The sequence below is a fragment of the Nothoprocta perdicaria genome, unplaced genomic scaffold (genome assembly GCF_003342845.1).
Source record: "Nothoprocta perdicaria isolate Ctin4 unplaced genomic scaffold, notPer1 scaffold_27, whole genome shotgun sequence".
Classification (NCBI taxonomy): Eukaryota; Metazoa; Chordata; class Aves; order Tinamiformes; family Tinamidae; genus Nothoprocta; species Nothoprocta perdicaria.
The window spans coordinates 483,880-616,379 of NW_020455499.1; the positions used below are offsets into that span (position 1 = coordinate 483,880).

General features: G+C 37.4%; 1 long non-coding RNA gene across 1 annotated transcript; it reads left to right on the plus strand.

Moving 5' to 3' along the window:
• Positions 1-43,897: 43,897 nt before the first annotated feature.
• On the plus strand, positions 43,898-87,770 carry LOC112948605. The gene is made up of 3 exons (XR_003249655.1): positions 43,898-43,938; positions 83,465-83,627; positions 87,637-87,770. It is a non-coding gene; the product is annotated as an uncharacterized LOC112948605 (long non-coding RNA).
• Positions 87,771-132,500: the final 44,730 nt, after the last annotated feature.

The following is a 132,500-nucleotide window of genomic DNA, read 5'->3' on the forward strand; positions in this document are numbered from 1 at the left end:
TCTTTCTCTCTTTCTCTCTTTCTCTCTTTCTTTCTCTCTTTCTTTCTCTCTTTCTCTCTTTCTCTCTCTCTTTCTCTCTTTCTTTCTTCATTTGATTACATCCTATTGTATCTGATACTTACCAGAATTAAGCTCCCCTTGCTGTAATGAAACCTCAGTAAGCCTGGAGTGCTTTGGCAAAAGTAATCTCAAGCTTGTTTGTCAGGAGCGTTTTGCCAAGCCCACACAGCTCTAATTACATCTTTTCATTGGCCTGTTTTAAACTGTCCCCTCTTTCCAAAGTCTTTTGTGTGCTATGCAGAAATACATTGTTATAATGAATACAGTATGTTTAGAATAAGTTTCTTTGGATTTGGTAGCCAAGCAATTGTACGTTTTTATTAGAGGTACTGTAGGCTTCCAATGGAGATAATATTTATACAGTGGTCCAGAATTGTTTGCATTTAGAAGAATAAATAAAAAAGAATAATATCCAAACAAGATAATTAAAATGTCAGTTACAAAGTACCTTTAATTTGCTTTGGCTTTTAATTTGCATATTTCTTCTTTTACTCTGAAGACAAAGAGAAATACACTCCATACTAGATCTTATGCAAATACATCATGTAATAGCTAAGTACCTCCCTTTTGGGCTATATTTACAGTAAGATTGCAAAAGTGCTCTGCATTTGCATCTTTGGCCAGCATTTTTAAGTGCACAAACTGTTTTGTCTGGTTTTCCTAGATGCTAACTTCATTTCTTTGTTCAGAATATACTAAAAAAGAGTTTTAAAAAGCATTCTAGTGGGTAGTATATATGTGTGTTTATATATATATTATATATAAACATACATACACACACACACATCCCTATATATATATATATAATCTATAACCTATATGAAACTGTATGAAGTTGTATGTAGAAACTGAGATGGCCATTGACGAACGTCCAGTGCTGTCTCAGGGGAAAAAAACCCATCCATTTTGGGAACACTTCTGTTGAGAACAACAGAACTCCTTGAAACCCAGTAGAAAAGTAGAAAGAAAACTTCGAAAGTGGAGAGTAGAGAGAGCCAAACTCAATTTCAGATGGCAGCAAATTACCTCTTGAATGCTCAGCTGTGCAGTTAGAGAATTTAGTGTCCATAAATAGTGTAACTCAACTGGAGAAGATTCACATTAAGGAGTATGCTGTCCATTGCTCCTCTCTTCCAGCTTAAATTTGCAGATTTCTGTAGGTATCTCCATTTCCCCCAAATTGCCTTATAGTTACGTATAAGATATTTGAGTATGACACACGCACACAGATAGTTAGGTGTATGTATGTGCATATGTATGTGTATATGCGTGTATGTTTATAAATTATCAAGAGTGAGAGGGAGATGGAGAGAAAAAAAACGAAAAAATCCTAAATATTTAAATATTCCATTGGAATTTTTCCTAAAGCAGTGGACATTGAAGTACCACAGCATTATATGAAATGAAGGCAGCACAGAGATTATTGTGAGGAACATGATGACAGAAGTCCATTAGTTACAGTCCAAACTTCATGAACCTGTTGCCAGTTGCACACCTGGAGTTTTGCATTTGTTGGATAAATTCAGCAGGGTGTAAGTTTGCAATATTTGGGAGCACATTTGTGTTTTGAGCCAGCAAATCCATCTTTCCTCATGGATATGTCTGCTTTTTAAATAGGCTGGAGACTTCTTGTCTCTATTTTTGGAGAAGCTCTCTAGTATGCACTGCTGTACCTACTCCAGGAATTAGCTCTTCTTATTACCTACTGTTCTCCATTTTGGGTTTAGATCTGTGATTTGCCAAATCTGAGATGAAAGGGTGGCTATGCAAATATGAAATCTTACCCTTCTCGAGGTGTTACGAGTCATTAATGCACAGATTTCAAGTGAACAAGCAGACCACGCTCTCCGTAAGCAGAGATGCTCTCTCGCATCAGCCGTGTCTCCGTAAGAGACAAGCGGCAAAAGCAAGTTAAGCCTTTTATTTTTATAATAGTTATTTCTCTTCTGCCTCAATTTTTCTGGCATGCTTTGTTAAGTAGATCTTTATTCCCCGAAACTGAAATGTACTCCTCTTTCTTTTTCCTTGAAAATTAAAAGCTTCTACCTTAAAGAAGTGAATGATACATTATCTGCTGCCTCTAAATTGAACCCATTTGGAGCTATTTGCATCCTGTAGAAACCTACAGCTGAGTGCTGTGCTCAGAGGTGTAATGACTGGTTGTCACAACACGCTGGAGGTGGCCCCATAACAAAATGATCCCCTGTCAATCCCCTTGCAGGAAACACATTGGCAACCTGTAATTCGGCCGCAGTATTAACATCCTGCCTGGGTTTTGTTAAATGGCACTTTCTAGGAAGTAGATCTGCTGAACTTGTGCTTAATAATGTTTTAAGGGGAATATTTGATGGAAGTTTTAGAAAGCATCGCATGGGGTTAACAGTGATTTGTCATTTGTTTCTAATTAAAGGACTTAATCTCTTATCACTAGAACAGCCTATTTTTTTTATACTAAAGGCACAGATGTGAATGGAAACATATTAATGAGATGTCATACTACACAGTCATTTAGTGTTTTGTTTAACTTAAACATAGCAGAAAATGTGCATCTAAGTAGACACATGTAATGACATTGAGATAGAATTATAATTTCCCACATTTGCATAACCTTTAGCGGCATCCACTTTAGATCCACCTTGCAGTGGTTATTTTATATTCAAAATTGATGTTTGTTATAGGAATGAAAAAGGGTCTAAAACCACATAATGACTTGTTTTCCTGTCAAAAGCCCTGTTGTTTTCCTTAAACCACTTACATAGGTCTGCTTGACTTTGTTGTTTTTTCTTAATGGGGAGAAACAAAAATTTGTCCAGTCTGGAGTCTGCCAGTCGTGTCTATTGGTAAAACAAAGTGATAAAAAATATACATTAATCTCAAGTATAGATACCCTATCTGGTGTTTTTTTAAAGAAAGGAAATATTTAAAAATGAAATTAAGTGATGTAGACTTGAGGCCAACAGGGATGTTTTTGACCATATGCTCTGACCATTTTTGTGACACAAGCCTCAACTATACCTGTGTCAAGCCTGATGATATGTGGATGATCTAGAGAGGGGCGTCACCTTCGTGCAGCCACTTTCTTAAGGTTGCAAAGCAAGAAGGGTGAGTACAAGGCTGGATGAGCCAATGAAGATATCCAAATCTGCTAATGGGAGATTTTTGTATTTTATTATGGAGAAAGTAAACATGAGAAAGGAATGGTTCCTGTTCAAGCAGGAAGCACACAGAAGCCAAATGAGCATCCAGGAGATGTTCTGTGTGCCAGCTCCAGGCTCTCTTAAGCAGGTATTGCAAAGTGGTGCAGGGTTGGTACTTCTTTGTGGTATTTGGAATGACTCAGGAATATAAGAATGCTCATTGCCCCATCTGTCTTGGTAGAGCAGCAAAAATCATTTAATTGAAAGTCCAGACTTCATCTCAGCTACTTTAGCCATTATCCTAATAAATTGCCTTCTTTGCTTTGTGCCAGCCTTTCCTTACCACCAGAAGTCACCTGAAGAAACAAAACAAAAGGGGAAATCTGCTTCAATTTTCCCTTAATTCAGATATATTCCTCTGGGATTCACAGGCCAGATTGTCCCTGGGCTACAGGCAACATGAGATGGAGAGAGCAAAGTATGGAGGTGGGAACTGTGGGGACAAAGTATGCAGGAGACCTGTGTCCACTTTCAACTGACATCCAACGATGTGAGCATTCTCTGTTGCAGATTCTCAAGCACTTCTTGGTCCTGTGGGAGAACAAATTTTACAGTTACAACATAAACAATCATCTTCCAGGTTTTGAGTAGGGATAAAGTCACATAAAAATAATTCAAAACTCTTTTTCCCAGGTGCTTTTGTTTCCTGTTGGTAACTAACATGACAGGCTGCTGTATTCTTCACTACCCAGTGCCAGGATCACTGCTTCCAAGTCATTTTCAATCCTTTTCTCTTCCCTACATATTAATTTTCCAGCTCAGTCTTGTCACAGCTCCTCTCTAAAATCTCCCCTTTCTCCACTACACCCATCTTGGCCATTAGCTCCCGATTTACTGTAATCTTTAATTACTGTAATCTTTTCCCACTAAGCTTTTCTCTCTCTCAATACATTTGATTTTTGCATCCTGATATCACTTCTGGGCCAAAGTGGGTTTGCTCAGAGTTGGAACGGCACGGAGAGCTTCATAAAGCAGTCTGCAAACAAACGTCCTTGCGAGGACAACGGCTGTAAATACAGATATTCCTCATTGTAGTAAGAGTATTTTTTAAGTGTTTACTTATTTATTGGCTTATCTGGCCAGTTCATTGACAGCTGGAGTTATTCAGGAATGCTTCTTGGGAAGTGACTTCAAAAAGAAATGGGAAATAGGGATAGCAGTGGTCATGGGAAGTGCCGTAGCTGGAAAAAGAGTGAGCTGTGAGGGCAAAATAGAAGGTTTTGTTGAAGCAAAACAGGCCTTGAAAGTTGGGAAATGTTTTTATTGTCATCCTCAATTTCGTTGTCAATGTTTCTGAGAGGAAAGCCCTCTGGACAGAAGAAGTCCAGACAGAGCAACAGTTTCCTAGCAAAATCCTTAGGGTTGGCAGTGGAATTCAGCAGCAGCAAAAGGATTAACTGGCTAAACTTTAGGGAAAATAACTTTCCAGGCACAAGGCTAAGGCACCATGGGGATTTATCTCTCACAGTCGTGGGGTCTTTAAGGGTGGATGGGCAAGTGAGAATTCAGCTGGTTTGCACTGGGACTAGAGCACCTCTTGAGTTGCATACAGTCCTGCTTTGTGTAATTAAATGTTTCAGAGGCTGGTGATTAGGTATTGAGAGAATTTGTGGTTTGGTATTCATGCCACTACCTTAAAAGTTATCCAGAAAAAAATAAGTTTATTTAAAAACAATGACAGTAGAGTCTCGCTAACTATGAAATTCAATAGTCAGAAATCATGAAAATCATAAAAATTAAAATTTACTGTGAAGAAGACCTTGAGATGTTAGAATCAGCTTGATGTATTTTTCACCAGAGAGTTCTTTTAATGTCACTTCTAGCAAATAATCCACTTTTTAAGCATTTTTTTTCTTCCTGAACATACATATACATATGCTTGTATACGCTAGTACTGAGTAAAGTAAATGATTAAATAAGCCTACATTTTAAACAAAAGTGCCTGTACTTTTTCCCTCCAAACTAGTTTATGGAGATTAGAAAGTAAGCATACTATTGTGGCAGTCAGTTTATCAAAATGTGGGATTTGAAAATAAGGATTATTTATGTCAATATTTTATTACAGTGACTTTATATATATGATCCATTGCACCTCAATAGGAAGGATTTCTCAGTCAAAGAAATAATTCTTTTTTTTTTTTTAATGGGATAAAAGGTTTCCTTTGTGTTAACAGTTAAGTTATGCCTCAGAATTCCAAATTTAACACTTTCCTCCCTTTTATTTTAAATTTACCTTAAAAAAAAAAAAAAAGAAGTCTAAAGCCAGTTCTATACAGCAACACTTAAGAACAACTGTACTGCAGAACTAGATTATTTCAAGGTGTATTTGTTTTCTCAGGTGGCTCCAGCTTTCGGCTGTTGCTGATAATTAAGAGCAGGTTGTTACTGCAGTACTCTGCAGATATATTCCCTGGCATTATGAAATGGTCTTTTTAGGATGTTTAGAGAAAATGTCGGAAATATGTTATTTGTATTTAGCAAAGTTCTCTTCTCTCATGAAATGTTTAATGTAAACCCTGTGATTCAGCTGAGAATATTCCTATTTTTTTCCATTGGCTATTCAGCTATGAGGTGCCTCTTTAAAGAGCAATAAGAACCTAACTGGAAAGGGGAAGGTCTGACTTTCCTATCTTAATCACTGGCGTGGTTAAACATTGAGTGAAACTCAATGGCTACTCTGTAGACTCTATAAAATACGTTTTGTGGTCAATACTGCCATCACTCACCACCTTTTTTTGACAAGAGCAAAGGTTGAAAAGCGCATGAAAGCTAGGACCTGTTTCTATAAACCTGTGCCAACCTCTCCATCCAGCCCGTGTCACCCTTGGTCTGGGCTCTGCATCTCATCAAGGCACTACCACTCTTTTTAGGAGTAGAGATAAAGTCATCAGCCCAAAGTTCACTTCGGTTTTCTCTTTCCTCTTTCTGCCCTCTCTAAAAGTTTGAAAAAGGCTCATAACTGGCAAAAAGGCAGTTGTATACAGGAAATGTAACTTGGCAGTGGAAGCTATTTTGAAGTACACTACATGGTTTCTGAATAAATATTTCTTTAATGCATGTAATTACCGGATCAGCAGAATAAATGTGGTCATGTCCTTGTAATTAATACATTGTCAAAAGTTCATTTAAGTATAATAATTTTACTGGGAAAATGCTGTCTATGTAGTTCTTGTGATAATTTGTTAAATTAAGTGCAATAAATATAAAATTATTGGTAGGTCTATATTTATTTTTAAGTTCTTATTAATTTCAACATGCCATGTAATACTTTTACGTGGAATTTTTTAATAAAAAGAAAAGATGTTAAAATATAAGTGCTGTAATAACATTTTTCTACTTTTAGCTATGAAAGAATTTTCAAGCAACACCACTTAGCACTGCAGCTGCAGTTGGCAAATATTTAGTTAAGAATTGTGTAATCAGATTGGCAAAGACGTGAAGCCCAAATGTGGAATGCACAGAGAAGCGTGCCTGTTTATCCACTGCAGAAAACTAAATGTTTAGCCTGGGATTTTTGTGTCTTATTTCTCAGTTCTACCCATAGTTGACTATAAGGCTGGATGAAACGTTACAGCTGTAAGGAGGCTCTTACATTTTGTCATTTTAGAGATGCAGAACCTATTCAAAATACTTCTTGATGAAAGAAGTGCTCTGATACTTCACCAGTCTCAAAGCTCTGACTTCTTTGGGTAGTTCCTTTCATTACAGCTGTGGAAGCAGAAGCTATAGTGCTCTCATCTGGTCATGAATGCAGGCTTTGGATACTACCAAGTTGCTTAGCAGCATTAATTTGACTCTCTCTTGGGTTGATTTCACCTGTGGGAAGCCTGGGTCCTGTAAAATTAGTTAGTATAGCAGCCCCTCCCAAATACGAGGGGTGGATGAGCGTCAAGTCAGGAATCACTAGGAAGAATTTGACCTCTAGAAGTCTATGGGATGTAATGGGTTGCACCTGAGGCTGCTGTGAGACCTGGCTGATTCCAGACTCTGTCATCCTTGAAGGGTGTTTAAGACTCTTCCAAGGACCCCAAGTAGACCCTGAGGCCACAAGTACTGGAGAAAAGCAGACGTTATATCCATCTTCAAAAGCAAAAGGCCAAAAGGATGTTCTTAGGAACTACATGCATATACCCTCACTTTGGGTTTTCCTCGGGAAAAACTTGAAATGAGTCTTCTTGAGGCATATTCCTAGGAGTATGAAAGAGAAGGGGGAGAAGGGGAGAGTCAGCACAGTGGGACAACAGACATAAATGGAAATGAGAGAGATTCAAGCTGAACAGAATCTTTTTCCCCTTGAGGTCACACAAGCCGGGGACCGGCTTGCCCAGAAATGTCATCTCTGTTCTTGGAAATTTCCCAGTTCCATGGGGACAAAAGCCCAGGGCAGCCAGATCTGACACTGTGCCGAGGTGGCTGGTCGGAGCAGGGACCTGCTGCCCACCCCAGAAATGCTGTGACCCTGTGTGATGTTGAGAAATGTTCAGAAAATGCAGATCTGTAAGTCTAAGCTAACGGTGTCAGCTTTGACTTGCATGCTAAGAGTGAATTACAATACGTGAAAAGGATTTAAAATCATCTCTAATGTTCATTGAATGGAACATATAACCCTCCACATAGTGTAACACGAACACTTACACTTGCTCCAGTGAAATATAAATGTTGACCTGAAAAGAGGTCACGAGATGCATATGACATCTTGCAATTAAGCTAAAAGATGCATTGACAAACATCATTCAAATAATAAGATAGAGATGGTTACAAGAAATCATAAAAACATTTTGATACTGCAGGGAAATTGGCTCTAATATTATATATCAGCATTGAGACATTGTATGCAGTAAGATTAAAGCAAGGCTGCTCGTAAACAGAGTAACATTAGTTATATACATTTAGTTTGATGATACAAGTGTGTAACATCACACTTGTGGAAAACATAAGAAAATTCATGTATTGTAAATGTCATCCTTTTTTTCCAGAAGGAATTTTCCATTATTATTTTATGATGATAAAGTAAGGTGTAGTGATGTATTCTTAAAATAATTTTATATTTATTTTTATGTATTTCAATAATATCGAGTCAATAAAGATATCAGGAAATCTATGAAGCGTAATGAATTTTATTTACATTTTTATTATAGCACTAACTTCACATCAGTTCCCTTCAAGTGTATATTTGAAAAAAAAATGTGCAAATCATCTCTTTTTAGCAAAACTACCCAAAACATCTAAATCACTTTCATAATGAAATTTTTATTGCAGCGTGTGAAAATATTTACATCAGCAAGAAAAAAGTGAAAAGAGGCCACGTTCTACGAGAACAGGGAAAATAGTGTAATGTAAGTGAAATACTACTTGGTGAGGACTGACCTCCCCCATCGACTTGATAGACCTTTCTGGAAACTGGTCGTATCAGTCTAAGGAGATGAATGTATCTTAGCACAGAGGTCCAGAGAAAAGATTCAGAATTTGTTCTGCAGCACAAATTCAGCAGCAGCTCTTTCTTTTAAAAGATGTTCTCTAGGAGTGCTGTGCTAATATTTACCAGGGTTAACCATGGTTTAGGAATTGCATTATGAGGCCATAGCAAAATGTGCTTTTAGCAGTGTTTTTACCTAAATTTCTAACAAAATGAGTGCATCATTGAGAGAAACGTTGAGATGTTTGCCTGAGATGTTCAGGGCTCAGTGGTCCAGAGCAATCAATGCTGTGACTGTGCATTGCAAAAAGAGAGAGAGAGGAAAAAAAAAAGATGTTTCTGGCAGGAGATGATTAGGTCTCCCTCACCTCCATTTGGAAGCATTAGTGGCACAACTGGTGGCACTTGTTTCGTGCAGCCATCTGGTAAACTTGGGAATACAATGCCCCAAATTGTACTTTCAATATATGTTTAAACTGCCATCTCAATAAACGTTTAGCACTTTTGAAACACGCAGGGAAGACTCTTGGACTCTTGCTCGCTTCTCTGGTGAGTCAGAATTACATAGTATCTGCATCCCTACATTTGCAAAAGCTGGATAGTCCAGAGCCAAAACTAAAGGCAGGCCAAGAGCAGCAGAAACTCATGGAAATCTCTGTTTTCTGTTTTCCAGGTCTTTTTTTTTTTTTTTTTTTTTTTTTTTTTTTTTTTTTTTTGCATTTTACTACCACAACTTAGGGCCAGGCATATGCATACCATTCCAACTTCTTATAAATTTTAAAAGAAGTACTCAGTCTTAGATCTAAACCACTCATTTCCACATAGAATCATGAAGTCCTTAAGGTTGGCAGAAACCTTTAGAGATCATCTAGTCCAACTCCCCTGCACACGCAGGGTCACCTAGAGCACGTGACACAGGCTGCATTCGAGGTGGGTATTGAAGATCTCCAGAGAAGGAGACTCCACAGCCTCTCTGGGCAGCCTGTTCCAGGGCTCTGTCACCCTCACTGTGAAGAAATTTTTTCTTAAGTTCCTGTGGAACTTTTAGTGCTTCAATTTGTGGCCATTTCCTCTAGTCCTGACCACCACTGAAAAGGGGTCAGCCCCATTCTCCTCACTGCCTCCCTTGAGGTATCTATAGACACTGACCAGGTCCCACCTCAGCCTCCTCTTCTCCAGGCTGAACAGACCCAGCTCTCTCAGCCTTTGCTCATATGGCAGATGTTCCAGGCCCCTGATCATCCTCGTAGCCCTGCGCTGGACTCTCTCCAGCAGCTCCACATCACTCTTGTACTGGGGAGCCCAGAACTGGACGCAGTACTCCAGATGTGGCCTCACCAGGGCTGTGTATAGGGGGATGATCACCTCCCTCGACCTGCTGGAGACGCTCTTCTTAATGCACCCCAGGATCCCGTTGGCCTTCTTGGCCACCAGGGCACATGGTCAGCTTGTCGTCCCTTATGACTTCCAGTTCCCTCTCTACAGAGCTGCTTACAAGTTACAGCTCACATGTTGCATCAGAGCACATGTACTGCTTCCTTACGGGTCATGCTATTGATCTACTCTAGCTGTGACTGCTCCATCAAGTGTGCTCATGCTTTGTTATACAGCAGAATGAACCCAGGGCTCTTCCAGTTGTCCATGGCACCTCAAAGTGGAGCCACGGAGTGATGGTTACATCAGGATTCTCAGATTGCTTCCAAATCCAGACCACATTGCAGACCTGTCTATGTCTCACTGTGCACTAAGCTCCTACAGGAGCAAATGGGCCATGTACACAAGCTCTGTGGGCAACTTTCTTCTGGTTCTCTGGTGAGCAGTCATGGATTTCACATGCAGTCTACCTACTACCACCATACCCTACACTGCTTAGGCAAGATAGTTGCCCCATTCTTTCCCAGATAGTACGTTATGTGTGTGTATATATATATATATATTTTTTTTTTTTTCTCAGTTCTGTGAAGAGTCATCCCTTTTGGGACAGTAGCTCATTGTTAAACTATATCAGATACTGGAGCAAAAGCATTGCTATATGTCATCAACACAATGAAAATAAATTAAAACTCATATGTTGTATTTCACACGCTGACTTTTATCTTGACCTCCTAAGGTGAGAGACAGATGTTTTCCAGTGGCAATTCTTTTGTTATTTGTTTGTTTTTGTAAAATGCACGTCTTAAACCCACCTATATAAAACTGGAATATGGGCTGCATTTTAAGTGAAACTCGGGAAAAATACTTAGTAAAATATGCAGACATTGAGAGATGAAGGAAAAAACCTGCAGCAAACACCAGGATATGTGAGTGAGTAAGCATAATAGATCAGAATAAGGCCCTAAATCAATTTTATTTTCACAGTTTTAGCATCATAAAAAGTGGGTGGCAGTAAACCAATTATTATGCAACTTAATGAACTAATTAGGAAAATCAGAGCAATAATGGTATTGGTACTGACTGATCTGCATATAAAAAGTAGAATTAGATTCTTAGCACTGATTTTTCAATACAAAGGATTGTATAATAACTTTTTAAGTCTCTTGAATTTGGGAAGGGAAAAAAGGACCATCACACCTGGGAATGCTATGGATACATAGATGACCTGCTGATTCATCTATTAAACTCCTTCTGTAAGTATGCTCATGTATACTTATTTAGAAAAACAAAAAAACTGAGGACCAAAATATCTAAAGCTTCATTTGCATTTATATGTTCCTAAATAGTGTTAAAATACTGGTATTCATGGACAATAGGTACTGAAAAGCTTTTAAAGCTGAGACTGAAGTGGCTGATCCTCTAGGTGGGAGATATGTAACATGGCAAACCCTGGGACTGATGCTCAGCCCTATACACGATCTTCAGATTTGGAGGAGTGGGGTTTGCCCCAAGCTCAATGCACAAGCACACAAGGAGCTCATCACAAAAGCACAGCTTCTCTTCCTTAACATTAGTATCGTAGAATAACCTACCCTAAGATATGTTTTAAATTGTTTTAAGGAACTCATGTAAGGTTGTACATGCTGACAGAAATTATAAATGTATTGCTGTCAGGCCAGCATTTCTCTGTTATGCCTCTGAGATTATGTATGACTGCTTTAAGACGTTCAATAGTTTGTTGATTTTCTTTCTTTGCAGCATTTCTGCCTTTACATATGTTGATAATATGATGTGTGATTATGGGTCTAAACCTTTCTCTTTAACATCAATGATAAGGCCCCTTTTGACTTCAGCGCTGAAACTGAAATAAGCCCTCATAAATTTCTCCATCATTTCCATGCTATTGTGGAAGGTACTGTAGTTTTTCATTGGTTCATAATATATATTTCTCTATAACACAGTTATAAATCAATGCTGCCTAGTAGTTATCACCTGATTCTGTGTCTGCTTTATCTATGTTTGGGCAGCATAACAGCTATAATATGTCTATGTGCCACATGTTGATTCTTTAATGCTCCTTATGGTATTTGAATATGGGATTCTTGCTTGCAAAATAATATTACTCTCACAGGTTGGATTATATATGTGACAGGGAAGATTTCATCTTGAAATAAAAGCTTTATGATCTCAAATAGGGTGCTTTGCTGTGTGTACCCAAAGACTTGCCTATATTAGTTTCTGAAGACTTGTACTGTTTTGGATAATGTCCACATTTTTGATGAACATAGCTCTTTGGTCCACAAGTGCGTGATAACAAAGTAAAGGTCAAAGTTATTTCTAAAATAGCTTTACACTACATGGAAAAACACAAGACTGAAGGAGAAAAATTTCTGCTTTCCATGATAAAAAAAAATATCAATGTGAGCAGTTTTGTTTATTTTCTTGGTCAAAAAGTCACTGTCAGAGTATATTTAAAGCAAATGGGGAGATGGGAGGGGCAAATGGCCTTAAAACAAATGTATTGCATACACCACTTTTTTAAAAAAGAAAAGGAACCCAAGCCAGCATGTTAAAAATGAGCATTTCCAATACAATTTGTCACCCATGCATAAATCTTGCTGACATTTTCAGTCACTTTAATAGCCTTCCCATTTTATAAATCAGTATGAACTTGCACAGTTGCAAAAAGTGTGTATTTTGAACATCTCATTTGCATACTTTACCAAAAGCCAATGAGGCAGTGGAAGCAACACTGGTGATCATAATAAGTGTTTGGGAAAAGGCAGAAAGATCACTAATGGTTTGCCTTTAGGGATTTCTGTACTCCATAGGGGACGAAAATGAGAAATATTTTTCAAACAGCAGGGGTAAAGGTTTTAAAACTAGAAACACATGGAGTGATAAAAATGTTAGTGCCACAGGGCGCATAGCAGGAAAAATTTACAATGTAAAAACTGTAATTTCAGCATTAGGAAGTAATAATCGTGTTTCATCATTGTTATTAAAGCATGACCCTTAAAGTCACATAAATTAGATATAAGTTTCTGGAGAAGTGTATTAATCTTCAGTGGAAAATATTAGGAAAGTTTATTATCATATGAAGATCAGAAGAAACATTTTTTTATAAAAATGAATTTAAACTCGGTTGGATTTTTTTTTTTTTTGAAGAAATCTCTAGCATTTTGAAACAACAGATAGACTTGTGTTTACTTAAGGCAAAATGCAGTGACCAGCTTTGCTCTGAAAAGCAATAATAGTTTATGTGAGAAGAAACAAACAACCAACAATTAGAGAATGAGCTAAGGAATGACAGGAAATACTATTTATAGGCATAAATGGCTTGTGTTTTGGTCAGCATAGTCTTTCTATTGTGTTGAAGCCAAATGCATCCAAATGATTAATGAAGAATGTTAGACATGGTGGAAGTTAAAAAAAAAAAAACGTAAAATTGTACCTTAAGGTACTACAAGAATTTCCATTGGGAAACTTGAAACAGAACCAGCTATATCTAAGGCATGTAATTAGTGGCTGAAAGATTTTGTCCTATCTGTAAAACGCAGTTTCATGAGGGCCTCTGTGATTCTTGTTCAAGCGTTGCTTAAGGCCGTAAGAAAAAACAGAGATATCACAGTTCAATGGAACAGCTTTGCATCATTAGTGCTTTATTGCTATGAAATAGAGGAGAAAGTGGCTCTTGAGGGCATGGATTAGAGGAAGGAGGGGATCCCATCTCGAAGGAGAGCTCTACCATGGAAGGTAAGTTGATGCATAGGACTATGGCTAGATGATGGGTTCCCAAGTTAGATTCATACCTCTGTGGCCATGCTAGCCAGCAGGGCAGTGTGAAGCTAGTGGATCTACAGAGAGAAACCTGCTGCTGCACACCATGCCTGTTTTTGGTGCCATCAAACCAGCCCTAGCTTGTTCTCACAGGCTGGGAGTCTACTCACAGGCAATCTCACAACCTAGCAGTTTGAGTGCATAGGAGCTAATGGAGGGACTTGGGTCTGCATGCATCAGAACTACTCTGTAATGTCAACGTGGTGAGTAGGAAACATCAGGTTGGCTTCAAAACAATATTTCTGATTAAAGAAATTCTCTGATGCAGATATATCCAAAACCAATGAGACTCTATTGCCTTCCTGGCTCCAAAACCTCAGAGAACCTTCCACATGGCAGCACTGGGCTGTGGATTCACATTCTGTTGGAGCAGAACAGCCAGTGGGAGCTGACAAGGTGGTCATAAGACCCCGACCTATCCATTTCTCTGATTCTCTGATTTTATCTTGAAATTTCCATTTTCCATTTTAATTTGAAAGACTAACTGCCAGTTCTTTAAGCTGCACTAGTGTGCAGAACGAAGTTTGAGTGACAAACTGGGAGCAATTTAACTCCACTGGAGGCAAAGGGTAGGCTAGAGCGGTGTGATTACTGAAGGCCTTTGGCTTCCTGTGAGACGGTCTAGTTTGGAAGTGCTCGGCTCGGCAGTGCTGGCTGCATCTCGTGCCAGAGCACAGGGGATGTGATCTCTGGAGATTGGATTAGCCAGTTCCCCATGGCTCAGCCATAAATAGCAGCATATTGGGGTGAGCACCTTAAGGGTGAGCACCCTTGTGCTGAGCATCCTCATTTTTAGGACAAGATCCTGGAATCCTTGCATACTCAGTTTTATCCTATGACTCTTCCTTTTCTTTCTCAATATTTACTCATCTGCTGGTGGGAGAGTCCAGAGTCCATCTGGAAGAGCAGACCAACCCAACCCAACTTAATCTCCATCTTAATTTTGAGGATAGTCTGCAGAGAAACAGTGAACTGCTTCCTAAGTATCCAGACATGGGAATGGTCTGCAGATGAAGAGTATCATTACTACCTTGCCCTCTAGCTGTGCTCTTGTATGAAAATAGTTATAGATGGTTTTTTTTCTATTCCTTCTCCCAATCCCTGCAGCAGTGTATGGAGCTTGTGTGTAGCCAAAGATGAGGCATCACACTTCTTTGTGCCTAAGGAAGGCACAAACCCTACACAAATGTGTCTTTTCTTATTGCAAGATGTCTTATTGCAAGATGTTTGCATCAAACTTGATTTGAAAATTTCTGCTGCTAACCTTGGTGACAGCAATGGCCTGTTATTTTCCAAGGCAGAAAATTTCGATTATTTCAGGGGGGAAAGTCTCAATTTTCTGTCAAATTGAGACTGTAAAGTTCTTCTCCTGAGTCAGTAGGTGCTAAGCACCAGCCACTTTCGCAGCTCCAGTGTAAAGAAACTTCATCATTTTCTTATTAAAATGGGAAAGATACAGAAAGGGACTTAGTGTATTTAAAATGGAGCAGCAAAAGAAAGATAATGGGATAGGAAAACTAGTGAATAACTGAGAAGTGGGAAATTGGTTGACTTCATAACTTTATAGCATAATTTCATGAAAATTCTGCTGTTTTCAGATATTTCTTTACCGTGAAGAAAAGTAATAACTTCCATAGGGTGAAATGAATGACTGGCTAGTCAACAGTCTTAGCCATTCTGCTTTATGCTGGTGTAAATTGATTTAGAGAAGAATTTGGCAAGTGGATGATGCTGGGCAGACTGTACTGCTTTAGAGACTAAAGCTTTCAGTTTCCAAATGCAGAATCCTTATTTAGCTGAGTCCACGACAGCATCCAATGGAAGTCTGCTTCCATAATCATGATCCACAGAATGGAATTATGAAAGAAAATATTATACAGCTATATACATTTTCAGCATTCTAAAAAGAACTTTGAAGAGTAAAAGAGTTTGAAGATGAGCTTGTGTAAAACATACCTGCAGCTACCAGCTGAAATAGAGAAAATGACACAAGAATGGCCAAAAGCATGGCAAGCAGATGTCTCTCTCTACCAACTGACTTCTGCTCTACAGTGTTCACATACATGTGGAAATTTCCATTGTAGAAGGGATTAAGACCAAAAGCTAATCTAGGTGGCCAAATTTTAAATGAGAAAATGCTGCATGCAAGTGTTGTAATCATTGTGCACCTCAATCTTGAAGTGTACTTCAAAATCTACTGCTAGAACAGGTGATTGTGTTTAACTTTGGAAATCAAGCTTGTTTTTGCATTTTCTAAATATAAGCTTTAGCAATCTGACTTTGAAAGATGTGTACACATAAAACAGGAGTTTCTAATCAGTGCGAAATTTTTATAAGGAAAGTTCAGTGTAGTTGTGTAAACTTGAGGAGTTTGGCTCTGAGAAATTTCAGTCTAACCTTGTGAGTGTAACTTGTTTGAAAACTGATTACATTTACTCAGAGGAAAATTTGCTAAAAGTAGTCCATTTTTCTCTACTAACTCAGTTGATTTATAGCATACAGAGACTGTAATCTGCCTTAACCCACTCCTAACACTCCTCAGCTGCCATTATCACCAGTGCTTCAGCAGATGGAGCCAGAAATGTCATTTTTCTTGAGAGATTTTTGAGTCCTTTCTTGGAAGTCTGTTTTGCCCATATCGTAGATATCATGGTTTCAATACCATTGGGCATCTTGCACTCTTGCAACGCAGCAAGCAGATTGTCTCCAACATAGTTATTACTCTTTTCACCAAGATCAACATTTATTTTCTTCAAAGTAGTTATATTGCTTTCCATATATATAAGGTCAAGGTAGTTTAGAACTTGGCTGTCTATGTTGTGCAGAAGAGGCAGTATGGAACATATCCACACTAAAGACAGGTTTCTTCAGGAATGATTTAAGGAGAACGTTTGTATTCATATGTGTAGATATAGAGTTTGCTGACATCAGAAAAACTATTTATTGAGTTTGATATCTCCCTAATTTGTCGCGTGGTGAAGCTAGATGAATTCAGTTGGGTCCGCAAGTTGGTGTACGAAGACTTTGTATCTGCATTTGTCTTTTCAAATGCGATGTGATGTGTATTCTTGAGCAGTGAATAAATATAAAGTAATACTTAAATGCCCCTTGGGGAGATCTGACTAATCATTATTTAGTACAAAGTATTCAGGCCTTTCAGAAAAGCAAGCCTGTAAATACACTGAGTCCCTCAACTTGCAGTCAGATCCTACAGCCTGAGAAGTTAGAGGATAAATAGATGTTGGACTGTAAAGGCCTGTTTAAGATCACATGCGCAATAGAGAAAATACTGAAGACAAATAGAGGACCTTTACGTGTCCAGTGTATTGGCTAGGAGGTACACAAGCTTTGCCAAAAAAGAAAATATAAAGTATCTTTAAGGCTAAATCTCATTTGTCTCACTTGAACTCTTTCAGGAAAGAATTTGATATGGTACCATCTGGAAAATGGCTAGAAGAAGAACTGGAAGAATTATAGCTATAGACCGACAAAAGCAATGGTATTTTGTGGAGTTTAAAAGCTGGAGAAACATGTTGGAAGGAAAGTACAGTGGAGCTATTAATTCTTGAAACTTACTTTGGTTAATATTTTCATTAAAGACCTTTGTTAAAAAAGGAAAAAAAAAAAAAAAGACTAGAATTTTCTTCTAATCCAATGTTTTGGAGCACTCCCAATGGAAAATTGGTTTGAGATATACAGGAAAGGCTAAATCATGCTGAACACTGAAGTAGTTTAAGTGGGATGAAATTTAGCGTTATCAAAATGTAGCCATTAGCAAAAGAAATTTTCTGTCAACTGGAAGCACTCAAGACAGAACAACAGAGGGAAAAAGGACCTGAGTGAGTAACGGTGCTACAAAATGCCTGAGATCTACCAATACCAAGCTATTATGGAAAAAGCAACTGCAATCTTAGACCCTATCAAGAGAGGTATTTCAAGTAGAAAGAGACAAATAATATAATTCTACAAGGTTTTGCCATCTTTTCTATTTTATCTAAAAGTGATCTGTTTAATTTTCTTGTAATTTCTTTCCTCTGTCCTCTTGTTTGGTTGGTTCACAGTTTCACTAATTGCATCCATTCTCATTAAAGTGCACAAAATAGACCTTTTCAAATGCCTTAAAAATAAAAATATGGGCTCATCCACTACCACACACTCAAGAAGAAGTTAGGAGAAGTCAGGACATTTACTCTAAGTGAGATCATGACTGACTTTCTGGGTTCCTCTGGTATGGTCACGCATATTGTTGCATGTCAGAGATGCATCCTGATTTTCATCAGCCACTGAAAAACCTCTGCCTCTCTCTTCCATTTGGGTCATGCAGCTGAACTGAGGGTTTGGGAGTGATGTGGGAGATGTGGGTGCATTCTTCAGAGAAGGTCTCTGCAGGTGAGGCTTTCTGATGAGACAGAATATACATACAGAGGAGATGCTAACTGTCTCCTTGTCAGGAGAAGATGGCAGTGTTTATTTCCTTTGATTTCTCCATCTGCACCATTCATAATCTTTTGTGTCATATATTCTCAAGATTATATATATATAAAAAAACAGTAGTTTACCTTAATTTGACTCAATTTTATTTTACTTTAAATTAACTGAACAACAGCAACATTCTTGAAGTTGTCCATCTACTGCTAGACCAGCAAGGCACCTCAAGAGTGCTGTAACTTCCAAAGAATGCAAAAGATCACAGAAAATGTCACACTTCAGGCTGCAGAACAGAGGAGAGCAGGTAGTGCACATGAAAAGAGAAGCAGAAGTGTCTTTCAGTGACTGGTGGTAGCCACGAGGTCTCTGACATATAACGAGGTCCTCAGCTCCATGTTTGACCCTGACTTTACAGCTTTGTCATAGGTCATTCTAATGTATTTGCAGAAAGAAGCATCAAATTTGGCTTTTTAAAAAATAGTGCTGTGTCCTTATAAAAAGAGAAGATCAAAAGCACTGAGTGAGATGAGGTCTTAAGTGAAGACCCACTCATTTAGATTTATTTTCTCACTTTTTCTTATAAAAGTTATGGATTTCTTCATATACGCTCTTAAAATAAACCATAGTAATCCTGTTTTTCCAAAGTCAGTCAATCAGGCAGTAGTGGGCAGGCAGCTTCCATGGGAAGCCCTACAATAATAACATTTATCCTATAAATAACAAACTGGTTCATGTGCTTGATGGAAGGAAATAAATTTTGAGGGTTATTTCAGCATCAAATGATTGAGAGGTTTATTGTATAAATCAGAAGTGAAACATGTTATTAAAAGTTATGAAAAATACGGTAACAGTGTCTTAATAACTGTAAAATGCCAGTCAAAACATGGTATTTTGCCATGCTGCTAAATTCAGCAGCCTTTCCCCACAAAATATATTTTCCCTGCACGTTTTTAAGTAAATATTTTCTTGGGAAATTATGAAGTGTATATTACTTAGGAAAATCTAGTCTTGAATAAAATGCATTTGGACATACTATTAGCATGTCACAAGGGGGATAGGAATAGTCCCTGCAGGCCTTAAAATAAACAAATCTGCGGGTTTTACCAACTTGCCAGTTTTCAGAGTTTTGATATTGCAGCAGAGAAATAGCGCTTAACGTTATTTTGACTTAATACAGCATCTGCATCTATTAATTTAAAGGTATGTGCTTCAGACAGGCCACAGCATAAATCCATGTGGGACCAACTGCTCCATGGCCTAGAGAGCGTAAAGTAGCTTCCAGGAGGGAATTCTGTATCAGGGGATGGATAAATATGGTTGCAGCGTTCCCCAAACTGCTGTGAGTGTGCAAAATTCTTCCAGCTGAGACCAAAACGAAGCGTTGAGAACTAGCAACCAAAATATGAGAGGCTTGAATTGAGTTCTCTTCTGGTTTGGGACCTGTTAGGACAGAGGAATGCCACCTCCCAGGCGGAATTGATGCTTTGAGTCATTCACCTTGGTGAATTGATGCTGGTTCTATAGTAAACTGAAGGTATAAATTTTTACTACTATCCCCAGAAATTATTTGTAATCTTTCCCTGATATATATAGATTTTTGCTCAATGATATTTTAGCGTATAAAGGTATTTTTATGCCTAGAATCTCATAGCTGTAAAAACAAGGTAAACTGATTTTTCTGTAGGGTACAAGCTGTAGATCTCAGCCACGTCTAACTCAAGCATGTATCATCTGCTGAACTAGAGGATAACCTCTTAGAAAACTACTGTGATTTGATTTAAAGACCTTGAGTGAAGGAGATCCACATGAATTGCTCCCGTAATTAATTATTAGAGAGCTTTGTCTTGTTTCTAGACAGAATGCAAGTGTGTTATTTTGCATCTTCCAAGCTTTTGGAGCTACTTAGGCCATTTTCTCTAAAAGTGGATTAAATTTTTAAATTTCTCTTTTTCCTTAAAAAAAAAAAGCCACCATTTAGCCTTTCTTGGTGATAATTTAAAAAGATTTAGTTTTGTAAGTGTCTCCTGAAGAAGACCTATTTTCAAAGGACTTCAGATGTCCATTTTGGACTCTTTGCCATGTTCTTGACACCAAAGTAGCAGTCAGAGAGAGGAGAAGACCCTGTGCACATTCCCACCTGTGTCTTCCAATGAGAGAACAGCCCTATGAAGCAAACAGCTTATTCCAGACAAGATAACGGGGCACAAGAACCCCTTGAGAGCCTACAGGTTGTTAACCTGCATTGCACTTGCATTGCAGTTGCAGTGCGTTGAAGGCTGCAACCTTCAGACCACCGCTCTGCTCCGTGCAACGACCCAAGCCGCTGCTGCAAGTGCCAAAATCCAGCCTGGCTGCTGAGGGAAAACTCTGCTGGATGCTCCAGTGCACACGGCTGGAGTGGAGTCGACGTGAGAGCATTTGCAGTGGGCGTTCTGCAAGCAGGTGACCCTGCTGCAGGGCGTTCGCTCCACGGAGCCGTGGGATGCAGCTGCGAGCGCTGGCACATCCAGCTGCCGAGGCTGGCACGAGACCACAGCAATGGGCAGGGGGGTCACGCTAACAAGATTGCATCAATTTGCATATATTCCAGCGTCTTTACATGAGGGCAAATCTGCAGAGTAGGTCCAGGGGAAGCCCTTTGGCCCCTACCAAAAAAATTGCAGGACAAAGCAACGCAAATACATTATAGGAAGTTGTATATGCCACTTTGTTGGTGGTGATGAGCAATGGGGAGGATTCCTTTTGCAACGGGAAAATTGCACCTCACGCTCTGATATGAACCGAGCTGGCTGGTATTGAAGGGCCATGTAGATTTTTAAATATCTCAGATATGTTGCTTATGAATATGTTAATGCACTTTGAGCAAATTCAGGCAGGATCTTGAATTATACTGGAGTCCTACTTTGCAGTTGCAGAAAGCTCAAGTAAAAATTAAAGCAAAAACATGAACAGAAATGGACAAGGAAATGTCTCAGCCCTTTTCCCGAATGCAGAAAAAAAGAAAAATCATGCGACTTCCTTGCTGATAAGTTTGTAAACTTTTGTATTCTGCATTTCCTTAGGCGACCACAATTGTCCTTCACAGACATTGTTTCAGCAAAATCATGCTGTTTGGATAGGCACAGCAGAATATTTCAGCAGTCTCGAGAATTGCAAGCTCAGTCTTGCATTTGGTGAAGTACGTAATATAAAGTGATGCCTTTAGAGAAAGTACCCTGTAATAGAGGAAGACAAATCACTGATTTGGAATTGATATGTTCCTTGTACTCGATTTGTCCATTTATATGCAAGACATTTATTTGATCCCAAATTCAGGAATTTAACCAAACAGGCAGATAATTACATGGCCATCAAGTGAAGAAATGGAAAAAAAAATCCCTGTTGCAGAAAACAAGTGTGTAGATGAGGGAACAAGCGAGCAATCCTTGAAGAGGAAAAAGCAATATACTAAATAAAGCACTATTTCACGCGTGTAACTCACGTAACATTAAGGCTATGATTATACAGTAGAACATAAGGAAATTGAAACTAAAGAGTAAAATCTCAACTTTAATACTGACCCTCAACCCTCTATTTTTTATAATGGATTTACCTTTATTTTCCGTGTCTGCAATGCATATGCCAATGCAAATCACAGTGTACTATTAACAGAAACAATATTAAGACGTAGCAAATTCGAGTGCTTAGCCATTATTTGATTTTTAAGTCTAACTGAGCTGAAGAACAGACAACATAGAGCTCTTCCCCCGCCACACACACACTTAGCAGGCTGTATTTTTTTCTTAGGGTGATATTATCTTACTGACAGGTTTTGAGCACTAGATCAATAGCTGGAAAATTTACAGAATTCCTTAGATATTTTTAAAAAGAAAAAAATTGAGAAAAAATCCTTAAAGGAATCTGAAGGTCAAGTATCTTTAATTTTTTGAATACTATTAAATTAGCTTATTTTGATACCTCCAGTCAAAAATTCAGGAAACATTTGCAAGTGTGTTAATTAATTAGGAATCTCTGTTAGAGCCAAAGTTCATGGCATTTGGAGTCCAAACTTGTTTAGGTGATGGTGCTTTCTACTTCATTTACTTATTATGGTTTTTCTAATAAGAAATTTATTATAAAGAGTTAATCTTTATAGAGTATTTGAAATCAATTAAATAGTGCCTGTATGCTTTTACTATATTTAATTTCTTTTCTATTTTTTTTATTGAAATAATTGTTTTCAAGATTTCTACAGTTTTTTAGAAAATTTCTGGCAAAGCTGGTCTGTTCTTATCTAATACTTCATGGTCATGTTTTATTTCTTACAAAGAAGAACAACAACACAATAAGTCTTATAGTTAAAGCTATAAAATAAATTTAAAGAACAGAAAATTTACCGAAAGAGAGGACTTCTCTTTCTCCACATAAATTTCAAGCACAATACACATGCAGCATGAATCTTATCATTAAATGTAAATACGTGGAATATTCCACCAGGTGCATTTCAGTAAGTAACATTTTTTTTTCTTCTTCTAAATACTGAGGATGCATTAAGATAATTGCGATAGTCTAATTAGACTTTCTCCTAAAAATGACTTGTCTGCCAGTGGTTTAATAGATGAAGGATTTTAAAAGGGGTTATGGAGAACCAGTTACAGTAATCAGAGAAGAAAAAGTGCTGAAGGTATCATGAAGGCTCATAATTAAACTGAAGCTTACAGCTCAATTAAATTTGAGCATCATTATGCATAAAACATCAGTGGGCATCAAGAGTCCAATAAAAAGAGATGCTATCAATGTTAACAGCCAAAAGGTAAGACATAATACGGATTGGACCAAGTCTTCCAGACAAAGTCAAGGAAAATTGTGAATAAATTTGAAAATGAAGTACAATCTGAGGCACGTCTAACAAACTGATTAACATAGGCTTGACATTGGAGATACAGAGATTTCAAGACGTAACACAGAGCTTAGTTTTATGCAAAGCACATCATATTAGTCCTGGAGAGGGGAAATGCAGGAGTGATTTATCTGATGCAACACGACAGGCGGCACCTTTGCAGAACACATCGCTTGTGTCTCCTAATCTTGTGCAGGATTGGTCATATTTAGACATGAAGGCACTGACCCTCACTGGGATTCCCCACTCACTTCTACAGCTATACCGCTTAGTACAGTTTCCCCTTTCAGGATCCCTGTAATTATATAACTTCTTTGCAGAAGGAGTATATGGCTGATGACAAAAACCTGCATCTAAACCCAAGTTTTTCCCTTGCACGTGCTTCCACATCTCCCCTTGCCTTTCAAAGGACCTCTCCGCAGAGCCCAGTGAGTATTACTTAAATAAAGAATTTCCTGAGCTGAAGGGGTGCTGGCTTGCCGAAATCTGCATTCCTCATCAGGTCATCTATTTGATCATGTCTTAATTAGCCACCATTCTATTTATAGTGACATGACGATGCTCCAGCGCTAATTAAGAGGGATCTATGAATCTTGATCTGCAAGTTACCCTGGTGTCAAGGCATCTCCAGTGAATATCCACGCATGTGACCTGTGGCAAATGCCAACAAAATTATTTTAACTCACAGCTGAAGCAGGATAAACCGAGTTAAATTTGTGCTGGTTAGTGCACATGAGGGAAATTGTGACTTTTTGGTGTTACTTAGTTTCTACTGTGAAATCAATAGTTAAGTGCACATTTCACATTAGTCAAAACAGCACGTTCACTCCTTCACAGGACCTTAGCATTACTGTTTTAGTACCAGCGTTTTTGTTATTATAGTTATTATTAGAGCACTATAAATTAGACACTGTTAGTTAAAATTAAAATTGTATAATTATAATTTATATTAAATATTATAGTATGAGATATGTGTCCCTTTCCTTAAAGGCGTAACAAGGGGTGAATGAATTTAGCACTTCCTGAGGGCTCAGGAGAAGTAAAGATCTAATTTCTCCATCTTTATGGGTTATCTTCTTTCAGAATCTGCCCCAGAGTTTGGTTCAACTGATATATTACTCTGCTTTCCATGAGGTCAAGCAAAACTTCTGGTTCTTTCTCGATACATTTCTGTGGCTGCTAGATACAAAAGCAGAATAATTTAGTTCCATGAATTCTGAGTTTCCTCCAAACAATGGGGAAACTATTAAAAATCAGGTCCAGACATTGCACAAGAAAACCCTACCGAGCTCTCCAAAGACAGACATTTCTTCCTAGGGCTATTACAAATATTGTTAAAGGGCAGGTAGGATCTCCTTGTTTCAGGACATAACCACTAAACTATAGACTTTGAAGTGTTTGCTTGCGTTCACTTGCCTTTTGAAATAAGGTGCTCAGAGCATCTCCCCAAGGAAATATACTTCTCTTAAAACTATTGCTTTGTGTAAGTCATTTTTTTCTGACTTAGCAGCTTCTGTTGGGCAGTTTTTTGAGCCATTGTAGAGAAGGGTCAAAGTCAGGCTCAAAAGAATATACTGGTGTTAAAAACTGCAGATGGGATGAATTTGGCCCATGCTGTGCGCAAAACTCCTCGCCTTTTGATACAAAACCACGTGCATTACAATACAATTAAGAGTGTCCACGCAGAGAAGACTTCTGAGTTTGACATATTTCGTATTAGCTCTTTCTTTTTCTGCTAAAAGTACACAGGATATTAAACATAAGAAAGAATGTAACAAAATGTTAAGGGTCTCGCTAAACCAACAAAACCAAACAAATGCACAAATCCCCTAATCTGTCCCTTTCCAGCCTGCGCGGCTTAGACTGGGATACCTAATGCTTGGACTATTGCAATACGCTGACCTAAGTGAGTGAGCTAAGAATGAAGAGCCTGATATTTTATCTTCAACCTTTCTTATTTTTTTCCCAGAAGATGATGTTACTAACATGGAAAAATTGTATTATACCCAAATTATACAAAAACGAATTCCCTCCCCCCAAGCCACTAGGTATTGTTTTACAGCTGGGAGGCAGAAAACATATTGGTTGAAAACACTGCAATATTTAAAAACCACATGGAGTTGTAAAAAATGGAATGAGCCCTCTAAATCTTCTATAAAATGGTTAATCAGTTGATCCTTAACAACTGCTACGTACAGTACAGAGAGCTGATAATTCACACGCGCAGGTTCAAGCAGTGCTCCCCAAGGATGGCGAGAACAGATTGGAAAAGTGAAAGGGAAGGGGGGGAGGCAGAAAGAAGGGGGAAAAAAAAGGAAAAAAAAAAGGTCAAATTCATCATTTGCTGTTTTTTTTTTTTTTTTTTTTTTTTTTTTTTTGCCTTTCCCCCAATTATCATTCCCTGCCTCAAAATGCTGAAGAAATCCTTTCCCTCGCTCATGCCTGGCAGAAATGGGAAATATTACTTTGTGATATTTTTTGGGAGTGCTAATTATTAAACTTCTGTGCTACTTTTGCTGGCTCTTCTAAGACATCCTGCTCCGTTTCATGGAATTTAAAATTCAGGGCTTGCCAGCATTAAATGAAGGGGTTTTTTTTTTTTCCTTTTTTTTTTTTTTTTTTCTTTTTAATGACAGCCTAACAATAGTCACCCAACTCACCAGTGCATTCCAAAAATTTCATGCTGTCATCATAAAAATCCGACTGCCGCAGAATCTGTCTGGCACTAGACATAGCCCCCATGACCCTAAACTCACATACGATCCCTGGTGATCGGAAGAGGAAAACTGCAGTAAAAATAGAGAAATATGTAAACTGCTTAAGTGACAGAAAAATACTCTCCGGAGAGCGTCATTCATTTTTTTGCTGTCTCTCACAACTGTCAGAGGTACCAGCTCTCTGAACTTGTCTTTTGTTTTTGTTTAACAGGAAACATAGGAGAATTTACTAGTCACTTGGAAAGTCAAATTAGCGAGGAAGTCAGGTCGTTCCCCCGTTTTCGACACTTGCAGCAGTACATTTACACTATTTAAACGGTAAGCAAAACATAACCCTTTCCACCACTGCAAATGCTGTTAGTGATGTATTTCCCTCATCAGACTTCTCTTTCCCAGGGTTCATTTAACAAGAAATTATGTTGCGGTGGAAAGCAGCAACTAAGGTTTTACATGAGCACAGACAAGTCTTAATAGAATCACACGTGTGCACTAAAATAAATTAAAAAAAAAAGGACTTTGGATGTGCTTCTGCTTTTGTGTGTAGATATAAAATGGCTCAGGTTTAATTCTAACTGTTTTCTTGCACTGTATATATTAAGCAGCAAGGAATTCACAGGACTGTCTGGAAGTTCAAAAGCTTCCTGGAGAAATTATCCTAAAGAAATAAAGAATTCAATACAGATCAAGCTTTGCTGTATTGTGTGGCATTTGATGTTTTTACCTCTAGCTTTTGAGATCGGTCTCAGCGTAGAGCCTTTCTTTTCCTTCTTTTTGCCTCTCTCGATGATAGAGATAAGGCTGTAAATATGAATCTTAAATGTGCTGACCCTAAAACCCATGAAGAATAATCACAGCGCAGTTTTCCTTTGAATAAATTACAGGCATTTTAAAGATACTTGGGGGCTTATTCATCATGTTTTTTAATATCAGCAGAGAGCAATAGTGGCCTTTCCATGTTTTTGGAGTTGTTTTACTGTCCCGCGGTGACACGATGTGTATCACAGGGCTGGTGCCTGTACCTGTCATTCCTTGGGGATTTTGCTCTGGTTTCTCCTGGGAATGGGGCTCTAAGTGATGGGATCAACAAGAGGAACCCCAGCAGCTCAAATTTCCCGACCTCAAGAGCCACTGGTTTTGGCTGCTGGTTCTTCAGAGCCCTAAATCCTAGCCCAAGGATGAAAAAATGGGCAAAATATCACCTGTATCCCGCCCTCTGCTTTATTTCTGCCAGGTTTCTATCCAAAAGTAGCTCCTTTCCACATAACTGGATAACTCAGCAGAGCAGAGTTTTGGAGGGAGAGAAAGGGGCCTTTTGAGAGACATGTATAAAAATGCCATTATGGCTTTCACAAATATTGTGAGTGTTGAGGAGAATTTTAGCACCAGATGAAACTTTGAGTGAGTTCAGGCATTTCTGACGAGAACGTGCACATCCTCCTGCTTAACAGAACAGTTTCCAGCCTACGTGTACATCGTGGTTGCATTTCATACTCTGCAAGTATTAACAAATTCAGCTTCACAATATCCTGAGAGGAGGTATCAGGAAAGCATCAAATAAATATTTTAATCTCTTTTCTTGCAGTCGAACTTTCACTTCCCGTACACGCATCCCTTACGTTCGCTGAACTTATATTTATCAGCTTAAGTTTTCTTACACCAAAACAAAACAGTAATTTATCTAGTTTATTTCTTTCAAAATGGTGTTCTTAAAGTACATCTTGCAGATAGATTATCTGTCCCTCACAGCAAAGCCTCACAATGGGAGTCTAATAATTGCTCTTTTTCTAATTTCACTAAATGAGTTATAATTATTTTATGTCTGTTTTATGGTTACTGAATAGTATTAACCTAAGCTCTAATTATAATACAGCTTTCAAAGAAATGTATGGACACTAAATTGATGGACTGCCAGCTTATGTGGGAACATCACATAAAGCAGATATACAGCTAATAGTTTAAGGCAGAGCATGTTAAAATTCAGGGGCACAACTTGTTCATGAATGCATAACAGGGTGTAAATTCCTTGACTATCGTTTTTAGTAGATCAAAGAGAGATGCACATGTTAATACACGTCAAAAGGGAAGTATAGTTGAAGTTCAACATCACTTATGCTGACTCCACTGGAAGACTTGCTCCAAATCCAGAGGTGAGGCTGTTAGCGTGATGCTAAGTGCCTATTCCAGGATATTTGCAATAAATAAAATCCCCAAATCTCCCAAAACAAAAACAACACCAAAGCAAAATGCCCAAGAGAAAAGTCTGACCTTAAAGGTGATCCCTGTCCCGTGCAGCCCCTGAGGACATGTAGGACACACATTGATCTCCCGGTTAGACTTTAAAAGTGAGTTGCAGGCTTGTAGTTAAAAAGTGCTGTTTGAATTAGCTTCAGACTAAACAAATTAGATGTGTAAAACACACCTGGCTCTTATCTAGCTAACAGCTAAACCTTGGACTAGGAGACCTAAATAAAACCTAGGAGCCATTTCCTGGCCACTATGTGAAATTTTCAGTTGAGTTTATTTTTTAAGACTCAGTGTCTGTTTCTTAATTACTTAAAGGTCCGCGGATTCATCCTGCCACATGAAATTGAATATAAATTGTTTACCGGATTTAAGGGGGTGAGGAGATTATGCACTTTCTTATTTTTAATATTTCTCCCTCCTATCTGCCGTGGCTGGACAGGAATTTCAAGCAACAGTTCTTGGGAAACATATGGAGCGAGCAGTGCAAGGTAGGCTGAGAGCAGCAGATGCCGGGATGTCTGGCTGCTGTTTATGCCAGGGAGCCTTGCATCCTTTATGTTTTGAAATTATCCTATTGTAACCACTTTCAGTTTAGTTTAGCTTGGCAATACATCCTTGTTTCCAAAGGTGTCTACACTTATTGGACTACAGAAAATATTTACTTTGCTAAAGGGCAGCTTAACCTTTGTTTAAATTCGAGGTGAGCGAAAGGTCCTGGTAATTATTGGCCGTATTATTTGTGTCACATCGGAGTTGCCGTGAAGGCTGAGCATGCATTGCCCTTTATTAGGAAGCTGCTTAAGGAAGCCCAACATAAGCACGTGTTGTGCATCCAGCACATGTGTTATGGATGTGGAGGGGAAGGTCTCGCCTCTGGAGCTCAAGGCTTGCTCGGAGGCTGGTGCTTTGGTGCTAGAGGAGACAGCCCTTAACTTTCCAATAGAGGCTCAGAAGGTGGAAGGAATTCGGAGCCTGGCTGTGAAATAGAGCAACACGTTGTGTGTGATGCCATGGGAAAAGGCATGGAGACACCGATGGACATTCAGCTGAGTAAAAGGCTATGGCCTTTTACTGAAATTACTGGGTCTGCTTAACATAAGTGGGTCGTGGAGGGCTGAATTCATCTCCTCCCCAGCCAGAGGTGGATGCAATTCCCAGACCCCCTCCAGTTTTGCTGGTATCTGTTTGTCTGGTCTGTTGATGATCTGTTCTTTGGGGGAGCAAATGCTTCCTATTTCTAAGATGTAACACTGCATAAATACTGCTTCCGACTTCAGGTAGTATCAGGGCTGAATGAATGCTAGGGGTCAAAGGAAGCGTGGAGAAGGTCAAGGATAAATTTGTGTTCTTATATGTCTGAGGGATGCTGCGGGAGCCCCGTGCCCTGTGATATCAGTGCAACAACAAGCCCTGCCCAGTCAGATGTCATCAGTGATCGTGTCTCTGGTTCTGGGTCTAAGACGCTGCTAATTCCCTTGCACGGGACCTTATACAAAGCTGCAGAGCAAACGTATCTAACTGCTCTTAGATGGACATGTCTGGTTTGAGGCTGGAAGAAGCTTCACCTGGCAGGGCTTGCACAAAGAGCAAGGGCATCTTTTTGCAAGGAGCAAATCTAGTTTGCACCAGGTGCTTCCCTCTCTGCAGAGACGTGGCCATCTCAGTCCCTCTCCCTGTAAACTCTATGGTTTTGGACAGCTATGAGGGAAGAAGGGGAGATCCAGCTGAAGCGGGCAAGAAAATGGGGTTGTGCCTTTCCCAATGGAAGTGGTTTAGGCAGCCTGGCAGCTGGACATGTGCCAAGGCTTGTGACCTCCAGCTCCTGCCCCCTCCCAGCAGGAGCCGAGATGCTCCCATAAGAGAGAAAGATGCCCTGAAGGGCAGAGTGTACGTAGAGACCAAGCTCTAATTTAACTTGGAGAACTTAACTTAAATTTGTTACTTGGAAAATATCCCAAAAGCAGCTTGTTGTGATAAACTGCATGTAAATAACCAGAACCTCCCAAGCTAGCCCTGTGATAAAGAGTGATAGTGAGGAAGGGTTAGTGCTTCCTCCCATCACTCAGGCAGCTTTGTATCTGTATGGCAAAGCAGCAAATATATATGGATCTCAAAGTGCTTGATACATGGGATATTCAGAGGGTTTATTTTTTTTATATGTATTTATGATCCCCAACTAAAGGAGCAGGGACCTTTTGATAGATTAATATAATGTGCTTGAGATACAACAACACAAGATAAAACGACGCTGACAGGGAATCCACTTGTTAGCACTCTGAGCTACCGTGCGAGTGGAAGAAGTGATAGGCCTGAAGTCAGGACATCTTTCCCAAAAGTCTGCTTGAAGTGCACTAATCATGTGGAGTCAGAGATACCTTTTCAGTAAGCAGTATGTTTTATCTCTTGCACAACAAGTTCCTCTTAGCAAAATCTGCGTAAAGCCATAGAAGAGCAGGGGAGATGGTAGGAGATGAGCAGGATCTGCAGCGCTGCATGGCTGGGACTTGGTGGCTCCTTTCTGAGATGTCCACCCTCAAGAATGGGGGTGTCAACTGAGAAGTTTCCTTGCAAAAAAACCCTGTGGATCTGTTAACCCTTGGGACGGGCTTGGTGGTGCACAGGGCTTCGAGGAATAAGGGCTCTCGCTAGGAAATCATAATTTACTGAGGTCATTGGGTTAATGGGCTGGCCTATGTGCCACAATTGGTAGGCATAAAATATATTTGGTCCTGTGACATACCTAAAAGGTTTTCAATAGAGGGAGGCTTGCAATAAAATGTGTGATGAGTCGTTATATTATTTTCCTCCCAGAGCATTTTCTTTTCTTTGGAAGGTAGAGGAGATGAATTTGATGTTTGAAATTGAGAAAGCTGGGTAGCTGTTATGTTGCAGATGTGCATTTTATAGTTTAATATTTTTTTTGTGTGAAGAAGCAGTTGGGAATCTAAGCAGACATGATGTAGAGCAATTTAAAATTAATAGAGCACTTCAAAAATTTTAGGAACACTTTAAGATAGAAGGGATCTTTGTTTTGGGCAAGCTCAGTGTAAAAAATATGTAAAATTACAAAAGAGCTCCGTATATGCAATACTATATCAGCATAAAAATGAAGTCTAATATAAGAAACTAGGACAAAGCATAGTATTTAGAAATGCAGCAAAACAAAAAGTCAAACAATTGCTCTCATTCTATTTATTTTGTCATTATAAGCCACATTACTCCCATTATTGTGTAATAGAAATCCCATATGAGGAAGAATTGAGGATCTCTGAAAAGAATTTGCAGGAGAGCAAAAGATACAAGAGCAAAGGACCATTGAACCTCGCCTCACTTCTGCACATTGTCATTTTTCAGTCCCTGTTATTTAGCACCTAACATTGTGAAAACCTGATCCACAATTATGGTGCAGTGATAAAATGCGAAATATGTTATATTATGTGAAGCTATATGGATAAAACCTCCTGCAGTTTGGAAGCACTCCTCCACCAAATAAAAAACAGCACAAGGTTTTTTTATATATATCGGAAAGACAGCTGCCTCCCATGTAAGTTCCCATAAGTGTTTCAGTAGGTAACCAAGAATTCTTGTCTCTCTCAAGAGGTTAAGCATAATTGTATGAAGTGCCTCTCAGATGCCTGGTTCGTTTCCACTTTTCTATCGCTTTACACAGTTTGCTATTTTGGCATCTATCTACATTAGGTTACAGATTACAGACTTTCTGAAAACATAATAATATTTAAAGGTGCTTTCTCCCTCAACTCCTATTGTCTCTGCATTTATTAAAGGTTTTTAATGTCTACCTGTGCAGGTGCACTCACATCTACCTCACTGAAAAAAAACCCTGTCTATTTTAGTAGGGGTACAACCAGTGCAACTCTATACAATAATGGAAATCTGATAAAAAAAATAATAGGGAATATGTATTTGCTTGCTTATTTAAATTAAACCACCTATTTCTGCAGGACTTTTTTAAAATTCTGTATGAAGTTTTACAGATTATTTTCCCAAGATGTTTTGTTTAAACGTGCATTAAACATACACAGTTTCTCATATCCTTCACTCCTCTTATTTGTATTACAAAAGGCAAAGATTTTAAAGCGAGCACTGGAGAGGTTTACAGCTAGACCAAAGAAACAGAGCACTGGTCCCTTACCTCCTCTGAGCTTTGAGAAGGGTCTTATTTATCAAACTTTATATATATATATATAAGTATATATATATATATAAGCATTCTCTATCATATGCCTGGAATTGCCTAACTTTTTCCATCTTCTACCTAGTCCCCTGGGATGGCAAAACCTCAGGAGCAGCTCAAGCTTCAGCTGTGCATCATCTAGTGCTCCATCAGTGCCAGCTCTGGACCAGGGAGAGCTGGGGATCTTTCCAGGTACAGAAAATAAATAATTGTTGCATGTGATCCTTGCTTCCCGCCATCTAATTCCTTACCTAGAGGCATTTAAGGGGAGCTGTTTCTAATATTAAATGCAAGGGGGAAAATCCTTCGAGCTTCTTCGGCTCCTTCGATAACGTTGCACTCAGGCCCTGGGCCTGGCCCAAGGTAAACTGAAATAAAGATTAGCTGACAATAGCAAAGGCTAATTTACAGAAACCACAGGAGGAGTTCCTGAGCACGGCCCAGATAACAAAAATATTATCAACGTTGTTTACAGTGAAGCAAGTCAGTTTATTAGTTGGAGTGCTTCATTATGTATAAGAGATGCCAATGATAGTCTCCTAGTCAAAATAAACAGGCATAAAGTGTTCCACATATACAGTTTGTAGAGAACAGTTACTTTGCTATTTATTTAATAATTGACCATAAATGGAGTCAAAGTGCAAAGGGAAAAAAAAACCTAAAAAAAGCAGCACACTAAGGGCTTTTTGAAAGATTGATAAATAATGTGGAATCTCAATTAGGCTTTAGAAGGAATGCAGATATTAAAAATTTGGTCAAGAATCTAATTAGCTGGAGGTAATTAAACAGTCTCACACGGGGTCATTAATCTTTTCCACAGACCTTTGATGTTTTGCACACTGTCTTCTAGTCATTAATAAAATTCATAACACTCCTCTTTGTGGTGTTTTATCATCGTGTTTTTCTCTGTAAGAGCATAGAGCAAGTGTCATTGTATCACAAGGGCCGTACTTTAGCTAATTTCTTTTTTTCTGCTTGTTAGACTTAACTCTTTCTTGAACAAAGCCACAGCCATTTAAACTACAAGTTTTAAACCCGCTTTTGAATCCTCAGTATATTATCCCAGTTAGCTTTCGAAACACACAAACTGAGAAAGAATCCTGAGTATTTCTGTGGAATCTGATAATATAAGGAAGCTTTTTCTTATTTTTTTTTTTTTTTTCAAATCTGGATTCATCTGCCCTGTGCTTTATTCTATAACCTCGTTCACACATTAGCCATTCCTGCTTCAGAAAAGTAGAGGATTTTATTCCACTTTGTTTCTCTACCTTCAGTTCCATGGACGGCAAGTCCCTTAGAAACATAACCTGTGGTCTGCAGTTAATTTTAGTGGAAAAACTAGAGAGCTCTTGAGGACAGCTCTATGATAGAAGTAAAGAATAATTATGAAAAAGAACTAAGTCAAATGGAAATTTGTCAAACGTGACTGATTTTATGTACGGTCTGTAAAAAGGAAGCAGTACAGTACTTCAATAATGCATAATCCTGACATATTTCAAAGACAAACTGTATTCAAGAATTTAAAAGGCAGGAAAGCTACAAAGGACGCCTTTAGAAGATATAAAGATATGATTTCTCTTACAAATATTAACATACATACATATAGAACGCGTGGTATATTTAGGTATGTTTGCATTACAAGAACTACGTTATGAGCTGTTATATAGAGTTGCATGAATATGTATAAATATAAAGATAGAGAATTGGTTTTTCATGGCATGTTTGTGCCTGTACAAGGACAGTTCGGGTTTGGGGCAAACGCATTCCTGGGATGGAGCAGTGCAGGTGGAAGGAGACAGTCCTGCTGGGATTGCTGCGAGGTGCGCGAGGAGAATCCGCGCTCCCTTCCCAGCACGGGAAGAAACGTGAAATACTCTTTAAACACCCTGATAAATGACAACAATTGCACATGTCGACAGGGATCATTTCGGTATTTTATGACTTCCTGATTGGCACAACTGAAATACGGCAGATTTGTGCCTAAAATGCAGGGCGCTCTTCTCTCCTGTTTTAGCAAGAAAAGGCACTCGGTCGCGTTTCGGCGCTAAAGGGAGGGAACGAGCCGGGGCTGCGGATCTCTGCGAGGATCCAGCTACCCGGAGCACTCACGCTGGGAGCAGGGAGGGCTGGGCTGCCGCTCTGGCATGTTCTGCTCTCTGCATATTGGCTTAATAGGGCGCTGTCATTCCGTGAAGTTGCTGCTTTCTGGCAGCATCGTTTATTAAGTTCATAACCAAAATGCAGCATAACGCTGCAGAGCACAGAAAGGGAAAAAAAGGAAAAAAAAAAAAAATAGACTGGATAGTTGCAGGGCTTTGAGTAAAAAATATACAGTTTCTTTCCTGAATTCTAAATATAAAATTGTATGTGTCATTTTCTGTGAGGAAGGAAGTCATAGCCATTCATTTATTTCTGTATTATTGAGTGAAATGTTTTCCTCTAAAAATATCAGGCCAACTTTGCTGACTGATCTAGTTAAAAATGACTGAGACAGGCAGTGAGGAGTGTTCTCTTTTGTCTCTCATTATAATTTAAAACAAAGTCCTCCTGGGCTCTCTTCTCCCAAAAATTAAGGAGGGCTATTTTTTTTAATATATTTTTCATCTAAAGTGAACATTTTTGTCTTACCTATTTAAGGGTATTATTATTATTAAAGCTATATAAAATTATACTTCAAAGGTGAAAGAAAGGAATGAAAACTGAGCTGCTGCAAAGAGCAGGTCCTGCTAAAATTGCATTTCTCTGGATGTTCCTGGGTTTTCAGTGCCTAATTAACTTTTCAGTAAGGACATCATCTTTAGTGAATTGACCTCGCTTTCATTTACAATAGGAACCACCCAATAACCTCAGGAATTGCAAAGGGAAAACAAAAGACCCATCCCGATGTTCCTGTTGCTTCCAAAGTAAACAGAGAATAAATAAAAAAGACACAAACAAACAAAATGAAGCAGATTTTTAAGGCTTTTGGATTTCTGCTTGTTAACATCAGAAGTAAACGAAAGCAGCTTTAATCTCTTTAAAAAAGGAGCTACCTTCAGCTGCAAATTTTAAGCAAATTGCAGATGCCGCTGCCTAGGTCGCCCTTCCGATGGGCAGCAAGGTGATTAGGTGATTTCGACTGCTTAATAACCTCGAGTTTGAGATGAGGAATGCTCGTTTTGGCTACAGTTTGATAATTGTCTGAGCGGGAAGAACAGAACTAGCCCTCCCTGGTGGCTTGAAAACAGAGTTGAGGCTTGAAGAGCCGTGTCGAGCTCTTATTTAATCTGAGCCATCCTGCGAGGATGTGCAAAAGGTAAGAGGTTTGATTTAGCGATGTCTATATTTCAAGAGACAAGATGTTGATGATAAAGGAAAAGGAAAGCCAAGGATGAATGGCTGGTTTCTGGAGACATCTTTTGGCTTGATATCTAACACTGTGCGTGTCTGTGTGCATCTCCCTCAGTTTTCCCACTAGGAAAATAGAATGCTGATTAGAGCTTGATTACAGTCAGTGTTTAAAGTGTTGGGGAAGGCACCGGCACACTCTTGCAATAAGAATTAATGTAAGAGCTGGACACAACTCTCTGAATTCCTCATGCTCCCTACGGTCTGGACCGATCGGACGGGCATAGGAACCAGTCTTGATGGACTGGGTGCCTCTCCGCTTTGCTGACAGCAAAATGTCAGCAAATAAGTGGAGAATAAGAAACGCCCTTATGCTTAATTGGGTATAAAAATATTGCTTCCAACAGCCAGGAAGCAGTACGTGTAGAAGGCTGAGGCTTCACCACGTAGATCACCCCCATATGGCATCGCTTTGCCCATCCGTTTGCCAAATGTACAAAAATGCTGAGGCTAAGCTGCATTTTTTTTGGATTTAAAATATGTTCTAGGCTACTACTCTTCAACTTTAAATGAGTTTCGGGGTGAAAAATGAAACCTAAACAGAACCGCTGTTGACTTCACATTTGTCAGCGTGACATATATCATTTTGGAAAGCAATCCACAATGCTGAGAGCATTTCTGCTAAATACATGTAGTGTGCACATGTAGCGTGCTGGACATCATTTATCCATTGTGAGATCGGTTGGAAAGAAATAGTCGCAAAGATGTACATTTAGGTGTGTGTTCTTTGAAGAAACATGACAACTTGTGCAAGTTTTTATAGTTTTAAGCTGTTGGAAATAACATGCTGTGGCCAAAAAGAAAAATGAATTTCACGATGCATCACATATTAAGAATCTGGGTGTCATATTGAGCTTTAAAGTTCAATAAAGCTTTGAGCCCTGGCCCACAACAAAATGAGTATTCTACAGCAGAACCCATTCTGAGCAGCTCCTCAAAACCAGGAATTAAAACTCTTCCGCGGAAAGATTCCCTACGACGTCTATAAATATCTACTGGGATGTCCATTCGCGGGATCAAATATTTCCTTCTTCCACGGATTTCCACACGCTCGGAAGCAGCTCCACTCTGAAGAAACTGTGTAAATCTTGGGAGGCTCCGTGGCACCTCCCGGCTTCCCGCCACGGTCGTCCCCCAGGCAGGCGCGGGAAAGGAAATGCACATTGCTGGAGCCGTTATATCATTTCCTGCTCTGTTTCCTGTCAACAATTTCTGCCAGAAAATGGCTAATAACGGGCTCCTTGCACAGGGCCATGGGATAAGCCAGAGCCGAGTTAGGGTTTAATGCTAAATTGCCTTTGTAAATGTAGTTATAAAAACTGGACTAAAGAGGGCAGGAGATACTCTATTTAAAAAATAAATCCAGGCAAATGGATGGTAAAACTCTACGGGGAAACAATAATATATATTTCAGTATATAATAAAGTGATTTATTTTCAATAAAATCTGTAAAACTGCTTTAGTTACTTTGACACCTTGATTAACTGGAGTTTCAAAGATATTTGTATGTGTGAACCTTCTTCATACCAACGGTTCCGAATACTTTATTGCATCTGGTATTGAATATGTATGTTTTGAAGGCATTTGCTATAGTGTAGTTTTACTGGATGTCAGGGACAAAATAGATTAATATTAGACCTCAGCCAGAAAGCATTTTTTTTGACAGGAGATGAAATGTAGCACTCCTCACTGCTTATAGACTCCCTGACTTATTTCTTGGGATGCTTTATACAGGGGTATGCTCTAAAGGATGTATTTATTGCCTCTGAAATCTCTGATTACCATTATAAAATCCACCCTGACCAATTTTGCAGCCGTTGAGGAAATTTCAAATCTGGAAATACAAGGATATGTCGGAAGAAAAGAAGACAAAAGAAAAAAGAAAAGAAGAAAGAAAAGGAAAAAAAAAGAGAAAAAGAAAGGAAGATCAAGATAAAAAATAGAAAAGCTGGAATGTGTTCAACAGGCCCTGATATCCCAAAATCCCAAGAATTATGTAAAATACAAGAATAATATTAAAGTCTTTTTTTTTTTTTTTTTTTGGTATCTGCCAAAGAGCAATTATGAAGCCTAAATAGTGGCTGAAATCCTCACTGGAAAGGCACCTTTCCTGCAGCCCAGGTTTGCCCCACCAGGACAGAATCACAGAATCACCCTCTGGACCCTCTGGACTTTGCCAGGATGCAAATAACATCCTACTAATAATACTAGATACTAAATACTAGATAAGGGATACTAAATGCTAATTCTCCTGAAGTCTTGCTTTTGGAAACAGCAGCAGCAGGTTAGAGAAAGAGCCTCCCAACACCTCCCGCAAGGCCGAGCTATAAATCAGGTCTCCTTATCCCAATTTTTAAATAAATAGAAAAGAATCTCTGTCTCTTCTTAGCTAAGACATCTTTCCAGGAATTTTCAAATGACTGATAGGAAGTAGTCGCATATTATCATGAATTTGAGTCGTGCTAGCAAATATAGCTCTATTTTGACCTATTTTTTCCTCATGTGTATATACACTGGCTACAGCTTATTGAAAAGAATTGTATGAGCTGGATTAATTTTTTGTGCAAAGACTACTTAATTTCTACATATGCTTTAATTTTATCTTTTATTCCTATTAACCAAATGCAGACAAAACATGCAAATACGAAGCTTCTGTAAAGCCTGTTTTTATTTAAAAAAAAGCTTTTTATTTTTCCCCTCAAAAAGGAAAAGGAGATTTATTTTAAAACAACACAGAAGCCAAACACCTTCAAAAATGTTGAAAATTTACTGTCTTGTGTATATTGACATCCTCTGTGTTTGGTTTATTGTGTTTGGCTTTTATTATAACCAAACTTAGCTGTTGCTAGTCGAATGCTCCCTGTGTGTCCATCTCCACCAGTATTAAGGAAGCATAAACAAGACCTTGCTGAATTCCTGCAGCAACGTCAGTGACCACCACTATTTACATGACAGTAGTGGTTCTACACAAACTTTCAATAAATACCACTTTTCTACCCGGAAAATCAAAACGCAGAATCATAGGTGAGGCTTCAACACCCACATTCAGTCCTAACCTGCTTTCTGATGCTTTTCCAGGGCGTTTAAGTACTTGTGTACAGTAAGTGGAGTAGGAAAACACTATGTTCTTTAAACACAAAGGCATGGGAGACTTGTGTTGGGAGGAAAGGCCAAGAGTAAACACAGGTCTGCACTTGAGTCCCTTGGGAGCGCGCTCAAGTTCTCCATTCAACGTGCTTGTGAACCTCCTGGTGCCGATCTTGTTTTGAATTCTGCCTGCTCTACAAAACTTGGGTGAAAATAGTGCTATGCAGAGCTGAAAGACACCCAAATCATACAGACAGCTACACAGAAATAGAGCGTTAATAGCTTTCTGGACTTTTTTTTTCCCAAGGTTGATGATAATTTACTCTTCAGAATTAAGGCTTTTTTTTTTTAAGATGTCAGAATACTAAAATGAAAAGTATGCAAAATTATTCCGGTTTGAGATGTAAATTATGCTGCCAGAAGATGGGTGATATGTGTAACAGAAGAATTAGGTCTCTGAGACCAAAGCAGATTCTGGTAAATCATAAAATATGTAGCAAGTCTGTGGCCAATCCTGGATTTGCTAAGATGAATATAAATGTGGTGAGCATCTGATGGTAAGATAACTTCTGCCCTTGTGAAGTTGTGAACTGTTGCATGAGTTGGGGTCAAAAGCACCATCGCTTCTGAAGGCACTTTACTATTTTGACACTACTTTCTACCAACGCATTGGAGTGGAGATGGTGGAGACCTTCCTGCTACCCCTTGCCATATGTACTGAGTGCTTTGGTCTCAGCACATGGTGTTGGGACCAAGTGAGCTCCAGCTGGTGGGTCCCAACGCTTGGACACTGGTGGGGCTTGTCCTAGGAGCTGAGGGGAGCAGCCCAGCACCAGTGCATGGTTTCAATTTTCCTCCTCAGCTAAAATGAACCCAGCTTTATTCTTTTAATTTGCCAGGAGCTGGGAAAAATGAATTATATTTGCAAGCCAGTCTGGCTTTTTCATCTAGCCCAGCTGGCATTTTTGGCATTTCCAAAAAGCCACCACACCTCCTTGTCTGAGGCCAACGTTTGACCTGGTATGGGATGCTCCATCTGCTCTAGGATTGCGAGTATGCTATCCCAGCTGCAACATGCTCAAAACCTTAGTGACTTTTCCAGGTTCTTCAGCTGCAAGCTGAACCAAGAAGTCCCCGTTCACATCTGAGCTGGCACCGCCTGATTGATGTGCAAAAAGCATTTGCTCTTGGGAAGGAGTCACCAGGAAGTTTTTGCAACTTTTATAGCACGAAATAGTAAAAGTCAGCCTTATTTTAACAGTCTTTGAATAAATTCTTTTTGTCTATGTTTATATATGTGACATACATATATATACACAGATATGTATATATCTAACTCTGAACTTTGCTTCATTTGCTTTTCTCCGGGGCTCCAGACAGTGTGCTAGCAGTCCTCAGCCTTCTCTCAAATTTATGTTGAATTCACCTCTCACATATTTGTAAACTAAAAAATAAAGTTGCTGTAGAACTTGTTTGACAAACTCCTTTTGTTAGGACTAGTATCACGGCTTATAATGTTTATTTCCCAGAAATAAAGACATGACATTGTTTATGCCCATAGGCTGAAGCCAAGTCTCCTTCTTTGTTTTGGCATATAGAAGCCCAGGTTTGTTATCCTCAAGCTGCATAAATTATGCGTCTGTAGTTTTGACCATATGGTTATAAAAGCCATGGTGTCCATACCTTCCTTTTATGGCCATTTTATCTCAGACGAGCGGATAGCATAACTCTCAGAAAGCTCATAGCTTTTAAGTGTCTGTTCTCACAGAAGCCAGAGCCAAGAGTGGTGGCTCATGTGGTAGGATGGGGCAACCAACTGGCATCTGGACCGGTTTCAACACTCCTTTGCTTAGAATCTTAGAGTCATTATGGTTAGAAAAGACCTCCAAGATCATCAAGCCCAACTGGCGTTGTCTTCCCTGATTTTAGTTATTAAGTCTTTTGGAAGTGGCCTCTGAAGAAGCCACACATTGGAACTGTGTGGTGTGCTGCAGTGGAAGTACATCTGCTTTGATGGTTTTCAGATGGATTTCAAGTTTCACAGGTCTAGTATTCTCAGTTGTCTTCTGTTGTACTCGATGGATACATGATATTGCATGGCTTTATTTAGCTGGTAGAATTGAGTCGCTTTGTGGAGGATCAGACCTGTGATTCACCACTGAAATGAGCTTCCTTCCCTTTCACAAGGTCTTATTTGGCTTGGGAAATGGATCTAGTTTCAGGTCAGGAATGGGAATCCTGGTTAGCAAGGCTCTTAGGCTAGCCAAAGACTCTTTTCTTGCCATATCTTTCTTAGTCTTCATGTTAATCAGGACCAGCCAGGTAAGTAGTGTAGGGAGGAATGATGAGACACTAAGGGCAGAAAGAGCACCTGTACAGGTAACAGGACCTGGTGTGGAAGGAGGGATAGGCAGTAAAGGAATGACTAGAGTAGAAAGCAAGTGGAAGGTGTAAAAGGTTGTGGCAGGAGATAGAAAAATGTGAAGAATTGTTGGTGTAGGAGCACATGCAATGTGCAAATGAGGAGACATCAGGTCACTGTGGTGAAGGCAAGATTGCCAGCAGGGTACCATATGACTGGGGTTTGTTAATTGGATATCAGACATGTGCAACTGTGTGGTCTGTACTTGTGTCAGTCCTTTCCCAACAGCTTTTAAAACTGCTCATCACTTTTAACTAGTGAGTGCAACAGTTCTCATGGTATTCGTTTCCTATAAGCTTAATGAAAGTAGGTAGCCATGGAAGAGTCATATTAGTGAGGAAAGAGCTGCATCATCAGGTCAGCTATGAAAAAGTGAAAAGTCCACCCTGGAGAAAGAGGGAGGAAACCATGTTTAATACATCTTTCTGTTCAAGGAACTCCTTGGGTTCCACTAATCTCATTTATTAAACCAAAAAATTACTCTGGAATCATTATGGCTGCAAACACTTCCAACCTAGAGGATGACATGATTAAAGCTGCCTGGGCATCCTCTGCCTCCTTATAAATATATCTATATATCTAGCAATGGTACCTTGACTCATAAATATATCTAGAAATTGTATTAATGAAAGATGCTGGGCACAAGCTGCACGTGTTTCTTTTTGGCAGCAGAATTCAGCTGTCGTAAATGGAAGAAGTTCTATTTTAGATCATAAGCCAGGAGAGGGTCAAGTTAAGAATATTTTTCTCCAGACAAACAGTTTTATAATATCTCACTTCAAGGCTTCTTTGCTTCTTTGGAAGCAACCATCAGAGGCCAGTTTCATGGAGAGGACAATATTCAGACTGGTGCCATTATACCTTTGGCATTTAGCAATATGTTTTCCTAAAACTTCTTCATTATATATATATATGTATATATATAAAAGCTAAATAAATTTTAAGCTAAAACAGACAAATATCTAGACGGCCTACAACATAATAGGGTAAAGATCAAATTCTACCCTTGGTTAAATTCGGCCATCTCATTAACATTAATAGGGCTGCCTGTGTAACTGATAGCAAAATTTGGCTAGTAAACCTTGAAGGATTTCAGTTTAAAAAGATTTTTTTTTGTTGTTTTTAATGTACAGCCAGGAAAAAAACAGCTGAAACTGATAAAATGCAATTTATATAACCATAATGACAGTGCCTAGGAGTAAGATGTTGGGTGGGGGAAGAGGGGGGTGTCTCCTTCAAGTGGGTAAAGATTGTTCCCAGACTAAAGCCTTCGTTGCAAGCCAATTTTTAGCTGTGGGAGAAATGTCTGAACTGGGGAGTTAAACCTTGCAGACTCCTTCTTGATCCTGGCAATACTGGTTCCAAGCCATATGGAGCAAACCCCACTGTAAAAGCTCAGACTGGGTCAGCGTGGCATCTCTGCAAAACGTGCAAGTGGGATCACCTTTCCATTGCAATTGAACTTTCCTCTTAAACGTAGCTTGGGGATATGGGGTTCTTCTTTGCAGAGGACACAGCTCCTGCATAGCTGCAGAAATAACAACATCTTTGTTCTAACACCACCGTTCTAGATACAGTTCTCTATTCCAAAAATATACTTTTATTGCCGAGGGAGGGCTTCGCATAACCTGTGAAGTTTTGTCATTTTCCAACTTTGCACACTTACAAAAACTACTTTCCTTTCCTGCTCTTTAAGCAGTGTCTGCTCGTTGGCTGTGTCTTAAGGAAAATATTATAGCCCTAAGCTATAAAAGACATCCAATATTTCCCTCGCTCTGTAATTTGCAAGCAGCTCAGCACTGCCAGGCCTTCCCAAGTTAAGGTGCAGTGCCCAGCAGCAGCGGCTGCCTCTTCCACACTTGCGTGCAGAAATTGCTCTTTGGTTCAAATTTTGTCGAAACGCATTATGAGGTATTAGCACTATGCGACCAGCTCCTTGCAAGAGTCAGAAAATCTCAATTAAAACAGAGAAAATGGCATGTTTTCTTTCTATGAGTAATAGAAACCAGGTACTTTAGCCAAGCAAGATAACTCAGGAGCTAATGAATAAATAATACTGGTGGATGAATAATTTAGGCGTAACGTCAGATGCCTTGAACAATCTTTATCCTTGAAACAATAAAATGTGACCACGTTCAGGATGAGTGGGTGCTGCACAGAGATGCTATGGGATTAAAGCTCTCCTTTTGGGGAAGGGGACTGTAATGCTGCAGATGTTGAGCAATGTAACATGCAGCACCTGGCAGTGACTGAGAGCACGAAGTCCCTACCCTGAATTTTGGAAAGGGCTCTTGGTTTCTCCCAGGGTTTTGCTGCAGCAGCTCAGTGTGGAGTAAATTCAGCTAGGTGAGGTCTGAGCCATGCAGGGAGTTGTTGAGCACTTGTTAAACTACAGCTGATAGATGGGAAGGAGAAATTTTTTCCATGCTTTTTTTTCCCCTTACAAGAAGGCTGGAGTTGTTTCATAAGGCAAGGGAGTCTTTAACTACCCTTTGCTTTATTTAATGTAGCTCATTAGTATAATTCCTTCAGGTGTTTTCAGTAATTGAAAATCCAGGCGCAGGCAGCTCTCCTGCAAGGTTCCCTTCTCTGGAGCTGCTGGGTCCTGCCTGGATTCAGAGCTGCCCACCGCATCTTGCAGACAATTCCTCTCTGCTGCAGGAATTGCAAAGCAGATGTTTTGGTTTCCTTGGTAAGTGCTTTGCTAAGGGGTGGCTTGGAATGAAAGTGGCCAATTTGTGCGTCACTAAATCCAGAGGAAAATGGGAGCAGGACTGTGAAACATATAGTACAGATTGCTCTCATTAAGATATTATATTTACTATTCTATGAGAATATTATTTTATTTGAAAGGTTTTTTTCATATAAATGGAGCATTTTGTTTTTTGAAAAATCCTATGAGACAAACATTTCTCACTTGATCTTTACATAGTGATCTTCACTTTATCTTCCCATAGAGGATTTTTTAAAATTATTTGAATAATTCCAGATAGAATTCTCCCTTTACATTTGAAAGAGATCTGAAAAGGTTTTACTCTAGTAAGATTCAAGATACTTTCTCCTGTAAAAAGCAGTTATTTCTACAAGTAATATGAGAAAGAAAAGATCTGTTTTAACTTGATAGAATCTGAAATGGTTTTATCTTTATCATGTTAAGTATTTTGGCAACTATTTCCATTGGGTTTTGAGTCAGTTGTTCTTAAGTACAGTGGAAGAATTAAAAAAGAGAAATGTGTTTTGGTGAGGACAAAGGGCAAGATGTGTTCGCCAACTGGATCCAGGTGAGGACAATTTTCTAAGATGATTACACCAAAGAAAGTCAAAATAACACTTAGCTATGCGTATGCTAAAGTGTAATTTTTAAGTTCAGGAAAGTCTCAGTTCAGTTTCAACCTTCCAAAGGTAGTTAAAATCTTATTATTAGTTTAATTTTGGTATTAATTGCATTGTAGAAATGCCTTCTGAGATCTCTTGAGCTGAGATAGTTTTCATGCCCTGCAAGCTGTAGAAGTTACTGATTCACCAAAAAGTTCACCATCAACACAGCATATAAGCACGGTAGAAAAGGATGTTTTAGGAGAAACCACAGTAGGGAATAGTTAGGGAACAAAAAAAGTTCCTTTTTCTACTTTAATCTCTGCATTTATTCCCTCCTGTCTTTCCATCTCGCAATAGAGAACAGATCTGGATTATGTGTCTGGGCCACCACAATTAATTTAAACCAGAGAAATGTCACTGTTCATTTATATATACAAACACTAAAAGACAAACCGAAACCCAGTCGAATTCAACCACAGTATTATCTTTCTCTTTTCTTCTTATATTGCCATGACAATTAGAAATGCTGGCTCAGAAAGGATGGGAAGAGTAAGGCTTTTGCTTTTCAAAAGTAGGTCTAATGTGCATATGGAATTACAAAGCCAAGGCAGGGGTGGGGAAAAGGTATTTTTTTTTCACAGAACTGTAGAGATTCTCTTGAGACTGCTGGATTTATAACAGGCAATATTTAGTGGTACTCATAGATCCTGTAGGATCTATAGGAGAATATAACTTTTAGTTTATTTTGATGCTGTTCATTACTTTTGTTAAAACTGTAATGTCACCTCGGCATTGTGGAAATTGGTGTTTTAGAGACAGCATAAATTCCTGGAGAAGTTTTTGGGATTGTGCTGGTGGTTCGGGTCAAGTTGTGTCCAGATCTGTCTGTTGGCTAAAGGTAGAATTTCTCACAGACGGAGTGTTATGCGGAATTTTGTGGCTATAGAGGAGCATCATAAGCCATGATGTAACATTATCTAGGACCAAAAACGCCAAGCCCTGTGTTTTCTGACTTTTTCTTTTCTTTCCCCTTTCCTTGATTAAATGTATATATGCATATACATATCGGATCCGGTAGCTTCATCTCATCTGTTTTCCTGGTTTTGCTACAGACCATTGGGAATACAAGCAATAATTTAGGGTGGGATCCATTTCATGTCACTTCCACCATCTGAAAAAGCACTTATTTAAGTGAAAAAAACCTAAGTGAAATACTTAAATGTTCACCACGTTTTTAGTCTTAATTGGTCTGGGGTCAGACACTAGCAGTCAGATCTGGTTGTACCTGGTTGACTGGAATAGAGAGTCCAATCTGTAGCTTGTTTTTCTTATGAAAGTCCTTATAGTTTGTGATCCTTTCAACATACCAACATGTATTTTAATCACTCAGCTTTCTCTAAAGCTCTCTGGTTTCTCATGGCTGTTCTGGAGTAGTTGGGCTGAATATAAAATGTTTCAATAGTTACTACCACAATGTTGATCTACCATCTCCACTGTTCTTTACCCATCTGGGGACTTCTTCAGTCCCAACACTGCCTGTCCTGGAGAATTTAAACCTGTTTTCCCATCTTTCCTCTGCTAGTGAAATGTCCTAATTGTTATTTGCCTTTCTCTAGTCTCATCACTTCCAGATTTGATGAAATTGTAATTATATTTTCATCCTATTTTTAGCTGTTGAGATTTTAGAGCCAAGACCTCACTCTTGCAGGACTCAGATAAAATTCTTTAATTAGGATACTTCATTTAAAACTGTATTTTGAGGCATAGCGAATTTTAAATCCATTTTGTGTGTGCCGTGTTGATTGTTCATTACAGTTTCTTAATCAAAATATCATGTGTAAGGAAGTCAGGTGCTTTACTGAGCTGTATTACATAAACATCCTATTACCTTTATCACCCAAACTCATAATCTCATTAAAAAGATCAAGTTTCTGTGATACAATTAGTTTTCCAAAAACCTATTAACCGTATTACGCCTACTTTATTAAATTGTGTCCTGCATTAGCCATCATTCTGTTGTCCCAGATATAGGTCAGGCTAACAGACGTGTTCAGCTCATTCCTTTTAGAGTTCTTCATGTTAACATGCCAACTTTCTGCTGTTTTCTCAATACCCCAGTTATAAAACTTGTTCAACGTTGTCCATGTGTAAAGTTTCATGAACAGACTTTTGAAACTACATAGATTCAAGTTACCTGAAGCTGTTTTCTAAACAGTTATTTAAGATGTTTTCAATTTTTATGTTACTTAGAATAGCTTGTCTTTACAGTATTGATACCACATTTTTTTTCCTATAAATAGAAATGGTATTGAGCCCTTCTTACCCTACTGCATTGTAATGTTTAACTTCATTTAAAAAAGTTAAAATCTGCTTTTTTTTGTTTCCCTTACAAATTATTTGGATTTTTGTTTTTAATTTATATTAATTGCTGTCAACTTCTACTTTATATACATATATGTATATACCTGAGATCCTTAATTAGATGCCTTTCTAAATGTATTACATACTTTTTCTGAATCTTTCCAGCAATGAAGTTTGGAAAAATATATGAAAAATATCCATAATTTGTAATTGGATGTAGGTGGATGAAAACACAGAAGCTTTAGAAATCTGTGTGTGCCTCAGGGCTCTGTTCAATCACCGAAGATCCAAGGGATCCTTGACATAGATGTTTGTACTATCTTAGATAAGAGTTGTTGCTTGAGATCTAACCAAGTGATTCACTACCAACTTCGTCAAGGCTTTTGAATGAAGTGAGCTTGAGAGGCTAAGGCCAAAAGGAAATGGGAAATCTTTAACTTAACATAAAGCTCATGTAGAACTTAATATAAAGGTCATGAAAAAAAAATGCCAAGATGGGTGCATACAGAAAATAGTGACAAAAGGTTTGTTGTGAAGACGCATCAGTTCTTGACTGCTTTGGTTTGCTGGTGTTTCCTGGAGGTGCAGTGGTCTCCTTGGTGTAGTACCTGCCCTCCAGTGATGTTGGGAGGTACCTTTGTCCCACAGGTACTTGTGGGAAGTGTTCATTCTGGGACCATTTTATTTCTGGGCACAGATGCTGTATTGTTTATTAAGAAAGATTGGTATCTGCTACTGTAAAGTCTCTGCCTATAGTGCTTTGTACGTGTTTATCCAATGAAGGAATCTTTCTATAGCAGCAGCTGAATTACATAGGGGACTAATGTTAAGAAAAAATTTGTACTTCATTATAAGCTATGCACGGAATGACAACTTTCCATGGAATGTAGAGGGGGTGGAAAAAAATCATAATAGGAGCATATCTTGTGTGAAGAGAAATGTGTAAAGTATCTTAAAGACTATTTCCTAGATTTATGCAGCCCCAGTGTGTTGGAATTCAGAGCAAGGTGAGGGATATGCTTTTTGGGGACAGGTGGATTCTTCTGCAGGTGAGCTTGGATACTATTATTAGCAGACAAAGAATTATAAATAGAGAAGGGTCTTTAGGATGAAAATGGAGGACAAGTCACCCATGCTCTGATAAAGGCATTCTGCTGTACTTTGGATTCAGCTGAAATTCTTTTTCCTCTTGCCCGCTTCAAGGATTTATCAGCAGTTTGAACTGTGGGGGTTGCTGCTGTTACTTAGACAATACCATGCTTAGCTACTGGTGTCATCACGTGCCTGCAATATGGATGTGGAGTTGATTGGAAGCATGCTTGAGCTCTTAACCTCTATTTTTCATGGATGAAGTGTCTATGGCACAAGTATTGGCTTAATTTATATGTTCTTTGCACTTACTTGCAAACCTGGTTTCCTCTTCTGCTGTACAGCCGCAGTGGCTTGGAACTTGCTCCAGAACATACTGGATCTGATTTTAATTTGAATGGTTTTGTTTCCACTACAGAGGCTTTCAAGAAAGCTAAACTCTCTTGGAAAGGAGGACATAGGACAAGAAGGCTATTAAGGATGCATAGGGCTATGGGCTGTTGTATGATTAAGATGAATTTTTTGATTTTTTTTTTTTGTTTTGTTTTGGTTGGTTTTGATTCTGTCTTCACTACAGAGGGCAGGGAGCTTGCTCTGCTTCTCTTGGCACTGGCCAGACTTCTGGGTGCTCTTTGCAATGTGATTGCAGAGGTCTAACCTCCTCCTCCTGCCCCAATGCCCCATTTCAGGCAGACTTGCCATTGCTGACAGACACTTTCTCCGTAAATTATGGGGCAGTCACCATGGCTGGACGTAACCTGCAAGGATTTGGTTGTGACATACCCAAAATAGCCCAAGAGTCCTCTGCTACTTCCTCCTCCTGCCCAACTCAAACTCTATGATGTTTTAAATATTAAAACAACACGCAGAGGTAAATCTTCTTAACAACACATGGAGAATTTAACAGCCAACTTCCCCGGGTAATAATGGAAAGTTTTGTTGCTAATTCCCTACACATACTGTGCGGAAAATGAATCCCATAAAATACAAATAACTTCTCCCTCAGTACCTGTAAGGTCTTCCTAATATTTAAAATTTATTTACCTTTGATTTAAATGAATTTTAAAATTGCAGCTCAAGCTCTGGGTGCTTGTGTAGCTTGTGCATATGTACTCTGTACATGTCTATTATGTTCCACTTATGTGGAAGAGGTGGTTGTGTAATAAAATGCAAAGCTAGGTAATAAGCTTATTTTGTCCTGCCAATCTGACACCCTCACCTGCAATCGGGTCACTGTTTTGCTCAGGATTGTTATGGAGATTTTAATAGGAGCTGAAAATAATCCCAAAACGTGCAGGTGGAAGGAAAAACCAAACAAAAACTTGCTCTAAAAATGATAACATTTTTGGTGCCATTTTGGAGAGATGTAAATGTAAAAAAAAAAAAAAAAAAAAAAAAGTGTACGAAGTACATTTGCTATTTTCTTTCCTTTCGTACTATGGAGACTTTATCTAGCAGTGTTACCCACCATGTTGTATTTTACCATTATTTTTAGCAAGCTTAGGCTGTATAGATATACTGTGCATTTCCTATAATTAATCTTATGCCCAATACTAGCCAAATTAAGCCCTTCAAATTTGAATACTTTGACCATGACTGCACTGTAGCCTAAAAAGAAAATGCAGAAAAATGACTTTTTTCTACCTTTCCTGAGCCAGTGCAGGTGATGTGAACGGATGTACTCCCCAAGTGCACTGTAGTCAGTCAAGCAGTAGTTCCTACAGAACTAAAAAAGATCAGTAGACCAGCACGAGTATCAAAGGCCAGCATCTCTTTCCTCTCTTGAGGCCTTATATAGACACCATAGTTCAGGTATCAGATATAGCAGGTGAATATGTGCCTGATACAGAAATGCAATTCATTTGGGGGCTGTAAGTAATGGCACTGTTTTCTTTTAAGAAGGGAAATTTGCACCTAAGCTTAGGCATGGATTTAACACTCCAAGATGTATGCATCCAATGGATAACACATCTCTCTTCTTTGGGTGGAGATGGTCATGAAGCCCATGCAAACCTGCTGCTTTCTCAGCAACTTGATACATAATTTTGGCCTTCCAAAATACAGATCTGTACCCAGACATTTCTGTAATTCAAGGTACGTAGGCAGAATTTTTTTAGTGCAGACATTAAAAAAGCCCAGATCTGTCACACATCTAAAGCAGTATTACACTATTCCTGCACAAAGAAAACAGACCAGCAGGGCTCTGAGAACCAAGGTTGCTGTACGGTGTAAGACAAAATGGCTCGTGGCATTACAGACTAAGTTTTAATCTTGCCCAGGGCAGGTAGGCTTGTACTGTTTTATTTGACCCTACTTTTATGTTGCGTTCAATGCTCTAGTATAGAACCGGCCCAATATAATTCAATTCCCTACTACTTTACCCTTCAGTTAGAACAAACCTACAGTGAGCACACAAAGGCCACTGTGATGGTATCTTCTTTGATCTTCAGCTTGCTCAATCTACTTCCTACTGTGCTGGCTCACAATTTCATTTTAATAGTTAAGTAGTTTGGACATCATTAAAAGAACTGTGTCTGGAGGCAGTGATATGGCACTGATCAGTTTGTCAAGTAATTCCATTAAAAAAAAAAAGTTCACACTTCTGTCCTGATACGATGTAGAGAAAATGTCTCATTAAAAACAACTTTTGTAAAATACTTTCACCCGTTTCAACTTAAAAAAAAAGTGAATAATTTCTAGAGACTAGCTCTTTCCAGTCTGATACATCATTTTCTTTTAATCTCTGCTAGTTTCTACCTTTTTCTAGCAATTATTAATTTTGTTGCTGTGCTTAATTTTCATAAGTGCATTCAAATTTATTTATGGAAGCTCTACAAATGAAGGGCCAGGTTATGACTCAGGGTAAATGCCTGTTCCACGTGAAAGAAAGGTCTAACGCAATCATGCACGTTTAACCATCCTGGGAAAGCTTAAATCCTACTCACAACAAACTAGGTAGAATGCAATATGTTCTGTAACATCTCACTTGATGATTGTGTCCATTAAAGGAGTCCGGATACATACCCATTAAGACAGAGCACCTCTAACTCCCTGCCCATCCTTGTAGGTACCTAAGTTTCTTCCTTTTGTTTTTCCTGGGTAGAATGACTTAAATACTCACTCGGATCCCTAGTTCAAAAGTCTAATCAATACTTTCAACCTAGGAGTTTGCCTTTTTAAATTATTATTTTATTTATCTAATTTGTCTGTCTGACTTTCTAAGGAGTTTTCTTGTCTTGATTGTTGTCTAAAAGGCAATGGGGCAACAATAGGCTACCAGGCTGCTGTTTTCCTCCAAGCCTAGGATCTAGGGAAATCAACTGGTGGGGTAGAGGACCTGATTTCAGATCTGTGTTTAGCAGATGATTTGAGGCACTGAATTCCTCACTGAGGATGAGGAAGAGATGGACTACAGCTTGCTGGTTGATGTCCTTGAGAAGATCTACGAGACTTAGTAAGCCAGCTCTGTTCTTGTCCTTTCGATTTGCTAGTATCACATATGTTGTCAATGCGCTGCGTAGGAAAGCTGAATAAGTAATTTTGACTAGTTAACCATTGAACGGGGGATAGCTGCAAAACTGGTTCCAAAGTTGTTTTGTGAATTCAGATTATTGTCTCCAGGGGACAGTCAGGAGGAGCTGCTGGAGTGTAGCAGCGGGAATAGATAAAATGCTGGCTGACACGAGGAGGTGTAGCAGGTTTTTGTCTCATAGCAGCAGAAGCAGCAAATCATGATCTCTGTGGAGTAAGGAGGAAAACGGGGGGGGACCCAAGCTAGCCCCAAACCACTTTGCCTTTAGATGTGTCACTCTGCTTTAAGTCACTGTGTTTGCAATGGGACTTTAACTTGTCTTTTACATTAGACCATGGCTATACAGGCAAGAGTGTTTCCTTTTGCTGGTGCTGTAGAAGATATGTATATACACATTTGCTTTTCAGGATGGCATTTCTAGCTGGGCTCAATTTATCCTGCCTTATACAGACTCTCTGCACCTTTGTGCTAAATAGTCTGATTTTGCAATTCAGTGTTTCACCCTGTATATACCTATAACCATGCAGTAAAAGACCTATACTTTCAAAACCTTTGTTTCCAACACGTTACAGGGCAAAGTGCTACTAGGGCAACTTGATCTTGGAAACAACTGAAACACCTTTTTTTTTTCTTTATTATCTTTTTTTTTTTCCCCTGTAAAAATTGCACTGTTGGTCAACAGTGCAATTTTCCACTCCAGTTCCAATCTACAAATATGCTACCGTTTCTTGAAGGTGATTTGAGATTTCAGGTTATTTTATTTATGCTCAGAAATGTTTCTGCATGCAAATCCAGTGGATAGAAGTGCATGAATACTGAGGTTCAATTAAGATGGCATTAAAAACATTGCCGGTTTAATCTCTCTGTCCACATTCTCTGATGTAGCTGTTTTGTTTGTTAGATGGAAAATAATAGATTTGAGAATTGGAGTTTAAACAAAGTAGAAACGATTTATGTCCAGCAAAGGCCAAAAGGAAATGCAAATAGATGTGAAAAGATGAAACAATCCCATCCAAAGTGCTTGTCTGCCGTGTTGTTATTGCCTTTTTTATACTTTTAAAAAACAAACGTCGGGCTCCAATTGCTAGTAATAGATACTTCATAATTTCTGAGCCATTTGTTTAACCAGGTATGATTCACCTGTAAGGATCACATGTGAAATAATGTTCAAGGTATAAATGAATGTGGATCTTCAGTTTCCCATTCCGAGGAAAAAATAGCGAGCCAACCCCACAGAGAATACCTCCAGCCCTGGTATCTCTTAAAATAACAGATGAATAAAGAAATTTGAAAGCAAAACGGAGAGATAAAGAAGCATCAGCCGCTCAAACCCCCTAGGTATTATACCTTCCAGTGTGCACCATCTGACTGACACACTTCTCCATATGCTGAGGAGGAGAAAGAACTATTCCCAGCTAACCCACAATTATGCCTTCATTATTTCCTTTTAATCTCCTCAGGGTTCCCATAGGGCCTCATATTTGGTTAGATGAATGTCCCTGCAACAGACCAACTTAGAAAGCTCTGCAAGTCTAGAAGAAAACTTTCATGTTATGTTTAGTGTAAATTTTTGTCCTAAGCTATTTTTATCTTCTCTTTACACTCCTTTTTGTTCAATCATTAAATAAATTATTTTCAGGGCTGCTTTCATTTTCTTTCATGCAGTTGAAAGACTTGCTACTATGGAAAAGGAATAATGGGAATTTTAGTAATGGTTTCTTTTTGCCATTCTGTTTTTGGAGGTATTTCTCTTTAGAGGAGTTTTTAAATTTTATTTTTTTACAGATGAATTGATAGTTGGATGTAAAGTAGGATTAGGACCCCTTATGTAATTCCATAACAAATGTCTCTAGATTTCACTGTAAGAAACAGTAGAACTTACCAGTGATGTTGAATGCGTTTTATATATTTCATACCCTGTTCCATGCAAATCTAACTGAGATAAAACGATATAAACAGAGATTAGTATTTTTGCCTACCTATTCTCTGTGTAGAGTTATTTTGCTTGGGGGCCCAAAGTATATGCAGTATAGTATTAATATGATGAAATTGCTACAATTATGTCGTACTCTTATATTGCCTTTGATGTGATATTTTGCAAAATGTTTTGTGTAGAATTATTTTTGCTATGGTTGCATTGTAAATGTCATTTTGTGGCGAGGTACTCAGAGAAGTATATAATGACTTATAATAAAGTTTATGGAAGAATTATAAATAAGAGATTAAGATGTTATATATTGTAATGTTTTTTTCCCCCATTATTTTCTGTACCACCTGTCCTAGCTGCCTATATTTGACTATTATTTTTCTTTTCTACTTTTAAAGAGTTTTTTTAGTGTATTTAGTGCTAAAAGCTGATGATGGAAAACAGGGCTGTATCTTGTGCCACCACACAGCCTCTATCACTGCCTCTGCTTTTACAGGTTCATGGTGAGGTTTTCAAATACTAGACTGACTGTTAAAACCCTTGAACCTCCTATTGACTTCACTGAACGTATCTTTTAGTCCATATACCTGTGAGATTTTCTTTTTCTTCCATCACCCTCTGTATCTATTTGTATCTTGGCTTCTGTCAATCTTCTAGCCTAGCTGGGATTACGTGTTTTCTACCACGGGTGCTAAGAAAGTAGATTAATAACTCACCTCAAGAACAGAAATTAAAGTAACGCTTCTGTCTGTACAGGCCCAGGCTAAATTTGAATGAAATGATTGCCTGAATTTTAAATCTCTAGGAGTTCTTGCCAAGGCCAAGAAAGAGATCTTCTTACTCCTTCTCTGCTCTCTCCTTTTAATTTTTTTTTTTTTTTTTAAAAAAAAAAAGTGGGACTTTGATCCCCAAAGGACAGTTTACATGAATAAATACAAAAGCCAAAATACACCAAACTACCTGAAATATTAACTAGAATAAATGTAAGTGACCAAGCAAAGAGGAGCACAGCTACAGAACATCGAAAAGACCACATTTTTGCATTTCCAGAAGTATAAAGAAAGAAGAAATAAAAAACGAGTTTGTGGTTATTCTGCTAAGTGGAAGCAGGCAAGTACTGCTGCTCTGAAGCAGGGTCAGACATAAGCTTTTGCTGTGGCTTGTGGATGAAGGCTGCAGAAATGCACTTAATGGACTGAGAAAGAGGGTGTTGAAAATAGATCCATGAATGATAATTTGAAAAATAAGTTGCCAGTCCCAATAACATTCTTAAACCCACATCTTAGAAAGCATTTATGCTATTTTTGGAACATAATGAAGTCCACCAAGAAGTGTAATCAGCTTTGATCGCAATAAAATAAAAATCAGGTTTGCAATTATGGTTTTCTTAAATTTTAAAGGGCAGGAGAACTCTCTGTGAAACCAAGTTTATAATGGCTTTTGTAATGGAAGGAGTCAGTAGCTATTGGTAATCTTTGTATTTCATTAAGAACAATTGTCTTAGAGAAGGTGTTTCACTGGATCATCCTTTAGTAAAATTTTCATTTTAATCTTTCCTTAAACTGAGTTAAAGCTGTAATTTTAAGTGTTCAAAAGACATTGTGTTCCATTAGATACACGCTGAAAGAATTAAATACGAGTCAATAAAATCAGGATGTGTTTATTAGACCATAAAACTATTTTCAGACTCTTGCAGATACCGTATGCTGCTAATGAAGAGCTAATTGGGCTTGGTGGGATACAAAAACTCACCTTTGCCTATTGCCCTACCTCAGGACCTTCAGTTTTTAAGCACTGTCATGAGGCAGGTTTTGTCTCTGATTTACATAAATACACAGATATTTTTATATATATATATATATTTATATTTTTTTCCATTCATGATGCATACAGCCAGGAGGGTACTGCTATGGAGCAAGAGGACTCTGAAGCACTCCATACCTGTCTGTGCTGATGATGTGCTGATGTTGCTGGTCTGGCCCAACCACGAGTAGAGTTCATTTTGAACGAGCATGAAAAGAGCATGGAATTAGTCAGGCTAAAGCTTTACTAGGCATGGCTGGGCTGGCAGGAAGGCAGACTGTTGTGTTTTGCTTGTAAACTCTTATTAGAATGCTGTTTAAAATGTGTGTCAAGGATACCCAAGGGACTCAGCTTGCTGTGCTCTCCAGTTGTCTTTTGAAGATGGGAGTTCCATCGTAGTGCTGGCGATAATGTTGGACATGACCAGCACCAGTGGATTCTGGAGTAATGCTGGCCTTTTGAAAACAAACACGGATATAAAATATTCCCATTTATTTATTCATTAAGTGTATAGGTATTTTCTACATTCCCCCTGACCCCTGCCTTTTTTTGTGCTGTTCTTAATTCAGTGATAACTTCCCTTGCAAGTTCATTCTTACCCCTAGGCTGAGGCTCTTAAGAACATACTGTGAACTGGTGCTTAATTAACCACCTGCCTCCCCGGTAAAAACCTACTCCAATACGATCCTGAAGGGCCTTGATGTAAGAAAACCCAGTTTTGTTATTGGAGTTGCTCAATTTCTGTTGCTTCAGCATGTCTTGTGTCATGGTTGTCAGGTTGGGTGGGACATCACCCCAGTAGTCTTTTTTGGGAGTCCATTTTGTTAAGATATGTATATGGGAGATGAAGGTTAAGGATTTGAAGGATTTAACTGAGAGATGTGCCATGTCAGTAAAATCAAATCACCTAATTTTCCGAATCTTTTTCTTTCCCTTTTCTTTTATTTGTGAAGAAGCAAAATTAGTTGAAGATTTAAAAGTCAAAGGATCAACCAGTAAGCCATGATCTGCAGACTTTAAACCCAGACTCTCAGCTGCTGCTGTAGCTTAAGCAATCTTCAGTTTGTTTAAAGCTGGAGTGCTTCAAATTGAACAGCTACAGTGAGATTAAGTTTTCAGACCTGGCGATGGAACTGATTTAATGAAAAAACTATTTAAAGTTGTGCTGTAATGGTGATGTTTTGTCCTGAGTGCCAAGTTATCTGTCTAGGTATTAGGTGGAATACATACATAATCATACGTGGTCAAATTTTGGGCAGGGATATCCTTCAGTAGAAGGAAATGAACGTATAGGAATAATGTTCCGGGATAATTATGCTAGTTTTTCACCCTAAATACCTTGGAACCTGCAAAGGCATTTCATAGACAAAGGGGACACTAGTAAAATTCACTGCAATAGATTTCTCCATTCGTAATGACAGGAACATCTCTCTCAATATTACTTAGCTAATGAAGGAATAGATCTGCTGTGAAGTTCCTAGGAGGCTCATTTTCTTGAGTACAGTAGTAAAAGTTAGCTGATGAATGACCTAAACTGCTTAATGTTTCTCCTTATAACTTCTGAGCAGCAAGGCGTATCTAGGAGAGTACTGAAGGAGTTATCCTCAGGAGGCCCCAGTGTCCTTGTAGGTTGTCAGAGTCAATGAGCCAGGTTTATTTCAAATGGCTCCTTAAATGAACATTTATTTTGTGCCAGTAACACGTTTTTGATTAACAGCTCCTTTTGACTAATTTGCTTCCCAAAACAGCCCAATAAAGGACTCGTTTAAAACATAATTAAAAGCATGTTATTGCTAGTAGTTAATACTGATTAAAACAGGCATTAAGACAATTATCGTTGAAGGAAAGTAAGCACCCCGTAGTTAGTATAGAATCCTTTCTTACAGTTTTTATGCATTGCATACAGGAATGGGCTGCCTGCCAGAGTTGCAGAAGTTCTAATTCTGCACATAATTGTATAAAAATTTGGTTCTAATTAATTTTCTAATGGACAAACAAGCTACAAATATTTGCTGTAGATATTTGGATATTTTCTTCCTGATTTGCACACATGTTTTCTACAAGTTAAAGTTAACACTAGCAGCTGGTTGGTTATCATATTAATAAGAAAGAGGAAATATCCCTGTTATTGTGCCTTGTATTAATATTTGGACGAACGTGATTTCTGAACTGTCTACAGGTTTGAAAATACAGTTTTGCATCTGTTTTTGTGCCTCTGCAGCTTTATAGCACAAGGGAACTGCCGATTAAAAAATTAGGAACAAAATACTGATAGATATGCAAAAAGGGAAGCCAATTTGAACATTTTAAGATCTTAGAAAATGTGTAGAAATACTGTATTGTTTGCCTAAAATATAGCTGGAATTTATCAGAAAATATGTAGAAATAATATGAAAAAGTAAAAGGAAAGGAATATTTTCCTAACTGAAATATTGAAGAGATTTAATTACTTAAGAAGTTTAGGATCCTCATCATGATCACGTAGCTTCTATGCAATTACTGGGGGAAAGTAAGCACAAGAATGTTCATGTCAATGTTTTCAGTCCTTACATGGAAATTCAGCTTGTCCTTAACATATGTGTTTCTATGTCGAACATCTTGATTCCTTATCCTCTCATCTGTGCGCTACATGACACCAACTCATGGCAAGGGAGAAGTGTGGCCTTTCTAATCCATTCTATGTCAACAAACTTAGGAAAAGATGAAGGCTCTTTTTTATTATTTTTATTTTATTTCTTAGAATATTATTTCATCTGCAAGATAAAACTTCAAGGAATGTTAACTATGAACCCTCTCATGACAATCACCTCAACTTTTTGTTCCTTACTCAGACATATCATATTACCCAACGTGTACCTCCACCATAGCATAGCTTTGCACTAAATAAAATATATGTATCTATCTATATATATATAAAATTTCCAAATTATTTCTGCAACAAGAATGGATGTATGCTTTTCCCTTCCCTTTTTCCCCACAAATCCCATATGGAGAGGTTAGTGTGAGCTGTTCAGGAATGGTTTGGGATGAGGGAGCCTCTGAGCTACCCTGCTGGGACAACAGCTACCTGAGTTTAGAGATATTGACTCCAACACACCTTCCATGGCAAAATCTCGTACTTTGTCTGGGAATTAGTTCAGTGATCCAAGTGGGAAAGTGGAACTTCACCCGTTGAGCAGGGAAAACGAGAACTCTGCCAATGCACGGAGCTAAATTTGCTTTCCTCCATCTTCCTCCCTTCTCCTGCCCCATTGCTCTTCTGAAAATATCAGATGTGTCTGTAATCCTCTCTGGGGACTTGCATCTTTCTCAGCTTATCTGTTTTAATTAAACTGTTAGTTGATTTTTTGATTACTTTTATTATTATTATTTTTTATAGTTGAGTGTGAGGAGGGGCAGTAGGGAAAGAAATAATCTAAAGTGATCCAGTTGCTGTTTTAATGTTTTTTTTTTTAAATAATTACCAAGCAAAGAGCAATAAAAATAAATAATATGATTTTTAAAATCAATAATGTAACCAAAGTAAAGACATCCCTGCAGGCTAGATAAAAAAAAAAAATATATATATATATAAAATAATACCACCATCAAAGATGTTATACCAGTTTTATTGTTTTTCTTCCAGTTTTTCAGGATATTAAGATGTTTGCAAGAAAATCTGAGGATTGTGGATCCAAAAAGGAGAAAAATTTCAAGATAAGGGTTTGAAACTGTAATGAACGGGCGCTGGAAGTTTGACTTGTTCCTGCTTTGACTTTCTGCATCCGCAGAAGCAGAGCAAAGCAGCAAGTGTGTTTCAGAGAGCGAGTGGGAAACTCTGGGTTGTTAAATCCCCGTGAATCCTCATGTAACAGGAAAAGGAGAGGTGACGAAAGGGAGAGGGGCAGGAGCAGTCAAAGCAATCCCTGCTGATGGATCCGTGCAGTAGCCTGATGGATCTGCACGATGGGAAACGTAACGTTTCCCAAATGCAGGGAATAACATTCTTGGCAGTGTTGTGGGATGGTGACAGCCTGGGAAGTTTTAACTGCTTAAGCAAAGCCTAGTTGAGATATAGAAGAATGTGCAAATTTTAGGCCTAGCCTTGTTAAAGCATCATTTGAGCATCTTCTGGTTACTGGAAAAGAAACCGGGAAATAACTGGGCAAAATTTGCTGCAATTGAGTGAGCGAGTGGGAGAAAATAAAGCCTGCAAGCAAGGATCCATGTGTAAAGGCATGGGCAGAAAGACACACATAAACCTTTTTACTTTGCTGCTTTCCATATTTAGTGTGAGCTTTTTCTATTTAAAAGTTAAATTTCTAATTTTATTCATACGAAGCTTGGTCTTTTTTTGCGTTTAAAAGCCTTTTGGTCTTTAGGGATTTCACCGTAGGTGATGGTTTCAGCAGATCCACTTCAAAGCTTCGGCGGATTCAGTGTCCTATCATAGCATATACTAATTAGTGAAACTGTGGGCCAAATTCCTGTGGGATATAACCCATCAGATACAATAGCATTATGCTGGAATTAGTCCATTAAACCAAAACTGTAAATCTGCACAAATTGAAGACTGTGCAATATTTCTATCAATTCCAGGAAATATGGAATTGGAACTTAATGAAGAGATGGAAAATCTGGGATTGCAAGTGAAAATACATATATCTGTTTTATGAATTAAAAAAAAATAAAATTAATGAATTAAAAAAATAAAGCTTAAGCAACCCATAGTATATCGGAATAACAATGTGAAACTGTTCTATTAATGGTAAACCATATCGCATTTCCTCAACATAAGAGGAAGGAGATATATAAAGAAGGGATTTTTCCTTCACATCTGGAAGGAAAATGGAGCAATAGGTAAGAGGGAAAGACAGACACAAGGTGGATAATATGGTGGAAGATACTTGTCATTTACAGTTTTATTTATGTCAAAAACATTGTTGATGTCAAACATACTTAGCATTTGCCAGTCTAATATAATTTGCTTGTCTATCTTCAGGTTTCACAGTTGGAAATGGTAAATATAAAAGTGTGTATCTTCATACGTTTCTTCCAAACCCATTTGAGGATCCATTGTGTATCAAAACATCTGAGATGATGTCTTTACTGTGGGAAGTCTTCTCCGTTTTGTGAAGACTACTGAGGCTATGGCTTTGCTGATGTGTTTTAGGAAGAGAGTGTATTTGGAAGGAAAAGTGGATGTTGAGCTTTTGTTGTGATAGCTCTAAGACTCTCTATTTTGGCTTAGACTTCTAAGACTCCATTTGAAGAAGGCAAAGAGGAGAGAAAACAGCAGAAAAGATTCAGGTGTCAAACAAAAATCTCTTCCAAGAATAAGATTTATTTCACTCTGTAACCCTGTGCCAGAAGTTTGTGTTTTGGGGAAATGAAAATTTCTTTCTTGGTGGTATTAGTTAAGGAAAACCAGCTGAACACATTCAAACAATGGACAGAGTATGTTGCTGCTAATTTTGAATTTTCTGGCTTTTGTCACTGTATGTCACAACCATAATTATTATTTAAACATAGAGGTGAACTGCAATGCAGAAATGAAACTTTTTAGCTGAGAAATGCTGCATAAAACAAAACATTCTTGCACAAATGTTTGCGCGAGTTACTTGTGCAAATCTTCAGCATGACTCGTGTTTTAATTTATCCTTCTTAAAATTTTGGATTTGCAATGTAAATTACCATGGTGTCATGAAAAGCTCCCAGCCAGATATTTATGTATTGCAGAGAAAAAAGAAATAACTTGTATACAAGGAAACCCTATAATTCCATAAATATCATGATTTACTGATGATCTTTAGGATTTTTGATGCATCCAAGGTGTGGAAAGATTGCTCTCTCTGGAGGAACTCTGATAATGTGGCCTTAATGTAAGAGTATGTTGGAGACATCAGACTTTCCTGCCTGTCTCTATCTCAGTGACAGATCTGTCCTTCCAGTTAGCCTGTAACCCAATGTCTGCTTTTCTTGTGCTTGTCTGATCTGCACAACATTCACATTTCAACAACATTGCAGTTGCAATTGCTAGAGCAGCTGAAGCTGTATGAGAACTTAAAAGCAAACCAGACATTGGAAAGGTTGACGAAAAAAAAAAAAAAAAAAAAAAAAGAAAAAGAATAAAAAGTCTTGGATTTTTTTTTTAATGTACAAATATACTAAGATTTTCTGAATACTGCTTTTAATGAGAATTAGTAAGGAAAGACCAGTGGAAAGCTTCAAGTGGGGAATCAGATTGCCTCTCAAACAATCTCTCATGTCTACACTGTTAATCTAAGAATATGGAGAGGCTTTTAAAACTAGACTTACTCAACGCTGATTTTTTGTTATATTGTGACAAAAGCCTTCTCCTGCAGCAGCTTCTGTGCCATGACTAAAAGGGATCAGAAGTGAAAGCAAAACCTTTTCTAAACATATCAAAGTGCCTGGCTTGACTTTGATCCTCCCCTTGGAAAGAGAAGGTTAGTTTTGCTTGCAAACAGTGGCGAGAAATGGATTTCAGTGAGGATTGGACATAGGAACTGTTTTGGTACTTGTCAGAAAAAATACAGGGAGTACCTTTCTTAACTGGAGGAAGAGCCCTTGTGCATTTTTTTCTAAAAGCTATTCCTTTTTTTAATAAATAAAATCCAATCCTGGATAATAATAATATAATCTCCTAGATTAATATGCTGTATGATATTAGGTTGCTGCTGTTCATACACTCTATGGCTCTGTTGTTTTTGAATTTTTTTCCTTTTTTATTTTTTTTTCTCCTCTGGTACAAACGAAATGGGCTTTGGCAACGGAGGATTTTATAACACAAAACTGTACTAAAGGCAGATTTCTCCAAAGTGCTTGCGCAGCACAGAAAGTTTAAGTTTTGGCACTGAGACAGGTTTGTGTGGTACAGAGGAATTCTTATATTTGAATGTTTCTATCTAACAAGCCTTTATATGTCAAACTTTAAGTGGAATTGACTGTTTATCCCAGTTGATTTTGACTAGTGACGCCTTCCAGGTTGGAGGGCGCTCCCTTCACTCTGTTTCCCATCAGCACTCCTTGACTACCGGCATGTGGTGCCAATTTGTTCCTTCTGTACAGAGAAGAAAAGAAGTTTGGATTTAATTTTAAGCCTTGACACAGGGTTAAATTTGCTAAAAAGGGGAGCTGTGCCATTGTAAATCTTGGAGGAGACACCAAGGTTGCAAAAATTGTCAGCCCAATCTGTTTTAAGCACCATTTCAGTTGCACTATTAAAGGAACAATATTCCTTTTCACAGCTTGTTCAGCTGTGTCAAAGAACACCAGCTAGAGTGTAGTCAGCTATTTATTGTACCTTTTCCTGCTTTCTAGTCAAGTCTTTATCATAAAAGGAAACTTCTGTGCTGAAAAGGATTTATAAATACATTAAATAGGGAAAACAGATAGTGATTCATTTTCAGGTGGTTACTCTTCAAAGCATAGTAGTTTTTATGTAGTTTTACCAAAAACTATCACCAAGATGATTAAAAAAAAAAAAAAAAAAGTCTTCTTGTTAAAATATTCCCAGACTTTAAGTGAATGCACATTTGTTTGCTGATGTCTAGTCACTCCATGGACAGATTCTGATCTGTATGGATGTAAGCAAGAGGAGATTGAGTCCCTAGTACTCCATCCCATTGCAGCATATTTATTTATTAGCTATTTGCTTATTTAAACATGTGTATATATATTTTATTTGGTTAAAACTCAAACTTAAATCTATACCTGTTATTTATTTATTTATAAGAAATGGATGTTTGACCCAGTAGTTTATTTTTGGTCATCTGCCGTGCTAGTCCTTGTTATCTCTTGGGTTGACTGCTACAGACCTAATAAACTTCATAACTCCTTTTGAGCTGTTTCAACTCATGTTGTCAGCCTGGGCAGTGTGAATGTGTGCTATTTGAAACGCTGCAAAATAGCTACTTCTTGTTAACTTTTGGCCATGACTGAGTTAATTTAGTTTCTCTTTTTCCACATACCATTGTGAATATTTTTTTATATCCTAAGTAGTTGTTTTAAAGATAATGTAAAATAGTTGTTTGAGTCTAAAATATAATGTATTTTGTTATGTTACTAACATGCTGAATGTTGTTTTTTTCTTTTCCTTTAACTATCACAGATACGGTTGACTGGGTGGGTAGATGAATACACCCTAGACTCTTTTTCAGTATTAATCAAGTTGAACTTGAACTGTACTGTAGTATTAAGGAGGAAAGAAAAGAGGAAAAACTAGAGATGTGCCATAAACTGATCCATTTATCAAAAAGCTCTGCTTTTCTTTGGGCTTGTAGGCCTGGAACGAAATGGGATCTGCTTCTAAATTTCCAATGACTTTACTAAACAAAACAATAGCTGCAACTGCTTTGCCAAAGCAGAAGAGAATGTGCGTCCAGTTTCTTTGTCTAAGAAATGGGGTCAAATTGCCAAAAGAGAAAGAATGTGGATCCAGTTTCTTTTTTGTCTGAGAAGTGGGGTGAAATCAGGGGAGTGGGCAAAGTGTCCCATTCTGTGCTCCAGAGCACCCAGCGTGGCAGCAAGCAGCTCCATTCTGCAAAAATCAAGTCGGTGCTTGTGCCCCTAAACAGGGGTATTTTGGTTCTTCCCAGAGACTTAAATTTGTGCTCCATGTTCTACAGGATATGTCTATTCAGGATTGCAGGATGTGTGGACAGGAGAGCTTTACTATTTTGCAGAAACATTTAGCCAAATGATCTGTATGGAGCTTATTACTTTTTAGGTCTGCCCTTGTGAGATCTTTTTCTCTTGGTATTTAGAAAAGAATAGCTGCTCTTCCTGAAGGTGAGGGAAGAGTATGGTTAAATGGGCTTCTATAGCTTAATTATTTGTACTTCTCTGTAGCTTTTCAGCTGAAACTTCCATTTAACCCTTTTGCTACTTGTAATCAGAAATTCTGTTTCTCAAGTTCCTCAGTGATACTTGTGTCTGTAGGAAGCTGACAATTCTTTGGCAGATAAATGTGCATTGTTTAAATTATACATTAAAAATGACAACTAAAAAAAAAGCCACTTGGATTTAATCTGAGTTTATTAAATTCTGCTATATTCTGTTAATGGTAGATACAGTATAAAAATGATTATTCTGTAATTCATTGTCCCCCTTTAACTTACTATATGTGTCATGCTTTTGTTACAACTATTTTGTGTGTAACGATGGGAATACACTTTAAAGTGTGAAGTTTGTTAGCAAATGCCTGGTCAACTCTCTGTTTGACCAAGAAAGTAGTGCCACATTTAGGTGAACTCCATGCTTGTGAAAAACTTAGCACTAGTTTTTGGGAAATGCCAAGCGCAGGGATTTATGGAGCTACCTAAATGTGCGGAACGTCAATGGAAGTGTCAAGCTCCCACAGTCCTCGCTCATAGCCGGAGATGGCATTGGAGAAGCCAAACTCCTTCTGGAATGAGAGCTCTCCAAGCTCCCATCCCGATTTCCATTTAGGGCAAGGCTACAGCTCTGTTTAGGACTGCAAGGTCTTGTGATGAACCACAAAATTGTTTACCTGCAATAAACACAAATAGATAGTGAAATCTTCTCTCATGTGACTATTGGGAATGTTTTAGGCGTTCTCGGCTGGTCTCCCCAGACAAATGGCGTTTGTAAGCACACAGTGTTTGTGCAATTAATCAAGCACATTCTAAAGTCAGGGTAATTTGGAAAGATGACCATTTATAGAAGATTTGTTGTTCTCTGACCGCAGTTACAATTATCTGGGAGAACAGATAGGTCAGATTTATTTAATTTGCTTTTTTTGGTAAAAGCAGTATATTTCGTTAAAATTGGCTAGCAAAAAGATTTGTTTCCATGTGGGTGTGTATTTCAGCACTGCAGAAAAATGGTTATTTCATAAGCTTGAGCATCAATCTTTGCATTTACACAAATTTTAAGTTATATTCCTAAGAGTTTATAACGGGAGCCAAGAGTTATTTTCTGGTTATTAATCTTTCTCCCCTATCCAAAAACATCCCAAAACTTTGTTTAGTTGTACAGTCTCTTCAGACTGTTGATTGTACTGTACTGGGGCTTAGAATGTTTCAGTTTATGTAACCAGTCTCTGTGTTTAAATTTCAATGACAGATCTTTTCATTTTGTTTACAGCCAAATAACAATGCAAACATGTCATGATACAGCCGTAGACATGGTGTGCGGTCATTGAAAAGGGCATTCACCAAATTGATTTCTTGGTCTTATCCTCTTAAAACTTATTAAAAGCATTTCATTGTTATGTGCAGCTATTAGTGAGCAAAAATAAGCTTTCCTTATTTACATAAGGATGATAGCTAGTCACTATGTCTTCTCAGTTATTAGTTGTTTGGTTAATCAGAAAGCTGTGTTATTACAGCATTTTTGCAGATTGCAGTTAAGCAGAAAAGCCACACACGGCACAATGGTGAAATATTTTACTGCAAATCCAAATACTTAACTAAAATCATATCTTTAATGTGTTTACAGCATTGCAGTATTTAAATTGTTTGCAAGGATTTGATTATAAACTTTTACGTAGATATATTCATGTAGTAGTATTTTGTAATACAAACGTCAATGTGAGGCAGCTTTCCGGGCATAATTAATGTTAAATGACAATTTGCAAGTGAATTCATCTACTCTCTTCTGAATTTTCCATCTGGTCCTTATCATGCAAAGATGTCCAGTCAGCAGTGTTTGAGTGGCTTTCAAAACTCATCTCCAGCCTCTTTATGCACAGAAGACTCTTGCAATTTCTCCTTGATGCTCTTTCTGAACTTCCTAGCAAGGTCTTTCTGCTCGTCTAGGAAAGTATAACAGACTTTTAGCCCTAAAGAAAGGTTTCTGAGATAGGTTGTTTTTGCAGACTGATTTAGGGTCTATCCTTGGCCATTCGAAAAACCACATGCTATAATCCACTTCATAAATTTATTCGGCCTCTGATTTAATAGTTGAGTGGTTTCTTCCCACTGCTTTACCTGGACTCTGAAGCCTGAGTAGGAAGAATATTCCTCCCAGGTCCAAAAGCTGTTTTCAAGTTTCCAGCCTTAACCCCCTGACAGCAAGTTTAAACCCATTTTCAGCTGTGTCACCATCATCTCCCTCTTAAAAAGGCTCTTTGGCCTTATACCTTATCTTTTGGCCTCGCCTTATCTTTTACCTTATACCTTCCCTCCAGCTCAAGAATACATCATATTTGTGAAGTTGTTTTTTTAATGGTAGGTTGGCTTAGTTCTACCAGATATGACAATCACTGTCTTACAAAAACATTTATCCATTACTATCCTTTTTGTTTTCAAGATTGTAAAGAGTGTAGGGCTTGTGCACATATGTGTGTGTGTGTGTGTGTGTGTATATGCAATTATGTATGTGTGTGTCTCTTTCTCCAGTTAGAAATTTTGTCTGTGTGAAATTCAGTAGCTTAAATTTGCTCAGGACTTCTGGATATGTGACAGCCTGGGAAAAAAAGCAGTAGGAAGGGGTGGTCTGCTGGACATCTGGGAATCCTGGAACTGCCCTCTGCATGGAACAAGTGTCGTGAGTCTAGTGTTCCCAGGAAGTGTGAAACTTGGTACTTGAGTGGTGGCTGCTCAGGCAGGGCATGCGTGGTGAATTGGACACTTCCTGGAAGCATTAAATTCACTGTATACATACGACATCCTGCATGCACATGTAGAGCTGTTTGCAAAACTCCAGGTCAAGATTGTGGCAGCTATTGCCTACTCCACTCTATTATGCCTACCCTGGGGGAGAAAAAAATTCCATTTTTCTAAATGTATTCCCACTTGTGGCTTTCAGATATTGACAGGGTAACATGAGTAACTGAAGAAAAGAAGAGACTGTTCTAACTGTGTCTGATTAATTAACTGTGTCTGATTAAGTCACCTGTATGCCTACATAACTTGTTTTCTTCTGTGAAAGTTTTGCCTGTTCTTCCTTGGATTTTAATTTATCCAGTCCAGGTTTGCACTGTAAAGATGTATTTATAGGCCAAAGTGTTAGCCATTATACACAACTAATATAACACAATAAGAACAACACGATAGTCCTGTAGAGACAGCATGAAGAGCAAAAATTCAATGAAATTAAATAAGTTAAATACATCTCAAGCAAATATCATCAAATACTTTCAACTACTGGACACTAGGTTGTTTTTACTGGGCATCAACATTACATAAAAGACTATATAAAGCTAAAATAGGTCAAGAAGACTTTTAGGAGAAGCAGAAGTGTATGACAGCCAGGAAACAAACCTCTCGGATCCAGAAATAAAATTATTCCTTGGAAAGAAAACATAAACACACTCCATGTACATGAATATATGCATGTAAATGTTAATGGCTAAGAGATTCATTCTTCTCATGTATCAAAAGCAGCAGTAAATACTGAAGATCTCAGATATATTAACTAGTCAACCCTGTAATCCTCAGATGCTATTTAAGGTTATTGCTGAAATGAGAAAGTGTCACAGAGCTATCTAGCAAAAAGAAATCCCATTCACACGCCTCAGAAAGGAAAGTTTTGAAAGAAACTTCCTAAAGCCTTGGTAAGAAAATAGAAACTGAATCATGCCATGTGGTAAAATGATTTTAGAAAGCGCACTAAGAAGTTCCATATCAATGCTTTCAGTAAAAACATTTTAATATGTTCAATATTTTCAAATTTCAGCTTTCTCTTCTCTCTACTTTTTTTATCAGTAGAGTTGCTCAAAAACTTGTAGAGTTAGAGCTTTTAGTGTAAAATCCCTGGATTTCTTGCATTTTATTTTCCTACTTCTCAAGACGTTTAGTGAGAATTTTGTAGTTATAGCCTAAAAAGTGAATATTATAAAAGTACTTGCAGGAAAGTTCAGAACTTGGAGTGTGCAACTCTTACAGCTCCAAAATAGCATGTGCGAATATGTTCACATATTTTGTTCTGCCACAAAATGATAAACTAACCAAATCTTTAATTTCTTATCTCTGTTTTGCGGACTCATCAGTCGAAGATGCGTTACAGATAGTGACAGTGGGAAAAAAACGAGTTCAAACTTCCACGCTCCTGCATATTTGCTTATTGAACAAAATGTTTAAGAAACTCCCTCTCTGCTTAATATTTCTTCAATTCTAATTAATTATTTGTTAAACTTCAAATCTCTGTGTAAATCAGAGTCCAGGTGTAAATCGGTTAAACAAGGGAGGTGCCTTGGGAGTCAGTTTCATCTGATTCCTCAGGAAAACCTTAAAAATTGGCCACTGGGATTCAGTTGCCTGGGGCAGGCTGATGATAGGAATTCTCCCATTCAAATTTGGGATTTTTCTTGCTCCTGATCAACACTCAGTGCAGTAACTTACAGTTAAGGGTTTGTTAAATCACTGTACGTGTGTCTAGCTTATATAGAGATCAAAATAGATCATTCCAGGATTTTTCTTACCTTGAAATAATTCAATTTTCTAATCTGTTCCTCAAGTACAGTCTCTATGTCCAGACTCATAATATGTGCACACATATACACATGCACATGTACTCAGTTATATATATATATATCTATATAAAACTCTCACTTGTGTTTTTTTGATTTATTTTAATTTTCATAATTAATTTTGTCTGGCTTTTTCTTTGTTGGGGAGGAAGAGAGAGGTACGCTGAGATTTTTTGAAGCCATTTGAGCTGTTGAAAAACTATTAAGGGATGTATTAAAGGAAGTGAAATTTCTAGTAAAAGTATGTGTTTGCATTTTGTTAAATGCAAAAAAAAACCAGACAACAGCAGATTTTTTGACATGGTCATGAAAAATTACTTTCTAGCTTCCATCTAGTATATATTCTGTGCTCTGTGATTTTAATAAGTAATTAATGAAATGGGATCAACCAAAAAATATCTGAGGAAAACTGCATTCTAACCTTAGTAACCTTTCATCTGCTGTAATAGATGGGAATTTTCCGTTCTACTCCAATATCCTCTCAATTGTATCCTGCAAACCCTGTTAGTGTCACTGAAGATTATACGGGTGTTTCTGGGGAGAAATTTGGCCTATATTTTACATATGTGAAATTGTTACAAATTGTAGTGCATGCCTAAAAAGATTGCTGCAGAACAGATAATATCCAACCAGCTAATGCAAAGCTGCTATTAGGCATTTACTTAAGGTATAAGTAAATGGAGAATGAAAGTGAGAATGGAAAAGCAGGACTAGTTTTGCCAGATGAAAAACTTGGGCTTTATCATGTGTGTGTGGGGAAATAAATAAAACTGTGTGCTCTCTTGCAAGTATCTGTCTTCTGGGTAAAATTCCCAGGCTTTGGAAGTTGTTCCTGGCTGTTTTCTGGTATGAGGAAAGATAATGGCAGAGCGAATTGGTGTCTAGAGAAGGAAAATATTTACATTTCACATATGGAGTTTCCATTAAAGGTGATGCTTAGCAGTCTCTGTTTCAACAGGCTCAGAAAGGATAATGCCAAGGTAACTCATATCCTTGATCCTCACCTGCTGTCATAATGTGGTCATGGTGTGTATTGGTAAGTCATCAGTATAAATTCATATTACAGATGTAATAACTTAGAGAAGAAATAGGAACCCTTGATATACACTTAGACATTGCATTACTTTTAATGGGAGAAGGGTTTTTGCTCTCCTCACTCTTCCCCATCCTTCCCTTCTCACGAGCACACATTACAAAATTAAAGCCTTTTTTCATGCTATTGGCATTCCTATATGAATACAGCGACTTAAGCCACCGGCAGACCAGGAGATGTGGACACTGCATTGTGATTTTTACTAACCATAGAGCAAGAGGGCAGTGAGAATTATTGATTCCCGAGCCGTGGGGCTGGAGTTCTACCCGTAGCAGAGGGCTGGCGCCTCGGATGCGGCGCGCGATGCGGCTGCCGCGCTCTGCAGATCGAGCCCGTCTGCTGCCCCGGGCTCTCCGCCGCCTCTGACCCGGGGCATGGGAACCTCGGCGCGGCCCCGAACCCGGGGCTCGTTAGCGGGGTGCAATTAGATTATTGAAGAATGCACTTGACAAACGACGCGTATTATTTATAATTTGTGTTAGCGGTAGGAATCGCTTTAGACTGGAGCTCCATGAGCTAATCCTCGTGTCATTTGTTGCTCAGTGGAGCTAATGAGGAAGAGCAACATATAAGGAAACAGAAATAGTTGCAAGCGCAACAATTTTTTTTTTTTTGTATTGCATCAAGACAGTATTTTACTACTTTATATCTTCAACTTACTTCCCTGAAGTTTTTCCCCTTGCAATTTTTGGGTGTACCATTGTAACAGTATAAATTCTGTAAACTATCTGATTTTTTTTCTTGCATATGGAGTTTTATTAGAAGTTCGAGTGGATTTTAGTAGAATTGAAATCCACAATGCTTGTGACATTAAATGAAGCTTAAACTACATCTTTTTGCAATAGAACGTGTCTCTGAAATATACTCTTTCCAATAGATTATTTAGGAAATAAAGACTAATTTATTTTTAAATGTTCTGAGCAAACTGAAGATATAGTTCTTTATATATCATCATGTACTGAATGATGTAATTTTCATTGCAACAGTATTTTAAGTATAGATATTTCCAAGCAAGATAAGACTTTCTTTAAGTCTTTGCCAGAAGTACATTACTGTAACTATATGCTGCCATACCTGCTAAGATACTGGAAATACCTAATTGTCCCCAAACTAATACTGAATTATATTTAACTATGTCGTTAAATTAAATGTTGGTAGATACAACAGGCTTGGCCTGCAGTTTGCAGCATTAATTATTTTTTACATTAAAAAGAGTCTCTTGTTGTTACAATAATTGATGCCAAACATATTTGAATGGGTAGTGATAAAATGGGGCATTGCCAGGGTGCCTAAGCAGCATGACTTTTCTTACAAGGAGTTCAGGATATTTTTTCCTCTTTTGCTCCTGTTGAATAAATAAGAAAAAAGTGCTTCTTGAATGAAGAACATCAGAATCGTCCGCTTGTGTGAGATCTTGTTCTACAAGACTCAAAAATTGGTAGAAATCTACTAAATTGATATTAAAGAAGGAAGGTTCTTGGTCAAATAGACTGTCCTGGCACTCAAAGGCATGTGGTTTCCTCTCGTATTGGTGGCCTTTCTGGTGTCTCCTTCACGCAGCATTAAAAGTCTGGATATATAGTATTCTATCTGCTTAAGGGATGATTATACTAAAATAGATATTGCATGAGATAATAAATGAAGGGAAGCTGGTAAGTCTGGTAAACTTTAGGCATTCTGTAGGTGTCCCGTACTGTTTTCCTGTTCTAAATGGACCTGCTATACTATTTTTCCTTACAAATTTAAGCTATCCTGCCCATCTCTGTCATTAGTTCCACAGAAGGAAATTTCATGTGCACCAAAAGGACTAAAAATAACATGTTTGTAGCACCTAAATTGTGTTACCCCTCTGGGTTTTGAACTCAGTTTCGTTGTGAAGCTGCCCTGTCTGCTACTGCTGAAGCTCCACCAAAGGATTTTGCCAGTTCCCTCTGGCAAAATAACATCTCTGGAATTATAAAATATATTAGGTCTATTTTTCCTTCCCTCCAATAGGCAAAGTTTAACAAGACCAAAGCCTGCTGGACAAATAAAAAGAACTGAAGAACTGAAAGAACTTGCAGGAAAAAAAAAAAAAAAAAAGCAGTTTGAGGCTTCTTTAATTATCTATGGATGCCAAAAGGCACAACAAGGAGGAGATTCATATCAACAGCGTGACAGATATTTTTCTATTCTGTAGTGATCCTGTCAGTAAAAGAAATGTAATATAGACTCTCTTATCACACTCTACCATCTCATTTAAGTGTGCAGGTGACTGAGTAATTCACCCCAGGAAAATTCATCTTCTCAGACTCTGTAATTTTCTGACATAGAAAAAACATATTGTACTGGGAAAAGGGATGAGGAGGAGCGGAACTTGTGCAGTGGAGTATTTTTCAAGTGTACGTTATTTCTAAACACTGCAGCAAAATTACAAGTGCAGCAGTATTTTGCTGTTGCATGTTTGACTACTGGGAGGTTTGCAAGCTGATTTTTTGCTCATTTTGTTGCATGAGGCAGGTTATGATTCATTATTTAAAGGCTATATAGAGAAGACTTATCTCCTTGAATAGTCTAGTTTATTGTCTGCACTTTGGGGATTTTCACTTACCTGGAAAGCCTGGGGTGACACCACTTTCCTGACTAAAATTCTCTAATTTTCTGTATCAGTTGCATTTGTACATGAACACATGAAACCTTCTCAGAGGTGGTTATGCTATAACTTTTTTCCTTCTGTAAATAATCTGACCGTAAGCGCTTGCAAAGTGTGCATTGCAGTGAATAATATTCAGAGGTGTGGTGGTAGGAAGGAGAAAGCATGTACTCTACTGCAAATTTATATAGGCAGAAGAGTTTGGGAACAGAAATTTGGTTTTTAAATATGAAAGAGGAAGAGGAGTGTGGTGGTGCTCCTCTTTTACTGAGATAGAAAGACTAAGTGATATGGGCAGAGTTTCACAGGAAACTGATATATAACAGTCTGATCATTAATAGTAAGATATTTTTCTCAATCCCTGGATAATTTGCATCATCTCAGAATTTAGCTCTGGTTATTTTGTCAGCTGCAGTGAATGCATGTGCTCTTATTTTGACAAAGTGTCAAGTGTCTGCTTGAAAATACCTGGGTACGTTTTAAAGATGAGCAAACTGATGCTGAAATAGGAAAAACTACTCAGCATCTCTGAAGAAGCTTCAGCTGAGCCACATCTACCTGTCTATGTGTGCTCATGCTGCAGTTGCAGATTTTTAAAATGTGTTTTTTTCTTTTTTTCCTCCTTTTTTCTTCCTTTTTTTCCTTTTTCTTTTTTCTTTCTCTCTCCTTCTTTCTCTTGATTTGAGTCACTTTTAAAGCCTCAAAAGGGCTTTTCTCGCTGGCTGTTTTTGCAGCGATTCACGATGCAGAAATGAGGCAGGAAGGGGAAATTGTGCAGTCCACGGTAGTGTTTTTGGGGAGCGCGCAGGGGGATTGGGTGCAGAGGTTGAATTCTTTGTTGTGCTGAGAGTCTCCTGGGACACAAAGCAGTTGCAGTGTGACCCCCATGTCATCCCCAGCCCTGCACCCCCGAGCCTCCCAATTCCTTAAGGATTTTCTCCTGACTTGGATATCAGCTCCTAAGAATACAGGAATTATGCTGGAAATGCACTCTTCCTTCAAACTTTTCTCTCCAGCCCTGTTTAATAAATGATGTGTTCATGATCTTTTAACATCAGTAACAATTTGTTAGTCATATTACACTGTAGAAGAGAGAGACTGGGAAGCTATTTGAACCATTTTAAAACTTAAATTAGCCACCATAAAGTGCAGAATAAAATTATAAAGACTTTCTTGTAATACAAAATTCATAGAGACAAAACTCTAATTTCCTGATGGATATATGATATTAATGTAACGGATACCTCAGTGTAGTTAAATTGCATTAAATGGTTATTAATGCTTGAATAAACTTCAAGGAAGTGAGTACTGGTTGAAATGGGATAATATTTTGTTCTGCTAAATTATACGTTAATTGGTATTTCCTCTCTTGTAAAAGGACCTAAAGGGCTTAATAAAATATGTGGTGGAAACATTATTTTTTCTTCCTTGAGATGTTAAGTCTCGAGTTTAACTGGAAGCGTTTCAGATCATTCCCAGAATATTCATCAGCATTCATGATGACTCGGCTTACAGGACTCCCCAAAGTAAATAGCTAGGGCTCTCGGTTACCCAGCAGAATACAGAACAATATACAAGGGAGGGAAAGGAGAGCTCCAAGGAAATAGTTCAATATTTAGTCTTCATGCCTAGATTTATGCTTACTTCTCTGGGATGCAGGTAACTACATCCTATATAATACAGTGCATAATCAGACCTATTTGCCCTTTGGGCAGTGACTGTTATTCCTGGCCTAGTATAGGAAAGGAACTAATAAAGAATCTCAGTTCTCCTGTCCTGATAATTCAGAGAAACATCAGCAAATCGGAGGGAGGTCTGACTTGAACCCAGCCTTATGGATTTCTTAAAACTTTTGTGTTCATCAGATGATACTTTCTGGGAAACATAGACTCCCACTGCCCCAAAATACCTAATAGATAAGATTTTCTGCTCATGTAACTTGAAGCAAATTACAGAGAAAGAAGGAGGTTAGCCAAAGTTTGGAGCTCTTGGATTTCTCTTAGAAGATATGATGAGGAATCAGATACTTTTGATGCGATACAAATGCTTTCATAAATAAAAGGAATGGACTAGTTCCCATTTCCTGATTGCCAAAGGAGTTAAATGGAAGTCTGTCTTTTTCACAGCCCAGCACTTTTACCTGGCCAAGTGCTTTTGTAGGTTTTATCTGGGGCCAAACTATGCATTTTTATTACTATCTGGCCTCTTCTTAACAACTTCCCTGCTCTTTCTGCTGCTTTTTTCCCCAAGATGCAAAACGCTCTATGAGTTTTGGGCACTGACTTGTGCCTGGATTTGCAGGGGAGGCGATTGCAATTTTGACGACTTTTTCACTTAAAAGTCATCTTACAGCAGTCAGTATTTAGGGCAGCATTTGTAAATAACTTGCAAGGAGGTGTATCCAGCCTATAAAAATATGCATGGAATAGTGGAAATGATGGGGGTGAAGCATAAGAGCTAGCAAAAGAAAAATATTTTCTAAAACGCAGGTTTGGTCCTTGGAGTCTTTACCTGGGCATCTGCTACAAAGGTAGAATCAGAGTCAGCTGCAAGTGATTGTGTGCAGCAGTTTCCACTAACACAAGAGAAAGAAGAGAAAATCCTTCCACAGCAGGGATTTGTATGGAAAAGTCTGTGCCCTCTTGCATCTGGGAGGTCAGACTAGATAATCCGGAGACTCCCAAAGGGTATTAAAATCCGGGAGATGTTAATGCAAAACCCACTGTGCGTCTTTGCAGTATTATGAGCTTGTGTGAGGTTATACCCGTGCTTGCTCAGTGTATTGCTGAGCATATTTAGAAACAAACTGCTCTTGCTTAGGCTAGTGCAGTTTGCACAGGGAGCTCAGAACTGCCTATTCCTCCGTTAGGGAGCAATGATTTATTGGATGATCCCTCTGAGCTCGTAGCCCTTCCCTTCATAGTTCAAATGCCCCTCACAAGAACGGGAACGCATTGTGGGCTCCATCTTAATAAGGACTCCCCCACCCCAAAACAAGATCTTTATCCAAAGATTTTAATTAATTGCAAAAGTTAAAAATAAATCGTGCCGGAGTACCATTGATAATCCTCCTAGGCTGGCTTTCATTCATGTTAATGTGTAATACGGCCACAGTAAGATTTAATTTTAACCATAATTATAAAAGTTTGAAATTAAATCTTACTAGGGATGTGTTCTCCATTAATATGGACAAAAACTGATCTAGGAGGATTATTATGGGGGACACAAGAAAGATTTAATTTTTAACTTTTATAATTAATTCAAAAATGTGATAAAGGATTTTGTTTCAGGGGAGGGGGAGTGCTCTCCAGACCACTAAGACATCCCAGCAGTCTCTTAGAGCCATCTTAATTACAGCCACAAAGAATTATTTGTTAGAGAATGGTGGTCAGGAGCTGCTTTTATCCAGATATAAATGTGCAGTGAAACTTTCAGTGAAAGAAGCCCCGCAGTTCATGGGAGACAAGGAATTTAGAGCATATATGCTTGCACACACGCACACATATATACACACGTATGTATAGACACATGCAAACAGAATATGTGCACATTATACACATTTTATATGTAAATGCTTACATCTGCACAGTTATGTATTCATATATAATTATATAAAAAGTATCTGCCAAGTATATATTTTTGCATTGAAATTTTAGTACATGTTATAAACATATATCCACACAGGTCCCCAAACATACAGACAGCTCTTCTGCCCATAATAAGAAAACAAGATCCTGCAATAAAGGAAAAGGAAGGTTAATGGAAACCATTTCTATCAGTGTTTGCAATTGTATTTGGCTGCGCTGGATTCCATTGCATTTGTCATGCTGCACTGCAGGCAGAGGGCAGAAATCACGCAAATTTACCAAAGAGTTTTTCTATCAAGAATCACAATTAAAGCTGTAGGAAAAAGATTAAGAAGGAAAAAAGCTTACCTTTACACGTGTTTAAATGTAGGAACTAGCTTCAGCTTTAAATTGCAATTCTTCTAGTGTGCCTCAACAATTTCATGTTCATCGTACCTCAAAAATCAGCACATCACGAGTGCAGTTTCCCAGTCCAGTTTCATGAGTCCGGCTTATGCTCACTTCCCTTGCTTTTGGTCCTGCAATTTTGATATTACATCTGAAAATTCAGAAAGATACTTTATTTTTCTTTATAATGAACAAGACTTATTTATTACTGGTGTTATTTTAGTTTTGAGGTTTTCTTTTTTGAATCTTCCTTAGGATTTCTATCAGATTTATAATAAAAATGTAAGAATAACTTAAACATTGGCTGTTTAGATGATCATTTTAAAAATATTTGAAAACAATGAAAATAATAGTATTACCTAAATGTAAAAACATGTGGACAGTGATGAACCTTTGAAAAAAGCTGCATCTTCCCCTGTGAAAGCACTCTTCTGACAATATTTGTAGTCTTTAGAGACTTTTGTTCCTTTTTCTTTGCAAATATGTGATAAGGTAGTTAGGAAGTAGTTCTAGTTTCTAGTTCTCTGTTTATGAAATGGAAAATTGAGATATGATATATTTTAAAGGCAATGTTACTGCTTTTACTGCATAATACTAAAATTACAATGGTAACACCAACTTTCTTCTACTCAAGCTGGTAGAAACATTTATGTGGATATGGAATTTAATCAGAAATAAATTATTTTCTGACTAGTTGCCTGAAAAACAGGTGAGAGATCTCACTATGATGAAGTTACAGGAAGAAATATGTGTTCTATGTGCTCTTATCAGAGAGTCTCATACTTTGACTCTCTAAGTCTTCCTTTATTTCAGTTCATGGGCTGAGTAGCTGAATTTATTAGTTTTTTGGTCTGGGGTATGAATGAGATAAAGTTCAAGCTTTACATGCAGTTCCTTAGCCAGGGATTTACTGAGTATATTGGTCTTTAGGCTTGCTTTTTCCAAGTGTGCAATGAAAATTTCCTAATGATCCCTTGTATTTGTGCCTACAACTGTACCTTAAGGGATACAGCAGTTGTATCCCACTTGGATATACAGAATGTGCAGTCTGTGCCACAATTGTGAGTTTTGGAGAGTAGACAATTTTGGCTGAAAATTTGGTTCTTGTGGAAAGTTCACCTTAATAAATTGAGATTATTCACTTAGAGTGTGCGCCTTGTAAGCAAGGTTTTATTACTCCGAGGTGAGATGATTGGAAGAAAATTTTGAATATCCTTCTTCCAACAATACACTTCTAATTAGTACCCTGAATTTGTCATTATGCTAGAGAAGACGTTACAGAATATTTGTTCTTTGCTATACGGCCTTCCATCAGAGTGTATGAAATTGTTTTACAAGCAGGAATGAAGCAGGCGCACATCACTTCTCTGAACATGGGAAGGCCTTTATTTATATAGATGGCAAAGGTAAGAAAACATACTCTAAGTGATTTAACTAGGCTTATGACTTATGCTGTTAAATATAGGAGCAAATCCCAGAAATTCAGATTCAACCAGTTTGTGTAATACTCCCATGTACTCCCATTGTGCTAGAACAAATCTAACACTTTACGACTCTGTCCTCTCGCATTTGGCTTTATTGAATTCTTGACTTGCAGAACCATCAAGCAAGAAGTAAAACAGGGAGTGTTTCATAAAGCTAGAATTGTAGGGAGCGTATGACAACAACTCTGAACTCTGAAATATGTGAATGTTATTGCACATCCTATTTCAGCTAGATAATGATTGAGTATTTAACTTAAAATGAATTGCAGGATGGTGGATATGCTCAGCTGCTAAGCAAAAGGGAAGCAGTGCTAATTTCAGGCAGCCCCCAACCTAGGCACAAAATGCCAAAGTGCTTCTAAATCTTTAGCCTGACCATAAAAAAATTAATAATTTAGTAAAAGATGTTTTATTACAGGGTCTCCCCTTCTGTCTCTTTGGCTCGGAGCCAAAGTACACTATGAAGTAACAGTTGGAAATGACCTCCACTCCTTCAAATGAGTTGTTTCTTTGGTTTGGCTTAAAATTAATCATTTGTTTAAAAAAATATTGTAGACATTTCTTGGTAAGCCCCAATTTTAACTAGTAATGTGGCTCTTTGCCAGTGTCTAATATGACATCAGAGTGATGTTACTATGATTATGCAGTACACATTGGAACTGTAATACATTGCTGTGATGATATATTAAACATTGACATGGAACCTGAATATATAATTGGCAATGACAAAAGAAAGCATGATTTAATATCTTCCACGCCACCCTCCCCACTTCAGTTGCTCAGGGTCATGCCTTCTCGCTGCATTCTCATTATTTCCAATAGAGTATCCTGATGTTCGGCAAGTATTTATAGGAACCTGCAAGAGGCTCTTGGTTGACTCTGTTTTGTACATAATACAACAGTCGAGGGATTTCTAATATGATGTATTTCTTACAAAGGAAAGCCTTCAAAATATTTTTTCCCTTTATCTATAAGATAGGACAATGCTTAGTTAAACATTAGGTCATTTCAATATTGAGTGTTAGATAAGCTTAAAATATCCCATTCCTTGCAAAAGCCCCTAAACTAATCATTGCGTGAGTTTTTATTATTTGTATTTGATTTGTTCTAAAAATTACATACTGTATTTATAAAATCACAGTGGACCCTTTGGATATAAACTGTCCTTCACATTTTTATATACCCAGGTGAATATTCCTTTTCCCGTAGTGTCTCCTTGGCCTTTATTTCTTATAGTATTCAGACAAAAATGCATATTGTGTTAAGCAAAGCCAGCAGATATCCTACCCTTGGGGAAAGCTGGATATCCCTATGCCTGCAAAATTATTCTGCCTCCCCTGATTGTGCTGAAGACATTTTCCATGCTGTTACTCCTGCTCTCTTTGTGCTTAGCACCAAGTTCAAGCTCTTCTAGACGAGGGACTGTAGCTAAAGTCTTGCCTGTTCAGGAGACCCAAATAGGCTCTTTGCTTATCTTACAATTCTCCTTCTCTCGTGCAGTTTTTCAGAGGGAATGAGAATCTTCCTGTCTTCTGTATAAAAAGACAGCATTTCCACCAAGTTAAAGTTCCTTCACGAACTTGAAACATGGCTAAGCGTTTAACTTAGCCATTGCATGTTCTCGTCATGCAAGTTCTTCTTTCCCATATATGTATAGCTTTCTACGCTCATTTTTTTTTTTTTTTTGCCTGGCATAAGCTCCTGTCTGAGAAACTAATTAAAGTCCCATGGCTGCCGCATTGCATTACCCGTATGAAAGCAGAACCATGACTCCCAGCCCCGCTATAACGTAGCTTATTCCTCGTTCAAAAAATCATCCTTGTCTGTGTGTTTTACTCTATAAGCTTATTCACACATACCCTTGGCTAGCATGCAAGCCATTTGCTGTGGGCCAGCACTAACGGGTGTTTTTTTCTTCTTTTCTTCCCCACAGTGCTAGAGTTTTATTAAGACACCCTGTAAAATCCGGTGATGTATCTGGTAGGCAATCTAAATTGTGATTAGCCAATGGAGTTCTGCATTTCCATTAACACTGAAGCCCAGTGTCCCCGAGATTTATATCCCTGAATCTCTCAATTGATTTATAACCTGGTAATCCTTTTATCCCCATTTATATGCAGCATAACTTGACGTAAGTGCTAGAATGTCTCCATTAATCGAATTCAAGAGTGCTGGACTGAGAAAGTGGACTAAAAACTTTTAGACCATACTGTAAATACACTTTGTGTCAAAGGAAGCCAGAAGGTAATATGACCTTGAGTTACTTCATCTGCATGTTCATCCATGAACAAAATGAAGAAAGGAGCCAGCTATTCGTGCTGTGTTTGAATTATCTGTTCCAATGAAACCAAATAAAAGTACATCCTTGTGCACACCTGCCTGTTGTGCAGAGGTGGACCTGCATCTCCAGCAGGTTTGCACCTTTGTAGGGCTCTTCAAATTCCATTAAAGGCAATGGGAGCTGCGTATCCAGGTATCAGAAAGGTCTTCTGTATGAGTTGGGTCTTCACCTGCCTCAGGTGCTTGAATGTTTCTGCTGCTGCTGCTCCAGAACTAGGCAGAAGGAGATGGTTTTCCTTCCTCCAGGAACCTTTCCAGAGTTACATGGAACACGAATGTGGCCTCCCAGCACTGCTAGTCGTAATTATAGAATGGGAGATTTATTGGGCACTGCAGCTTTCCATTACTGCTTCTCCTTCACTGTGGACTTAGAAATTCTGTGCTAGCCCTGCATGTAGTGTCTTTGAAACAAGGGCTTGCCAGCAGCAACCCCGTCCCTAACCTTTCGTGGCCACGTCTGCGGAGAACGGGAAGAGTCCCATGTTACGCTTAAATCAAATATGTGGCACAGCAAATGGAAGAGCTATTAAAATATATTTATTATTCATTATTACTAAATTGCTTGCATGTGGAATACTACAGAGTAGCAGCAAACTTACAATTTTGTTGACTCATTAAAAGTGTACGCTGTCATGTCCTACAAAACCCAAATTTGTATTTATAGTGTTAATTTTAAACCTCCATTTAAGCAACGACCCCAGTGTATTACATGAAAAAGATACAGAATAAAGGTAAATCTTACAGTATACTGAAAATTTGCTGGTGAATACACTGCCATCTATCTTGAGACTTAATGTGCTGTTGGGATAGAACCCGATTTAACCCAGAAACTTACAGGTGAGACGGTGGAAGATAATGTGTGCTACTACTGTAGATGTGTTAATAAATTATAATTCCGTATGCTCTATGCATTCCAATTGCCTTTTTAGTAAATACTTAACACATTAAAGTCTGCCAGAAAATCAGATGAAATGAAACCAATTTAATTCCTTAATTTGTATTATGTTATGCAATACTACATCATGTTGCACCCATAGAAACAAGTAATTGATATTTTCTGAATCCGATCTTCTGTTCCCAATGATTTGTTAATATGCTGGTATTTTTAGGGAGAAGATGATATGATAACTTTCCATCACTTGGATGTAATGTCGTCTTATGCTGTTGGATGGGTAAATAAAAAAAGACATGCAGTCATTACTGCCTGGCTATATTATGATGATGAAGTTTTAACTCTGCAATGATTACAAGAATTTAATGTATAGAAAGCTTGTTGTCAGAAAAAGTGAGAAAAATATTGTATTTAATGATAAAATTCCATGTTTTGCATTCCAGAAATGCTTAATATTGAGCTTGAGTATCCCGATTGAGTTTTTTTAAACTGGATAATTATATGAATAAGTATACCATGGTATTTAGTAAACAAATATATAAGTAAAACCAACTGACCACAACTAATGATCTCTGAGAGGAAAATACTCTTCTGCTCACTGTGTGTGTGGGCTGAGCAGAAAGGCCAATAGAAATCTCAAAAGTGCAATGACGCTGACCACAACAACAAAACCAAAGCTGATTAATCTGACAAACAGCCACAAGAAAGTTTTCAGGCAAGTATTGGACCTGCAGTATAACCCTTACGTAAGTCAACAAGCTCGTTTCTCTGAATGAAGCCACTGACAGTGAAATTAGGCTACTTTGAATGTTCTGCCTAAAGAAGAAAATTAGCTTTGTTGTACCTTACCTGAGAAAGAAAATGCAATGGATTTAATGATTTTTCTCATTACAATTTTAGTATTAGCTATTAAAACCATCCGAATGACTACTTTAGGTATTCCTAATTTTCCTTTTTTTTTTTTTTTGCTTACCAAAGTCAAGAGAAAAAACATCTTTTATGTTTTGGCCATGTGCTATATAAAATAATTGACTGTCTAAAGAAAAACTATCTTGTCATATTTGGTAATAAAACAATATTTTTGTGCATAACTTGACCCGTCCTAGTGAATTATGCTGCTCGTTGTTTCATAGTAACAATTTCCAATGGGATTTTAATAGTTCTCTTGCACTTACAATGTTGTACTATGTAAGCTGTTATATTCAATTTGTAAGAAAAATATTCAGGTATAAAACTAGATAATCTGTATCCCTTTAGAATCAAAAGTCACTTTGCCAAAATATTTTAACACATGAAATTGCTTCTTAAGAGATGTTTTCTATGATAAAACGACAGAAAACTACTTTTCCATTATAATTATAACTGACTAGTGGTGCTAAGTTTTTATAATTTAAAGGTATTCTCAAATCTGACAGCTCTTCCATGTTGAATTATGCATTTCTGGCTCTTAAATAGTTCTGCTGGCATGAGACAGCTGAGATGAAGTTGTCTTTCTAAAATAATTGCTCCATGGAGCATCCATTATACCTTCAGAAAAAATGTATTACTTGACTTCTACAAATTATAGACTAGCCTATAATGGGTATTTTTGACAGCTATTAGCTTTTTAAAAAAATCTGAACAGTAAAATGAGTATTGATATCACTCTGCCGTGTCTTGCATGTTAATACCAACCTTTCCTGTACTTCTCTTCTAGAGCATGATGTAATCATTAATTACAATAATATTGATGTAATGGCACTCATCCTAAACTCCCCCCACTGCAATAGCAACGTGTGACTCTTTTTCTACAGTAATACGCACTTTGTGATTCCTGTTCTTGGAGGGGTAAAAAAGTACGGATTTAACTCTAAAATTCTATGACATATTTTGTTATCATCCTTGCTCATGGTGAACATATCTTTGGCTTGGGTGAAGTGGGATGCTGTGTTGCCGTGGCATTTTATCTCTAATGTTGTAGTACAGCTCTTCTGACTGTGGTCCTCATCCTAGAAAATTCACCATCGTAAATTATGCAAGAGTCAGAGAAAGATGTTTTGGCATCTGGACCTGCTTTTATTGGGTGGCTGCTGCCACCAGAGAGTTCATGCTTGTGGTGCCTAGAAAGAGTTGAAGCACACCAGACACATCCAGATACTTCTCTGGCAATTTTAGACTTTATTAATGAGAGCTTAATTTGTATATGGTACCATGTATGTGCGTGGCAGTTCAAAAAGTGCCAAAATTACTAGGAAAAGGGAAGCTCGAGTGGAACTGCTGATTGTTTTAGTAAAATGAGATATTCTGTACACTCAATATACAGAATTTTATTTATTTTTGTACATGTGTTTTACAGATTTGCAACTGAAATGAGTTTCTGTCCAGAGCCATGACTGTCCACCCATGTTACTAAACTGAATGTTTTCAGGAAGAGGAATGCTTCTTCAGAGGAAAGTATAGACCTTTCACGTGCCTATATGTTGGAGATGCTGTTGGAGCACAGGATCCTGAAGAGAAGGGTAAAATATTGAGGATGAATTAAGTTTTTTTAGCCCCTAGCTGCCCTCTTAATGTCACTGTGCTGGTGTCATGAAGATCAAAGATATGGTCACTAATGATGAGGACAAAATGATGGACTCCTTGATAGGACAATATATTTCAGCTTTGCCTATGGTGCTGATAACACCTTAAACTTATATAGCAAGCCCCTAGTAGCCAGGAAAACTGTGTGAAGTACTTGCAAGAAGAAAGATGGGCATCCACACTAGCCCTGCACAGGGCTGCTCACATAGATGTGAAAGATACGGTCATGGGAGGGCCCACACCTATTTTGGATGTCTCTTGGATGCTTATCACTACTGGACGTTAAGGGTAAAACTCTGATTTTGAAAAAAAGTAGGAAAAAAAGGACAAGTTTCTTATTCTTGTTTCTCTTATTTCTGTTTTCTTATTTCCTGTTTGATTCATATTAAGCTATATATTTGCCTTTTCACAAAACAATCAACACCAAGTATTTTCAAAGAAATTGGTATTAATGTCAGAGCAACAAAGAAAGCAACTGTAGAAGTTCTTAGTGTTGATAGAATAAACTCCAAAAATTCCATTACAATCTTGCAAAAAATTTAATGGCATAGTAATCAGTGTAATACAAACTATATTTAGTAGCACTACAATTATTACATAATACATCATGAAGACCCTCTAGAGATGGTATTACTAGAGATTATGGGCTAGTTCTGAAAGCCATTAAGGATCTATTAGTTGCCAAACTGGTTCATCCATAACTTTCAGTAATGTCCTCTCTGGAGCATTACTTTCCTATCACATGATAATAAAGGGGAACTGAAGCTTTCCCCATGACTGTAGAAAGAAAAAGTAGTCCTGTCACTTTGGATATTTTGTAATTAATGCCTTTATTATATCCTTGATTCAAGTTATTCAGTAATTTGAGGAATTAATCAATTTATCTACTGGGATTTGTCTTTTATTTTCTTCATTTGTCTATCCACTAGGTAACTTCTAAAGCTAAAAATACAAAAACAACCCCTCTCCCCCTCCCCCCCCAAAAAAAGTTGTTGTTGTTAATAGAAGCTTCCTGGACTACAAATTTAAAAAAAAAAAAAAAAAAAAAAAAAAGTTCTTGGTTTTACTTGGTGAATTGGAACATAAAATCCAGAGTTAAGATTTCTTTTAGCAGGAGTGAAGAGTGAACTAGAGGACTGGACTTTCTATGCAAGACTTGTTAGATCACACCATAAATTCTTACACCTCAATTCTTTGAACATATAGTGCATATCAAAGGACATAATTTAAAAAACAACAACCACAAAAAACTAAAAAGAGGCATGAGCCAAGTCCCTGCTACTATAGGGGCTTCAGAAAACAGCTCAGAGAACACACAGCTGTATAAATGATGAATGATGCAACTTGCATAAAAATCTGGATTTATACTCAAACGTTATAAAAATTATGTAGGAAATGAATATTTATTGAATAGCAATTTTCAATATTTTTGATATTTGTGAAGAGTTCATATATGATTTGATCTTCAGACCTATTGGAAATAGCTTGTTTCTTGTTCCTTTCTATCTCTTATTTAAACGAGAAATGTCAGGTTTACTTGTGAGAGTTTCTAATTTTGGTCCATCTTGAAGGCTCTAATTATATTTGATTACACTTGCAGTTATTCACCTGTTCACTTGCCGCTATTCACCTAACAACACTCTGGATTTGTAGAACAAATGTGACTTTCTTCTGCTTTTTAATGAACTATATTTCAGTAGAATATTGTGCTCATTGTGCATTCCTCTGAATTAGTCCTCCTCACTGGAAGGCAGGAAAATCCATTGTGCTAAGAAGTTTATATGAAAATGAAAACAAGAACTCCAAATTGAATTCTTTGGATGCATCTGCTGTTGATAATATTTGCAGGAGCTGTAGTACTATTATGTGGATCCTACTGGTCATGTAAATGCAGGACATAATGCATGGAGTCCTTGAACACCTGAGGAATATAAGCGAATTCATAAGAAATATTTAAACTGTGCAGATTACTAAGATAGTGTGTAAAAAGTAATAAGAAATCATCTGGGTTATGTTTTGCATGCACTTTGCTAAGGAAGAATTGGCTGCACAAAATGAGAACCAATGACGAATCCAGCCGGTGAGATTTTCTAAGAAATATTAAATCTTATCTTAGAGTTTCCTTCTAAGGCTTTTAATGGAGAAAAGTGTTTGGATTTTCAAGTTTACTTTGCTGGGTAATATTAGTCTAAAATCAAAGCTGTGCTAGCTTTCTAGCAAGAGTTTAATTGCAGGGCAGTTGTGTATACCTTGCATTTGGATGTGTGACTATAGCCACACAGTAATTCTGAAGTGTATGTGGGATGATAACTTGTCACTGTTTTATTGCAAAAAAATCAAGAAATGTCTGATTAAGTCAGAGAAAAGTTATTGCAATATTAAAATGGATGAATCAATTTTTTTCTTTCGCGTGGTTTGTCAAATTTATAAAATATTATATTTCTCTTCAGATAGAGTTACATACTGTGTAGCTTAGAGATAATCCCCATGGTCTTGGCATATGTTACTTAATTGTCTCAGAAGGAAATACCATAAATACCATGCTGTCATCTCCCATGGGCATTTGCTCATCTGTCACAGTGGGAGCTCCAGACTGGGTGAGGTGCTCTAAGACATTTCTTAAACTATGTAAATCACAGCCATTTCTCCTTTCTCCTTCCCAAATGGTCAATTATGTATAAACATGTGTTAATAAAAATTTGCTTCTTTTGCCTCCAAGGTACACACCCAGAAAGCTATGTGAACACGATAAACTATAAATGCCACTATTTTGCCATTCAACCTATGACATAAATTACTGATTTAAAATGCCTAAATAGATATGAAAGTCTGTGGGATTCAGACAGGCCCAAGTAAAAGCAAAACAAAGCTATCAATGAAAGTCGTTAAATAAACAAGACAAATTTCTCCATTTCTTTAATTCTTTTTTAAGGGAAATGTTTTGAATCTACCTACTGAGAGCAAGGCAATTAGAAGATTATGCTGAAAGTGTGCTAAAGGCTATTTAACACATTTGCTGCTTAATGACCTCTGTACAGGTTCAGTTGCTCTATGTGTTAGAAAAAAGCCAAAGTTGGAAGGATGCAGACTGCAAAAAACTATGACGAATATTGATGCAAACAGATACAGGAAAGGTAGAGAGAAGGAGAAATTACATCAAGGGTGTGCTAAGAGTAGCTCCATCATTGAATAATTTCCAGGGGATGCCCACTTGCTTTTAGAAAATTCTTGCAATATGACAACCTGTTTTGCTGGTATGTCATTTGTCTTCAAACGTCCCTTGGAATGCCTCTCTTATTTACTAGTTAGGTATGTCTCTGTCTAAATCAACTCTTGGAATATATTTGCCTGGGTCATCATGATTATTTTGAAACAGAATCTCTAACTGAATTTGTAGTCTTCCAAATTTAGGATATAGTTAATCAATAGAGTATTAAATCAGATGTTATGCAGATAACATTTCTTAAATATCTAATGATGAAGAATTTTTGATGTACTGAGAGACTGAATTGTCCGCATGTATTGCTGCCACGTCACTGATGAGTCTGGAATATGTGTCAGCCAGACCTCAGAAATGCTGTATCTTAGACCTTCTGAGGTTAATAGCACAAGAGCTAAGTATCTTCAGAGCAGCCCATTAATGCTTAGGTAGTTTCAGAGATAAGATGAGAAAGGAGAGATCACATAAAGCACACAAAGTTCTAAAAATTCTTGGAAGAACTGAGGCTAACAGGCATTTGAGGGAAAAATTGCCCAGTAGTGATTTTTGCTGTTTGTATAGACACTTTCTCCAGTTTTTAACAATTAGCAGAAGTTAATGATAAATACGTTGAACAAGGTAACATTCGGTGTAGTTGTGAATCTTTAATAATTTTAGACTTTTGGTATTGTGGTTGTTGCTCTGTCTTGAGGGGAAGGATGGCATCTTGGTGGTGTGTCTTGTAGGGAACATCTGGATGTGGATGACCAGAGCACCTTAAGGATCAGAGGACGGCTAAGATGTAAGGAAGAGCCATGAAAGGAGTCACTTGTGCTGTTACCTACCTCCAAATCCCAAACAGAAATTCAACAGCCCCCAGATATGGGTAGGTTTGCTTCCTAATAACAGCAGAGATGGTCTAAATTTAAGTACTTGTGCTGATGGGGTTACACCTTTTATTTTTCAAGCAGTTACAAGACTTTCCCTGAGCGTTTTTCCCCTGTGCATATTTCATATTTTTCATATTTCATATTTTTCATATTTTTCCCAGAGCATATTTCATGGATTAATCAACATAAGTGTATTATTCTTTGTTTTGTGGTAGGTGTTCTGTGCTCAGTATCTTTAGCAGGATGAAACATAAGAAGGGTAGCTAGCTGAGATTGTTATTTTTTCGGTGCTGTGATTTTTGTCCATCCTTACAGAGTCAGATAGATGGTGTGAATTATGATGAATTTGTTTGTTTTCCCTTCTCTCAATAAAAAGACCAAAAACTTTAGTGTAATATAAGGCATTTTAATTTATTACCCGTCATCAAAGACGGCTTTTGGCAGCATTTTATCACCAATGAACTCATTGGCATATAAAAAAACAATACATGTGCAGTTCTGCAAAGCAGGAAAGGAAATTTGATGGGAAGGACTATTACATCATCTGAGCAACTATTTTTTTAACCAAATAAAATTGTAGAGGCGCCATTCACATTGCTGTAGCTAAAGGCCATCATAAACTCCTGTTTTCATAGTGTTGTATATTGTTACTGAACCATTAAAAACTATACAACCTTTAAAATTGGCATTTTGTAGAGGACTGAGCTTGGAAAGGGGAATGTGTCTGTGTTTTTAAATTGGGAAAAATATTTGTTAGTTAAAAAGGTCAAGCAGCTAATATTTATTTGCATTGTTCAGATTTAGTATCGTAGAGTCTTAATGTTCTGCATATGCTTAAACCTCGATAAATAAGGAGTTTCCTTAAAATGTCCATTTTTCTTTCTGCATCAAAATCTAGTTTTGTGGGAAGACATTAACCTAATAGTGAGATTTATTATGTCCTGGTCACACAGAGACATGACCATGTGCAGAATTTTATATGCTGTAATGAGTCTCAGTGAGCTAGGAAAGCCATGCACATGGGACTGGAAGGGAAAAACTCCTGCTCTTTTTAGTGGTACCGGCTATATGAAGTGCCACAAATATCTCAGTCATTACAACTGAATGCAACATGGTAGCGGTAATGAATAGCCATAATTTTATTGTAAACCTATGATTTGATTTGCTAAAGTGTCTGCAGAGCGCAGAGAGGAGTCTTGTATCCTTGAGTCATATAATGATATTTTCTAAATATGTCTTTTAAATGTGGAACCTTTTTTTCTTTTTCTTTATCTTTCATTTTATAAGATCTTGAAAAAACTACGTAATGATAAGTCCTTAAAATGCAGATAACATTGTACTGCAAATATCATCCTATGAAGTAAGTGTAGTGTTACGCTTCTCATCAGAGCAGAAAACTTCTTGATAGTTTTGTTTTGTCACAGTGATGTTAAATTATTTTACAGGATCATTTGCAACATTCTCTTTGTTTCATGTAGAAAAGCCTATGTACATTTATTTTTTCATTTCAAAATCTTCCACTACATGGTTTCTGCCAAAAATCTTTCATTCCGTCATTAAGTAACATTATTTTTTTCCTTACAAGCTGCATAATTAGCTGCAAACCTAAATTAAAACATATTTAAATGAATGAAAATAAGCATGGTGGTATTTGTTACAGAGAAGTCCATCCATACTGGTTATCTGATTATGGGATATTCATTCCCTGACCATGGATAAAAATTTCATCAGCTGCTCTGTGACCTTCAAAGTCTAATTATTGCCATTTAATATTAAGCAACTGAATTTTAAAAGATATATAGTTTGTGTATGCTTGTGATGGAAGATGAGGAGCATCAGTAAATCTCTATTGCTAATTTAAGTCCTATTAAAATATCTAATGATTTTATGCAAAGATGAATCATACAAATTTTTGTTGGTTTGCTAACTTAATATTGGAAGGAACAACGTTATTTTTCTACATGCTTCTGATATGACTTTAAAGTCTCAGTAACGTGATGTTACCTTCTTTCCAGAAATGTGCCACCCTGAGATTAGTCATAAATGCAAATAGTAAATAATGACACATGACAATAATGATAATAATAGTAATGAGCACTGTCATTTGTTTCTCCTAAGACCACTGAAAAGCTACTACCAAGGTTGGGACTGTGTGCAGGCAGGATCTCTAGCCCATGACTTTTTATATGGGTGATCACCACTGGAGCCTGTTGCAATATCAGGTTGATGGTGGCTTCCTACTTTTCTAGCTTTCCTTCTTTTTGTCATGAGCTTCATAATGTTTGGCTGCAGTTTCAACACTCAAGTTATGCTGAGTTAAAAGTTGAAGCTTTATGGTCGCAAAGAGAAGCTTTAAAACTTCATGTATGGATGCAGCAGAGGCTCAGAAATCAAAGATTTTCATATATTGCTGTTAAAAATTCTAATTTAGTGATTATTTAAAGGCCTGCATCCTAATCTTGAAGATTTTGGTTTAGCAGCAAATGACTCAGGGCTTTGCTTTGGGAAATTTGTGATGGTTTTGAGGAAGGCAGAATGCGGGAATTAGGAATGGTACAGAAGTGAGCCCTGGCCTGCATGCGCACACAGAAATGAATGAATACACATGGGTTCTGCTAAACACGGTTGACATTTCTGTTTCTGAGGTTTAATTTCCAATTTGCAATTGTTTTGAACTTCTGGCATGCTGAGACAGATTAGAAAGAAGAAATACGTATTTTGAAGTACTCTTTTCTTTTCTTTTCTTTTTGTTTTTTCCCATCCCATACAGATATGGTAGATCTGTTTGCAGCTGTAAAAACTCAGAATACATGAGGGTAGCCAGAGCCGCCAAAATGAGCCAGATATAGGGGATGCTGGAGAGGCAAAGGGCAAGGAAACACCCTTCCCAGATCCTTAACTGCTTAGTTAAGGATAGTTTATTGTGTGGCTTTGTCCAGCAGGTGCTCATTTCCTCTAAGTAATCTAGCAATTACTGGGAAACCAGTTTGCATACTTCGGAAAGCTAAATTTTTTTTTTTTCCCTGCTCTATCCCTAAAAAAAATGGTTTAGAATTGCTTAATACATTTGAAGAATACTAAAAAGGCACCACATTTTCACAGGAACTCTCTTTCTTACAGGATGAGTTAGCCTATCTGAATTAGAAATACATTAGCAGAGGGATTTGGGTAGACATGTCTATATGGATTAAACAGAGCTGCACTTTGCTTTCCTGAATTTTTTTTTCTTCCCTCCTCTCCTCAATCATAATGAGAGGTGATTGAATTTATTTGGGCAAAATCCAAGCTGAACCCAGCAGAGGATATTTTCAGAGTTATCCTTTTTAGATACTTGCCGTATCAACCAAGATCTGTTTTTAGGCCCAGTTATTTAAGGCTGCCTTAAAGACTAATGAAATATAGCGTGATGGATGTTACCCCATTTCAGGGACTTTAAAGTAAGTTACTTTCAGAAATGGGAAAAAAATAGCCCTATAATCTTCAAGGCCCACTTCAATACTACTCTTCCAGATCATACATTCATTTTTGGTAGTAAGAGGCTGTATGTAATGTATATGTTAATCTTTGAAAAAAAAAATTCTGAATTTTCCTAACTAAGATTCATAATAGACGAGACAGTTTCGAAAAACGGTTTTGAAAAACAGAGTGAGCACAGTTTACTCACACTTTGTCTTTTACTTCCCTGAGATAAAAGATTTTTAGAGCACCTAAGTGAATTAAGAACAATCTATAAATCTTATCCGAGCTCTACACTAACATATTAATGCATGGCAGTTTTTGAATTTTGATAAGTGACATGTAGTAGTATTAGCATTTTGTCACCATCTTTGCAAAGCCAGATATATTTAGATGTCTAAACCTGAAATCCTTCTTTGTGCGCTCTGGAGATTATAATTTTTATTATTATTTTTACAACATGATATATTTAGGAAAATAGCCCGATGTGGGTTTGTCACTTTTTAGGTCACATTTGTATTATAGTTATAGGATGACCCACATATATTTGTGAGATTTGTTTATAGATAGTACAATGCAGTCATTTCTATTGAAAGCTTTTGAAAGTAATGAGTTACTATAAGTGACATGCTTAAAAAACTGATTCTGTGACCTTAAATTTTTGAACTAAGATAGGATGTAAGTTAGATTTTTTTTTTTTTTAGCTTATATATGTAGCTAATCATGAAATAACAAATAAAGAGTAATAATTTGCTTAGATTCTTTACACTTCTTTACTCAGGTAAAGTGCATTCAAGTTCTCTATATTTAAAAATCTAGAAAATTTGTAACACAAAGTGAAGTCACATCTTTTAGTAATGATTTTACTATTCATTTTTATTTCAGTGCTACGACAATGGTTTTGTCTCTCCTATTCAAGTGAAAATGTTACGGATCAGGCATAAGCAGTTAAATGTAACATACCAAAAATATTTTTAGCAAAACGATTGCTAACTTTATATAGCATAAAGTAAATAAATAAGACAATAGAAGGGTCTAATTTACACCTGAGAACGGCCGCAAAATGAGAACAGATTTTATTATGTCACTTCATGGTTTTCCGTTCAATAACATATTCAAAAATAGAAAACTCTGCTCAAATGAGGTTTAAGAATGTGACTTGAAAGGTCATAAAATTCAGTTTTAAGGCTAAAATTCATCTCGTTGCTCCTCACTGTAATAGAGATCTTGTAACAAGAAGTGATGTTATTTACAGTGCTTCATCTCTGGTCACAGCGGAGAATAAACCACTAAGTGAAATTCCTTTTGAGAACCATTTCATAAGATTGTTATAAGTATTCAAACTGGAACCAAGATACAGCTGCACTTCTGCAAGCTTCCAAAATAGCTACTTTATATTAGTAATTTGTGCAATATATATTTCTATATTTAAAAAAACAATTTCCATATTTTTTTTCTCCTCAGTTCAGTTAATAGAGGTAGAATTAAAAGACTGTTCTTAATAATCTACATGAACCATACTGTGGGAATATACTAACGTTTCAGTTAGGGAACTGAGGAGTACATTAAAAGTTTGCTCCTTAGAACGAAACCCAGTTGTAGATAAATTCTCTTAGACGTAGATAGATTTTCTTAGATATCCTTATCTCATATAGGTCGAGGAGCGCTGGAGAAGGTTCTCTTTGCACTCTGAAGATTTTCCCAGCTTTGCAGAAGTGATGCACACATGTGAGGAGCCAAGAGCATCGCTGAGCAGTCACTTGTAATTTTCGCAGGCAGAGCAGTGATTCTCCATGTCCTCCATATGTTGGCCTGTGATTTTTTTTTTTTTTTTTTTGTAAAAAAATGATTCTGAGTATGAAAACTTTCCAGGTTTATTCTTGTGTAAAGTTTGCCTTTCAGCATCTTGGCATTTCCAGTAAAAGAGTGTTTTGCTGGGAAAAATCTTTATGTAGTTACCAGAAAGAATGAAAACAGTGATGCAGAGACTGTATCATTTAATACTTTTTTTTTTCCACATGCAAAGAAGCTTATTTGACGAAATCAGCCCACAGTGTTCAAGAAACTGTCTGAATTTTTTAACCATTTTTTCTATCCTTGGAACTCATGCAAGATGAGGCAAGTGTGATGGCAGTACAGAATTCCTGCCGCAAAAAAAAAAAAAAAAAAAAAGAAAAGAAAAGGGATAATGAGGAGAGAATGGGGAACAATATGAATAAAATTTCAATAGCAAAAATAAACATACTGAATTACACAAGAGAAGATACAAATTTGGGAACAATACTCTAGAAAAATGAGATCTTTTTGGACTTTGCATTTCTGCAGTATCTAAGTAGCTCTTTGATTTCCGTGTGGTTTTCATCACATATTTCCATTAATTGGGGATGTGGCTTTTCTCCAAGTTTGCAGAGTTTCCCCTGCTGAAGTGGATGCCCCATTGTGAGGTAGGGAACAAAGTCCAACTATCACAAATCCAGCATCCTAATTAGCATGTCATTCTTCACAGTTACATTGAATCTTTCTCCATTAAGCAATTCTTTTTAAGGAGCTCCAAAGCCCTGGGTGCACACAAGTAGTTGTTCATGTGTTTCCTACTGGTTGCATGTTTTTTGCATATGCTAAAAATCATCAAATCAGCATATTTTGGGATAAGCTTTGTTCCAGTGCCATGTAGGTGTTCTTTTGTTTCTGCGATTGTCTCTTGAATTTCCACTTCTCTTTGGTGTATTTTAATTGAGAACACGTTTACCTTCTCTCAGTCTAAATTCAATATTCCACTAGTGTAGAGGATGTTGGCCTCCAAAGGCAATTTCTTGTAAACAGTGCATTGATGTCGTGCTTCTAACTGTAATAGAATGTAACCATTGTATTTCTAGTTGCATGTGCTTGTTGTATTAAAATATTGGGTGTAGATTGCCTTAGTTAGTGGACTTTGCCATGAAATACTCCATAAAATAATGTTAATCATTATTCTGTATCCGTTTCTCCACATATTTAATTTACAATAGATTAGTGGAATGACTTCATTACAGGTATTTAGAGTAGATTAGTAAATTCATTTGGGCTGATTGAGTCCACATTGATTTGTGATGATTGGCTCCACCGCATATACATCTGGTATGAGGTTGACCTGAAAAAAGTATCACAGTGCTGGAGCTGTCTTCCTGTTATAATTGTATGGCCTTACTTCATTGGGTTACGTGTACATTACTGCAATTGAACTAAAATAGGTCTGTTTTTCACTGTGTGCAATTTAGTCATGCATCAATACATTTTTAATTAAAAGTGTATGACAGGTACAATAGTAGAGTACTCCAAATAATCTTCTAAAGCAGTCTGTTTCCTCAAAGACAGGTAATCAGAATCTGTCTCTGCTGGCGAAACTATAATTTTTTATTAAGATATATGATTAAGCATCTAAAACTTTATGCTAAATTGTCAGATTTGGATTGTAAGGCCTGTACTGTGAATATTTCAAGTTTATAATAGCAAAGTGAGGCATTCTTCTTGACAGGAAAAAGTGATTTTTGCAGGACAGTTTGATTAGTCCATTTTGTAGCAATAGCATTAGAACAGTATATCACAATTTAAATGCTGGAATCACCTAGCTAGCTCCGAGTTGGGGATGGAGCAAGCGCTGTGTTGTAGCTCAGCACTGGTAATGACACGGCCGTAGCTACTTCCAAAGGCTCCAGGACAATGATAGTGGAATTTGCTTTACTTTTTCCTCACCATTTCAGCGCATCCTGATGAACAAATCGAGAATTGCAGTATTGTTTACTGATTGTATAGAAAAGTAGAGAATAATGAGTAGAGCTACATAGATAGAGGAAAAATAGGAGTTGGATATCTGCAGTAAAATAGAAGAAAAATTAAATTTTAAATGGAAAATTATTATGTTATATAATAATGTATTGTGAAATGAATTGAAATCACTTGAAAGCTTAAAACAGAAGAACAAAAGAGAAAAAAAAAAGAACTGTGTCTAGAGGTAGTGCTCTGCACAAGGTGCACAACACAAAGCTGCCTACTTATCACTGCATTAATTAACATGTGCTATAGTTTCTTCTTACTGTTTTGCCAAATGAAGGAAAGATGAAGAGGGGCACTTGTGCGTCCTGAGATTAATGCAAAAGTTGTTTTTTGTAGTGTGAGGAAGGTAGGAATGCTGTAGATACTCTCCCTGCTCAGATAGTATTTCTTTAGTTCACAATGTTTGTTAAGAGAATAATATGGAGGAGTTTTTCTCAGCATACAGAGTAAGGATCATCAGTTTTATTTCCAGATGAATCTCATAAATAGGTCTAGTTTATAATATATGTATATTTTTAGAATAGTATCATTATTCAGAACTTTTTTTTTTTTAATTTTCCATTTAGCAATCAGACTTCAACACTGACAGGAGTCAGTAATGCTGGGTGCACTATGAAAGAAAATCCAGGTTTTGCCAGCTCTTTGGAAAAGAATAGGTTCAGCCAATGAAAGGTGATCAGGATAACTCCTTGCTTTGCTATTTTTCCTGTTCTGGAGAGAGTTGAGAATGTCAGAAATAATGTAGTTCACAGATGCACTTTGTTCATGTTCCAGGATAACATAAATGTCTTTGGTGGATATATGAGTAGATACGCAGTTATCAGCCCTGTTATGTTCTAGTAATCTTTACTCTTAGATACCGCAGACAGAAATGCCACAAGAAACATAACCAGTTCTAATTGATTTAGAACCCATTCTCCTGACTGCAATTATACCGTGGAAAGAGAATATAGTATCCTCAAAAAATCACTTTCTTCTAGCTAAGAGTGTAAACACTATCACTCACTAGCAATAAATTAGTGAGTGCCTTTTACAAGAAATCATTAGAGTGCATATTTAAGATTTTGGGTACTTTAAGTCTACATTTTCATTTGTATATATGGACTTTAAAAAATATTTTAATTTGAATGATACTGGAGTCAATTTGTCAAGTCACTTTTTCTTTTAAAAAAACAATTTCAGTTTGAATTATGACTTTTTCAATATTATTATTTATTTTATCACAAAATGGAAAGTTAAAAAAGAATGAATGTAAGGTTAAATGAAATATTTGACTTAAAATGTTTTGCTTCAATTTTCTGGTTTAGAAATATTTCACTTCTTTTTACAATATCCCTGAAATGCTTTTACTGATTTGCCTTTTTAAGCTTAGTTCCCATTTAACATAATTTTATTTTATTTTATTTTATTTTATTTTATTTTATTTTATTTTATTTTATTTTATTTTATTTTATTTTATTTTATTTTATTTTATTTTATTTTATTTTTTTGCATAATATCACGTGAGAGACAATAGGGAAGATGTAGGTTTAGTTTTGCTCGGTGTTTGGGTATCTCCATGCTCCTACCTGCTCAGAGATATAAAATCAATCACAGATCTGGATTCCAGTGGGATATTGCCAGACTTGTCTTCCACGAGCTTGGAAAAAAAATCATGTATCCTCCCCATGCTTCTGTAAAATGCAGATAATGGCACATTGTTTCTCCTACCTATTTGCAGTTAGACTAAAAACTTCTCAAGGCAGGGATTCTCTTCCTATGTTTATGCAGAGAACAGCGCACAATAAAAAGTGGGAGTTTGGCTTCAGGCGCGTAAGCATCACTACAATGCAGATTAATATAATTTTCTCCCTTTTCATTTATCTAAAAAGGAAGACATAATTCTACCTCCACTTGAGCTCTGCCTGAGGTATGAAATGTGTGAAGAAGTTCACATTTTTTAGTAGCAAGATGTTTCTTAATTAGAGCTCTTCTTATCACTGTGCTTCTTTTAACAATTTGGGTTTAAATCTTGTCAGGTCTTCACTTTTTAAAAATATACTGTAAAACTGGTTTTGCATTATTAGTGCATCCAAATTATGTGCATTTCTTTGTGGATTGCTGTGCCAGAATTCCTTTTCAAGGCTATTAATCGCAGAAAGAACATGGCAAGGTATATTCCACTGTTGATGTGATTAATATTAATTTGACAAAGAGCAAGCAAGATCTACACTTACAGCAGAACTTTTACCATGTCTTTCCCGAATGAGAGAGATTTTCTATAGAAACCTCTAAATATGAAAGGACACACACCCATGAAAACCCCTAATTAAATGAATTAGAATATGGCAGCCAGGAAATTCTGTTTCTATCCTGCCATCGTGCACTTCAAAGCCTGGGGACATTGTCTAGCCAATGATATGAAGCATAAATGAACTCTGACTCTGATCACTTTGAGGCCTAACACAGAAGGAATGGTGGAAAGTTTGCCTGAGAAGCCTTAGAGATAATAGCCAGAATTATATAATATATATGTGTGTGTGTATATGTATACATATACATATGTATATACACACACACATACACATATATACATATATATGTGTATATATATACATATACACACACACATACAGGGTAAAACTACAGTAATTTTCTTCTTGAGGATGAAAGCTTAAAGTATGACTGTGACTTTTATAAAAATATTGTGATATGGAGGCAAAAATAACGACTGCTGGCCAAATTTGGACCTTTGCTTAAAGCCTGCGTGAACTGGGATTTGCATGGTGCTGTTTGCAGTGGGCAGAAACACATCATCTGCTAAGCCCCTTGCTTCCCTCCAAACCTAGGGGATTTACAATAGAGAATCTTCTGAATTGCCACATTATCTTCCTCTTCTCTCCATGTGCTATTCTCATCATATTTCAGCTTGTGAAATCATAGAAGTTGGTATCTTCCCTAGTCTACGCTTTGCCCAGAGTCTCTTTGCTGTAATTTTGGGTAGGATATTGTCTTTGGAAAGTTAGCCCCCAAAATTAACTCGGAAGTTAAAGATTCAGTTATAGAACTGAATCTTTTCTTTGCGTTTTACTGAAGGATTTTTTTTTCAGTGAAAATTAACAATATTTTTACAAATATTTAAATGATACAAGAAAAGATAGTATGTTAAGATACAGTTGTTCATATGTTTTTTAACATCCCATGTATACTAAAAAGGTGTTTCTTTTCCTACACAGAAAACTTTCTGGACTCCATCCGCTAATTCTGGGGGCAGATTTTATCTTTGGATGAATATACTGGTTTCCTGTTATTTTAAACAAGAGCTATACAGTATGTAATTAAATCCAGAATATTGACTTTGTTTTAAATGTTATATACAAAGCCTATGAAAAAATGAAACCTTTGTCAAAAGCTAGGGCTTGACCATGCTGAGCATTTGGTTTGTTGTAGCATAGAGTAGTCACTTATCCTTGATTGTCCTCAGAATTATTTAAGGACTTAAGTTAAAAATGTGAACTGAAACCAATGCCTTTAAGGAAGATGAAATCACTTCACTGCCATAGAAATACCAGTACAGATAAGGAAAATCAGTTGCTTTCTCTAATCTTCTTTCCTATGGAAACTTTGCTATTGAGATCAATTCCAGAGACAGTCGCCTTGATCCACAGTAGTAGAAGTCCTTCTGTTGGCAGCTAAATAAAGCTAGATAACCTAAAGGTATGTTAAGAATTTGTGGTATAATCTAAGGTGAACAGACAACCTGGGTTTACTGAGGCAATACCAATACATGAGTGTCATATTTTGTTTGAATGTTAAAAATGGCCTGTAACTGTTCTTTTAGCGTAGCGTCCTTTCTTGCTGTCCTGCTGCAAATTAGAAACCATGTCCTTTATCAACATGACATGCGCTTCAGATATGGCCCCAGCTGATATTGTAACTCAGACTGGGCGGCAGGAAAGAAAACAGTGAAAATATTCATTTCAATTGTATGGTTAGGGGCTTAGCCATGGGGAAAAAAAAGAAAAAGGCAAAAAGAAAAAAAAAAGAAATTATTCAGCATATCGAAAGCTAATTGTCCACTCAATATTTATCCTTTCCTGCAGCTGTAAAAACAACCTTGGAATCAGCAAATTTTGTTCAGAAAATCAGACATAAGATGCTTTGTTCAAGGTAGAAACAAAATCTGGGGAAGAAAGCAAGCAAACAGACAAATGAACAAAATCAACAACAACAACAAAACGCCTGCAAATTCTATGTATTTCCCAGTCTGAAAGTAGGAGGAAAGAAGTACAAATTGGTGCTGAAACATGGGTACTGGTCTTGACCCAAAGAAAGATTTCTAAGCGATTTGAAGAATGTTAGAAGATGCCAGCAATATACTGAGAATAAGCACAGATTCCTATTCTGCACATCAGTTTGTAATCAGGATAATATTTCCCTAGTGGCCTGTGAATGGTGTTAAATCTTGAGGTCTCTAGTAGCAGTGTTTGTGTAAAAAATGGGGTGTATTTTTGTTAGTGATCTTGAAGTGAATGGAGAGAGAATTAGTAACATCAGCTCAGCTTTGCATTAATAGCAAGATTTTTAAAACAACAAAGATAACTCAGTGTAGTTGTTATAAACAGGTTTTCATGTACAGGGCAAGGGACAGGCTACCAAGTCTTAATGACATCATTCTTACTGATGTCTATTATATAATGGTGAAATTTTTTTTTTTTTGAAATTTACTTACTCTGCATTTCTGAAATTGTGGGCTTTTTTTTCTATAGCCCATTAGTGAATTTATCTTCTTTAGGAGATCCTTTAAAATGGCTGAATCGCTATCCTCGAGAGCTAAGTCTTCTATTTATTGACAAAAGTTGTACAGCTTTGACACGAGCAGGGTAAATCACTCTCTATTTCCTGCTGGTGCATTTCCATCTTGCTTGGGAGATGCACATCTAGATTCTCCAGCCTCTATGGCCAGTGTTTGACCTAAGGAGAGTTTGTCAGACAGCGGGATGAGGGCAAGGTTCATCATGCTCTCAATAAATATATGCTTTGGCTAAATGAATTTAAGATATGTTTGCATAACCTTTTTTTTTTTTTTTTTTTGGTGGGATTTTCTTTTTTGAGTTCAGTTGCAGAGTTGGAAAAGTTTTCTAAGGGGATAGTACCGAAGTTTTCAAGGTGTATCATGAGATTCATCAAGATCCAAACAGGAATCATTTATTCATTTTGGAGACTGTCAGTCATTAATAACCAGTAACAGTTTCTGTCCTCATCTTCATAAAATAGAAGTCACTCCCCTGCACTATTCATCACCTGGAGCAAGAGAGGCAGTGAAGAAGGCTTATCCAGCGCTTGCAAAAGTTTAACTTTGGAAGAGCTAAAGAGGAACTTGTAAAGTTATAATCAATTACATTCACTGAAAATTAATGTAGTTGTCTCTAAGTCCAAGAATCACAGGGTTCAAGGATGGTCATGTGCATGGTTTAGATTATGACAAAAAAGTAAGGCAAATTGCTACCCCTGGTGAGAAAGGGCAGCATATTATCAAGGAGTTGATCCTATAACGTGTAAGAGAGCGAGGACCTGCCATGTGTTTCAGAATTTCAGAATATTTCAGAATATTTAAGGTTGGAAGGGACCTCTACAGATCATCTAGTCCAACCTTCCTGCTCAAGCAGGCACACCTAGAGCATGTGGCACAGGGTGGCATCCAGGCGGGTTTTGAAGACCTCCAGAGAAGGAGACTCCACAACCTCCCTGGGCAGCCTGTTCCACTGCTCTGTCACCCTAACAGTAAAGAAGTTGCTCCTCACCTGGAGACGGAACTTCTTGTGTTTCAGCTTGTGGCCATTACCCCTCGTCCTATCGCTGGCCACCAGTGAGAACAGCCTGTCCCCTTCCTCCCTGCATTCTCCCTTCCTGAACTTATACATATTAATCATATCCCCTCTGAGCCGCCTCTTCTCCAGAGAAAACAGGCCCAGCTCGCTCAGCCTCTCTTCATACGAGAGATGTTCCATTCCCTTAATCATCCTGGTTGCCCTTCTCTGGACCCTCTCCAGAAGCTCCACGTCTCTCCTATACTGGGGTGCCCAGAACTGAACACAGTACTCCAGGTGCGGCCTCACCAGAGCTGAGTAGAGGGGCAGAATCACCTCCCTTGACCTGCTGGCAACGCTCCTCCTGATGCAGGCCAGGATGCCATTGGCCTTCTTGGCCACGAGGGCACACTGCTCACTCATGGTTAACTTAGTGTCAACCAGGACTCCCAGGTCCCTCTCCGTGGAGGTGCTTTCCAGCAGGTCGACCCCTAATCTGTACTGATGCCTGGGGTTATTCCTCCCCAGGTGCAGGACCCTGCACTTGTCCTTATTGAACCTCATGAGGTTCCTCTCTGCCCAACTCTCCAGCCTGTCCAGGTCCCTCTGGATGGCAGCACAGCCCTCTGGAGTGTCGGCCACTCCACCCAGCTTGGTGTCATCCGCAAACTTGCTCAGGGTGCATTCCGTGCCCTCGTCCAGGTCATTGATAAACAAGTTGAACAGCACTGGGCCCAGCACTGACCCCTGGGGGACACCACTGGCCACAGGCCTCCAGCTGGACTCGGCCCCATTTATCACCACCCTCTCAGCTCTGAGTGTTCAATAGTAATGCTCATGTTGGTGACACTGCACCTTCAGACATTGTCTATGTTCTCATCTGTGACATGATCCACCTTTAAAATTATCCTTACACACAAAGATCTTTTGGACTAACGTCCAGTACTCTTCAAGTCTGAGTTGTAATAATAATTGGTGAAGTAAACAGAGCTACTCGAGGAGTGAGGACAACAGCAGAGACGGTGCCAAGGCACATTACTGCGTATGGGATGTGCGATCCTGGCATGTAAAACACACTTTAGTGCTGCTGGAATCGGGTCAAACTGCAGAAGGACTGCAATGCTACCGGGTGACAATAAAAAATTATTTATAAGACATTTGTAGTTCCTACAAATATAATTTCTTTAGTTCCTAAATTTTCATAGTTTTGAATTTAAACATGTATGTTAACAAGATATCCGTAAGTAGAAGAGAGGGTACTTGATGTGAAGATAAGATCTGGTAAATTTATTTGTTGATAATTGGGAAGCACTTCTTTTTCCCCCATTTTGCTCTAAATTTAGGCATATTTTTTTCCTGTCAGATATGAGCTCACAGATTATTACATGACAGAACTTTCAGCAGAATGATACATTTTCTTTTAGATCAGGCTGTCTGGCCTCAGCAAGTTTATTCAGGCAGTGGAAATCCCTTATTAAATACATTTTTCAAAACTTCCTGCAATACTGTTTATTTATAGATTACAGGGGAGATAATCAGTACTTTCCACTCATATTCACTTAGTTCTTCCTAATGGTACCTAGTCATACTCAGTCATGGTCATGCATACTCTGTTCCACTCACAGTAAATTCCATTCACAGTAAATTTGAATTCACACTTCATAGTCAATCATTTAACTCATTCACATCAGTCACACTGAATCAATACTTTCTTTTTTTAATGCTCACTCCTTTCCTTTCACATTTACTTTTAAACATCTGCAATCATACTCATTTGCTCAGTGTCTATCCTCAGATTGGGAAGCTAGCTATCATTAATTGTGAGCCTTCCATTACTCACAAATTAATACAGTTACTGGTGTGATAGACAAATATTACAGAATCACAAGTATTGCTTAGAATTCTTGTTGATGGCAACAAACTGGACAGGATGTAGTTTTCCTTATTTTGGATTGTGGAAATAGAGTGTAACCTTATGTGTTATTTGAGTCGCTTAGCCTTAGGTTGTTCACTTTGATCACCCTGAGGATGCACAACAACTAAATGGAGTTAATGCTACTTTTTTTTTTCCAATTTAATTTTATTACAAAAAGAAAAAAAAAAAGGGAAATACTGTGAAAATAGAATGGGAGGCTAAGTATATTTTTGTGGTTTTTGTGGTCAGAAATCAAGAAAATGTCTAATATTGTTGTGAGTAAAATTGAGATCATTTGTTAAATAGGATTTTATTGAAAAGAAAAAAAGTAAAAAAGAAAGATGTTGCTAACTCTTCTGTAGACACTGTGTATATGTGTGAAATCTGGCTCAGAAAAAAACAAGCCTACCAAGATGTTCACGTAAATTTGGTCCGGTATCTCTGGCCGGGGACTATGAGTGTATTTGTGAACTACTCTTGCTTCCAGATGCTATCGGGCAAATCTTTTGCTGTGAATGCTTTGATGTCAAAACGTGGAAGATATCTTAAAGCTTTAAGTTTCCCATGGAGTATTACGGCACTAGTAAGATTTCCTGGTTTAGAATATTAATGTGGATGCTTTAACCAAAAGTGGAATGTACTGATGAAGAGGTTTTCTTTTTTCTTTCATGTCTATATCAATGATCTACACCCCCCTGCCCAAAAAAAAAAAGGAGAAAAAGAAAAGAAAAAAGCAACCTGTTATATGTCAATCCAAATAAAAGGTAGAAAAGGGGAAAAAAAAGAATGAGTGTACAATGATTTGAGGTAATCTCTATAGCAAGTCTGATGGAGAAATAAGTCGCACCGGGTGTGAGAAGCCCCTCTGGACTACTGCACTACCTATGAGTAAGAGCATGAGTTGCTCTTTCTTACTCCTAGCATTGTGCAGCGCTCAGGGAAGCAAAAAAGAATCTATTGCATTAAATTAATAGCCTTGTATTTTGGTGACAAAAGAGCATGTCCCATGAGACAGAAAAGGACCATATCTATCATCTTGAGACTGCCCTAAGATAAGAAATAGTACATTTGATAGACTATTATCTTAATTTCTGTCCTGAAAGTCATGTGGATGTGGACAGTGGAGCATCAGACATAACCTCAAAGCCTCAAACCTAAAGCAAAAGGCTTCTGGGTTTTTTTTTTCTGCTACTATGGTTGTTTGACTATCCTTTAAAAGGAAAGCAAGAAAGTGAGGCAGTTTTATGCTCTGAAGAGTCCCAATAACCAACGGCAGGAGCAAGCAGAGGATTGGATCCAGGGAACTAAGACTAAAGTGGAAGATGCTTGCAGGAATATCCATGGGTCTGTGTGTTGGGTGAGCCACCAAGGAGCCGGGAACGACACGGTGTGATGTTCTTGGGCATCACAGTCCCTTGGACCTCCAGGGATGGCCAAGGAGGGAACAGCAAGGGCTGACACATATGGAAGGAGCTGTGCACAGACCCTGGAGTGGCTTTGCTCCATCAGTGATGCCTTTCACTGCCTCCGACGCTCTTTTTCACCCTCAGGTTTTGTTTTGCTCTGTTTTTTAGCAACACAGTTCTTAAAACAAAGATTTCTGTGTCAATTAATGAAGTATGTTTGGACTTTCTTCCCTCAGTGTGTGCTTAGCAGATGTTCACAAAAAAAAGACAAAAAGAAAACAACCCAAAAAACAAAGTTTACCCAAACATTTCTGAGGTCGGCTTTGTATATGAAACCTCTCCCTTTTCTTTCCAAAGGGTACCATATTAACAATTCTTTTCTCGTCAGTATAAATATTTTTACTGCAATTAACTACATAATTGTAAAATATAGATGCCTGAATAAGGCACACTTTACACTGTCAGTTGAGTCATGCCTTTCGGTAGCATCTGCCCCCAATGTATTAGAAACCCACTGAATTTTTATTCAAAAGACGTCTAAATACGGGAATAATTCCCAAACCTGTTTGTTTTGAAAAGTGGTTTGCAGTTTAATAACCAAGTCGTAATGAGCCTCTATTAGCTCTGCTTTTTCTTTTTTTTTTTTTTTGGCCTTTTTTTTTTTTTTTTTTTCTGAGTCACTCTTTGATTTTCAAAACATTTTGGTCATCCAGACTTGAAGTCTCCTTCCAGGAGAAGCACTGAAGGATCGAGTGCATCTCTCCGTCCTTTTAAAATTACCCTTCAGGGCAGTGCACACACAGAGTGACCCTGGCTTTTGACAAACCTTTGCTGAACAAAATGTAACAAGCCCTGTATATTTTGAGCAGCATTTTCTATTCTGACAGAGACAGCTCTGGAGCATTTGATGTCTGCTTGCTGGTCATAGATAATGGAGCATCTTGGGACTGTTGTCATTCCCGTCAATAAGACGGCCTGGGGGGACGGGCAACAAAGCTACCTTTTGATTCACCGTTTTTCCTCCCTTCCCAAGACATTTGTAAGCCTGTGGTCAGCTAGGTCACTTTATTTCATCCTGATGTGCCTTGATAATAGCATCATGTCTAACAAAAAATTTTGACAGACCATCGATGTACGTTTCTTTGGTTTCCGCGTTGCTTTCTATGCCTCCTCAATGTCAGGCAAGCTTTGAAAGCTACTGATTATGTTTGTTTGGACGGAATTTGACAAGATTCCTATTCTTTGAAGCAATTAAGCTCCTGAGGATGGATCTTGGGATTTGAGCTAATTTTATTTTATTTTTTTCTCTTTGGCATTGCAGGAAGCTACCAGAGCGTATCATCTGCTTTGCTGCTTTTTCCCCTCAAGGTTGTATTTGTGTATTTGTGAGTTGAAGATTACCTGAAACTTGTAACATTTAGAAAAATACAGGGAAAAAACAAACAAATAAACAATCAAACAAGAGGCTGTACCAGCTTAAAATGAAAACTTTGGCCTATGTAAAATTTTACGCTAGCAGATTGGTAAATTCAGGTAGAAAACTTATTTGCAGTGTTTAACTGTTTACAGTCCTTATGGACTGTCCAATTGCAGAATACATTTTAGTAGCTCATTTATTAAAGAATCATATTGTTTATGAGGAAATGGAGACCAGAAATAAGTATTTTGCTCAACTGCCCACAGATGACGATGTGCAGCTGATAGCCTGGCTTCCTTTTTGCTTAAATTAGCTGCATGCAGTTTAGCATTTTACAAATGGGAATTAGGAGTATTTTTAGTCTATCAGTTAGCTAAATTGTTAAATATTGTTCCTTGAGTTCAGTAAAGCATTTCCAGAGCCACACAAGCATTTATTTGGCAGTCACAAATGGAATTTTGCAGCTTGGCCCTGTAGCACTGGGCATGAAGTGTATGCCTGTTCACTTGGGTAAACTTCTTTTTTTTTTTCTTTTTTCCTTTTTTTGGCATATTGAGATGAGTTTATCACAGTTCATGTAATACTAGAAAAGGCAAATGGTAATTTCTTGTTATAGAAAAGGAAAGCCTTTCTGTTCTGTGTGATGCTTTAAGAAATATTTGTTGCCTTTATATGCATTTAATTCCAAACTTTTATCCTTTATTTTATTACCAAGAGTGTAAAAGAACTTTCTTTCAAAAATAACCACTTGTGAAAAGTCCCCTTTTTGATATTCGGTGACATTTGAGGGCAGATCCCCAAGGATGCACATATGTCCGGATCCCACCTTGTAAATGGAAATTTGGAGCTGGAGTCTCCGCGGCTCTGACAGGGTCTGGCAGCCACTGGGGTGCCGGATTTTGTCACCGTGCTGCCATCCTCTCCCCAGGCAACCCTCGGGAACGTGGCGAGCAGAAGCGAATCATCAAGAACAAGCAATATTGAAGCTCAGCTCCTCCTCCTTCCTTGGTAGGTAATAGCCAGTAAATAACTGGTGTGGTTAAGTAGACTACATTTTCTTTCTTTATTTTTTTTGTTAGAGTTTACATTTAGTTCTAATATTATGACTAAAAGGACAACCTGCAGTTTTCGAAACATAAGTTTTATCAGAATTTGAGTTATTATCTGGACTATAATAACTTCAAAACATGAGTTAGAAGAATTGAAGATGGAAATGTACCTAATAGCTACCTAGCATAAACGTGCACGTTTTCCTTGATCCAAATATATCAAGATTGCAGCTTTCCCAAAGGAAATTGATTGCTTTTGAATGCAGCCTGGAACTTCTCTCATTCCCCCACTTTGCAACAAGGATGATGTGATCATGTCAGCACTGCTAGCCCTGTTTCACTGTAACATCTGAAGGCCCCCGAAAGGATGAATTTCTTCATGATAAATGCCTCTCAAAAACATAACGTATGGAGTATGTGAAACACAAGCTGCTGGTTCAGCTGCTAATCACCAAACTGGTCAATAATAAGAATATGAAGTAAGACAATGTAGCACTCTACTGAATGACTGTTTGGAAGCAGTTGGAAGATAGGAATTTTAATTCCAATTTCCTTTTCCAGTTCCATCCTACCTTGCAATGAGCAGTGTAACTATGGCCAGACAAAGGAAACAAGTTTTGAGGATGGGAGTGAGGCTAGAAAATACATATTAGTCAGTTATTGTCTCTTTTTTCACCCCAAAGAACTAGTTTATGATGTAGTGGAGTTCCTTAATAAATGTTAAAACCTAACTCAGTGACAGTAACTTTAAATTGTCTTGGAACATCAGCTAATAAAGATTTTTTCTTTGTAATATTTAAAATAGGCAAAAAAATCAATTTCATGCTTTTTGTTTTCCCCTGTAATGTTTGACTAAGGATTCTTTTTCTTATTGTGCATGACATATCTGTAAGTAGTCTTCATAATTTCCGTGTTTTTATTTCCTTGTAGGAGTTAAACATGTCCTTCTGCTTTCTTTTTACACTTGTCAAATTTCTTATTTTTTCTTCTCTCTGAAAATTTGCCCATTTCATTCTGTTTTTAAGCGTGCATTCTAGAATAAAACTTGATTATCCTAGGAAGTGCTAAGGATATAGAAGTGATTGGTTTGTTTCTTGTCTTTACTTTTTATTTAATTTTTTTGAATGCAGGATTTTTCTAAAGTTAAAATTGCTTTTCTGCTTTACATTTTCAGTGCCTTTCCAGGGGCTATCTATAGTTCTGTGGGGGGTATTGCCTAGTTATTCCTTCAAGTTAAATGATTGGGTTATTACTTTTATGTCTTTAGAATATTTAATTTTACTGATTTCCCCATATTAAAAATATGATAAATTATAGCAGCTATTAAGGGCCCAATCCTGAATTCCTAATGTAGTCATTTCCATTAAAGTTTCTCCTGACATAGATTTATATGGAATCTGATAAATTTCTGCTTGGCAAATTCCTAGAGAAACTACAGAAACCTGAATTAAATTAGCCTGTTAAAATAATCAACATGAGCCTAATCTTGTCAAGTAAGTGGTAGATGAGTGTGTTCTGTTCATCTCTGGCCACAAGTTAATGACTAATTATTAAGTACCAAAATTGGAAAAGCATAGTGGGATTTCCAGGCACAAGAGGGGAATTAAGACTGAACCCTATTTTTCTTTTAAATCTGACTAGTCCAAAGAATTTTTTTTTTTCCTACATTTCTGTTCCTGCTTTCCTCAATGGTGAGAAAAAGGTAAAAAAAATTGAAATTCTTCATTAGTGACCATTCTTGAGTAGTTCAGAGCACAGATTAATCCTTTCTGTCCCTTCTGCACAGAAAGGAAAAAACTCTGAAAGTCGCTCTGTGTTTGAATGTGATCTACACATAATGCTGGAGTGATTCTGCTTTGCATCCATCCCCTTGAGCTGGAGAAGGAACCCGTAGATGTCAAAAACACTTTTCTTCTCTGACCAACATAGGCACTGACTTAGGCCTCCCAAGACTTCTTTTGGTGACATCTAAAACAAAAGTATGTGATGGGCTATGATTTTTGCTGACTGTACCAAAACTATGAAAGCAAACAAAGGAGAAAAAAAAAAAAAAAAGAATTTGACAGAATTAGTTTTTGAGGGAAGTGATTTGATATAATTAACATACTGACAATTAATAAACAATCCAGTACCCCCCCTTTCCTCTTTGAACTTTCACAAGGGTGTGATGCCCATGAGCCAGCTACAAGAATAAAACACAAGGCCAAATCCTTTCTCACGCTCTGTTTCTTGAGATATGGATTCCAAATTATTTCTAAAAGTGAAAATAACACAAAATACAAACCTACTGGAAAATTATATCTGTTATAAAATAATGTATAAAATAATATAATGTATAATATAATATAATAATGTATAAAAAAATAATGTCTTTTCTCTTCTGTTCACTATGTAGAGAAGATGACATACATCACCCAGACTATCTTATGTTAATGCATGATGTCCAGCTGACCCATGCTTCAGATTAGCTGTTGTTTCACCTCACTAATTTATTTTTCTCGACATCAGCTCAATGACTAGCATTCCTTGCTGTAATGATAATAACGAATGTAGTAAAAACTTGTTATCAAATTCCTGCTTACACAGTTTTCTAATAACACATAATTTGTGGCCATTGCAATTTTTTTAGAAAATAGACTATTTAAATTTGTTTTCACTGAAATAACTGAAATATATATGACATGGTGGAAGTTATTAAATGAGGCTTTTACCTGTATATAATGGGCACTTTTAATTTCTCTTTTACAGTCCTATATCTTGCAAGACTCTAAAAGTCTCAGGTTAATCCAATAGGTAACAAGAATTTTGTTAAAATATTTTTTATTTGGTGCTGTGAATATCCTGTTCTAGAACATGAACATCTCCTGTAACTTTCTGTTTCCTTTAGATCTAATTTTGAGCAATTTTAATACCTTATCCTGGTGCTCTGATTTTACCAGTGTTTCGGAGGATGAGCTTGCTCACTTTGCTAAGCTATTTTAATTGTCATTTATTATGTTAGAGAAAATTTTGAGACATTTCAGAATATTTTAGCCACTTCTAGCAGACCAAGATAGAGGACAGATGATAGATGTGGGTGTATTCAGTGCTTTAATGAGTGACATTGTGTAGCAACCACTACTGCAGCAATTCCTAGAAAGACAGGAAGTAGAGGACTGAACAAAATGTGGATATCTCCAAATAAGAAAATTGTACCTGGGATGTTATCTAATAGATGGCATTACTGTTAATACTCTTACCTCACGGAAAGTACAAGTGATCAAACCTCTTTATCTATCTCATTTGAAAAGCCTTAGTAAAGGTCAGAAATCTCCCTCCATCCACATACGTGACAATGAAACAGGTGTTTGATGCTATAGGCTCTCACGAAACTGTTGTCTCCAAAATTTTTACCCAAAGATTGCAACCCTGCCTTCTTCAGTAAAAGAATACATGATACCATGGAATGAGGGAAGACTGAAAAGAAATAATACAAAGGTTGCAAATTGTTGATTGTTTTGAAACTGATTGTGCGTGATCTGTTTTAAAATAAATGCTTCACTTTGACTTTTGAAAGGCAAAATGACTTTTTTTTTCTCAAAAAAAAGTGCTTGTTGATCTCAGCTCTAATTTTCTATTTTTTTATTGTGTGTATTTTACTAGCTGCTGAACTGAGAAACAAATTATTTTCTGAGCTCTCTATATATGAAGGTTTTCTCTGTTTCATATGTTCCTTAGCTTTGCCTTAGAAGAAACAAAGCACAAAGGTAGACTTACTAGACTGTCAGTTTAATGAAGTAGTTAATTTCAGATAGGTTTCTTAGAAGGAGCTAAATTTGAAGAAGAAAGAAAAAGTCCCCTCTAGACCAATAATAGTCCAAGGCAGGAAAACTCTTGGCAGAGAAAGTGGGGATTTATCTTCAGTTGGAATGAATTTCCTCTGTCAATTGGCATATAAAAAAAAATCAGCTGGGAGAGTTAAGTGACTAAATAGTTCTCAAATGACTGAAACAAATGGATGCTTTAATGAAAATCTTTTGAATGTCACTCAAAATTTAGTCCTTGGTGTAGGGGCTTAGATTTGATGATACTGTATGTATGTGTTGCTGTGTTAGTTTTTGAAAACCTAAGTTGAATTTGAGGTTTTGTTTCTTAAAACTGTATCCTATATCAGTTTTACTTATTTTGATCAAACCCAAACGTTGACCACATTTTTGATTTGTTTAAGATGATCTTCATCAACTATTAGCTCTAAACCAAGTGTAGCTTTTTAATAATAATTCTAACTAGTTAACAGAGTCTCTGGGTTGTGAAATACCCTTGAGTCTTCACACATGGTAGTAGTCACCACAAAGAATTGGTTTAAATTCAGTTTTCAACCATCCTAGGCTTTTATAGGGTATTAGTTTTGGAAAAAAATATGTACTCTATAGTTTACTTTGCACTGACAGTGTTTATCCTGTATGTTTGTAGAAATAAACAGGAAAACCCTTAAACACTAACAATTGTATTTGATTCTTGATGCTTCTTGGCAACTAATCACAACAACTCCTTGGTGAGGTCCTATATATGACATGTAAATATTTGACATAAAGGTAAAATATAGATATCTGAGCCTCTTATATATTTAATGATCCCAAACAAATTCTTGGACAATAGACAAATAGCAAAATGTCGCTTGTTTGAAAGAGGAGAGGAAAGAAGTTCAGGCAGCAAGCTTTCTTTCTTAGGTTTGCAATTATTTTTCTTATAATAGTTGCTCTGTTTCTTGTTAATTACTATGTTTTTTTAGTACTTTTTTTTTTCTGAAGTATAGTTGACATTTCATTTCTGAATTTCCATTACTTGGAAGTTTTTTTGAGATTTTTCATGACTTCTTTGCTCCCAGCTTCTCCCTTTTCTGGCTACTTGTGAGATTTCTATTACATCTGTATTTATTTCCAATCAATCTGGACCTTTAATATTCTTGAAACTTACTGATTTTATCTTTGCTTGGCTTTCCTTAGACTCTCTTGGATCACACGTTATCCATCTGATAACCACTCAGAGGTGGTCATTAGTGGTGGTTATCCTACCATTTGGCCACCTTTAGTCTTTAACCATCTTTGAGGTGAAGGAGCTGATGATATGAAAGAAATTCAGAATTTTGTATCCTCCTTAATTATCTTTATCCTATTTAAAGGTTTACATGGCTTTTGCTTGACTGAGGAATTTCAGGTAGTCACTTCCATAACCTGTTAGAAGTCTCTCTCTCCTATGATGCTTATTAATTATATGGTTTTGTATTTTAAATACATTTAGAATTTCAAAATTTTCAGGATTAGTTTTATTCTACCTGCCTACCTCCAAGTAAGAAATAAAATTATATTCCATTTTTTCTTAAACTTCTGCATCTTCCTTCATTTTTTCCCTCAACCTAATGATCTCCAGGTTGACATCCCCTCTACAGCTGCCTTGCATATTTGGAAGGTTTCTCACAACAATCTTCAGGAGGCTATAGCTGGTCTGTGAGTTGCTTTGTCCTCATGCCCATGAAGCTGTGCTTGGTTACATGTATGTAGCTCTGGGACCATGACAAGTTACCAGAGGGGCCATGCACTAGAATTTGCTTGTGCTTAAAAACGTGTGTTCGTGCATGGAGAATTTCTTGGAAGCTTTTCCTCAGATGCTTCGTGAGTGCTATAAAAGCAAGTAATAATATGGGATCAAAACAGAAGTTTCAGCAAAGAGGGATTTTTTTTTAAGAAAAACAAAGCAGTTTTCAAGGAAAAGGCTGATGTATTTGAAGCCACAACTAATGCAGTGGAAAGAAAAAAAAACAACTTTTGAAAGCTTTGGTTTAGAACTGCATGAGACTCAACAAAGGGTTGTTAATATGGAGAGTATGAATTGTTGTATAATTGCATTGATGATCTAGAAAACAAGCTTAGAAAAAGAGGTTTTTAAGTTTTTGAGAAGTGTTGAAGGATGAGAGATTGGGAACCAGTGATTTTTCTCCACATGCATTTTGTGCCTGTTTTTCGTACTGCATTTTGAAGATGCATGGAACATGTAAATCAGCTGTGACTGTCATTTGCTTTGAAATGCTGCACATTAGTTTCATTAAGAGTTTCAGAGAAGCCTCATCCAGAAAGTCCTACTAATGAAAATTTTTATTTGTATTATTTTTGGTGGCTTTATTTTTCTTTCCTAAAGGTTACTGTCAATGTTCGTTTAACGGTGTTTATATGATCTTATAATAAGTGTTATCACTTTGTGTAATTATTATGTGTGATTAATCCTGTTCACACTTGAAAGCTGTGTTTTCTTTTTTTTTTCTTTTTTTTTTTTTTTTTTTAACCAGAGGGTATGTCTTTAAGTCTTTGTGTTGTTCACTTATAATGATAGCTGACATGAGCTATCATAAATAGGAGGGAGGATAGAAATTCTGAAATAAATTGTTTCGCGGCAAAAAAAAATCTAGGAAATCTTGGACTAGAATCTTATTAATACAGAAAGTCTTGAGAAAAATGATGGAGGGACCTTTTTGAAAAAAATGTATGGACCTTTTTGAAAATTTGCTAGTTTGCAGATATTTCTGTAGCAATCAAACTGGACATGAGTACAGAAGAATGTATTATTCTTTCAAATGTTGTCTTTGTAAAGAAACTTAGGCTGTATTAAATATGGCCCTTAATAAATCCCTTTTTAGCCTTTGCAGACAGGTAGATTTAGGCCGTGTGAGTACAACCCAGAACATCTGACTGTTTTTTTCAAGATTTCATGGGAATTGGCATCTAACACCATAATTGATGAGGTAGAAAAATAGCTTTGTTTTTTAGGCTGGGTGGATTTACTTTTGGATGTACAATCCATGGAGAACATAACAAATGAAAGAAAAATTCTGAAGAAAGCTATTCACGTGTATGTGACAAGGATTTTTGTAAATTATATAATTCATCATTGCTGGGAATTGAAGAAAGGATCTTGTACAGCAGTAAATTATCAGAATTCAAGCTCTAGTATAGGTTTATCATGCAGTATGATAGACATAAAGGTACATTCTCTGGTTCTCAGTAGTAACCTTGGCAAATAAACAAGTAATGCATTAAAATCTGTTGCTGTTACAAATCATTCTAGTGCTTTCTGGAAACTATATTCCACCAGGTTTACATAGTCTATGCTTTTTTATGCAGTTTTCAGGTAGAACTGATTTGGGTAGCTGAGAATTTTCCAGACCTTGGCAGCTGTAGTTCGTTCTTCTTTTAAAAGTGCTATTCGTATCACTGTAGAATATTGTAGTATTAATAGTACATAAAACATAAGCAATTCAAGTCTTTAATTGGAGCAGTGCTTTTAAAGAACCATATATTCTTCTTATTCTAGTTCATGAGAAGTAGATAGGAATATTATGTGATCTAGCCAGTAAAATCTATATTCATTTATAAAGCTGCACTGATATTTCTTTAGGAAGAGTTCCTCAGCAAGTTTATGGATTTGTCTCTAGGTAACACCTTTATATTGAGTAGTAACGCCAAGTACTTTCAAATAACATTTATGTCCTTAAAAGCTATCTGAAAATCCCTTGATTTCTTCTCTGAGTTACTGTGCTCCAGGAGTCTGAACTAATATGAAACATATTAAGGGGGATATCCCCCACAGTAATGAAATTAATGATATACTAATTTCTATTAATTAATTTGTATTAATTATATATTTTTATATATATTTCAAATGTAACTCTAGGTAAAAATAGATAACTCCCACACTCAGACTAAACCAATTAAACTGTAGCATTCCGTTCTCAAAAGAGTTCTGGAAATTAAAACTCAGGGCCAAGCATATAATGAAGTGAGAAAGAAATATATTTTTATTTCCTTTGAAAAACACTTACTCCAAAGCTGTTTATAAAAATAATCTTAAATATCACTTTTTTAAAATTAAAAATTTTGAGTGACTTATTTAAAGCCCATGATTTATTTACTAACCAGAGGAGTAGCATTCAGCAAGCAGTTGTAGCATATACTCTTAACTCCTGCCTTGAGCAAAGTTTGAGTAAAGTCAGTAAACTCAACTAGTAAACTAGCAGTGACGTCACTAGAATCTAATTATCCCAAAACTTCAGTGCCATAATGGAGTGTTAAGTGGACACTTGTAATCTTTATTATCAGTAAAGAATGACCCTCAAAAGGTAAGGAACGGAGAAAGAGCTTAATCTTTACAGTCAGTGAATAGATACAGAACTATTGCAGAGCTCTTCTAATCCAACACATGAAGATGCATTTTTAGGTTTTAACTTCAGCAATACAGATACTTTACCATTTTCAAATCCATATATTGCAGAAGCTAATACATCTTAAGTTTCTTGATACAAGTTGTCAAATCCTATCATCTCATTTGTTCTCCGTTTTGGACTGAGGATATAAGTTTTAAGTTAGAGTCTGCCTTATTAGTAGTAGGCTGTGAAAGCTAAATATCGTAAATACTGACTTGGGTTATAATATAATCAAAATAAAAGTGCAGGTTGTGACATGTAAATGTTTCTTTATCCCATTGCCCATCAAGCAAAGACCAAATCCAACAAGAACATTTCATCCGCTCCACAAGCAACGTGCTAATTCCAAATGATGCATCAGTAACATAATCATGGCTGCCTTTCTTTTGAATTACGGTTATCTGTTTTGTACTCAGAATATGCACATGGAGCAATTTCATCTGTGAGAACTTGGGAAAATTATATTAATCATCATAACTGAGTACAGCTTCTTTCTCAGCATGAGTCATAAATATCTTTGAGCATTAAACCTCTTTACAATAACATTAATTTAATCTATAAGAGGACATTGCGTGCAATAAATTCCATTTACAAATCTGAGTGGGCAATGAAGAGAAAGCTGTAGCACTGTTTTACTGTTTCTTTTTTTTTTTTTTTTTTTTCCCCCTCCACATTGAAGACTGGGAAACCATGCACCAAAATAAGTTTTCCTGGGCCTGAAATGCATAGGGCTAGAAAACAAAATAGAGCTTCCTGATTGATTTGCCTCTGTGCTATTACTTAGTTTTCTGCCAGTCAGAACCTTATATAGCTTAAAAGATTGTTATTGATTGTTCAATTCAGTGTTCATATATTTAGATTTTATTCAGGTTGGAATGATGTTGAAAATTGGGGTCCACATGCTAGATTGCCAGCACAGTGGTTGACAACACAAACGTTAAAATACAATAATCCATGTAGTATAAAATGGCCATTGACGGTCTAATTTCCATTTTGTGGTTTATGGCCTCTACTGAATATCTGATAATGTAATTATGCTTCAGTAAAGAATGAATCCTCTCTGGTAAACTGAGCTGTGTATGCAATGCCAATGTGAATTAAATAAAGTGACATCAAAGCCCAGCCAGGGCTTATTTTAGGAGCACATTTTTAAACATTTACTATGGTTTGTTCTACAGTAATGCCAGGGAGCAGATTTATAGCTGTTAGCATATTCATGTTGAAGAAATGTGTTACTTCATTCTTTATTTTAGCCCAGGAGAGCAAACAAAACAGCTTCTGTAAAAGTGAAGGTCGCCTGGTGACATAGGTACGAACAAAGTTTGTGGATGACACAGATAGCACGCACTGAGGTGGTAGGGAAAGGGAAATGACGGCTCTACAGTCAGGAACTTAATTGGGATTAATAATTTGGATGTCACACAAATGAGATCACATTTAATCCCGGTGATACGTATCTTATCAGCTTGAATACTTGGGTCTTTTGCTGCTAGGTTTATAAATGTATGGCAACACTGGCTATGATCCTATGGTTAAGAATTTCCTCCTTTTAAATTTCAGTTGTCAAGTTATGTTATGCTGTTTATAATGCAGTGAATTATGTTCAGTCCTATCCCATTCACTGCTAACACAATGCAACTTAACATCATAGAGCATAACAGAATATGACAGTTAAAATTTAAAAGTACCCTCATTGTATTTGTGAATTGAATACTCAGCTGTGTGATTTAAAGATGGACTGGCATCTTGAGTTCAGAAACAAGTAACGTTACTTGAATGCATTTTTTTTTTCTAGTTCATTTGCATTGCTTTTTTGACCTTCTTTCCAACAGAAAAAAATAACCCTAAGCAACTGGCATGTATTGACATAGAGGTATTTAAAAGTTAGCGTGATATTCCAGACATGTTTAAAGGAACTTCTGAAATCATGAATTTGATGAGTTATATGGAATCAGAGTGTCACTTTATCATGTAAATAACAAGGAGAGCGCCAAGCTTCACATGTGGATTTTAATGTCCCAAAGCATTAGTATAAAAAATCCGAGGCCCGGTTCCACACGTGATAAAGAGAAATGTCAAATGAGATCATGGTTTATCTTTCACTTCCCAAGTCTCATGAAGATCGGCTCAATAAAACATGTATTTAGAGCATTTTGACAGGTCCTTTCGGACTTACTGTCAATGCAGGAAGTGAGGTGAGCATGTCACCTTCTCAGCCTCCTTTTTTTTTGGTCAAAACTCTTGGCCATTGATCAAGACTCCTGACGTTTCCCCGTTTCTGCATCTACTTAGATAATTCCTGTTGCACCTCAACTCCCTTCCTTCCTCTTCAACTGCTTTGCTTTGCCCTTGGACTCCATGTCCAGATGCAGCTCCTGCTGAGCCCCGTGACCAATGGCACAGCTGGGATTCATCCCTGCTCCCTGCCCATGATGCTGGCAGGAGAGAATTAGCTCCCTGCTGTGCCCTTTCTTCTCCTTTAGATCAATTGCGCACGACAAGTTTTTATTTATTTAATTATTTTTCTTTTTTTTTCCCCCTCCTTGGGTACAGAGAAGAGTCTACTGCTGTGAAGGAGTGGGAATGAGACAACACTTATGGATACGTCTGCTCTTACAAACTGTGGTATGTGAACAAATATAATATCATGGTGGAAAAAGACAGGCAGTGTTTAGAAAAATATTGGGCAAAAGGTAGGAGAGAAGCAGTAGATATATGAAAACAAGTATGAACAGGTTAAATAGAAGCACAGTCCTTTACTTTTGCGCTCTGCCTGTGCCCTGCTGGTTTAAGGCACGATATGGTCTTCATCCCTCATCAACATAATCTCAGGGCCATGCATTTGGAAGAGGTAGATGCAGGTAGCACATGCATAAATCTGTCGTCTGTTGCAAAACAGTGTCCTCTTGTAAAAGATAAATGTTCATAAAGAAGATATTATTACTATTATTAGCTTGTCTTTCCATTATCCCTGCACTGTGGGAGGGACTCTACTGCATTATCCTCGGGTTGTTAGCATTTTGTGTAGGAGACGAGATGAATACACATAGATTGCAGATAGTATAAGGAGCCAATGAGACAGTATTAGTCAGCAGGCTAGTGGTTTAACCACAGGTCTAAGAGCATTACAAATATTAGTTATTATTATTTATTACTTATGCAACACCCACACAGTGTGCAAGACATTTAAGAAACCACATAAAAGGCAGGGCTGCACCACAGAGTGACTGCTGGATGGATTTTAGATGTGATAGATGATTATTAGTTACTTGTTCGTGTTTTTTTTGTAGTGAAAAAAACTCCTAAAGGTCTCAACCAAAGAGACCTCAGCTATTCTTGGCACTGTTCAAACACATCATTATATTAAAAAAAAAGGCTTTCTAAACAAAGAAGAATCAGGGATTTACATGGTGCTGTCAGATTTGCTCACAGAATGTCTTGAAAGCAGAGTTGCTCTCGTGGTGAAAGCTATAGTAGAGATGTTGGGAAGTGTTTGTGAAGCTGTGGGCTTGTCTCGCCTAAATGTGGAGCTCCTTCTGCTCCACAAATGTGGTTCTGCTCTATGTGTTCAGAGGATTGGGCTCTGCATGCTGCAGACGATGTGGGGTGTTATCCCACATGATGTGTCCCTAGCACTAGCAGTTTCCAAAACTGCAAGTTAAGGTATAATTCTGGGGTGAACCTGTAGCAGGGTTTGTTTCACGGGGACCTTCATAATTCGATAACTACTGGCCTAGATGTTGTGGCAGTGGCTTGGTTCAAAACTTTTGTGTTTATCCTTATGAAAAGCTGGCAGCTCCTAGGGAACCAAATCTACTTATTTTTGCCTGGTCTGCATCTAGCACCGTATTGACGTTGATGCTCAGTATGGACTTCATAAACATCTGAATTGGTGGTTTGCTTCCCAGCTCAAATATTGTTCTTTGGCTCTTCTGAAGCATTTCTCTGAGCTCGTCCTCTAGAATCTTTCTAGAATCTTTCTGAAACATGAAACACCTGGAAAATGGTAAAAACAAGGTAATACACTTAAAATCTTGTCTTCCAGATTATGAGGCTTTTTCTTAACAATCTCTGTCCAGCATGTGCATCTCTATGTGCTCTTTTCTGCAGGTCTCTCACTTAAAGCAAAGCAGCCTTCAGACCTTTCTGTGGATTTGTCTTTCCAAATCTCTCCACAGCATCAGAGGGTTGTTCATCCTCCATAAGTTTCACCCTGGGTTTGGTGCTTCTTTTGCAAACTTAGTCGCTTTGCAAGGATTCATTCTGGATCACTTTGTAGCATCTATCTGAATAGTTGATAGAAGAGTATCACTTCAAATTCCTGTTTTTACTGCTTGTCATATACATTCAGTTTTTGGATAATCCCTTAGTGAAATAATTCCTAATTATGTATATGGAAAAAACTTTTATAAAACCATTTTTAGCTTTCTGGGTAGAGGTCCTTTATCTGTGTTTTACAGTACAGTGGAAAGTAATTAATTTATTCTGAGATATGTAACATATGGATAATTTTATGGATTTATGGCATGTTTTAGGGGATGTGAAAATACTGCAATTATTTTAAAAATAATGTGATACAAATTTAGGCTTGGTTTGCAGATTTATGATAGAATTATTGTATTTTCCACAGTCAACAGCCAAACAAGGAATAGTAAAATCTTTGCTTCTTTACGTACAATCTAATTCTCCTCCTTTTCTGTATCGTCTTTATTTTAGAATATAAAGTAACTGCAAAGAAATAACTCCAGATTTGCTTATTTCTAAATAGGAAATTTGAAAAATAATAGCTTTCCGAAAGTAGTTTGCAATTAAGATGTTTAAAAAAAAAAAAAAAAAAAGCGCGAACTGCATACAAAGTGTCAGGGGAATTTTCAATAAGAACACTATATTTCAGCACGCTTTCTGAAGTAGCTATAGTTGATATTTAACAGTATATTTCTCTGAAAAATACAGTGATGGACCCAGCTTATTTATTGGCTTTGAAGAAGTTTAGCTCTGTGCATAGGCAAATCTGTCAGTGTTAGAATAAAATAATTCTGGCTCAGAATAATATTTAATCTGTGGTTTAATTTTACCTTTTAGTAGTATGAACTAACATTGACGCATAGACTTCTACAGTGATAGTGCCTGGCATGTCTGTAGGTCTCCTCAAGTAACAGGGCATGTTTCATGCATGCTCAACAGCCAGGAAGCTATTTGTTATCCTAATGTTAAAAGGTATTTCTGCTGTAATTACTAGAATATGAACTGAAACTCTTGTCGCAGTTTTAGGAATTGACTGGGTCACGCAATATTTGAAAAATCACACTATCATTGCTCGTTAACAGGCTTATGTGAATTTAGGTCTTGAAGATTTATTTTCTCCTTCTTTGAAGGAAAGTAACTTTACTGACATATTAATGACCTAACTGTGAATAGAATATCCCATTTTGTTTGAAGGATAGTTCCCTTGATCCATTAAATAAATACTACATGTGGAAAAAAGGAGTTAGATTGATATGCAAGCACTGTGATCACCGACTGCAGATTTATGATGTAAGGGAGTAAAGGGAAGTGATATGACTGTGAAAAGATAAATGAAATTATGCTTATAGGCACTAAATCCTCCCGTATTGAGAAACATTGGCTATTTGTGTTTAAAACATACAGTATTTAGAGTAAATGGCCTTTCATCAATAAATCTGCAGTTTCCAAGGCTGACACTAACATGCACCATTTCTGTCAAGTTCGGGGCTGGGAAATTTGTCGTATGCCAATTTGATTTGAAAACTCTGAGCTTTGCTCAGTGCCTGGCACCTTTGCTTGTGCTTGTGCCCGGCTGGTGGGGTTTCCTGCTAGCCTGGATTTGCTGGGATGTTTTTGTGCCCACTCCTCATCGTGGTGTTGGGGTTGCGCTCGGAGGAGCCTCTTTGCCCCTATGAACTGCATCCTCGGTGAGCAGCTCCATACAGCCCTAATTTAACAGTCTCTGAGGCTTATGGGCTGATGATTTCTGCTAGTAAAGTGTTATAATTGGATTATTGAAGTATTAGGTAAATTCAGGCGGATTTACTGTTTGAAGTGGAAATATAAAAAATGCTGGTATGATATTACTGCTTTGTCATACCTATTAGCAACATATTCCAGGGTTGCAGCAACAACAGATTTACTTCCTACTCTTCAGAATTTCCAATGTGCAACTTTATATTATTTCAGTGGGTGTCTTAAGGGAATCCTGTGGCCTTTCCAGGTCCTGCTGTTTCACCTTGGGAAAAATGTACAGTTTCTTACCTCTAACTGGCAGTGAAGCTGTCCTGAAAAAGATAGATATCGTGTGTTGCATTGCATTTATTTGGTATTAAAGCAGAAGCATATGGTAGGTAATCCTGGGCAGGTGGTGATCAAATGGCAGAATTTGGTAAAATTTGGTAAAAAAATTGGTAAAAAACAAAAAAAAGTAATAATAAAACCAAGTCAAAAATGAAACAGAAGCTTATATATTATAAAATGTCTTTGCATATTTGATGATGCAAACAAAAATATCTATATATTTATCTGTGTTATAATCCTTATTTCAAAATGAGCAGCCTATGACCTGGAGAGTGCAAATTTGGCCACATTCACATGCCAAGTGGCAGCTATAACAACTCTGTGTTTTGAAGGTAACATTTCCAGTTGACTATATTTCTGGGATTTATGAGTTGTTACGTGATTTAAAAAAAAAAAATTACTTTTGACCCCAACTTTGACTAAAAATGTTAAACTTCAGTCTGCTTTTAAATCAAAATCTGTTTTTATTTAATTTGTGTCATTCAGATTTAAATGAAGCACATGGCATGAGCTGTGACTGGAATGTCATCTTCAGTTTTCAGTGTCCTCCCTTCTGCTGCTTAAATTTATTTCTGGATCTTCTTAGGGATTCCTCTACCTTCTTTTTGCCGATATAAAAGGCTCTCATTCATAAATCTATATCTTTCAAATAGCTGGGAGGTAAACTTGGATATTGCTCAACCAGATCATGGGAGATCTATCAGAGATGCAGTTCTTCCCAAAACCTAAAGGCAATTTAGAACCAGCTGCAAACACGGCATGGGGCAAAGCATCCCATGTGTTCAAAGGTGTCTGAATCTTGATAGAGATTTATTGTATCAAGGGCCGCAATCTATGTTTCCCAGGTGATTGTGAGTGAATGTAACCTGATGGTTAAACAAGCTCCCTCACCTAATAAACATGCTTTATGTGAGGTTGGAAAGTTCAGCAAGGACGTTTCAGTGGCCAGACAGATTCTTTCGTGGAGACGTTTGGTCTGGAGGTTTGAAGCCCGGCATCGCGGTGCTCAGGAACTGCCTTAACCTTTGGGATGCTGGATAGGATGGGTCAGGAGTTTGACCCATCCCAGGCCTTGATCAGATAGCTCTCTTACATGACTGTCTTTTGGATCACAGCATATTCTTGCCTACTGGGAAAATCTCACTAGAATTTAGGCCTTTTAAAAAAATCTAATAGAATTAAAATTTGCTATTCATAACCAATGAACATTACAGATGCACATTACTGACGTGAAGCTGGACACCTTGTGACACCTGGGCACAAGGATTTCATATTCTGCTATACAGAGCATGACTCTTTTGACCTAGTAACAGAGAAGGAGATATGCATAAAAAAGGACAGTTTTCAGCTGTCACATCTGTATAGAGGATGCCTTTATTTATCAAGTATTGAGGTAGTGATGACCATGTGACCCTATATCTTGTAGCTTTCTCGTCTAGGGATTATTTGCATCATTTGCTCCTCTCCCACTTGGCAGCCTTTTTGCACAGCAGGAACAGACCATGTGTCCATGTCCAAAGCAACAAACAAGAATAACCATGGGGGCTGTTCTGGATTTTCAGTGCCCAGGAGACATACAAAGCTGCAGAGTTTTAAGATAGTTCTAGATTTCTTTTGAAGAAAGAAAAATGCACAGAAATACAATTCTAATATGAGGTCCAGCTCCCTTAACTTTAGTCATTTAGAAGTCAATCTTAAGAGCTAATCACTGAGTTACTCAAGCTTCTGAAGGTGGTTTACTCTGTATTTCGGCTGCAGGGAATTTGAGCAACAAGACTGAAAATAGATGAAATGAGTCTTCTCCTAAACAGTGTCTAACATACTGAGACAACCATTAGGCCAGATGAATTAGAGGGAACTTTTTTTCCTTTTTTTCTTTTTCTCCCTCTTTGGATCATAATTCGACATGTGGCTAGACACCTTCTGTATAATCCCATCTTCAGAGAGTGTCTCTTTTGAGACGCAGCCTGCAGAGTTTCTGTGCTCTAGGTCACAGGCCTGCATAAGTCTTTCCTTTTTGTTTATTCAAAGTAAGCATGCACTAAAAAAGCTGCACTGTATTTAATGCAGACCATTAAAAAAGAAAAAAAAAAAAAGGCAAACAAACAGTCTTTGGAGAAAACTTGCAATGTCTTATTTTGGCCTGGGGCTGCTTTTCACAGCTAAGTTACAATTACAACACTGGCATTGCATGGAAATACTGGCAGAATTTTACCTCCAGCAGAGTTAGTGGGCATCCCTGCAACACCATAAATATGATGTAGATGCACAAAATTTAATTTAAATTAAAAATATTTTTCAAAGTATCATGATCATACTTTACAGTTAGCTGTAATTGTCATAGTATTAAAAATGCAGAACATTCTTAGACATAAGAAAAGGAAAAAGCAAAAGAAAGCAAAGTGAGAGCCTGTGTGCACACCTGTCTCCTTCATTTGAATAAATCCAACACTAGATTTAAAAGCTTGGAAATGAGAAGTTATGAAGCATGCAGATATAACTCCAATTTACTATTAAAATACTAGAGGCTTTAAAAGAATTGATAAGACATCACAACCAGACAAAATACATCCAAGCTAGCCAGAGGAAGGAAGGAGCGAAATTGGAGACTCTTTATTATGAATTTCAGATCCTTGAAGACTGGCAAAATCTAATAGAAAGGCATTATTTAAAAATGGTCCAGGGACATATGAGGAAAGAACATAGCTTCTAGCATAAACTGTGGAGAATGTCCTCGATAATATTTTAGGGAATCAAATGAAAGGTACACTGGGACAAGTACTGCCTGATTAGAGAAAGCAAATTTAATTTTCAGGGGAGTCCTCCTGTCTGACAGATGTACTGGAATTCTTTATCATTATTATTTCTGCCAGGATAGACATGGCAATGCAGGAGACATCCTATACTTACATTTTCAGACATCATTTGACAAGGTTTCTTAGAAGAGGTTAATGCTAAGATGTAAAGCCACAGAATAAGTGGAAAGTTAGGTTTAATGGATTTAAAATTGGCTAAAAAAAACATAAAACAAAGTGAGGCACACTAGCAATGACTAGAGCCTTTACCAACCAGAAAGGTTAGTGGTGGGATATATTAGAAATTATCCTAGGTCTGCAGATGTTTATATAAAGAATTATAGGTCACTACATGCTACTGAATGCATTTTTTCAAATTTTGTTGATTACATTTAATTGCATGGAAATTCAACGAATGAGAAACAATGACATAAAAATACTACAGAAATTAGATTATTTTACTATCAGTATAAAAATTACAGGACAAAGAGTTGTGTGCACGTAGAAACTGGAACAATGAATCACAGTGTAAAAATTATACAGGAGATAGAATATATCTTGGTAGAATTTTTCATTGAATATTTCAGGAAGCTCAAACAATCGTACTAGTGACTGTCTAGAAAAAATTTACCAAGCAAAGAGCTTTCTAGCCAAAATCATAATCCATCAGGTTGAAAGCACATGATTGGTCAGGTGAAATTCCACATTTAGAAACATAAGATATAAGTCAAGCCAAACAAGATTTAAAAGGGATTTTTTTTTTCCAGAAAGGAAGAAAAAAGATTAATATTAGAAAAGAATAATAGTTCTTCTCCACACTTTTTGTTCATTCATGTGAAATATTTTGATTTGTTTTGAATTACCTAACCTTTTATACACTTCTGGCTTATTCTGAGTAAATTTTTAAAATTTTTAAAATTTAAGTTTAAAAAAGAAAAATTTGAGAAAACTTTCATTTAAGAAATATCAAAGCAAATTGTAGGCATTTCTGATATACATTTCATTTCAAAAACCTAAACATTGGGAGAATCTGGTAGTGCACCTCTTTATTGTGGTCCATTTTATCAGATGAGACATGAGCTCATGATTTATTTATTTCCCAGATTTATGATTACTTTTCTTGTTCTTTTTTAGTCAAAGATTGTATTTATGTAACTGGATAAAAACTTCATCTCTTCATCCACTTCTGTGAGGAAGAAACATATTTCACTCGTAGACTAAGTTATTGATAGCACATAGAGGGAAGAAGAAAGAAAGAAAGCACATCCGTGAACATGAGAGTTTTTGCTCTTTTTAACTTTTTTCTTTTTTTTTAGTGGATCTATCCCGCCAAACACTCCTCAGAAAATGATAAACAAAAGTTCCATTTCTGGAACAAATTGTTTCTACAAATCATGATCCCAGAAATCCAAACATGGATAAATGGTCCCATTTTAACTCCGAACGCCGTATAATTCAGAGCAAGCCGCCTGACAGGCTGCCAGCTCGACTCCAACAGTGGCATGGGACCAAAACTGAGACTTCCAGGGAGGAAAAGCATAGCGTTTTAGAAATAATTTCTCAACTGAAAAGGTAGGAATAAAAAAAATATAATGATAAATGCAGCAGAAATGAGAACTAAGATATTGAGGGTGGTTTTAAGAAGATAAAGACTGCTGTTTACCAATCAGATGCACATGCAGATCCATGCCAGACCTCTAGTACTTCATTGCCACTTGCCTCCAAAGTCCTTCCAGACTGAAGGACAGTCTATAAACAGAGGCCAAAGACTCAATATTTGCAAACACCGTAGAGCTGACTAAAGGATGGCAATTTCACAGTTTTATGGCTTTCATGCAATAATACTTCTCTTGCTGGTTTCAGGGACATAGGCTTATTCTGCCTATGCAAGTACCCTGAGCAGCACTTGCTGTCTCTGTCCCTTCATCTCTCTATTTCTACCTCTTTCTCGCAAAATCGTGGCTACGTCTGAGACACTGTTCTGTGAAAACTTAAAGAAAAATCAATATGTTTCACGCAGTCCTCTGGTGTTGACAGAACAGTATGTTCTGATGAAAAAAAGTGTTTGACAAAATTTCCCTACTTGCCTGAATCACGATAATCACACAGATAAAGCTGCAGTGCATGTACTGCAAGAGCCGTTTACCCTCTTATTTATTTGGAATATGAATAAGAAAAAAAGCATTGAGAATCTATTTGTTCTTTTCATAAACTCTCCTCCGGAATACAACTCTGTCACATCGCAATTCAAGTACACAAATAATAATATTAGTTGGAATATTCACTCCCAAGGCAATTTTGCCACCATTCAAAATATAATCCTTCTATGCAATATACCTCATTTAGCATCCATTAATGCATTTTCCATCTCAAATCTAGTGTACCTAGTAATGATTTATTTTTACCCATTGTTTGAGCTGATTTCGTGTTACCAACAGACCTGTACTAATCATGTGGAGTGCAATATGCAGACTGCGCTTGCCAGATATTCTTTAAGTTTAGGCACTACACAATTTGCAAAACTGAAAGAACAGAAATTATAAATGTTCTCTTCCCTTGCAAGATAATGAGCTAAGGAAAAAAAAAAACCCTTGACCAATTTTGCATTTGAAGAAAAAAAAAAGATTTCATTTCTTATATCTAAACTAAACCAGTCCCTTAATTATACCACAGTGCTTTGATTACAGGCAACACTACACAAAATCTATACATCTTGTTTGGCAATGCATCAAGTCGAGGCACGTTGTCAACACAACGATAACCATTTTTCCCTTCCCTTCCCGGGAGCCTGATCTCACCAGGCACCGCGAGCTCCCGCTGGTCCAAATCATAAGATCCAAGCGCTCTCCGTGCTCTGGGAACTTCCCCTCTGCTCCAGCACGGGATTCGCTCGCGCAGAGGCTGCAGGAGTTGGCACCCGGGGGTTAAACACCGACATATAAACAGACAAAGAGTCCAACTCTTGGAAATTAGTTATTCATTATGAAATATTCACACAGCTTGGCTGAGTGGGCCTTGCAGCAGACTGGCGATGTTCTAGTCGCTTTATAAATAGGGACACTGAAGTGCAGCGTACTTATAACTTCCTCTCGGAGATGCACAAGTGATGTACAGAACAGATGATAAAACTCCAGACTCCTATTTCTCTGCTATAATTTCTCCTCTAAACTCCTAATTACACAGCACTTCACATTCCACGATATATAAATATATATTTTAAGACGTACACTGTGCTAATGGTATGCATGGGGAAGCAGGAACAGTCTTTGGCAGGACTTCTCAGTATCAGAAGCAAAAAAGCCTCCCTCCAAACTCCATTTCAGAGAAGTGAGAACCCCCAAACTACTTAGGCAAGTTGAGATACCCACGTGCCTCCAGCAGCACAGCCAGCTTGCAGTTTTTTCCTATCTATCTGCCTCTGTCTGCATTAGCACCTAATGCAGGGCAGTAGGAGCTCGTATGTAGACTGCTGCTGAAGTCTGATGTCCCTGCTGTAAATAAATGTATCTGACATGCTCACTCAGGGTGGTCCTGTGGACTTGCTAGCAGTTGGCCCACATTGGATGCGTCTCAGGTGGGCATCTTCTGGTTGGCTTTTTTTCTATTTTTTTGAACCAAAAGAGGTTCCCAGCTCCAGTTTTGATACTGTTCTAGTGCAAATCTAGATGTAATCTGTGGGGACAACTAAGAGGTTCAAATCGAGTGTGCGTTTTTGACTTAAACCACTAATAGAGATGAACCTGCTCTGTCCCCAGAACACACATTCCTGTTAAAATGCACCAACTAATGAGGAAAGATGTATTCAAATAGTTTTGTCTGTTATTGACTATTAAATCCTGCTTGATGACTTTTATATGTGTAAACCTTACTGTCATATTAGTTTTTGCAATATATTAGTCATGTTAATGGTCAAACTGTAATTATAAAACTGGATATCTTTCATAACACTTCAAAGGCCTCTTTTTCATTGTTAGATCCCTAAACTTTTTACAGGTACTGTGATGGGTGCCATCTGTATGAGGAGCTGATATCTCTTCCCTTCAGAGATTGATAGGTACTGCCATATGGTAGATAGGATGCTCAACTTTGCAACACCGAAGGCTTTTTTGGCAACTGTCCAGAAGCTTGAGGGCCACACCTGATTTGCATATGCATTTACATACACTTTTTATTTTAAATAAATGCACACAGCTACAATGGTTCGTTGAACTTACATTGCTTCCTCTTTGATAGATGTACGGGCATTATTTGTTTGAGCTCCTCAGCAATAAAGAAAATGTAGTTGAAATCACCCTGCAATTATTATTATTTAGTGGCACTATTGCTGTGCTCAGAGCTCTACAGAGGAAGGTAGGATCCCCAGCTTGAAAAGCTCTAATTAGTTAGGGAAAAAAGTTCAGAGACTTACGTACTTACATTATACCAGGTGATTGAAAAATGTAAATTCAAACTTCCATAGTGATTTTTTTTTTTTTTACAAAAAATGCATTTTTTCATTTTTTTTCCACAAATTGAAATAGGTGTGTACATGACAGAAAAAAAGAGGCCTTAGCACAAATAGGTGCCACCCTATCTATGGACATGTACATTTGAGCATGAACACATTTTGGCGTGAAATGCTTAATAATATAGTACAGAAAATTAAATCACCTAAAGGGTGAGAACCAATAGTTCTAAGTGGAAGAAAATCAATAGTAGGAACTGCTGAGAGTAGGACTGGGTCTTTCTTTTACCACTGCTGAAGATGCAACTATCCATTCAAGGGACTCCACCTCTCAAAGCCAAAGGGAATATAAGTTTATCAATACTGTATTTGACCATTGAAATTCATCAGCAAAAGATGGTATCGATCCCTGTTTATACTTGAATGTGGAGTCTCATTTGAAGTCAATGTTATCAAGTCTAAGATAATGGTGAAGGATCTGATGTTGCAAGTGCTGGAGTATGGGAATATGTATTTTGTGAGCAGCAAACCTGCAGCGGTCTCATGGATAGGTGTGTGGTGGCTATCATGTTTCCTCAAGGAAGGACACTGCTCTTTAAATAGTTTTATTAATTTCTGAAAAAACAATATAGGGCATTATGGGAGTCCTCAGGGAAAAATGCAAATGCTGACAAATTTAGGAATGAAATTAAGAATGTAGAAAATTTTCAAAGCAAAGTTGAATCACTTAGAAGATGTTGATGTGGTTCCAGGACATACTAATCCCCAAATAAATGGTAAAGATGAATCTTTTTAAAATTATTAAGGTGCTGATCAAAATAAATGGGATTGCACTAGAAAATTTTGGAGCCACGTAGATGCTGGACTGTTATAGGGATCTGATCAGAGGCTAGACTCAGACTTAGAGCACACTCAATTCCTTCAAATTTTAAATGTGTTACCAAGAAAATAGATGTGTTTAGAGATGACCAGAGTTGAAGCTGAAGAGTTGAAGCAGCAAGAGATTTCAGTGTTTTGGACATCCCTGGTATGAATAACAAAATGATTGATGCAGCAATAACTGCAGTGCTAGAGGGATTTGATACCCAGAGGGAATCAATTAACTGGAGTTGGGATATTGGAGCATTGTGACCTTTGCCTTGATCACAATGTTGACAAGTAAGAGCAAGTGGGAAAATACGAGTCTTTTATGATTGCAATTGACTGGAGATACTGAGAACGAGGTGGATATCTACGTTGGCTGATGTTATTTGATCCGAGAAGCAGACTGGAGAACAGCAAGAGGTTCACCTGAAGATATCAGGTGGCAGGGCAGAGAAAAAAAGCTTATTTAGAAGCAGCTCCTGCCTTCTTTGCACTCTTCATGGGCAAATTACATCCGTCTAACATCTTGATTATTGATTTAAGGGTGAATGATGCTGCAGTTTGCTCCAGAGTGACGCTGAGTCAGGATTTATTGGGAAAGTTTATCTTATTATCCAGTGGTGCTCTTATCCAACATCCTTTCAAGGAGATATAAAGGGGGGATGTCATCAGTCTTTCATGAATCACCACTGAAGCAAAGGCTCTTGCCATTGCTGGCCTGTGAACTGGGAAGACAGCAGAGTCTTTCTAGGCTTTCTTGGGTTAGGAGTCTTATATAGAAACATCCGATATATTAGGTACATTATGAGTCAACAGACTTGGACTGTTGGCAGTGCTGCATAAGAGCCTGATGAGGCCAGTGGCCAGAGCAGGAGGAAAGTGCAGGAATTAACAGTCCTGAAGCAATAGAACTGGTTTGCAGTTGCTTAGTGGAACAGGGAAGGGTCTAAATCTTCACAGCCCCAAGATATGGTGAAGGAAAAGGTCTTGAATGTAGGATGAATACCATATAAATTGGTGAAAATAGTTTAAGTGGATTTTTTTTTTAATCTATTAACACTTAATTGGATTTAAGCAGAGACCTGGTAAAGTCAGGATAATAAATCTGGACTTCTCAAAGATCTGCAGCCTTTCCTCCACACTACTTTCTGATGTGATGGGTAGATTTGCTGTAAGTTCTGATATGTTTTCCCTCTATAAAAACAGTTTTGTCTCTTTTTCTACATAATCATGGCACGTAACGCAGGCAGATCTTCCTTTACAATTGCTTGTCCCTTGCTGAACTGGGATTGTGCCATCAGGAGTCCTTTTTTACGACTAATTCTCAATTTGACACAGTCAGCTGTGGCCTGTATGCAACTGGTTTTCAACAAGTATGCTGTGTCTACCTGCTCGTTCCTACTCCTTACGACGTGTATATCTTTATATATCCTTTTTTTTTTTTTTTTAATGTTATCTTCCTTTTCCTCCTAGTGTCCTAGTGCAATTCTCTAGCTAAAGAATGAAAGAACCAGTTTCATAGAAATTTTTGTGGTGACTTGAGGTGAGGGATTGGGTTTATGCTAGTTGTACACAGAGGAACTCAGAAAGTGTAAGCCAGGGATCTGCATGACTAAATTCTGTAAAACAAGAAAAAATAGGGTGAGATGGTGCTATATAAAGAGGTCAAATAAGTAATCCATCAAAATTTATTTTCTAAACATTTTAACATTTTTAACATTTTTTATTTCCTCTTTTCCCTATTTCTCTCGAATTTATCATTCCATTGCCTGTTTTGTGCTCTTAAAACTACAGTAACATTTTCTAATGCCAAGATATTTCACTGTCATTTTCCACTGGACTCGCACTATATCCAAGTCTCTAGTTCTAAATTCAGCTCATTCTAGATACAATCAGAAAACCTCCCATGCAATCATTTAAGAGTATGAATGTATTAAAGAAAATACTTTCTGATAATTATAATTTCTACTAGTTAGAATTTCAGAGTTTTGTTGAGATTCACGCATGTTTGTACTTGTTTTTTTTTTACTGTTTCATGTACCTCTTTAAACAGAGTTTTCTTTTGAAATGTGCTCTTAAAGTTAATTTACTTATATTTCCTAGTAATTCATTTGCAGTGTTGAATTTACTACTGTTGTACATTACAAAGAATTGTATTGTTTCTATTGAAAAATACTGGGTTTAATTTCAAATATTCACATTAGCCTCTAAAAGTTGGATGGAAATTCTAAATTTGAAGACTCCGCCCTGCCAGCACAACTAGTATTGTGTCACTTTTAATGCATTCCCCTCAAAATGCCATGATTCATAAAGCTGCTCTATATCAATTTAAACTCAGCGTTGCTTCCCAGTCCTTCAGATCCCTAAATATTTCAGTATGACAACACAAAGGTGTTTCTACTTTGACAATCCTCTCTTTAAGGATGGAACAGAAAATGCCTTGAGATATTGATCCAGTTTTATTCTTGCTTTCTGCTGTAAGAATGATCATTTGAATTCCTTTCAACCTCTTCTCTTGCCAGGGCGTGCACTGATAAGAGTTGAGGACAGGAAACCCTTACTTTTCTCCAGAAGGCAGCTACCACAAGTGCCCTGGATGGATTTTTTTTGTGCTATTAATTCATTTGGAACAACCATGCCACCTGCAGTCACGACTCTGCAGGCTCTGCACTGCTGAACACCGCTGCTTCCAGCCAGGAGGGCTCCAAACCAGCTACCGAGTCACCATCAGAAATGTCCCTTTTTCTCCATGCTTATGCAAAAAGACATATAGAAATTTTAAAAACTCAATTTATTCAGTGCTGCATTCAAAATAGTATTTTTTTCTACCTGTGTTTTCCACCAGCTTTGTTTTGTGAGCTGGGGATGAGATCCAAAGATTGTGTTTGAAACTATTGTCTTAGATGGGAAGAATGCTCCAAGAAATTCAGATATCACAATGTTCGGACCTTGGAAATGGGCATGAGAAAAGACTGAAACAAAAGCTCAAGGTATTTGGCTTTATTTGGTTTCAGCTCAGCACTGTTTCTCTTTGAGTTCCCGGGAATCACATTGCACAGACAGAGCAGAGGTATAAAACAGTTGCAAAATACCCAATAAAATAGAAAGCATTTTTGAGCAGTGACAGCATTCAATAATTGTGTCAATGCTGCTTTAAAAGTTTCAGTTCCTACAGCATCTGCAATCCCAAAGTGTCTCATCTGCTTTCTAATTTTCCACAAGATGCTTTT